We start from the raw sequence: 144,179 nt of genomic DNA on the forward strand, positions 1-144,179 counted from the left end.
CCTGGTGCCGGACGAGCCGATAGAGAAAGAGGAAACTGAGGCGGATGAAGAAGAGATGGAGGGTTAGTATCACTATCTTTTTTTTTTTCTCTCCATGAGGAAGAATGCTGCTTTTAACCCCCATCGTCACCAGAAGCAGCATATCCCTGCTAAGTCCCCAGCAAAGAAAGGGTTAAACTTAACCCTTTAAGTCTATATATAGCATGATATGTCGTATATAGTACATACAGCTGTATGTACTTTATACGACATATATTTAGTGAGTCTAATTTTTCATGAATGGAGACTCCAACGATTTCATGAGTGGTTAAATTTGCAATCGAGAAGTACAGTACTGACAGGAAAAAGGTATGCTTGCAAGTCGCATTCTTGTCGGGATCAGAGTCGATATTTTCTTGTGTATTTAAATTCGCGAATAGCACATGACTTGCATATTCGCGAAAATCACAACCTTGCAAAATATTTGGCGTATACGGTTATAGTCTGCCTTCTACGGGGTGCTCATATGTGACCTTGAGTGGGGAGGAGCATTGTGGATATTGTACAGGTTCCAATCAAGGACACAAGTGCTACAGTGGGACTTGAACCCTAAACCTTCTCAAAAGAGAGCGGAGTGTGCACTCTACCACACCGTGACATTTCTTCACAAGTTCGAAAAGATTACCGAATGTTGACTAAAAAGTTTTGCAACTTAAGCGAAGTGCCAGGCACGTAAAGAGTTAATTTCACAATATACAGCTGTAAGACACAAATATACCATAACTAGGGAAGTCTTGTTAAAATAAGCTGCTTGGGACCACTAGAATTTCCTGGTTATGCTTGTATATTGTATCAGGTACATGCATCTCGTTATATCAGGGATTAAAACAAAAGAATATGAAAAGAATAGGACCTGCAAAATTACCTTCTGATTTATCAGGTATCTCGCCATATCTGTCCTCGTTATAGGGAGATTCCACTGTAAATGCGTTTGGCAATGTTGCACTTCAGAGTAGTTGCTCGGACTGAACGGAAGCGTTATGAAAATGTTAACAGCGCAGTTGGATAATTTAGACGCTCGATAAAACTTGTAGATCAGGATCGATGTACATTTGTAGATAAGCAAAACAGTAACCATTACAATTACGCGTAGTTTGTCATACAGGTTAATGTAATGATGACCTAAAAACCACTAGCGTATTACTTGGGACATCTTCATTATAATGTCAACCTGAAAACCACCTTAGCTTGCTATTGTATTGAGGGGAGCCTCGTAACAAGGACCTAAAAACCACAGCAATTACAATAATTGTAGCTTGTCATACAGGGGAACTTCTTCATAACGATGACCTAAAGACCACGACAATTGTAGCTTGTGATAACAAGGACCTAAAAACCATGATGGCAACTATATGTAGCTTGTTGTACAGGGAGCTTGTTGTCCAGGGAACCTTTTCATATCAAGGACCCAAAACCCATGACAACTCGGGGGAACCCTGATTTAACAAGGACCTAAAACCATTCCCTTGTTTCAAAGGGAACCTCGTTATAACAGTGACCTAAAAACCATGACAATTATCTTGTTGTACTAGGAAACCTTGCTGTGACGAAAACCCCCAGACCATGAGGATTACCTTGTTATATCAGGGTTAATAAACAAAGAAATATAAAGAGTTTCCACCTGCAAAATCACAAAACAGAGGGTTATGTTGTAGCTAACCTCTATATAACGAGGTTCCACTCTATAGTGAAAACAAGAGAATAATCAAAGTGTCATCAAAATTGAACAGAAAAGTTAGAGACTGATTGAGTGCAAGTCTCTTTATAAGTTTCCTCATCTAGAAGGAATGAAATTCATGAGAATTAGAAGAGAAGACTTACAGCAGCTGAATGGCGATATAAAGAAAATATTAAGACGATTTTAAATAGATGTCATTTTTCTAGCATAATGAAAGAGCAATTGGCATATTTTCAGATTGAAGTGGAAATTATATCACCATTAACTACATGTCAGTAACAAGTAACAAGTCAAAACGATGAATACGTTCATAAAAATTACATTTTGTGAAATCTTTGTCATATTTATTTTTTTTTAATTGTCATTCTGCAGTGACATAAAGAATTGTAGTAGTTTTCTTGTCCATTGTTGGCGACATTGAAAATTTAAAAATGCATAACTTTTCAAGGGATTGTCCAATTTTCATCATACTTCACCAATGTGTTCTACTGATATTGCTGCATTCACTCAATCCAAATGTATATTTGGGGAAACTTCCCCTTCAAACAGTGATGATCTTTTTTTTTTTTTCTTTAAAGGGGGAGATTAACGGATAAGACTACATAACTTTTTATCTGTCATCTGATTCAGATGAAACATATAAACAGGATGCTGGTATTGTTTGATTTCGCTCTGCCAATCAGAGTGAACGCACACATTTGAGAGGCCTTCAGTTCTGTTTAGGTCATTTTTACCAGTATTGACGGTTTGACATAGTGCTGCTTTAAACTAATAATTAATCGGGCAACATGAATGTGTATGAGTAGCTTTTACGTCTGTGCGTAATCCCCTTATATTTTTCATGTGAGTAATTTTCATCTGTGAACAGGAATGAAATAGCATGTTTGGCTCCAGAAAATGTTTCCCAGATTTACTCATTTGTTTGTCAACGTGGCAGTTCGTCGTTGTGTGACAACTTTATACTAGGCTATTAGAGACTTCAGCATACGATATAACTGTAGGTGTTGGTTCGTAGAAGTGCAGTAGGTGTTATCTGTTGATAAAAAACAGTTTGTGTATTTGTTTGTGTGAAGTGAGGAGTGTATTTACCTGTTGTACATGTAACAGCAAGTAGCAGTAATTGCAAACAGGTGTTATTTCCCAATAGTTTTTAAAAGTAGATTTTTTTTTTCCTCCTTTATGACCCATGGAGTCCCAAGGATATTTTCTTTTTTTTTTGTGGTAGAAATTACCATCATATTCTCATCAAACTAGCTTACTGCAAAGTTCTTTCTTTTTTTTTTTTTTTAAGGAAGATTAACTGCTGAGATTCATTTAATCTTGTTCACGAAATAAAAAACAGAAGCACCAAATATAAAATCAGCAGTTTCAGACAGTTTTTGTAGAGCCTACCAGAGGTGAGGGGAGACTCAGGGATCGCCTGCGGCGTCTGTCCGTCCGTCACCCGTCCGTCATCTGACCGTAACGCTACAAAAACTTGAATAACTCTCTACTGAAGACTTCAATTTCAATCAATCTTGGATGGAAGAGTGGTTATTCAAAGTTATACATTTTACCAAACATGAAGTTCACCTCAGGGTCAAAGGTCACAGGCAGGGTTCAATGAATTTTAGGGCCCAATGTTATGTTTTTACGGCGCATTTCAATCATGACTCATAACTTTTGATCCATATGTCTGTTTTTATTACCAAACTTGGCTTGCAAATGTCCCTTTTGGGGAGTGTAAGGTCACCACAAGATCAAAGGTCATAGGCAGGGTCAATAAACTTCCGAGAGTTTGGAAAATATTAATTTCTTCTACGCGAATGGGCGATGTTTTGATAGAACGCAGTCAGCCAAGTCCTTGGATTGAATTACCATCTAAGGATTCAAACAGGAGATTAAAACAGCGATACAAAGTGTACATTTACAATTGCATGTGAACCTACATCACAGAACCATGAAAAAGTCACCAGATATGTATTTTTAGTGAAGGGCGGATTCTGAAAGAGCAGACTTTAAGCTTTAAAATGATGTATAACTCAATTTAAAAGGACTGTCCGAACCTACAATGTACAGCTTGTATCTAAATATTAGAAAGAAGCACACACTCTGGAAAAGTGCGAACTGAGAAAAGAGGCTCCGATGTACAGGGTCTAATGTGCTTAATCTTTACCCAACCGTGCCAGCTGCACGATAAATGGGACAAAAAACAGGATGTAAACCACTGGAGCAACAACAATGAAGGGATTATAAGATTAAGTTGAAATTGAGCATGCTCTATCAACACATTCTGTCCATGATTAATGCCAACTTTCAAAAAAGTAACATTATCCTTTCAAAAGTTATCAGAGTTAAAAGTGAAGAGTGTGCAAAGGATTTTCAAGAAATGAAAAGGAGCCTCTAAAACATACAAAGTACCTGATCTCACTAATCTACAAAAATAGGGTTGTAGAAAAACTCCTGAAAACACACTTTCCCATTCATTTTATGATCCTTTTAAATTAGGATTAATGTAGAAGAACAGCTCTTTCAGAAATTACGACAAACCCACGATTGACATGGTTGACCCGTTTCACCTTTTTTGAGTCCTCGCGTAACATCAAGGGGTGCGACTTTTTGTTGGTTTTGTGAAGCACGGTCACGTTTGTAAGATAGAGTAAGGCTCTGCTCTCCCTGATCTCTTCTACTGCTTCATGCATCACGTTTTATCTGTCAACTACTGCATTCTTTTATGACAAGAATATTTCCTATTTCCTCTGTGAAAAAGAAACTAGATGCAACCTGTTTTGATTGGGGGAAGGGGGGGGGGGAAGAAACCACGTAATTGTTAGGTTGAGAAGTGGAGTGATGTTCCTAAGTTTGCAATATTTTCTCCCATGTATCCCTTTTTATTGAATTTCAGGATTGACAGGTTATGTGCTACTGTTGTATATGTCTTTTTTTTTGACCCTACCTTAAGTCCTACACTGTGTGTTCTGTTGAGCAAGGTGTGTGTGTGTGTGTGTGTGTGTGTGTGTATATATATGTCTGTTTATATCTGTTTCTTGAAGGTATTGTTTACCATAGGGAGCAGTGATGAAAATTGTTCAGGTTGTCACATGTAGTGCATGTGTGTGTATGTTGTATCACAAAACAAAATTTTGCAATACAGCCTAAAATATAGAACGATATGACTATTTTTCTAACTAAATCATAACTGTAGAAGGTTAAATGTAGAAGCAATTTTATTACAACTACTGTTTATGTTTTGTATATTTGAAAATACTTTAACATTGATTATACCGATTAACATTTTTACATTGGTTGTTTCTATCCCTTACAAATTTGAGAAATATTTTGAAGCACTAAAGCTGGGTTTTGGATTCAGCTGCACAATGGTAAATGTCTTTAAACAAACTCTTGTTCTTATGGACCATATTATACAGGTATGGTGAATAACGACCTGTATGAGCCCTTTGCAGGACCTGATCAAGGCTCATTACCCTCACCCGGTCAAGGTAAGGAACTTTGGGCAGCAAGTGTGCCAGCTCACACTCACTTGGAAAAAAATACTGTAAAAGGAGAAATGTCTGTGTGCATTTTAATTTTGCGAAATTCACAATGGCCATTATTTGCGAAATTTAAATGCACGAATGTTCTTATCTACACTAATGCATTGAATGCCAGTGGCAATTTGGGAAAATTTCATGCCACAAAAAAGGCCGTCGGCTCCAATTCGCGAAAATTTCATGCCGCGAATACACAGTAAATATCATGTTTTACAGTGATCATCAGTAAAGTGGATATTTTCATGCGACAAATATTTCACACTCAGCCGGGTAAGAAGAGTTTCGTGTGGTTTTAATTCAGCAGAATCAAGACATCAACTACTACTGTAGGTCATTTGGCAAGCAAAAATATTCGCGTCCTTTTATTATTTCGCTAGTTTCTAGTTACGGGAAATGCACAAAAAATTCCACTTTTACAGTATTCCCAAAATTTATTTGCTCCGCCAGTATCTCTGCCAGTAAGAGGAACCTACGGCTGGCAGAGGTTCAATGTTTTTGGTTCTGTATGTTTGTTTGTTTGTCTGTCATGTCTGTTTGTGCACAAGATAATTCGAGAAAGAATGAACAAATTTTCACAAATTTCATAGGGTGGGTCATGGTGAGGTGAGAAAGAAACAAGATTTTTGGGTCATGAGGTCAAAGTTCATCGGTCATAAGGTCATAAAGGACGTACGCTAAATGAGTGTTTCCTAATAACTCAAGAATGGAGGATTGAATTTTTACCAAACTTGCAGAGTGTTTTGATAAAGTATTAAAGAACAAAACAGTTTAATTTGGGTGTCATGAAGTCAAAGTTTAAAGGTCATAGGGGTTATGGCGGACTTCAAGTAAGATTAATCTTCCCATAACTGAATGGATGATCAGCTTTTCACCAAACTTGCAGGGTGTGTTCAGAATGAAGTAAGAAATAAAGTATTAGATTTGGGGGTCATAAGGTCAAAGGTCGTAGGGTCATGATGGACATGAAGCAAGCTTAATCTCCCAATGATTCAAGAACAGATGATCTGATTTTTACCAAACTAACAGGGCATGCCCATAATGAAGTATGAAAAAAGAAACAACAAAATTTGAACTCAGAAGGTCAAAGGTCAACAGTCATTAGGGTCATAAATGACAAAATGAGCATAATCTCCCAATAACTTGACAATGGATGGTCCGATTTTTACCAAATGTATTGTGTAGATGTCCCCATACAATTGTACCTCTATGTTTGTGTTGAAGATGCTGCCTACAAAATGGCGGCATTTTAATCGTGGATGGGTGGTGGAGGACTACTCTCTCGGAGGGGTTCTCTAGTTTTTTAAATGGAATGCAATAAACTGCTAAATATTTGTGTTAAGACACCTACGCACACATATCACTTGCTGTTGTAATCTGATTTGTATCTTGATGTTTTAGTCTTTAAACCCTTTCAAGAATTGCCTTGAATACAGCTGTAGTTCACATGTATTTGATCAGCTAATGAATAAGAAATCAATTGTTTGGAGGTGTTCTTCAGCCATGTACAGTTATATGCTTTCTGTTCAAATTGTGGTTCGTTGAATTAAGCCCAATAAGTACTGTTGACGTCAATATTTTCGCGTGATTTCGCGCTGAGCAGCTCAACAAAATTTTGTAGATATTTGAATTCGCACTGCTCATTTGTCAACAGATTCATAATGTGCAAAGAATATTGTGAAGGTAATTTCACAGAATTTAGAATTTGCCCTAGCCAGAAGTAGCGCAAAATACGCAAAATTTAATGTACCGCAAAAATTTATCTGTGTTTACCGTAACTTGAAAAATAGGGTTCAATAAACTGAAGAGTACTCTAAAATCAGAAACCTTCACTTCATGAAACTTTTGCAAATTGGAGCCAATCTCCTTTTTTGCAGTATAAAACTATTTTCAAATTGCCACTGACATTCGATGCCACCAGATTGTTCTCACAAGATTCAACTCTCACAAATCTTGGCTCTCCTTGAAATGCGTGAGCGTTTCATGCACGCGAAAATTTCTAATCTACAGCAGTGGTGGATCCAGAGGGGAGCGCAACCGGCACACGCCTCCCTTTACTTTTCATTAAAAACAAAAGAAATAAAAAAAAAGGAAATGAGACCCGGAAGTGGCACCAGAAATATTACTTGTGTCCTCCCTTTGCAAAATTCCTGGATCCGCCCCTGTACAGTAATGGGTGTTGATTGATCATGTCATCCCGTCCTCCCAATCCTGCATCTAGGTGATGATTACGGCGGTCGTCATGGTTCCGGATCTTACCGGGATGACTTCCAAGGGGAGCTGGAGGTCAACCCGCTGTACGCCCCCTGGGAAGCCCCCGCTCAGCAGGACAAGCCCCGGTTACCCCCTCCGACGGCACCGAAGCCCGCAGCACCAGGGGTAAGAGCAGAGCCCCACCCCCCCCAATCCTCTCAATCAACCTATCAAACCTCTTTCTCTCATATTGTCTCTTCTCTTTATTCTGGGCGTTCTTTCGGGGTGTGTTCGAGCGCTCAAAAGCGATCATAACCATACAAACTGAACCCAAACGAACCGTATTGAATTGTGCCACATTTGGAGTGTTTCAGTGCTCTGTGGAGAAAGCGTGCCTCATGGGTTATTTCTAGAGGGGTCACGCATTTTGTTGCAACAAGATCATTTCAACTGGCGCGCTTAAGCTACTTAGAGATGTCCTGAAGAAAGCGAATGAACTCTTTGCATTATGACGTATGTGCACATTATGCACATTCTTCACACGCCAACTTTTGGTACGGTTTTGGTGCGCTTTTAGAGCACATCCGGAGGTTGTCCTCTTTTGGCTCGGTGCAGTGAGGTACGGTGCACTTTTGGAGAGTTCAAGCACTCCTCTGCCACAGGTACGTTCTGGTATCGGTTTGTTTTAGGAGAGCACTCGAACGCACCCTTGGAGGACATGTCGAAAGAATTTTCTCCGCACCCCTTGACCAGAGAAGCTGCAGAAGAATAGAGCGATTCATCCCATCCCTCGCTCTCTCTCACACTCTTCGTCTGTCTCCTCTCTTCATTGCAGACATTTTCTCTCGAGGAAATCTTTCTGATACGTTGTATTTCCTCCGCACCTCTGGACAGGGGATGTTGTGGAAGGATATTGTCCTCATCCTATTGTCCTTGTGAATGTAAACCATTACTCTCTAGCTGTGGTTCCTTTCCTCTCCCTTTCTTTGGTACAGTTTACAGTATGTTCCAAAAAAAAATTACAATCGGATTTTCGCATTGCTAACACCCAATGTGATTAAGCTGTCTAAATGCTACTTCAGGGTCTTAAAATGTAGCAGCTTACATATTGTAGCTCTATTTTGCAGAAAACCCCATTCAATTTGGTTAAGCGGTCACAGAGAAATGTGAATTGTTGTAAAGCATGTCATGAGTCTGATTCGTCCAAGTTTAGCACTTGGATGCTCTTGGAACTGCATATTAATGCGTGAACACAATAGACAGAACTTGGAGGGAAGAGATTGCTGACATGCTCTACAAAATTCCTCATTTCTCTTTGACTACTGAGGCAAATCGAATGGGGTTTTCTGTAAGATGTGGGCAGTGAGTTATACTTTCATACCCTGAAATTGTATTTGGATTGATTCTCTAATTTTAAAGTTTAAAGTTTTATCGTTGCGGATGGTATCCTTGTAATTTTGTCAGGACATACGGTACACTGTACTTGTATTCTGTGTGTGTGTGTCTGTCCAGCTCTTTCCATCTCTTAGTTGCACTCCGTGTCTTCGTTCTCTTTCTCTTTTCCATTCTATTATCATCCCTTTTCGCTCTCTTTGTCTCTTTTTCTCATTGTGTCAATCTTCTGTTCTGTTCTCTCCTTTCACATATCTTCCTGTCTGAGTGTATCTACCCAGCTCCTTCCACTTCTTTGTCTCATTCTTTCTTTCTTTCTTTCTTTCTTTCTTTATCCTCTGTCTCTTTTCCTTTCTATTCTCCTCCCTTCATACTTTCTCTTTGTGTCTCGTTTTTTCCATCCTCTTTCCCCGTGTTCGGTTCTCTTCTCCTCCAACATACATTATGTATGCTCCTTCTGGCCGCAATTTCATTGATTTGATTCCAGTAGCCTCTCTCTTTTTGAGGCATCTTTCCTTTTTTTCTGTTGCCTTTCTACTGTTTTTTGGCCCACCTTTTCCAGTCTTGGATTAGAGGGGCACAGCACTCAGTTCTAGAGTCTGTCAGGCAGCCCCATTATTCATGTGTCCTAATGGCCATTTTTTTACGAACCATAAAACGGACATGCGCACAAACGAACTAAAGAGAGCCTCGTGGGAATCGTGATGAAATTTTGCTGTGAGAAGAGCATGATTGATTTCAAAAGAGATCAGCAGCTCTGATTGGTTGTTTGCAGTGACAGGTTAAAAGGTCATAGGGCAGAGGTTAGAGGGCAGGGGTCAAATGCTGGTAGTGTGTAAAGTAATCCCAGCACCCCTGGAAGAATTCTACTCAATGCACGCCACCAGGATATACTGGTGGGATGGCACATGGTGGGTGCTTTCCAAGAGAAGTCGATAATCTTATCCACATACTGTATTACCATTTTTTTTGTTTGTTTGTTTGTAATAACCCAAACCATTGTCTGGTGGGATTCTGTCAAATTCGGCTCAAGAAAAAGAAAATGAGTAATGCAGCATGTAGTATATGTGTATAATATATATACATGTACAAAATATGCACAGGCTACACCTACACTTTGTATATTCATTGTAGCAGTTATTTATAAAGCTTTGCTAGCAAAACTAAAGTGTGTTAGTCTGACACAGCGGGATATATGAACAGACATCGGGATATAACCCTGCTCATACATATTCATCACCTTGCGGCCATATTTGTGTAACCTGCTGGAATTCATTCACTGGACACGCTGGAAGGCGGACAGGGAATTCCTCCATGCTTTCACTTTCTTTCTATGCCTCTGTGCCGTTAGAATGGCCGCAAATAACCTGAGTGGACAGAAGCATTTTGATTGAAATCCTGTGACTTCCAGCTAGAAGCGTGAGCTTATTTTGAGAGGATGTAAAGAAGGACTAATTGTAACTGATTGACAAATTGCCCTACATCGACGTAAATAAGCACTGAATTGATCAGTGTTTTAGTAGTAGCCATGATAAAAAATCATGGGCGTACATACTCAAGCAGGATTCGAACCTACGACCTCCTGATCACCGGACAGGCGTCATCTCCACTAGACCACCGAGCTTTCGCATGCTATAAGGATTAGAACCAACACTTGCTGTCGGGCGAAAGCTCGGTGGTCTAGTGGAGATGACGCCTGTCCGGTGATCAGGAGGTCGTAGGTTCGAATCCTGCTTGAGTATGTACGCCCATGATTTTTTATCATGGCTACTACTAAAACACTGATCAATTCAGTGCTTATTTACGTTGATGTAGGGCAATTTGTCAATCAGTTGCAATGAAAACATCTCGACGGAAGAAATTCATGAATTTGAAGGACTAATTGTATTATAAAATGGGGAAAAAAAAGGGTGGTTTGGCGGACTAACAGTCTTACTTTTACTTGTACTTCCTCCTTTTCCCCCATTTTTGGGGGTTCTTGCAGCTTCAAACATTGCCAGGCATTCCCCCTTTCCACCCCTTTAAGCACCGCAATGGAGGAAGAAAACCTCCTCTGCCTTGACAAATGTGTTAACGATGAGAGAAATAAACTGGATGCATCTTGACTTGACTAAGAATGTGGCGTGGAAGGGGCTGAATTTCACTTCCTCTTCTGAGCTCCAGCTTAAGCCCTCCACTGTTTTATTTTCCTGGTGCAGTTGATAGATTTTGTCATTTAGATTACTGAAAATATTGTTAGCAAGGTGTTTTTTTTTTTTTTTTTTAAAGAGGGCTTCTTTTTTTTACTTCTTTCATTTTCTCTTTTCCCTCCTGTGAGATATATACATGTAGTATTATAATTCACAACATTTATATAGCGCGTTATTACATAAAATGTCTCTAAGCGCTATGGGACAAAGAAGACAATAGAAAGGGATGAAGAGGAAAGGAAAGAGAGAAGAAGAAGGTACAGTTTCAGACATGGTATAAGACATGAGACACAGTCATAATACTACTCAATAAACAAATACGTTTTTTGCCGTTTTTATGCCGCCAAAATCCTGAAATATCAAAATACAGTGTATAGTATTGCCAAAGTGCTATCATGCCTAAAGCACATGCTATAATCATGAGAGAAAGACAAAAAGCAAACAAAGAAAAAATACTAATCTCTTGGTATTTAGAAAAAAAACCCTCAAAAATATTCAAATGTGGGTGTGTTTATGGGTAGCCTTACATACAGTAGAATGTGCAATATTCGTTGTATGATCTGTATATACTCTGGTTCCCATGTGAAGACCACATCATCCATCTGGCCTGTTTCCATGGCGATGTCATCCAACCTGCAGCATCATGATCCAAGTTGTGTGATGGATGCTCCGGTGCACAGTGGCTATTAATTTCCATTTTTTGTTTTTTTGTCTCCTCCCACTCGATTGGCCCCACCCCCATCTCCCTCTGCTTGCCAACGCATCCGTACCGCATCTTGACCCCTGTGACCTTTGACCTTTGACTATTCCATTCATCTGTAATATTCCTGTTTCATCTTCACCAACTACGCATCTGCCCATTTTCGATGAAAATTAACCCCCCCCCCAAAAAAAAAAAAAAAATTATATTCGTTGTTAAAAATAATTTTTCTGTAATTGATATTTTTTTTTTTTACTTCTAATGTCAATCCACAACAACAAAAAATAATTTCTTTATGTTAATTTATGAAACTGGTTCAACCCATCACATATTTTCAAATCGTCACTTGATAATGCATTCATGTTGCATTTGATGAATGCACTTGTAAATACTTTTTTTTTTTTTTTTTTTTAATCAAATGGAACAATCATGGCTGCCTTTGCCTCATGTGGGGATTTTTACTCTCTTTTGGTACATTTTTGCATTATATCCTTTGATCCTTCTCCATCTCCAAATTGCCATGGTAACCGCATCATCCTCACCTCCCCTCCTCCCTCTACCCCATTCCTCATTCCTTCCCCCATTGCTGGCTTCTCCCCCCGTACCTGCCCCCCTCGGCAGAAATTGGACTTGAGTAAGTACCCCGTACGGACCGAGGCCTTGATGCGTCCCATGGGGAGCGTCAACCGACCCAACGACCTGCCGGTCCGGCACCAACGCCGCCCGCTTCACCCCCAACCCCCCTACCAGCCCTCTTTTGCCAGTCCCGAGAGTGAGGAGGGGGCGGGCTACGCCAGTCCGGCGGACGCCATCCCCTTCGATCAGGCGCGGCGGTTTGTCGGCAGCAACCTGGGCGGCCCCGGGGCCACCGTGCCCCAAGGGATATACGCCCAACCTCACGATCACCTACCGCGAGGCACAGTAAGTCGGTCGGGGAGTGCGTCCTTCGATGTTGGTCCTTAATCGTCTTCTTCTTCTTCATCATCATCAGTGGAAGCATGCTTGCATCTTGTCTTCCTTGTTCAGACAGTATTACCCATCACCCTCTCTAATCTTCTTGATCCCTGGAGAGCACCCTTCAACATTGTGTGATGCACCTCACACCATGTAGCATTCGCTCTTACGTATGCCGCTCGTGTATAACCTGGAACTTCTTCTCAAATACTCACAATGCCCCCATTCTATTATCTACTACATACAGCTCACCATGTAGCATGAAACTTACATGTGTACATTTGTATTTCAAGATCCTAAAAAGCATTCTGCTCTGTAGTATATCTACACATTGTAGCTTGCTGTGTAACCCTAGATATCAATAATCTTCATGTGAAAGGCCAAGCAAATTTGTCTTTACAAGCATTTCGGTTTTTTGTTTCGGTTTTTTTGTTTTTGTTTTTGTGTGTGTGTTGTTGTTGTTTTTTAAGGGGGTAGGGTTCAGGGTAAGGGGGACAATTCAAGAAAATCTTTACTCATGAAATTAGATATCACGTGGCTATCCTTGTTAGTATTGTATCAAAATCATTTAAAATATGTAGTAAAAGCATATCAGCAACGTTCCACATATCTTAACTTTTTAGTAATTGAATGACATATATTTTTGGCCAAACATTTGCTGTAGGCAACTTACTTTTATTGCTGTTTTCTCCTCTACAAAGTGGCTAGTCACCTATGCCACTATCTGACTGAATAAATCTTAGTGAAGCTCATTTTCTTCCCAGAGGAAGATTAAAAAAAAACTCAAAACAATTAAGAAATAGAAATAAACCTAATGCTCAAATTTACTTGGCCTTTGCACGCACTTGTGCTAACAAGTTCTAATATATTATCTTAGACCATATTCATCCATACTGCCATATGTATAGCGATATATATTATATCATGTATACATTTATCTTTTCATTAATGTGAACAAGAAAACAACAAACTTGCTAAAAATGTCCTTAGCTGACTAATGTAATTGTGATGAGTTTTACAGGAGGGTTGTAGTCTGTGACTAACCTGTCTCAGTTTTTTCGCCGTGTGTCCGCGCTTGTAGTGAATAGTTGTATTTGCATTGGCCTGTGGTGGCGTTGTTTTTCTGCTGTTTGTTGTCGCGATTCTGACACTACAGTCAGCAGTCTTGTGCACTTACCCAAATAAAAAGGCCGAAAAAAAAAGATAAATAAAGCAAAAGTCTTGTCTGTATTGGTGTTTCCTGATCCAATAAGGAAGCTAACCACCATCTTTGAATGTAGTTTGTATGTAATGTGGTAGAGTAGACTAGAGCTGTATTCAACATTTTTGTGACTACGTAACGTGAATGTTAATGTACAATACTGCAAAATATATTCGTGGCAAGAATTTCTTCTTTTTTTTTTCTAATTGGAGCTGATGACCTTTTCCATGGCATGAAATTTTTCTGTGAATTGCCATGGGCATTCAATGCATTTGCTCGTGAAATTCACAAAATGAGAATGCACGCGAACATTCCTTGTTTTACAGTAACTTAACATCTACCAAAGATCCAGCAGTATTCTACAAGACCTAGATTATCAGGGTCTTTTGTGCTTACCCAAATTATTTGCAAATTTTTTCCGCTGTGTGCGATTAAATTGCATGTTGTTGTTGTTCCATGTCTGTGATTGTATTTGTATGCCAGGCAAGAGTAAACCAAAAATCAGTTGGCTTTGTGTGCGTGGAGTTAAAGAAGAATTTTGTCTGGAACCAAGACTAGCTCTACTTTTGAGGCGTGCTCTTGTGCACCTCTGCAGTGCTGTGTTGTTTTCTTTGTTTTTATAGAATTTGTGTCCCTGCCGTGCTGTTCCTTTTTTGGTTGCTCTGTTATTACTTTTTTTAAAGGCACTGTACAGTTCTGGTTGAGGTGAGGATTTACAGTAGCTTTTAACGTTTTGTGAGATATTCAGAAAACACTCTATGAGATGTCAAAGAGCATACAATTCTAAGGGGTATCAAAAGTTGATTTGATGAAAATCGGTTTTGAAATGGCTGAGATATCCAAAAACAAGGTGAAACAAAGAGATCCTAATAAAAGGCGTGGACTGTCGCCTTTTATTATGATCACTTTTTTTTTATATCTCGGCCATTTGAAAATCAATTTTCATCAAATAAACGTTGAATCCTTCTTAAGATTACATACTCTTTCATATTTCATAAGAGGTTTCTCATTATCTCACTTAGAAATGTTATAAACCTGCATCCCTACCTCAACCAGTATTGTACAGTCCCTTTAACATTTGTGTGTTTTTTGCTGTGCACAGTAGAGGTGCTACAGACATGATGGTGTCTGTTTTTCTATCTGTCTGTCTGTCTGTCTGTCTGTTAGTCAGTAATCCTCCTTGTTCGTACTGTTAACTAGAGAGCGATTCTCTGAAGGCCGGCAAATATTAGTTAGAGTTTGAAAAGTTTTGTTCGATTTCATACATTTTTTATAGCAGTACGACGACACAGGTCCTCATAGTACTAAGTTTTTCGTATCCGGGTAATTACCCCCAGAGGGCAATTACCCTTTGGGTTAGGGTTAGGGTTAGGTTCAGGATTAGGATTAGGATTAGGGCCAGGGGAAGGGTGCGGGGTAATTGCCCAGGGGGTAATTGCCCTAGACCCCTAGTTTGTCAGCAACAAATTCTAATCATTCAAATATCTTTGCACACAAAACAGTCAGTATACCCCAGAACCACAAGAAATTATTTAAAGGGCTCATATAGTTTTGGTTGAGACCTAATTTCAGGTTTCTAACATTATTTTGGTGAGATAATGAGAAACCTCTTATGAAATATGAAAGAGCATGTAATTTTATGAAGAATTCAACATTTATTTGATGAAAATTGGTTTTGAAATGGCTGAGATATTCAAAAAAGAGCGATTCTAATAAAGTGTGGGACCCACACTCTATTACGATTGCTTTGTTTTACTTTGTTTTTGGATGTTTCAGTCATTCTAAACCTGATTTTTATCAAATAAACTTTGAATTCCTCTTAAAATGGTATGCTCTGTACTATATCATAATTGTTTTCTTGGTATCTCGCAAAAAATTAAAAGCCCAGTTCTCATCTCAAACAATACTGTACCATCCCTTTAATACTCTTTATATTGCCATTGTATCCTTTCATGTCATGTGATATTAGATTTACCACGTTCCATGGTAGTGAATCATATTGTAATCAAATTCTAGTGTATAGCCAGATATTCATCTAATATCCATACATCTTTGTATATTCTACGTTATGTACAGCATTCAACAATGTATATTTATACATGTATAATGTATATGCAGTGGCGGATCCAGAGGGGGGCTGGCGGATCCAGAGGGGGGCGTATCGGGCGTGCACCCCCTCTTTATTTGTTGTTAGAACAAAAGAAATAAAAAGAAAAAAGAATGAGATGAAACCTGGAAGTAGCACCAGAAATATTGTTTGCGCCCCTTCCCCCTTTACGGAATTCCTGGATCCGCCCCTGTTGAATATGTACATGTACATATCATGCTATATCCATCACATAACTGTAATTCCAGATATTGTGTATGTGGTTTTTTTTTTTTGTTTTTTTTGTTGTTGTTGTTGTTTTTTTTTACACCACAAGTGAGGTAGATTAGGCATGGTACACCTCCTGTTTGTTTAATTTCTAAAGTTAACTTCATTTGGGTTCTGAGATCTCTTGAATAATGTCTGAAATATCCTAAAGTAATCTTGGAAAAAGTTGCAATTATTTGTAGTGTTCTTGAAATCAAGTATTTGAGGATGTTTCTTACACACATATATATATATATATATATATATTTTTTTTTTGGGGGGGGGGAGGGGAATTTCAACTTTACACGTATAGGCAAAATTAGGTAACATATTGTACACGTATTTCCTCTGTTTTTTTTTTAATGGAAATCTGAATTTGCCCCATAAAGGGAAAAATGTTTTAGCTCTTTTCTAATTCTCCTTTTGTTTGTGGAGAAATTGTGGGAAGTTGATTAAAGTGATAAAACAGACAATGTAATTGAATGGAGTTTGTAGCTCATGAAAGGAAACAAAGAGTCTTTTGTACCAAGACTCCAGACCTTTGTGATAAAAATCGGCCCTCAAACAGTCCTGGGCCCTGTTTCATATAGCTGTTCGTAAAGTTACAAACGAAAACTACCCTATGCTGGAAGAATTTATGAATTTCACCTCTTTGAAATTTTACAACCATGTCAATCCTATCTGATGTGTACTGTGCTTCAGGCAAGGAACAGTTATAATGACCTTTTCTTTTCTTTTTTTTTTTACCAGTGTGGGACATACCGTATGCAGTGTAGGACATACTGTATGCCCCCCCCCCCCCAAAAAAAAGAGAAAATTACAATGGGACCCTCTGCAATGATAACTTTACAAAATTAATAGTAAATCAATCCAAATACAATTTCAGTGTATGAAACTATAATCTTTGCCTACATCTTACAGTAAACCCCAATCGATTTGCTTCAGTGGTCAAAGAGAAATGAGGAGTTTTGTAAAGCATGTCAGGAATCTCTTCCCTCCAAGTTCTGTCCATTGTGTTCACACATTAATGTGCAGTTCCAAGAGCATCCAAGTGCTAAACTTGGAAGAATCAGACTCATGACATGCTTTACAACAATCCACATTTCTCTGTGACCGTATAACCAAATTGAATGGGGTTTTCTATGAAATAGAGCTAAGATGTTATATTTTAAGACCCTGAAGTGGCATTTCTACAATTCAATCATATTGGGAGTTATCAATGCGAAAATTAGATTATAATTTTTTGGGGAAATACTGTATAATGACTTCAGAACTATGTTTTACACATTTGATACTTTGTGATGGCAGTGGGCTTCTTTGGTCAGGTAAGTTTGGATCTTTTCTGTTGTGTAGTACACTTGGTGTCAAATCTTTAATTACTACTGAAATATTTTGTGTCAAGTGTACATCATAGCTTATACGTTTCCAGTGAGCAGTTCTTTCTTGTTAGTGTGTGGGACACGGTGTAAAACCGTTGCTTCCGTACTGTTGTGTAAACATTGCAATCTTGATTTCGTGTTTGGTGTTAAACGCAGTGTCAATGTTTGCATTCTCGATGTACACTACGCAGAGATTGTATAGTGAGCCTTTGTTTACAGTTTCTGCGGAATATATGTGTAAGGCACAGTGTAACACCACAGTCTGTTTCTCTCTGTGGTGTAGTTCCAGAAAGTGAAGCCGTCCGTCCCGACAACACCGCGTCCAACGCTCCCCTCGACAAACTCGTCCATCGCTAGCGAAAGCGGTCAGGACACCTTCTACTCAATGAACATGAGCCGGCAGAGCAACCAATCAGGCATCGGCGGGCAGCTCCAAGGCAACCAATCCAAGCTAAAGAGCCAGCGGGACATTTTCATAGAAGCTTTGGAGAAGCTCAAAGATCAGTGTAAGTGTAATGCCACTGGTAACACAAGAACAGCTTCAGTGTAATGCCCATAGTTATACAGGAGTAGGATAAGTGTTACAGTACCAATTTTTAACACAAGAATAGTAGAAGTGTTATGCCAATGGTAATAGAAGAGCAGTGTTAGTGTAGTACTGGTGATGACACAAGAGCAGTGTTAGTGTCGTACTGGTGATGACATAAGAAAGAGCAGCGTTGGTGTTGTACTGGTGATGACACGAGCAGTTTTAGTATAGTGTTAGTGGTAAACACGAGCAGTAATAGTGTAATACTTGTGATGACATAAGAGCAGTGTTTAATAGTGTAGTTAGGCCTACTGGTGATGACACAAAGAGCAGTTTTAGTGTAGTGTATTGCGGGTGAAATTTGGAGCCTCCTCCAGGAGGTTTGAAAGCTGGCTCGAAAAAGTCGTCTTCTTGTCTGTGTAGATTGCTCAGGCTGCCTGTCCAAAGCAGGCCCTGACTGGCTCTGTTGCCATGGTAACCAAGTTATCTGTTGATAAAGGGGGGCGGGCTTTGGAATTTCTTACATAACCCTTCATCCCCACACCAGTGGCTGATGGCCGATGCAGATGACATTATATTTCTTGGAATTCAGAAAGGCAGATGAAACCTTGTAATAGTCCATGCATTATTCAAATCATGCATTATTCAAATCTATGATTCCATTAATGTGTGTGACGTGTCACGTACGAAGTAAGACGTAGACAAGTTACAGCATACTTATCCATCCATGTGCAAGGTTCACATATTTCACATTTTGTTTCTGTCCTTGGACTGAATTTAAACCATAGATTTGATTTATACTGCCTTTATGAATACAGGTCCGAGTAAGGCACATGATACATGTAGTGTACATTGATACCGTATCAGGGCAATAACCCCCCCCCCCCCCCCCCCCACACACACACACACACACACACACACAAGGGCAATTAATTACCCCCAGCTAAATACTGGTTAGTGATAACGTAAGAGTAAAGATTAGGGTTAGAGTTTGGGTTAGGGTTATTATTAAGTTCAGGATTAGGATTAGGGTTGGGGGAAGGGGAAGGGTCTGGGGCAATTGTCCAGTGGGTAATTGCCCGAGACCCCGTGATACCACCTGACCAGTGTATTACCTTTTATATTACCTCAAATTACTGCACTGTACATTGTATATCAATCAACATGTGTTGTGTGTTTGTGTATATGATACTCTTCCTGTAGCCTTGTTGTACAATCATAAAATCCCTGAGGAACAAGCCAGTCTTGGTGAGTGCCAGTCATGTGATTAATCATGTGATTAATCATGTGATTAGTCATATGACAGTATCATGTGACTGGAAAGCATGTTTTTCCCTGAATGCATGAAGGCTCAGTTTCTTCTGGAATGAATGCAATGCAATTGGCCGGTATGAAAGAGCGAGGGAGAAATTGGATTTGCACAGCCTGGCATGAGGAATGCATAGACATGTAGTGTTCCGAGAAGTTGAAATATGATTAGTAATAATTTTTTATTTCTTTATTTTTATTTTTTGTTGTTGACAGAAAACAGTAAAAAATGAAGTGGCATTGATTTTTAGGTAGCATACTTTGGCTTTCTGAGAAGTTTCTTTCCCAAGTACATTTTCAGTTGTTTCTTTTCTGTGAAAACATGATGGTGTAGTACTGATAATTTTGACCCAAGAATCAATAAAAATGATGTTGCATCAATTTTTAAAGTTTGCATACATTATACTTGCTGAGAACTCTCTTTTACTGTTGAAATATTAATAATGATATTCTTTCTTTTTTTTATACCTACAAAACAAAACAAAATGATATGGCATCAAATTTTGAGGTAGTATGCTATGCAAGATGCACTACCTGAAATTAAATACTGTACATCATCCCAAAATTCGGATAAAAGTCATAAGTCACTTATTTCGCGATTTCTGTCATTTTTGTATTTTTGTATTTTTTTTTTACATTTGTCAGACTCGGGAAATCCAAGGTCGATTTAAAAATGTTTGTCAAATGCATGATGAAACATGAAAACCTTTGAGTCATAAAACATTTATAGACCGTAAAATTGAGACACAAATCATTGAAGATACCATACATATTGTACCTGTGATATTTGCACACTTTCATGTAATGATTTTGCTTTTGGATTTTTCTTCTGCCAAAATTGCCCAGTCTTGCAATTTTTCTAGTCTTAATGTTTGCACCACGGGGAAATGAATGTGGTGACTGGTCATGATTGAGGAATTCATGCTGTTTTCTCCCATGTTATGCAGTATGTCTGACCACTGCAAAGTGCAGAGACTGCAACTCTCCCGCTTTTGAGAGGAGATCTCCCGCCGAAAGCCCATTTTTTGCAAAATCTTCCGTTCTCCCGCTTGAGATTTAGTTTCTCCCGCCCTGGCTCTGTGTCTCCTGCTTGAAATGATCTCTTATTTCGTGTCATCGTATGTTGAAAAATAAGCCTGAGAGAGCATGAGAGAGCATCTAGAACCCTTGAGCTTCCAGGGCTCTTAAGTGGACCCTGGACCCTGGCTGCAAGGAACTTCCCGCTCGTGATGTGCGCTTTGCACACATCAAGTTGGAGTCTCCAGTTTGCGAGGGGTTTCAGTCGGGAGAATCTCCAGATCAGAAGGTGCTTGGGGTTCGAGTCGCTGGAAGTGGACGGGAGGTTTTTCGTTGTCTGTCCAGATGACCGTGAACGTTTTGTCATGCACGTGTTCCCTCGTGGAGGATTCGTCATATTTCTTGATAGAATCTCGTAACTGATAACCAGGAGGTAGTAGTCCCAAGAGCCAGCAATTTGATATGGAGTCAGTATCGGGGGTTTAGAGGTCAGAGGTAGTAGGCAATCTTTAAATCATGTAAACTCAGTTTTTTTTTGTTTTTTTTGCAGCATGGTTAGACGCTGTGAGCATCTTTGCAAACGTCTTTCTGCATGTAATACGAAAGTATATCCTTGCATTGTTCTGTCGAATCTCCCTGATTTTGACGGGTAAATGTTGACGGTCTTCCGTACACAACTCATAAGGTGTGATGAATGTTGTGTACCTCAAGAATCTCACCGCAACCTATATACAAATCTCCCCCCCCCCCCCAAAAAAAAAAAAAATAAAGAGAAAAAGATTGTCCCTTTTCGACAATGAAGCACCAATAAGAACTCTCTTGAAGCCTGTGCATCAAGTTGAATTGTTGTGTTGTAATTCAACCTGTAATGGTATTCATGACTTATGACAGCAGCACTTGTAGATTTCCAAGATCATTAACCAAAAATGCAATTTTATGATATTTTTGGTTGCAGACCCATAAATGTGTGGTGAGCGATCATGTTAACCCATATAAAGTCGGAGATCATAAAGGGAAGGAAAATTTGTGTAAGGCCAATTTTTGGAAGGAAACTTTTAACAAAATACTATTCTGTTTGTTAATTTTCAGTAGCCAAGATACGGGAAAGTGAAATGAATACTAATGTTTAATAAATCTATGCATTGCTGGTACATATGAAGGGTTTGTTTGCAAAAACCGATAAGTCCATATTTGCCAAATGGAGATATTTGCGATTAAAGGTCAAGAAAAATAAAGAGAATAAGAAGAAAATTTTTGCTTCTTTTGACCATAACTTCAAAAATGTACCTTTATATGTAGTGACCAATACATCATTTAAAAGGTATTATTTTGTACTGTATAACAGAGACCGTACTTCAAAATCTTCAAAAATGGACTTATCGGTTTTTGCAAACAAACTCTTCATATGGTATACTAGTAATACTCATAATCTGACTTGTATGTAGTTGGCTACTTGCGAATATTCTATTCCAAAGAAAGGCTGTGGGCTCCCTCGTACTTTGAGTGTCTCTGGTTTGACTGTAGTTTCTACAGAGTGGCACTGGCTCTCTTTCTACATAATCCTGGTTTTAATCTTGGTGTTAATCTTGGTGTTAATCTTGGTGTTAATCTTGGTGTTGATTTCAATTTTGTTTCTTTCTCTCCTCTTATTACAGACTCATTGGACAGCTCAAGTATAGACCAAGAATCGGTAAGATAAGAATAAAACTGAATCTCTTTTTTGATATGTAAAAATGCCAAGCCTTGGTGGCTTTTGGCATATGTAGTGATACTCCATACAGTTACCTGAAAAATGTGTGATTTTGCAGCATAAAGGTTAATGTTAGACTTGATATTGAATATTTACAAGTTAATAGATAGAAGTTAGAATAGAATATGTAAGGCCACAAAGACGCGAGAGTAAGAAGTCATATGTTTTCTACGATGAAATTGGTCAAAATGTTTTTACTACACTCTAAATACTAACTTGTAAACTGTAACACTGCACAGTGGGTACCAAAGGAGGTTGCCGCTCCATCATCGAATCATCACGATGAATATACAATTGCATCTAGGCTACCAATATGTATGTCACAAAGCATGCACGTTTGGCCTGTTTTATCGTGGAGACCATGTTGTTATCATTAGAAGTAATTTGTAGCAGTGGTAGTAGTAGTGGTACTGTTGTGGTAGAAGTAGTGGAAGTACAGTAGTAGTAGTAGTAGTAATAGTAGTAGTGGTAGAAGTAGTGGTATATTAGTAGTTGTAGTAATGGTAGAAATAGTGTAGCAGCAGTAGTAGTTAATATTTGTAGTAGTGGTAGCAGTAGTAGTAGTAGTAGTAACTGGTAGCAGTAATAGAAGTAGTAGTAATAGTGGAAGTAGTAATTGTGGAAGTAGAAGTAGCATTATGTTATAATATTACTATCTGGATTGTTAAGATACACCATGTACTGAGATGAGTTGGCTTTGCTCTGTAAATCATTTGAACCAGCCGCAATTTTCTTTTGTCAATTATCATCTTATTTTTTTTATTTGTCATTAATCTCCCCTTTCACAACCCCCCCCCCCCCCTCCAGGGCACGATTGAGAAATCAGGCAAGATTAAGAAGGACAAGAAAAAGGTGCCCAAGGTAAGAATCCCGCCAAAGATGGTGCCAGACATGTTTGAGGGAAAAGTTTTGTGACTAGATTCCTTCAAGGGGCAGTGCATCTCTTGCCCCTCTTTGCTCCATTGTACATTTAAAATTTGTTTACATTTTTTTTTTTGAAAGACAGTTTTATAAGTATGTAAGTGTCTGACCCGAGCTGTGTTGCTTCTAGATATGGGTAAAATGTCAATAACTGTTTGTTTTTTTTTCCCCTGTAATTTAGGCAGTCATTTAAATAGCAATATTATTATGAAACTGTATTCACATCATGAACAAGGTAGAAATCAATACATGGGACCGTCATCATAAGCAGAGCTTGACGTGGATGAGGCCCTATCTTTAATATACAATCACATTATACACCAATAAAACCAATAACACCAATAAACGTGTAGAGTTACACACAAAGAACTATCACATGAACTGTTTTACCATACAACATGTATGTATATTCGCAAAGAATAGTGGCTGCATGCTTTAAAGAAGAATACATTGATCACCATTGACTACTATACATATTATGTTATACAATAATGTAAAAGTGTACGTGTATATAGCATGTGCAAGTGTCGCTGATGTTCCAATGAATTCTCTCGTGTGTTCGCCTCCACAAAGCAGCAGAAGCATAAGAAGAAGGGAACTATGGCACCGCCCAAGAAACCAGCAAAGCAGCTGGAACAGCTCATCTTGAATGAGAATGGGATCCCGCCATTCATTGAGCAGTGTGTGCAGAGGTTGGAGGAGGAAGGTGAGCGCCTACAAATAAGAGTCTGTCTGTCTGTCTGTCTGTCTCCATTGTCTGTCTGCTTGTCTGGTGTTTGTCTACATGTCTGGTCTCATCTGCATACATTGTATGTCTGTCTCTCCGTCTGTCTCTGAGTCTGTCTGTATGTCTGTTTGTCTACAAGTCTGTTTGTGTGTTTGTCTGTCTGCCTGGTTCCATGTCTATCTCTCTTGCCATTTATCTGTCTGTCTGTCTATCTGTATATATGTCTTTCTATGTAAATGCATATCGTCGCTGGGTTGACAAGACGGTGTATCTCAAATTTGGTGAAAATGACTTCATTTTTGGATTGGTCAAAAGAAAGGCTCTCCCATTTGATGCAGTGCTTTGGCTGCTATGTTTATTTGCTCTCTTGAGACATTTTGTAGATACAAGGTCTTGTCCCCCCAGCGACGATATCTGTCAGCCTGCCTGTCTGTATGTATGTTTGTCTTTCTGCTTGTCAGTCTGCCTGTATCCATTTCTATCTGTTTGTGTGTCAGCATGTCTGTCTGTCTATCTAAATGTTTGTTTGTCTGTGTGTCTGCGTGCCTCTTTGTCTCTCTGTCCATTTGCTTGCTCTGTTTGTCCATTTGCTGGTTTTTCGTATGTGTATTCAAGGAGGTAATAATGAAATGAGAGAAATTTAGGGACCCCGGACAAGCGATGCCCGGGATGTTCGGTATCTTTTCAATATTTTGATTTCATACTGTATGTATCACATTCTAGAATTCAGTTTGATAATGATTGGAAATTCATTCATGTCACACAGCAACAAACCTGTCTGTTTTTATAATGCCAGGAAGTGTTTACATTGTATAGATTCCGCTTTTGTTTATTACTATCATGTTTCCATTTCTTTTTAATTTCAGATTATTTTGCATTCATTTATGTATTTTTCTGCCGTTCTGGATTTGCTCTATTTTGTATAATCCTCGCGATGAATTTGTACAGTCGTACTCTCAAAGTAATGTACACTGTAACTCATGGGTTGCCATTCTTTTTATGTCTCTGCCACGACGTGTTGCCAGAGGCATTTTATGTTTTTCGGGTTGTCCATCCGTCTTTGATTTGTCGTTTTGATTTTTTCCTAATCGTGTGAAACTGTCGTCACATATTGTCAAGACGTACTACAGATGTAACGAGAGAACCATGCATTATGGCAGAGACGTACACACCAGTCGCCATAGCGATGTTTATAGTTTTCTTTTTTTATATGCAATTGAAGACCTGAATATAAGAACGACCCAAGTCCAATTTTTGGCCAAATTCAGTTTGACATGGGAAATTGTAGCTTATGCATAGACTCATCTTGTGTATAAATGATAAATCCTAATTACCCCCGGAAGTGCCTGAAATTAATGAGTTAAATCTTATATGAATGTAAAAATGAAGGACTTACATTCATATTATAGCGCCCTCTCTCATCCTTCTCTCATCTCTATAGCAGAATATCATGTATATGATTCAAAGAATGACCCAAGTCCATATGATTCAAAGAACGACCCAAGTCCATCACACAAAATGGCCTCTCCACAATTAATGTAAATGTTAATTGTCATAATAATGGTATGTTCTAATTTGTATATACAATGTTGCCTTCCCATCATAGTTGAATAGAATATTATTGGATAAATAAAAAAGATATGAAGTTTTTTAAAGTTTACTCGAAATGGTCTTCCATGGACTTGGGTCGTTCTTATATTCATATACTCAATTCTTATTTGCAATCGTGTAGGTATAGCCCAGGAGGGTATATACAGGGTATCAGGCAAGGCAGCTGACATTGACCTCATCATCAAGATGTTTGATGAGAACGAGAACGCCTCACTGTCCGCCATGGAGAACCTGAGTGCCAACACCATCGCGGCCGCCCTCAAGCAGTTCTTCAAGAGTCTACCGGAGCCCATCATCCCCTACAGCACCCAGGACCGGATGATACAGGACTACAGAGGTACGGTGACGCACCCATCATCATCGTCATCATCTTCATCTTCATTATCTTCATCATCATCTTCATTATTATCATCTTCATCATCATCATCTTCATCAACATTGTCTACATCATCATCTTCATCTTCATCAACATTTTCTACAACATCGTCATCATCTTCATCAACATTGTCTACAACATCGTCATCATCTTCATCAACATTGTCTACAACATCGTCATCATCTTCATTAACATTTTCTACAACATCGTCATCATCTTCATCAACATTTTCTACAACATCATCATCATCTTCATTAACATTGTCTACAACATCATCATCATCTTCATGAACATTGTCTACAACATCGTCATCATCTTCATCAACATTGTCTACAACATCGTCATCATCTTCATTAACATTTTCTACAACGTCATCATCATCTTCATTAACATTTTCTACAACATTAACATTGTCTACAACATCGTCATCATCTTCATCAACATTTTCTACAACATCGTCATCATCTTCATTAACATTTTCTACAACATCATCATCTTCATTAACATTGTCTACAACATCGTCATCATCTTCATCAACATTGTCTACAACATCGTCATCATCTTCATCAACATTGTCTACAACATCGTCATCATCTTCATCAACATTTTCTACAACATCATCATCTTCATCAACATCTTCTACAACATCATCATCTTCATTAACATTGTCTACAACATTAACATTGTCTACAACATCGTCATCATCTTCATGAACATTGTCTACAACATCGTCATCATCTTCATCAACATTTTCTACAACATCATCATCATCTTCATCAACATTGTCTACAACATCGTCATCATCTTCAACATTTTCTACAACATCGTCATCATCTTCATCAACATTTTCTACAACATCGTCATCATCTTCATCAACATTTTCTACAACATCATCATCATCTTCATCAACATTGTCTACAACATCGTCATCATCTTCATCAACATTGTCTACAACATCGTCATCATCTTCATTAACATTGTCTACAACATCGTCATCATCTTCATCAACATTTTCTCCAACATCGTCATCATCTTCATCAACATTTTCTACAACATCATCATCTTCATCAACATTGTCTACAACATCGTCATCATCTTCATTAACATTGTCTACAACATCGTCATCATCTTCATTAACATTGTCTACAACATCGTCATCATCTTCATCAACATTTTCTACAACATCGTCATCATCTTCATTAACATTTTCTACAACATCGTCATCATCTTCATTAACATTGTCTACAACATCGTCATCTTCATCAACATTGTCTACAACATCGTCATCATCTTCATTAACATTGTCTACAACATCGTCATCTTCATTAACATTGTCTACAACATCGTCATCATCTTCATCAACATTGTCTACAACATCGTCATCTTCATCAACATTGTCTACAACATCGTCATCATCTTCATCAACATTGTCTACAACATCGTCATCATCTTCATCAACATTGTCTACAACATCGTCATCATCTTCATCAACATTGTCTACAACATCGTCATCATCTTCATCAACATTGTCTACAACATCGTCATCATCTTCATCAACATTTTCTACAACATCGTCATCATCTTCATCAACATCTTCTACAACATCATCATCATCTTCATTAACATTGTCTACAACATTAACATTGTCTACAACATCGTCATCATCTTCATGAACATTGTCTACAACATCGTCATCATCTTCATCAACATTTTCTACAACATCGTCATCATCTTCATCAACATTGTCTACAACATCGTCATCATCTTCATCAACATTGTCTACAACATCGTCATCATCTTCATCAACATTTTCAACAACATCGTCATCATCTTCATCAACATTTTCTACAACATCGTCATCATCTTCATTAACATTTTCTACAACATCGTCATCATCTTCATTAACATTGTCTACAACATCGTCATCATCTTCATTAACATTGTCTACAACATCGTCATCATCTTCATCAACATTTTCTACAACATCGTCATCATCTTCATCAACATTTTCTACAACATCATCATCTTCATTAACATTTTCTACATCATCATCTTCATTAACATTGTCTACAACATCGTCATCATCTTCATTAACATTGTCTACAACATCTTCATCATCTTCATCAACATTTTCTACAACATCATCATCATCTTCATTAACATTTTCTACAACATCGTCATCATCTTCATTAACATTGTCTACAACATCGTCATCTTCATCAACATTGTCTACAACATCGTCATCATCTTCATTAACATTGTCTACAACATCGTCATCTTCATCAACATTGTCTACAACATCGTCATCATCTTCATTAACATTGTCTACAACATCATCATCTTCATTAACATTGTCTACAACATCGTCATCATCTTCATCAACATTGTCTACAACATCGTCATCATCTTCATTAACATTGTCTACAACATCGTCATCTTCATCAACATTGTCTACAACATCGTCATCATCTTCATTAACATTGTCTACAACATCGTCATCATCTTCATTAACATTGTCTACAACATCGTCATCATCTTCATCATCATCATCTTCTTTAACCCGTTGAGGACGGTTTGATTTTGCTACAACACTTATTTTCCGTAGACGCTTGCCCGAGTATACTCTTTACTCGTCCTCAACGGGCTAACATTGTCTACATGTACATCAACATCCTTGTTACCTTTCTCATCATAGCATCATTATCTTCATTATTATCATCTACATCATCGTTGTTATCATAATCATCATCATCAGCTACAACTGTAGATCATCATCATAATCACCATCTACATCATCATCTTCATTATCATTATCACTGTCTGCGTTACCTGAATGTCACTGCACAAACTATACTGAAAAAAGAAGAAGATTAAACAAAACTAATTGAATTCATAAAATCAGCATGCAATCAAAAACATATCTTCAGAAAGTTGCCAATTTTAGAGCGAAACAAGGATTTTAAACTTCTAAGATGCGTTGCCAATTTAAGGAATTTGGTATAAATGTAGCAATTAGGAGGCTGTTACTCTTTCAACCTGAGGATTATTTATAGACAATAAGCAAATGAAGGAAAATGTTTACTACTGTATATCTATGTAACACTACCAAATTAATGATAAAAATTATGATCAACAGATACAGCATTGAATCATGGAAATTTTTTACTGCTTTCATTGGTGTCATAGAAAAAATTTAAATTTAGTTGAATTTGCTGTGAAATTGAATGCGTGTTTCCCACCTGACCTCTCGGCAGAGCTTAACTGTGAGGAGGCCTTCGTGGAGAGATTACCGGAGTACCTGTCGGGGCTCGGCAGCGTCAGACGAACGGTCCTCACTTACATGATGAAGCACATGAGGAGGTAAGTTGGGCGGGGACCGGACACAAGAGGGCGCACTCCCCAAAACAAACATCAAGCAAACACATCGCCAACTTGGTACCAAGCAGGGCTGCCAACTCTCCCTGATTCTGTGGGAGGATTTTTAAAACTTCATTTTATCTTCATGTCTTGATAAGGAAAATATTGAAAAGGAAAAGAAAGGACAAAAATGTAATGAGATATTTATCTGATTTAGGATATTTTGCTGATATGAGTGAAAGGCTCAAGTGAGCCATTGCGATCATTCTTTGTTTGGTGACCATTGTGCATTGTACGTAAACTTGTTCAATATTCCAGCTTCTCCTTCAAAACCCCCACAACCGATTTTTCACCAAACTTGGCAGGTAGCAGCCCCAAGGCAGGATACAGGAATCTCACTTTGTTCAAATGGGCATACATACAATACAATACAATACAATACAGTACAATACAATCAGATCATTTACTAGTATATAGTGCCCTTTAACAGTCAATGACTGGTTTCACAGCACTTCACAAAAAAATTCATTTGCAGATTAGCATTAAAATTAGCATTACCGCATGGGCTATCAAATTGGTCTGCAAGAATTTGTGGAAGGTAAACTTGCGATACTTGTGTGAGCACTTTACCCCCTGGGTCTTTTGATTTTTGCCCATTGGCGTTCACCCTAGACAGGAATACCTCCCTGATTTCTATTTGAGATCTTCCCCATTTTGACTGATTAGTGTTGGCAGCCCTACTGTACAAGTGTACCAGGCATTCCTTGCACGTAAGGAAATATTGAAGTCTATTAACATTGCATTCAAATATCCATTATTTGTCAATATACAAACAACTGTATATACAGGTACAAACATGCATACATATTGCCTGTGCATGTATTTATATTCCTTTGAGTTAATGATAAACGTGTCTTGATAACTTCTTGAGACTCCTAATTAACTTTCCAGCATGACATAAACTTAAGGATATATTCATGGAATATATGCTAATTCTTTAGTTCTGCATGATATGATGAAATTGGAAACAAATACATGCATGGGTAAAATTTTTTTATTTGCAAAGAGCTGTAAAAGTAAACAATTACTGATGTTTTTGATTTGATTTAGACATTATACTTGATTTTTGATTAAAAAAAAAAGATTTATAAGAATATGCAGAGCTGCATAATAAATGATCAAGAAATTCAAATGTCTAAACTCTCTGGATGTAAATGGCTATGACTCATGTATTTTTATGATAAAGCCCCATCACACTAGAGCGAAAGCCCAACGAATACACAACAAATTTGAAAACTTGAAGATACTTTAGCATTCTCTGCAACCACTAGAATAGTTTGTTACAAGGTTTGATGTTCTTTGTATTCATTATCTATTCACAGAAATTGACAAAGATATGCTGGAGCTGATTTTCGATGTTGAACTATATCCAAAATCTGTAGTGTATCTCTGCGAATTCTTAGGACTAGCTAAATGAATACAAAGAATGCCAAACATGTGACATAACTATTCCAGTTTTAGCAAGGGATGTAAACTTATCTTTAAACTTGTCGGGCGTTCCGTGGGCACTCGTTCTAGTGTCACAGCGCCTTTAAAGAAAGAAAAAAAGACAATTTCACCGAATGAAAAGTTTGTCAATGATGCACATTATCCAATTAATGTGCATGTAGTTCGAACTGTTGTTCATCACCCTCCATGTGTGGAAAAATAAAAGTTGCAGCCCACTTACACTAACACTGGACTAAATGTCATCACACATTTCATTGTAACTGTTACACCATTAACGTTGACTTACCCATATGATTACACAGTGTCGTCGTGTTAACACTAAATCCATCAACCCAAGCTCACCATCAGTGTTGTATGCATACACCAGATCAGCGCACCTCTGCCCAAATTATGACCTTTCACCTTTGCCTGACTAACGCATGTCACTTGCGGTATACTAAAAAACTAAAAATGCACCTTCTCGTTTGTGTGTTAGTGTTAGTGTTTATATCACTGTACACTGTCAATGTGGTTTTGTCTCGTGTTGTAAACATTGTGTCCTTTCTGCCTGTATGTGTGCTTATGTGTATGGTTGTGCAAGATGTCTGTCTTGTCTGTGTGAGTGTGTTTGTGTCTGTGTTTGTGTGAGTGAGTGTATATACTGGCCTAAATTTGTTTGTACATGTACATGTATGTGCGCGCGTGCAAGGGACATATGTATTTTTCTCTAGGACAGGGTCGTTTTCACAGAATTTAGTTACAGTGTACTTGGAAAGGTCAAACATATGTAGAATGCTATGTGTGGGACTATACACTGTAAGTGATAGTGTGATCTTAAGTCAGTCCTGTTTTATATTGGACAAGACATTACAGGGTTATCTATGGGCATGATTGATGTCCCTGAAATTGAGGTCACATATTGATATTGATCCATCATTATGAAATGCTTGGCAAATAGGAAAACAGAAAAGAGCATAGAAAATTGAACTTTTAAACAGCTGATCCTTCAAAAAAAAAAAAAAAATGAACTGGAATTTAATACCAGTAATCAGTTTGTTGGCATAGGGCTGGAGACGATGTACATGTATCCTCTTTAGGCCTTTGTGCATTGAACCGTGCTCTGTTTATCAAGTCACTGCTTTTGCAAAGAATTGTAATTCTTGGAGCTTCATTACATCCTTGGTTCCGATGAACAGTTGGTTAAACTGAATTTGAACATGGAGAGCAGTTTTACCTTTAGATACTGAAATAGAACTAAAACAAAAATGATGGTATCAGGTACTTGTAGCTTTTTGTCCCTGCAATAACTCTCTGTTGTGCACCTGGTAGAGAACCCTGTAGGCTTTGCTTTATGCCACAGAAATGTGAAAATAGCTCGCACTGCTTCAGCAGATGTGGGGTCCCATTTCATAAAAGATGTTAGAATAGCAACTCTTTGCTGGAATGGCAACTTGCCATATAGTCAATCAGGACGCTAAATTCTTGTCCTTACCATAACAATTGCCATTCCAGCAAGAGTTGCTATAATATCAACTTTTGTATGAAATGGGGCCCAGAACTTCCCCCAAGATTTTTCCTCAGAAACAAGACCTTAAATTTATTCTGCTGCCATAATGTCAACTTACTACAATATCAGGGTATCACAGACTGTATTATGATTGGCTTAGTACTGTCCCCTTAGTCAATAAACATGTCAAAGTCGATGACAAAATTTGCTGCAGAATTTCTCACCTTTTCATCTTTACAATGGCAACCCTGAATTTTTAAGGAAAAGAAAATAGACAGAACCTATTAAATTCATAAACTGTGGATAGAATCAGAGGAAAGATAAACTAATTGGAATTTGCCAAAAATGAGACAGAAATGCAAACTTCATCTTACAAAAGATGTGCCAATTTAGGGGTTTCAGTTGATTTAGCGAGTAAACAGCCACTGATAATTCTGTAACCAACATTAATGATGGTTTGCAAACAAAGCAGGATTCAAGTGAAAAGAAGCTTTAAAGGGATCGTATAGTTTTGGTTGAGACCTAATTTCAGGTTTCTAACATTTTTTTGGTGAGATAATGAGAAACCTCTTATGAAATATGAAAGAGCATGTGATTCTATGAGGAATTCAACGTTTATTTGATGAAAATTGGTTTTGAAATGGCTGAGATATCCAAAAAAGAGCGATTCTTATAAAGTGTGGGACCCACACTTTATTACGATCACTTTGTTTTACTTTGTTTTTGAATGTTTCAGTCATTCCACACCTGATTTTCATCAAATAAACTTTGAATTCCTCTTAAAATGGTATGCTCTGTACTATATCATAAGTGTTTTCTTGAGATCTCGCAAAAAGTTAAAAGCCCAATTCTCACCTCCACCAATACTGTACCATCCCTTTAATCCTTTGTGTTCTTTGAGCCCCAATTAGTGCAGAAAATCCATGCAGGGGTGCAACACTGTTCTAAGTGTTTGGTACAGAATCCTACCAAATTTGATTCCAGTACTAACTATCAATATTTGTGATAATTATGGTACAAAGATTGAACATCTAACCACAGAATTTGGTCCTGGAACTGGATTGGTCAATGACTGACTATAATCAGATACATTGGCAATAGAATATTAAAAGGCGCCCTCATTTGGGAATCAGTTTTGCCCACTGAGATGTATGTACTGTGAAAGGCAACCCGGTATTGCTCTTTGGAACGTTACTGATTGTGATGTGTGAATATTGGCAGCTCTGTAAGATTCAACTGCCGTTTACATAGAATACTTAAAGTGCTACAGAGATTCAGGGGTCTATCAAACAATAACATACCAGCAAGGAATATAAGAATTTTTAGATGTTTTATTGATGCTTTTCTCGTGTGAGTTTGTGCTGTCTACAAGGACATATCAGCAGTCTGCAAAGAACAATAAATGACATGTTCAATTGATTTAAGTGGCATGTTATTCTAAGTAATCAAGAGCAATGAGGAAAAGTGTCCACTGTTAGTGCATGTGCATGTGAGAATGAATATGGCAACCTTTGGCATGCTCTAGATTGAGTAGAGTGTGTATGCATGGAGTTTGTAGAGTTAAAGGCATAATTTACCATTTGCAGATGAAACAAAAATCCAGCAGTAGTGCTTTAAAATAGTTCTAAAATGTGAGTTAGGGATAGAAACAACCGCCGTAAAAATTTGAATGTGTATAATCAATGTTAAGTATTGTTAAATACACAAAATGTGAACAATAGTTATAATAAGAATTCTTCCAGATTAAACCGTCTACAGTTATGCTTTATTGAGAAAAATACTGATATCTCCTTATATTTTAGGCTTTACTGCAAAAAATTTATTTGGTAGGATGTTTTGTGATACAACAGACCTACACATATTGATGAAATTTGATATCTTGAACATTTTGAAAATCACTGCTCCCAAAGGTAAACTGGATCTTTAAAAGGATTGAATGTCAGTGTTCCTACACCTTTGTGCAGCCGAGTAGAGCGCCCCCAGCTTAATACTTTCTGTTTCAGCTGTCGGTCTCAAGCATGCTTGTTTTTGAGCAATCCTGTCATAAACAGGCCCGGAAAAAGAAATAAGTAGAGTCAGCAGTCACTTTTGACTGGTGAGCAGATCCGGTTCACTGTAGGTAGTGACCGCACGGCCTGTATAGTGCCAGGGGCCCATTTCTTAAATATTGATTGTGAGACTGTTCTTGCGATTGCTGCGTTTCAAAAAAGCAATGCTGGATCTGCTACTAAAGATGTGCTTTAAATTGTAAGTATCTTTGTGAAACAGACTTATGATTTGTATTGATCTTACGCTCGTTTCACAAAATTACGCACAATAAATTGAGCATTGTAAGATCAATCATAACTCTTTATGAAACGGGCCTCAGAGTTGCTCAGTCTCCCTTTAAAAATGAAATCTCTTTTCACATCCTCCCGAGGAATGTGAAAGCCTCCTTTATTCTGTAGTTAGTTTGTCTAGTGAGATGCCTGCAGCACACAAGCAATTCCCTTAAATCTTTCTACCCTCTCCCTGATGTCAATGTGTGAGTGTTGAAATTCCTTTAGTGTACCATCATGTGAAATTAATTTGTTGGAAAGTTTCTAGGAAGGAATGAAGATTTCCGCTTCAGAAAATTCTCCCCATTACTGAGAAAATTTCACCCATTACCAAGAAAATTCTACCCATTACTAAGAAAATTCTACCCATTACTGAGAAAATTCTACCCATTACTGAGAAAATTTCACCCATTACCAAGAAAATTCTAACCATTACTAAGAAAATTCTATTCATTACTGAGAAAATTTCATCCATTACTAAGAAAATTCTACCCATTACTAAGAAAATTCTACCCATTACAAAAAATTCTACCCATTACTGAGAAAATTCTACCCATTACTGAGAATATTTCACCCATTACCAACAAAATTCTACCCATTACTAAGAAAATTCTACCCATTACTGAGAAAATTCCACCCATTACCAACAAAATTCTACCCATTACTAAGAAAATTCTACTCATTAATGAGAAAATTCTACCCATTAGGACAGAAGTATATTATGTAGTATATTATGACTAAACATTGCTAAATGAACACCTTTATCAAATCCCTTGGTTCTTCCATGCTCCAGATTAGTTCTTAAAGAACTTGCGCAATTTAGTAAGCCTTGTGATATAGAATGCATAGTCTGCATCAAATCATTCTTTTGTTTCGATGAGTGTTTATTTGTATTTGCTGTTTTTTAGCAACTACACGTAGACAGCTGTACATGCCAAAATGCTGTTTAGATGCTATACTTCAGGATACATTACTCTCCAAAAAAATTTTGATAGGAATCCATGTGGTAGTCATAAAGATTTTTTTTTTTTTTTTTTTTTTTTTTTTTTACACTGAGGGCATAATATTTCATGGATGTAAACAGCAAAGAAGCGCATGTGATGATGGGGGAGGGGAGGGAGATAAAAGGTGGATTATTTGTTTTATATAATGGTAAATGTTTTATTTCTGTTCAGTGTAAATTAACTTTGCCATTGAACTAGTGGCGATGTGAATGTTGAAATCAGCTCAGCTCCCTTCTCTAGCTGCATGAGTTTGACAGTTATTAGAATAATGGATTTTTTTTTAGGCACACTGGAATTTAAATCGCTCTTTCTGTGGTATTTAAGAGCTAGTTGACTGATAATAAATCACAAATATGCAGGTTTTATTTTGCCTCAATGGTGAGAACTCTTGGAAAGCTTTTGTGTTTTCTTTATGTTGAGTGTATATTTGCATCTTGGAGTCTACTTTCTCGTTGTCTCCTTGTAATACTTCTCTTCCTTGTTTCTGTTACAAGCTGACTTTGCGATGCATGCTGTGCCCGTGAACTTCTTACCAACAAACCTTCAAATTCTAACACAACAGCGGTGACTTGCACTTTTCAAATCTGTAAACACTTCCTTGGTTTAACTAATGATGACAAACATTGTATATAGCCACAGGGGTTTCGGTGTATTTTTTTTATATATGTCAAAAAATTGTCGACTCCTCAATCTGTCTGATGAAATAAACAGGTGTGGCAAGTGGGTATTGTAATGGTGTGTCCTACAGCGGGAAAGGTTTATGAAGACTTCAGTGTGGTGTGATGAGCAGACCTTCTTATATACTTGAACATATCCAAACATTTATTAAAGGTTGTCAATAAAACAAAAACAAAAACAAAAGGGTTGTAAGGAGAACAGCTCACATCATTTGTTCCTTTTAACAGCAGGAAGAAAAAGCAAAACCATCAATGAAATCCAGCTGTTTGATGGTCCACTGATGTATATTTTGTTTTCTGTCTTTATAGTTGAAATTTCAAATTCAAAATATCCAACCCTTGTTTTTGTTTTTGTGTTTTTTTGTGTCTAGTATTATACCATCAATTAACCATGATTCTATTACATAATCACATATTGCAATATACCATTGTATACCATGAGGATTACATATATACCAGTATGTGATATCATTTCGAAGGATTGCAAATAGATTCTCATGTTTACACTCGAAAAATCCTTTTTCTTGAGATTTTTGTGACTGCCTGTCGTCATGACGTTAACCAAAATAGTAGTTCTTGATTGGGCCACATACGCTGTGTATTCCCATCCAGAAAGTGAAAAAGAAAGAGAAAAACAGGCTGCTTGAAAAAGAATCTGGCTCTGGTAGTCAACAATGTTTTGACTTTTATTGATTCACTTGATCAGTGTGTGTTTATAGTTCAGTTAATTTGTTTTTGATGGTTCAGTGGCCTTACTTGCTTATCACAAAAGAGAATTTACTCTGTTACATGAGACAAAGAGATAGAAGTTGTGAAGCCAACAAAATCACTATACTGCCCCCATGAGTCGGTATCTATACAGCTTTGCCTTTAATCTCCCTCCAAATTTGCGACCATTAGATCAGTTGATGGTATCATTCAGAGTATCACTATGATTGAATTGATGCAGAAATGAAGTCAAGCATAAACGCTCCCATTTCTGGTGTTATTTTTCTTTCTTGTTTGTAGTCACAGAGATGTTATAATTTATTTACTTTTTTTTAGCCCTACAAAAGTAAGACAATCATCCAAATTGACTTTATGTAATCCTGTTGAAGATTGCAGCAACATTGTCACAATATCCAAGCAAATCTTCCTATCGGCTGTATCCCTGCATTCTCTCACCTTCTGGTTCGATCATGTCCAGTGATAGGTCTCTCAGGCAAAAAAAGAAAAAAAGAAAAGATGCGTACACAACAACATTTTCTGATCATTAAAACATTCTCACGCTGACATCATAATAACCAAGTATTATCAATTGTATATTCGTATGTCATTGACATCAAAATTACTGCTATTAAAAAAAATATACCATATGAAATAGAAGAAGATATTTATCAGTCGATCATTTATTTTTGTGGAAGTTTTCTAGCTGCTAATTCTATATAAACTGCTAAGTTTATATTTTAATTGATTAGAATTAAATGAACACAGAGTGATATGCTAAGTTAAATGATTTGTGGAAGAGATACCTTTAACCCGTTGAGGACGGACTGATTTTGCTACAACACGCATTTCCCATAGACACCTGCCCGAGTATACTCGGGACTCGTCCTCAACGGGTTAATACATTTGCTCTGTTGGCAAAAAGAAAAAAAAAAAAAAGAGAAGAAGAAAGAGCTAAACATACATACCTGTCATACAATTTTGTAAACCTTGTTTGATGAATAAGTCTTGATAAGATTGCTTTAAAGTATATACTGTAATTGTTGAAAGAACAAGTACTTTGCATATGTTCGTATTTTCTCTTTCTTTTTTTTTTTTTAAAGCTGACATGTACATGTACACATATCATACGAGATAAAAAAAACAACAACAAGAATATATACTTTGCAATGTTTAATCCATCAAGATTTTTTTTTTTTTGGGGGGGGGGGGGTTGCTGTAGAAGTTTAGTATTTCATCATCATAAAATTGGCAGCTGAATTTCATTGCATATCATCTGTTACAGAAAGGCTAGTTCGGCTGGGTAAACTAAATAAATCTGAAAAATCAAAAGACTACTGTATCTACATACAGTAGGTCAATTTAGAACTTTATCCATCAATTCACACAGACATGACAAAAGTCAACTTTGAGGATCAAACATTCAGAGACTTTGCACTTTGGAGAGGATGAAGAACAGATATCATGCCATAAATTATCAGATATTTTTTACATCAGGTGTATTTTTTCTTGCCAAATCCTAGTATAAGTGTTTTCTTTCTTTTTCTAAGATTTGGTATCAGTGACTATTTCAGGGTGAAATGGTGAAGGGGCACAAATATCACAAACAAAATTTTCCATGGTATTACTCGCATCTTACTCTGAAATCAAGTGGATACATTTTATCTCACCCCTTTATCTGTAATGGAAGCACCGAGTCACCGCACAGACTCACTCATAACATGGAATGTTCCATTGTACTCCGTAGGATAACAGATCACTCTGATGTGAACCTCATGACGGCGGAAAACCTTTCCATTTGCTGGTGGCCGTCCATGTTGCACCCACAGAGCACGTCCTTTGAGGATCTCGCCAACGAACAACTCCTGGCCGTGGTCTTCAAGCAAATCGTAGAAAACGCACCGCAACTCTTTAACTTTACGTGAGGGGGGCAAATATGCCCCCCTCTGGGCCGTCACCACCCATCCCTCGATCTCCCCCGTTCCCCAAGCCTCCAGCGGTGACACAAAAGATGCACACACATTATATAAAGGCACACCTGAGTCGCACAGGGAATGACAAGCCATTATTAAGATTCGTACCTTGCACGGGAAGTTTTATGGCGCCAAACTCTCGCAAAGGATGAGTTGATGAAGCTCACCTGCTCCGAACATATTACGAGGGCGAGATGTGCTGAGTGGTGTACCCTTGTGACCGACTGTGTTGTTTGGTGTCTACCGTCGCCACGACAACGGCATTAACTCTGCAACATCTTACTATGTTATAATCAATTGTACTTAACTGGCAGCTTTTGCATGTGAGCGCTGCAGGCGGGGGAGTTGGATTGTTTCACAAATGAAAGGTGATCCACGTCGGGTGACCGAGCTGCTGAACTTGTATCTCCTCTCTTCTAATGTCTGGTGGGAGAGGCGCAGCTTTAGGGGTATTTTGTTTTTGTTTCTTCATTATTTTTCTCGGGAGGAATCACGCCTGTTGCTTCTGTCGCTGGTCATGCGAGAGCAACCGTATGGACATCACGTCACCCACCTGCACCACTATGGGGGGGGGGGATGGGGGATGGATCTCACCCGCTTTTGCTCTGAATTTTCGCCGTCTCTGATGGGTGCAGGTGAAGTGCACCACACATCTACACTGTATGAGCAGAGAGACGGGCCGCTGGCTCGACGCACACCATCATAGAAGGGGGTGGAGTATGCAAGCCAGAATACCTATTTGTACCATTATTATTACCTGCAGGGGAATTCTTGCTGACTTATTAGCTGGTTATTGTAGTGTATGTACAGCAGGTATAGTTTCCCACGACAATTGTTGATTGCGCAGCATTAGATTGTTCATTGTTTTAGTACCAGCAGGGCTCGTACTGTACATCCATCCATACAGCCCACTATGGTACAGCGTACATTGTAGTAATCTGTAATATGAATGATTTATATCAGTTCCACATAGAGAGTTTAAAAAAAAAACGATTATGGTGTTTCTTTAAGGAACAATGATAAAAATATTTCATGCTGACTTTTTAGACACATGTATTCCATATTATGACTAATCTATGTAGCCTTAGTGTAGTTAGATTGCATTTCTGTTCGTTGTCATTTGTAAACCGTGTCACTTTTTGGTAGAGTACTGCCGAGATTAAGAAGGGGTCATATATCAAAGTGTATCCTAAGTATGTTGTTGCTATGATTTCTTTTTTTTTTTCATATGATTTGATTTGTCTGTTCAACTTTGGTGTTTAAGGGGTCGTGTTTTGCTGGTGATGAAAAACAACGTTGAAAGACCAGATAAAGCTCAGTGTAGGTATTCATGAGCACACCATGTCACCACCATGTGTAGTTTGCTCACCCTTTGACATCCGCACAAATCTATTGCCTTTCATATCACTGTCAACGGGATCGTTTGTAAGGCTCCGACTGGGCCTCGTGGCTCAGGTTGCTATCCCAGGCCGCGCCTCATTCCGAAACATTCTTCATTTGGAAACATGTTTCTGACTGTGGTGAATGGCGAGGCGTGCGCGCACTGAACGCAGTGCCATCACGGCACTCGCGCGTTTGCCACTTGCCTTGCCGACTGGTCGTCTCGAGTACGACATGCCGGTGTGGGGAACATTGTGGACCTGAATTATGAGGCTTTGTTTTAAAGGGTAGATTGTATTTTAATGTCAGTTCCTATATACAAAATGTACATCATCCCTTATGCTCACTTAACTCTCAGTGTGTTTTTCCCGCTTCTTTTCCCTCCATTTGCTATAAAGAAGTTTGTTAAAAAAAACAACAACAACAACCCTGGGCCCTGCCATGCTAATTTGGAGAGTTTGAAACGTCAAAAATAATCCCTAACATTTTAGCTGCAAAACGTTCATGATGTATGTGTGTTTACACCCGCCTGCCCTTTCTAATCCGGTGCTGTAATGCGTCGATTTTCGTGCTTTCCCCATTAGCTTTACCATCAAAAACTCCTATCCCATTAAATCACAGGGACAAGAGATAACTACTGGTAAACGTGTAGAGCAAAGTGATTTGGTTACATGAGACAGTAGGTTGACTGTTTATCAGTGTGTGTGTGCAATCATGTTTGAAGTGTAGAGAAATGACGTTTGTGTTGTCACTCTGTGTTTCAATGTAGAGAAAGGGTTCACAGCCACCATCCGGCAACACGCCTTTTTTGATTCCATTTCAGCCGTTCCATTTCCACATCATAGTTTGGAGCCATTTCTTACCAAATGTGATTTTTATTTGGATTCATTCACTCCACTTGCCACCAGGTAGTAGGGTTCAGAGGGTTTAGTAGATAGAGTTGGCGCTGGTTCACACAGCGGCCACAGCTGGAAATTCAACAGAAAAATCACCCCTCACAAAGTCATCACCCCCATTTTAGAGTAGTTCGCACCCACTTTCTCCGTTATCACCCCTCCCACCCTCATTCCCTGCATTGATTTTGCGGATCGCTCCATTGTCGAACGTAGGGTGACCGAGTACAGTGAGAAGAACAAAATGGAGGCGAAAAACATGGCCATCTGTTGGTGCCCGACCATCTTCACCCTGCCCATGGAAGACTTTCACACCAAGCTGACCATTCTCACGCAAATCTTGATCAAATTTATCGAAAATGCCGAGACGCTGACCCCATAGGCGGGCATTTCCCTGGCAGGTAGGTGGTGGGTAGCTCCCCCAACGATGAGAACCCCCAATTTCTGGCAACAACCTTATCCATGCTTCCTTGTTCAGAAGAAGAACAAAATGGTTGAAGGTACACGTATAAACTGGAACGCGTTTGCTGATGAGGCTTGATCAACTACACTGTCCTACAACACTCCTAGTTGGCTCATTATCAGTCGGTGATGTGGACATTTGATGGGGCATGTTGCCGTTGTGGAGAGCGAGTAAAGGGCAGGAAAGAAGCAGCCTGTACTATTTTTCCCGTTGAGGGCCGGCACAACTTGGAACGTTATCAAAACGTTCCTGCTACTGAAATTTAGACGTAACAAGTTCTGCTACTTTTTAGATTCTCTGCCAGACCGATATCGTTGTACGCGTGCCCACCAAAGAGAGAAATGACAAAGTTGAATTATGACTGTGTGACATCTGTAAATGCTGCAGTAGCAAAACCAAAATAATTTGTCTTACGGAAAGTTTTGGATGTCACATTTCTTCAACGACGAAAAAATACTTTCACGTTTCTGAAAAAAACAGATCTAGATGGGGTTGTGAATCCCAGCGAGGGGCAATTGTTGAATGTTGTTTAACAAAGCCTGATATGGTTTTAAGGCTTAATCAAGTACCTAGTAAAAAAAGAGAACAGAAGGATATATTTACTATGACTTGAAGAGAATTATAAAGAAGTATAGAGAAGTTTTAGAGAAGTTATAGAAAAGTGTGTAGCATTCCAGCGTTACGAGTTTATCCCCTTTAATTTGAAGTGCAGATCAAAAACGTATTGACACTTCCTTTTTTTTTTGTTGGTTGTGATGCGTCATAGTGCAAGAAAGCTGGCCATGCGCGGAGTTGGTGACGGTGTGGAAACGCGCACGACAAACATTAGAGGATCGGGTACACTGCCGGGTTCTACCCTGCTTGTCCAGCAAGTTAACAGCATACAAAATTAGACCAGTACAAGTCTATTAGAATTGAGGTCTTTGAAACAGATTGAATGGGAATAGATATTTCATGAATCATCAATATCATAACCTCACCCCTTCCCTCCCCTCTCTAGCCTTTTGCAAAGGCAACTCGCGATGGACTCGCATACAGCGAATTGTTCTATGTAGCAGCTATCTCTCTGTGGAAGCTGTCTCGGGTTGTTTAAGTCAGGGAGGACCAATTTTTGATGAAGATGTTGCCCTGCCAATGCGCAGATCCAATCCGTCAGCATCACTGCTCCGCGCATGCAGCCATCTTGGACAATTATGATTACTGAGGTCTCTGCTTCCTAGCAAAAGAGTGTTGGTAAGGGTTTGTTTTGAAATATTGCGACCGTTTCTTTTCTTCCTCATCTTTCACAAGTCAAATTGTTTTTGTGTGTCATTATTAAATTCCTGTAATTCTTTTGCCCCAAGAAAGAATGCCTAAGGATAAGTGTCGAAAGTGGCCAAAGAAGTGCTCATTTTATTGCATTGTCCACAAGTTCGAATCTTAATGCACAGTACGTAGTGCTTCCATCTGCTCTGGAAGATAACTGATTTTGCAGTGGGAAGTTTTGACATACAATGCAGATTGAACCATGAATGCACCAGATAAAAATAATTTAATGCAAGTGCTCGAGTATGAAGATCAAAGGTACATCGATGCGTGAGGGAACTATGGAATGTCTGTACCCACGATGCGCAGCCGAGCTTCAGATTGTTTTGACTTTTTGCAGAGTGTTGTTAATGAATGGGTACAACCAGCTCCACGAATTCACGAAAATGCAACTGGTTAATACATCTTTCTATAAAGTGGGCGCGTAATTAAACCCCCATTTTTGTGTCATTTGTACAATAACACTGATTACTTATGCATCAAATGCCTGCATTTGCCTGGAAAATTTTTTACCGGTGATGCGTGACTGCTCAAATTTTCAAGAAGAAGTAAACCCTGCAAGTGTTTAATTAAATTTTGGCAATTCTTTAGCGAGTAAAATACTCTTAATGGCAATTGGCCAATCAGGAAGCAGGGATTTTAAACATAATGTACAAAGGCCAATGAAAGCGCTGGAACTGTCAACACCTATCAGGTATTTGATTCTGATTGGTGAGGAATAGGGTTAAGCCTCTTGCTACTGCCATGTCAAAGTGTCATTCACTATGTAGGAGAGCTGGTCACGAAATTGAAGGACAGGGTTAATCAGTTAAAGATATAAATACGAGACGAGGTCAGTGAGTGTGCCATAATGCGATCCCCAAGAAAGGCGCTGTGGTGTTTAGAGCTAAAACCTCTCTATATGACCGATATTGATCTTTCGTTGAGAAGCATAAGGCCGTTGAGCCTACTGGCTGGTCAAGTATTGAATGTCATTCTTTATGCAGGAAATAATGATGGTCGTGATTTGTAACTAAGAAAATTGTGATTGTCTGTAAACGCCCTGTACTATGACGATCAAAGTAAGTTTGATGTATACATTTAATTTTTTTCCCCCCAACATAGGAAGCTTCAATTCTATGTGATCACTTTGCTTTCAAACATATGGAGTGCATAAAAGTTTTCTGTATTTGTTTTGTTTTGTTGTTCCTTATTCAGAGTCGTATTTCCTTGTGGGGATTTTCCAGTGATCTCCAAGTTTCAGTATGAATTCTGTCTTAGATAATGTGTCGTAAACTTTTTGGTTTGTTTATTTGTTTGTTTGTTTGTTTGTTTGTTTTTTACTGCTGGTCTTTATTTCTTTGTGTATTTTCATGTACAAATATCGGGGGAAATAAATATATATGACTGTATGTTTCCTAATGTAAATGGATGATGTAAATATTCCAGTGAATGTTTATATTGAGGAAGAGTTTTCTATGACTACATGCATGAACAGAAATTAGGTGCCGTCACTGAGGGCGCCCTACCTTTCTTATTACTTATAATTTTTTTTTTTTTTGTTTTTATCGTAAGAAATCCCAAGATATACTTCATTTGAAAGTCCAAGTCTGTTCTCTTTGTTTCGTACTTGTTGCTACTCGACCTGATTATTTTGTGCTCGGGGCAAGAGTGGAAAATATTTTGGAGTAAAAAAAAAAAAAAAAGATGGAATTCTTTGACTTTGATTATATGAAATGAATTATGTCAGTGTAAGCATTCTGGGCGCATATTTTCATTTAAGAATTGCAAACGATTTCGACATTTACAGAAAACTTCGCCCAACAGAGCGCTTTCGTGCTGTTTATACGTAGAATTGTACACGAAATAGAGAAAAAGATTCCCTCGAGTCCTTCATGTACTGTATGTAAGTTTCAGGTGGATCTGGTTTTGTTTTTTCTACTGACAATGTAATGGATGTAAAATCTTCATTGGTTCACGGTTTTGCCCTGAAAAATTATGTTATGTACTTTATTATGAATTCAACCCTGAGTCAAGCTGATTTCAAACCTCAATCAATTCTTGTTCTGTGTTGTTAAAGCATCAAACTCCCTGTACCTGAAAAAGATTATTATCATCTCGGCAACTGCTGCTGGTGTTAAGTGACAAATGCGTAGATGTAAGATGTGCTTGTGTGTTTACAAAGAAAAAAGGAAAAGAGTAAAAGTTCGAGATCATTTTCTTTTTGTGTTGTTTTTTTTTTTATTTGCCTGTGTGTAGTTTTGACTTAAAATGTAGAAGGATTAGAATTATGTTCCCCTACTAGAGCAAAAAGTGACATATAAAAAAACAAGTGATGTCTTTCCAACTTCATGCTACGTGTGTTATGAATATCAGTCATGTGGCTTTGGTGCACGACATGACACATTTTGTAAGTAGAGGGAAAGAACAAATTCTTTGCAACAAGGATATATATTGATTTTTGTTGTTGTTTGCACGCGTTTGTTGGTTTATTTGTGTATGATATGTCTGTTGGAAGGAACATGATATTGTTCTGTTTCCAAATGTCTGATCTGTTTTTATTGTGTTAGGGCTGGCGGCGTAGCTGCCTATGTCATTGTATGTCAGGTGGTTTAATAACTACGTACTTTGTGAATGTATTTTGCTCTCTGATTTAGAATTCATTCAAATAGACCCTGCCTGTGCTGTGCGATTTGCAATGCATACTTATATCTACCCCCTGTTTTTGTTTTCGTTAAAAAAAAAAAAAAACACAAAAAGTACTTGTTTGACAGAGATCATCATTTTGGTTGTGATGGTGACCAAATGCCCTGGATTGGAACCTCTGAGGTAGCGCTGGATCTTAGGGAATAACCCCCAAAACCAAACCACACTCATTTACCAGAAGGATTGTTAGTGAAGACTGCTATAACATTGTGTTTCTTTGGGAGTTACTTAATATGACTGGGATCATTTTATGTTGTTTTTAGTTTCCATTAACCTGTAATTAAATAATGCAGCCAGTGTTGCAATCGAGCGTTATGAAGGCTTTGGTCTTTCAGCAGTTTTGATAAAATGTTTCTTTCACTAAAATGTTATGATAAAGCTTTGTAAAGGCGGTAAAAGACCCAAATAGTATTGTAATATCGGGTAGTGCTAAAGGATGCGCTATTGCAAATGAAAGTTATTAAAAAAAAGTTGGATGCTTGGCAAAAATTAAAAGAAAAATTGTTATCATGCATTGAGAGGTAATGTCAACGTCAAGGCTACATTTTACCAGTGTGAAAGGTTGAGAGGAATGTGCAGATGTAAATGGAGAGATTCTAGAATTTACAGCTCATTCATTTTCCATTTTCTTAGGCCGTGAATACAGTGGACTCCCGTTATAACAAAGTGCTCGGGACCGGCATTTTTCTTTCATTTTATCGAAATTTCCTTATAACCGAACAAAATAAACAATAAAAAAACAAACAAACCCAGAGCTGTTGATGTCGGAGCCGAAATTTTTACTTCGTTATTACCAGAATTTCGTTATAACCGTGTTCGTTATAACGGGAGTGCACTGTAATTATGGATGATAAAATTCTATTATGTGGCTATCGCAATATTGCATCTTGCCCAGAATTCTTCCCAGAGGGTTTAAGCAGATGGATATGACGTCACTTTTAGGATTCAAAAAAGCTATATCGGGAAAGCTAGGCCTACTTTTGTAGCGCGTTTTGCGTTACGTTGGAGTAGGGAAACATTACTTCTTTCATGCAAACGTTTGAATGCGCAAAGATGCAAAACTCCGCTCCGAGTGTTAATCGGAACTCCCGCCCTTTCATTGGGTAATGGCGTGACTAGGGCAATGTTTGTTTCTTTCCATTATTCATTGTAAAAGGTTCCAGTACTTTTCATACTTGATGTGGAATGCCTTCACTGTGTTAGCTTCGTTGCCAATGAAGAAATGTAATCCAAAGACATTACGCAGTTATCTACTTAAATATCTTATTGTGTGTGCAAGCAGGTCGTTATTCGCCGAGTCCTTTTTGCCCTATTCGTGCATGGTTTTGTCGATTCCTTATCCGACAGAGCTGTGCAGTAGAAGAGGGCATATGCTCCGGAAATGAAGTACAGTAAACCTCGCATAAGTTGAGGAGATAGATGCCGTATGACGCTTTGGATGAAACGTCATAAGATACTAAGATTTTTCTTTCCTCCAGCTCATATAAATAAGCCGTTTTAACAATGAATGAGTTAGCCATGAATTAATCCTATATAGGAAGTAGTTTGTAGTTTGTAGGTCAAAGGGACAAAAAAAAGTACAGCGCAAAAGTGCAAAGAGAAAGCTCCGATATATGCTATAGATACCTCTACTTATAAGAGAGACGGAGATAAAAGAACATTTATTTTGATGAAACGTCAACCCAGGTATTTAAGAGATTATCGCTTCAGAATTTCCTAAAAGTTTTTCGTGTGATGTGTGATTTGTGTTTGTAGTTGTCTTCTCCGTTCAGAATATGGCCTTGATTAGTCATTCAATGTTATTAGAGTCAATCTCGCCCAAGTCGACTCCAAAGGTCCCGGATTAAAAAAGGCCTTCGACTTACGCGAATTTCAGGGTTGAATTTTACTTCGACTTTGCCATATTTTCGACTTAGGCGAGATTGACTGTATTTTCAGTAAGTTCGTGGAAAAAAAAAACACTCTAATGCCTCTGCATGACCCCGCATGCATGCACTTAGAGACGAATAGTGAGTCTCTGGAAAACCTAATGGCCCGAATTCACGAAGGTGGTACAAATGAAACCATGGTCTAAACCATGGACAAAAACCATGGAGCGCCAAGTGTCGCATGGAATATTTCGTCACGAAATCAGTCATTTCGTCGATGAAATGATTATTTTGTTAAGAAATGACAACATTTTGTAACTAGATGAACATTTCGTCCACGAAATGATAATTTCGTTAACGAAACGGTCATTTTGTCGACGAAATTATCAATTTCGTAACGAAATATTCCGTGCGACACTTGGCGCTCCATGGTTTTTGTCCATGGTTTAAACCATGGTTTCATTTGTACCACCTTCGTGAATTCGGGCCATTGTGACGGATAAGTAGCCTTGTTCCAAGGACTTTGTATTTTCTTTCTATGATTTTCAACATGATCTTTCGCGTAATAGATTTGGAAATGTAACTTGCGTACTATCTTATTTGCATTTGTTTAAGTTCGGGGTGGGGGTGGGCAACTAAGTGAAGATCAATTGCGAACTGATTTCAGGGTTTGTGAAGTATATGTTGTAAAATTCATCCGAGATTTGTCATTTTTCTCTTCCTATGTAGTCGTACATATTAAATTGTGACGTACATGTATTTTCCTTATGAGGGAGCTTTAGATTTGCGACGTGGACGCTTAGACGACGATTGCGTTGGCCGTTCTCCTCTCTCCCTGCGTCGTGTTGCAAAGTAGCTTTAGATTACGCGAAGACGCAGCCTATAAAGAGTAGAAATTGTGCCCCCACTTATCAGAGTATCAAGTCCCTCTCTGCGTCGTGAATTGAGCGGACGCTAATGGCCCGCAACTCGTCGTGAAAACTCAGGCAACGCGAGATCGATTTTAAAAAGCGATATTGCGCATGCGCAGGTTTTTTTTTTTTTTTTCTCCTCTGAACGTCCGCGTCGAAAAAATCTAAAGCTCCCATTTTTTTAAAGCAGTGTAGACGCCACTGCTTGTTTGTTAAAGACCCCTATGTGACTTGTTTTGTAATAATGTTACTAGTGTCTGTGATGTACGTGTTTAGTAGAAAAACAGGCATTTGACTCAGTATGGCTTTTCATACAAATATTCTTGAATTCATTTCTATTTTCAAAAATGTAATCACTGCGTTTACTAAGATTTCAGACATCTATCTATTACATAAGAGTTTATTATGCCTTTTCCCCATGCACTCAGTTTGACTTCACATATTTTTTTTTCGTTCATGTATACAAATTGTTTAAGAATGTAAAATGTGATTTTTTAAAAAGATTAAAAACGACTGCTGATGATGCTGTTGTATAAGACGGTGGCGGAGAATATGTATGAAATATATATGATTCTTATGTAAGAAAGTAATGGTGATTATTGTGTCTGTGTGTTTCTTTTTTCGTCAAAGAATGTGTGTATTATTTATATATGTACATGTATGTATATATATATACATATATTCATTCATATATATATATATGTATATATATATATATATATATATATATATATATATATATATATATATATATATATATTTATATCGCTAGTTGGCACCTTAGGGAGACATATTGGGGGGAAGTGTCTTCATTAGGGAGACTGTTACTGGTCATTAAGGAGACAATTTTCGTGTCTCCATTGCGTAAACTGCCATTGAACATGTATGTAATAAATTTGCATATAAAACAAATGGAAATGTCTTCCAAATGACCCATCTAGGAGTATATATATATATATATGTATACATGTATACATTATATGAATTTGTGAATTATATATATATATATATATATATATATATATATATACACTTTTAGGGATATATTATGCTCATAATTACTTTATTAAGGAGACTCGCAACCAACTATATTAAATTCCATTCAGTCGCATGTTTTACTGCTGGCACTGCTACACAATGTCTCTCTAAAGCTGGTCCTTCAGTTTAGCATATAATATATATACATATACAGTTAACAACAAAATTATTCATACCCCTGAGAAATTATTAGTTTTTAGCACATTTCGTACAAGTGAAGGATGGAGTGATGGTGATTGGGTGTTAACTTTTTACTCATATTTGTCCTCTATAAATTGACATTAATTCCAGTTTCACCTCATTTGCATAACAATAGCAATGTTGAGATATAACACCCAATCACTGCCACTCCATCCTTAACTTGTAAGAAATCTGCTCAAAACTAAACATTTCCCAGGGGTATGAATAATTTTGTTGTTAACTATACATATATATATATATATATATATATATATATATATATATATATATTATATATATGTTGATAAGGTAGTCCACGTGTTGGCAAGATAAAAAGATGGTATTCACCGTTGGTGAATACAGCATGAACATTGTTGCAGCTTTGTTACTTATACATGTATATATGAAGAGTTTGTTTGCAAAAACCGATAAGTCCATATTTGCCAAATGGAGATATTTGCGATTAAAGGTCAAGAAAAATAAAGAGAATAGTAAGAAAAATTTTGCTTCTTTTGACCATAACTTCAAAAATATACCTTTATATGTAGTGACCAATATATCATTTAAAAGGTGTTATTTTGTACTTTATGACAGAGATCGTACTTCAAAATCTTCAAAAATGGACTTATCGGTTTTTGCAAACAAACCCTTCATATATTTGATTGTTTGTTTGTGTGCGTGTTAACAAGAACAGAAGAAATCCTGAAAAGGCGCTAAATACATTTTGATGAAATTGGACCTTTTGACAGAAATATATTATTCTCTAGGGATATGACACCATAAATTAACCTCTTCAAAGTACTGAAATTTTTCTGAGAAATGGAGAAATCGGGAAAATGAAAAACGACTTTCTTCCAAAAGGTGTTGAATCCATTTGTTTTGTTCCAATAGGCCTAGGTGCTATATAAATCCAGCAGATCCAATTAGAAACCCATGTGTATTCTCGAGTGCATTTTGACCCCATAGTAAGGCTAAGTTGGCTAGCTTTTTTGCCTGTGTAACTTTTCAGATGACCCACATATTACTTGAGTATTAGTTTTGGAATGTTGTATTTCCGTTCATATAAATTCTTTGGATAGATGGAGAGCACTAGGTAAAGGAGAATGGGCAGAAATAAAAAATCCCCCCCCCAAAAAAAAAACACAACAACCCACACACAACAATAACAAAGCATCAGAAACTAGTCACGAAAACAACTTCGTGCTGTAAATCAGCATGCTTAAACTTTGTTTCAATAAGAGGTTCTAAATCTACCCCCACCCCGCAAAAACCAAAGAGAGAGAGGAAAAAAAAATATTGATAGTGTATGATTTTATCATTCTTCAAATATCACTATAGACACGTACATTTTCTGAGGCACATTTTCTGTATCCCATTTTGGGGTAACAATATGGGACATAAAATCATTGTATGACAACACTTTGAAGCATGTGAAATACAAATCTTGGTGTTTTTCACCATTAAAAAAAAAATGGATTTACACCATCTTGAAAGGAACTCTCCGTGTGTATAAAGCGTAAGAGAGAATTAATAGAATGACGTGCTGGAGTGTGGAGAAAGCATAATAATAGACTCATTGGCCCGCTTATGGAAGGCCAAATGTCAAAGGTGATGAACTCGGTTTATCACTCGAAAAACATAGTATATCAAGTGAAAAATTAAGTTTATGATGATAAAGCTAGATCTTCGCTCGATAACAAGAGTTTATCGATGAAATTAGTTTTTTTTTTTTTTTCGGTCGATAAAGTTTCTTTTCGAAAATCTAGTATTTGTCAGTCAATAAACAGTTTTCGATTTGTGGGACATTTTGCTTGCCATACACGCTTCCAACATGACTTTTGTATCAACATGTTTCAATATTGAAATATTACAACACCTAAAATGATATGATGTGAAGGACATTCGCCTTTTTTAATACATGTATATATAATTCTTATTCAAGTCAAAAAAAAAAAGAAAAAAAAAAGAGGAAGACATCAAACTAGCGGATAGATTGAAAGGCGTGCTCCGCTCCGCATTCCCGTCGACTCTAGAGGAAAGAGAGAGAGAGAAAAAAAAAAACAAGCAAAGAGAGCCATGGACGTTTTATCAAATTTGTACAAAATAGAATGTTGTAGATTTCAAACTTGCTATTTTTTTTTCTTTTAATGAATCGGCGAATACGACAATGAAAACATTTAAAATGTTTAAAACACACACACACACACACACACACACACACACACACACACACAAATGAAACAACATCAAATCATTTCAGTAGCCTCTGCCACGTGATTGGTTTCAATACTAGGCACCAGCGGCGCCATACATCAGCAATACCCTCCAATGAAACAACGTTATCAGCTTTAACATGCACTGGCAATGACTGGAGTCAATTTCAATCATCAATCTGGCGCCGGGACGCTAGTTTTGTCGCCGCCATGAACATAGAGCATGGTGTACATAGCGAAAGAAGTATGATTGTAATTTTAATATGAATGATTCAATTTCTTTTGGTGTTGTTGCTGAAATAACCATTGTCTCATAATTAATATAAATTAATGTACTGTATTCATCCACCTATTGTCACGAATGTAGCATTTATGATGAAAGAATGAACAAACTATTTTCAGCGATTTCTTTGTCGCGTGATGGGTAATGTTAGGCACAGGCTATCAGACGAGCTTGCGATCGCGAGTTCGCTTGAACAAGAGATCTTCCGTTGCACTCCGCCTATCATCCATTGTCTATTATAGGTGCAAATCGAATTCCCTTGCCATCAATGGCAATGCAGTGGAACAAGGGTCGACGAGTGGTAAACGCTGCCAACGTGTCTTAAAGCCATGCGCGATCAATACTCGTGTCGACTCTGTAAGTTTCGCTGTCTTTACTGCCTATCGAATCTTTGTTGACACCTGCAAAACTAAACGGAAGTGCTGTTGGTTATTCCCACAGAAAGTGCCTCTTCAAATCAGATTCTTTTATCGTTATGAGGTTCTACATAATCTATGTCAAGTTATTTTAAAGGACGTGAAGTTCCTAATAGCAAATTTTAAGGGCTGTGTTGAGCAAACGTTCATCCGGACATCATCGTTGTGCGGTATGGAGGAAGCGGCGACCACGGGAGTGCAGCGCGGCTTCATCGTACTGGCTACACCCAAGGCATGAGGGGCAGGTACGTTTGGCGCCTAATGAGTGTGGCGGGTGTGGCTGGGGTACTTTTCACTCGCGTTATTTAATGTATCATTACATACAAACTGTTTAATGAAAATACTTTTCATAACTATATTATGGTGTCCAATGTACAAACGTGATCGTCATAAATAATAATTGCAGTGGTTCGATGGTTATATACCATGTATAGGCCTTATACATATCACGAAAAATTAAGATTTTCAACTATGCCATTATGTATGTGTATAACATGCATGGTATATGTAATATAGATTCAATGTTTTGTTTTGTTTTGTTTTGTGGGTTTTGTTTGTTTGTTTTTTTTTGGGGGGGGTAAAAACGCTATAGTCACTTTAACACAATGAGAAATTCTTCTTCCTTCATGTCTTGGACAGTTTCAAGTAGGCCCCTATCTATTGGAAAGTGGGTGATTTACAATATATATGACAACACACACACACACACGCGCGCGCATGTATACGTCCGGTAATTGTCTCGAATAACTCGTAACTTTGTGATTGATTTCAGTTACATCCTCTGAAAATGCGATTGATATCACTCGCCATTTTCGGACTGAATATACAGCAAATCTGACAAAAGTGCAAAAGGAATGCTTCTAAAGCAATCTACAGGAAATGAAAGTGATGGGCAAATCTATGTTGCCCATAAATTTGCAATGAATCAGTCATTCCTGGAAACAAAAGTGTGAATGGGGTATATCGGTCATCAGATATAGAGGAGATTATATGAATATTTACCATAAAAGCAAATCAAAGTCACTAGAAAATTTAGATTTGTAATTCGAAAATACCAAATGTTAGAAATACCTTTTAACAAATGAAGACAGAAATCCCATTTTCTTTGCTCATTTTTTCCACTAATGAATACTTTTTATGTCAGTAAAATAAAATCAAGACAGAATTATTTCATGCAGTTTGATCGCATTTTGAGTTTCTGTAAGACCGATATGTGCAATTAATCACAAGTTAAACCCAATCATAAGTTTTATAACATATTTGATATGAATATCAGTCTCAAGAATAAGCCTATACAGACATGGCCCCAATCCTAAGAGAAGTGAAAGAATCAAGCTAACTTATGCAAATTGGTTGCTCAAGTAGATCTGCACTGTGATAAAGACATGACGCACTCATTGTGAATAGGCGCCTAACTGCCAGATCTACATAAGTCCTTCATGTCAACATCCCAACAGGCATACCTCTGAAAAGACCTTTCTGCCCCGCCCATGCATTAACTCGATCACTACCGCCGGAAGACCACCGGTACAAGGTTTTCGGGTAGCATTTCGAAACGTTAGTCGTGAGGGGGTTAAGAGGCGACCTGTTACGTAAGAGCCCCTCTAAGATAGGATGTGAAATGTCGGAGGGAAGGACTGGGCCTCTGGATCAATATGCGCAGTCTCTGCTAGAAGAGAAAGGCAAATTTGCACGGTTATTTACTTTCTCCGAATTTCGCGGTGAGAGTATAAACAGCGAATAGAGTTGTGTGATATAGAGGGAACTCCTTTCATTGTCTTTGTGTGCTTGTGCATTGGACAACGGGGTAATAAACTGGGAGTTACATACCTAATGTAATAGGCTACTCCCTATGTTGAATTATACTCATTATATTGAATTCGGAAAGAAGATACAAGGTGTATAATAAATAGTCGCAAAATTCTGATATTACACATAATGTTGGCTTTTTCATATTTGAAGCATATAGTACATTGTACAGATGTGATAATAATGACATCGCTTGCCATGCATCTTTGACCAATACACTCCTGGTTTTCTTAACATTCACATGATAATTTCCATATACGTACATTTGGTCAATCTTCAATATACTTTTGTGAGGATATTAAGATTACGTGTATAATTCATTGTCAAGAAGCTCAAATTGGAAGCCATTCCTTTTTTAACAACAAACAAGAATGTTGGAGGTTTCATCAAACATGTCAAATGCGAGAATTGAATAATGAAGCCATGAAGTAGGAAGTTCCACTTGACCAATAACAACGAAACAGGGAAACAAGTCACAAACATAAAACGAGTGATCGTAAAACGCATTCATTCCAATCTTGTTAATGGGAGATTATTCAACTAAAGCAGCTAAAAACTCGAAGAAAATGAAATATTGGATATTCATCATCAGAGCATCAAGTATTTCCCTTGTTATAATTAAAAAAGTGGAAAAAACCGAGAAAGTTTAGTTTTGCTATAATCTATTGATGAACTTACTTTAAATTGTTTAAAAATGACACTCGAACCGTTTCATCTCCACATTTAATACATTGGCTTGACGTCAGAGTCTCAGCATTTTTTTAAAAACTGTAGACCATATAATAATTGTTCCTTATTACTTGGATATTTTATATAAAGTAGGAAGTTTAATATGACATGGTCTCTTTCTCTCGTATGAACATACAATATTTATATTATGCCGTATCTTCGCATACACAGCCGCATTACTTGGATATTGCATTCCCTATTTTGCTTGCCGTATGTAGTCGACGATCACTTATCCCGAGACATCTGACGTCACATATCAGGCTGTGATGATGTCAAGGAGGCATCTGGTTGCCATGGGAACCAGACCATCTTTGGTGGCCTTGGTCTTCTTCGTTGCCCTGGCAACCATCTACCTGCTCTTCGGATATATGGACTTTGCTAAAGGTAATACGAGTTCACCTAAACTTTAACGAGCCTTGAAGACTTTCCATCATTCTGTAAAACAGGTAATACTCTCATCTTCACGCTATGCATGTAATACATTCGTGTGCAGCCAAAGGAATTAACTTGATGCCTGCGCTGTACTTTGTAATTTGATAATGCAGGCATTTTTATAGATTTTATTGAAAATATATCAAAATAATTACAATTCCAATGGAGAACAACTTTCGGAATTGTGAAAATGACAATTTAATGTTCAAATTATGGTACACTTCATGAAAATGCATTTATTATCACATTCCTTTACCAATATTGATACAGCGCAAAATCTTAGGGAAGAGAATGAATGACTGATCATGTAAATATCGGTAACGCTGAATATATACATATATATTATATACATATATATATATATATATATATATATATATATATATATATATATATATACATATATATACAGTGGCGTAACTACGGGGGGGCATGGGGGGGCACGTGCCCCCCCAATCCGCTGGTAAAAAAAAAAAGAAGAAAAAAAAAACCTACCAAAATGGTAATTCAAGGGTTAGTAAACTGCTTTTGAAATCGACATGAAAGGATGATCAAGAAAAAAGATATTTTTCTAAGATTTCTTTTAACCATATAATTAAAGAGGTATATATAGTGACACATTGTTCAAAAGGCCCGGAGACGACAAAAGATTGTGATTCAGCGTGATTCCTGGTTGGCATTTTGAATACAAGCAGGATGTGCGCAGTCTACTCAGAACATCGGAATGGCAAAAAGAGTCGCTGCAATGTTGCGCAATGTGATGTTTGATATAGGTTGTACACATTTGCTATCAAAGCTTGATCATTGATTTTGCAGTGTTGCTTTACATACTAGTCTATATTAAAATGCCTTGCTTTGCCAATAATAAGACTTGACCTTGGCTATTTCCTAACTTTTCCATCTATGAAACACACACACTCACAAACACAAACTTAGGGGATGCTCTATATAAAGTGCAGATTTTGGACATCCTTCTCCCGCTTGGTCACTTCGACGCCCCCTCGCTGGTCATACCTCCCCTAATCATGAACATAAACCGACACCCTTGACTATACCAGTGGCGGATCCAGGGGGTGCACCGGGCGCCCCCTCCCTCCAAAGCGAAAAAAAAATATACATGTAGCTACAAACGACAGTTTCTGGACTGTAAAATGTCAACATTTTCAAGCTCGCTCTCTTCGCTCGCTCGCATTTAACCGTTATATGCCATTCTCCTGATGTTACTGCCAGTCGCTGCCAGCAGTTGCGCCCGGTGTGCCCCCCCCCCCCCCCGAATTTCCAAGGCGAGAAAAATAGCTACAAACGGCAGTTTGGGGACTGTAAAATGTCAAAATTTTCAAGCTCGCTCGCTTCGCTCGCTCGCATTTAATCGTTATGGCATTCTCCTGATGTTACTGCCAGCAACTGCCAGCAGTTGCGCCCGGTGCGCCCCCTCTCCTTAATTTCCAAAGCGAAAAAATATAGCTACAACCGGCAGTGTTGGGACTATAAAATGTCAAAATTTTCAAGCTCGCTCGCTTCGCTTGCTCGCATTTAATCGTTATGCAATTCTCCTGATATTGCTGTCAGTAATTGCCAGCAGTTGCATGCGCCCGGTGCGCCCGCTCCCCTTAATTTCCAAAGTGAAAAAATATAGCTACAAACGACAGTTTGGGGACTGTAAAATGTCAAAATTTTCAAGCTCGCTCGCTTCGCTCGCTCGCATTAAACGTTATGCAATTCTCCTGATGTTGCTATCAGTAATTGCCAGTAGTTGCGCCCGGTGCGCCCCCTCCCCTGAATTTCCAAAGCGAAAAAATATAGCTACAAACGGCAGTTTGGGGACTGTAAAATGTCAAAATTTTCAAGCTCGCTCGCTTCGCTCGCTCGCATTTAATCGTTATGGCATTCTCCTGATGTTACTGCCAGCAACTGCCAGCAGTTGCGCCCGGTGCGCCCCCCTCTCCTTAATTTCCAAAGCGAAAAAATATAGCTACAAACGGCAGTTTTGGGACTATAAAATGTCAAAATTTTCAAGCTCGCTCGCTTCCCTTGCTCGCATTTAATCGTTATGCAATTCTCCTGATATTGCTGTCAGTAATTGCCAGCAGTTGCATGCGCCCGGTGCGCCCGCTCCCCTTAATTTCCAAAGTGAAAAAATATAGCTACAAACGACAGTTTGGGGACTGTAAAATGTCAAAATTTTCAAGCTCGCTCGCTTCGCTCGCTCGCATTAACCGTTATACAATTCTCCTGATGTTGCTATCAGTAATTGCCAGTAGTTGCGCCCGGTGCGCCCCCTCCCCTGAATTTCCAAAGCGAAAAAATATAGCTACAAACGGCAGTTTGGGGACTGTAAAATGTCAAAATTTTCAAGCTCGCTCGCTTCGCTCGCTCGCATTTAATCGTTATGCAATTCTCCTGATGCTGCTGTCAGTAATTGCCAGCAGTTGCGCCCGGTGCGTCCCCTCCCCTTAATTTCCAAAGCGAAAAAATATAGCTACAAACGGCAGTTTTGGGACTGTAAAATGTCAAAATTTTTAAGCTCGCTCGCTTCGCTCGCTCGCATTTAATCGTTATGCAATTCTCCTGATGTTGCTGTCAGTAATTGCCAGCAGTTGCGCCCGGTGCGCCCCCTCCCCTTAATTTCCAAAGCGAAAAAATGTAGCTACAAACGGCAGTTTTGGGACTGTAAAATGTCAAAATTTTCAAGCTCGCTCGCTTCGCTCGCTCGCATTTAATCGTTATGCAATTCTCCTGATGTTGCTGTCAGTAATTGCCAGCAGTTGCGCCCGGTGCGCCACCTCCCCTTAATTTCCAAAGCGAAAAAATATAGCTAAAAACGGCAGTTTTGGGACTATAAAATGTCAAAATATTCAAGCTCGCTCGCTTCGCTCGCTCGCATTTAACCGTTATATGCCATTCTCCTGATATTACTGCCAGTAATTGCCAGCAGTTGCACCCGGTGCGCCCCCCCCCCCTGAATTTCCAAAGCGAAAAAATATAGCTACAAACGGCAGTTTGGGAACTGTTAAAATGTCAAAATTTTCAAGCTCGCTCGCTTCGCTCGTTCGCATTTAATTGTTATGCCATTCTTGTGATGTTACTGCCAGCAACTGCCAGCAGTTGCGCCCGGTGCAACCCCCTTAATTTCCAAAGCAAATATATATATATGTATATATATATTCATACATATATTATTATATATAGCTACAAACGGCAGTTTGGGGACTGTAAAATGTCAAAATTTTCAAGCTCGCTCGCTCCGCTCGCTCGCATTTAATTTTTACGTTATGCAATTCTGATATTGCTGCCATGAGGTGCCCCCCCAATGTCTTGACCCACGGTACGCCACTGTATATATATATATATATATAGGCGTACCTGTGCTTTGGTGCCTTTGAGCATTTTTCATCAATCCTCTAAGTGAATATGATTTTTTTAATAGTTCATAACGTTTGTGAATATCTGCAAGAAGAATAACGGAATACTGCACAACGAAAACAATGTTTTATCGAATAAGATTATTTTGTTCACTCCAGAAATCAACGTGTTGTTTTTAAAAAATAACTTTGCATGAGTAGAACACTGGTTCACTGTAAACCGTCATATATCACTCTCTAACTGGTCTTTCTGGATTGTGTCTTCTCCCCTCCCCTCCCCTCATTTCTCCCAACCTTTCTTCCTCTACCCCCCCCCCCCTTCCCCATCGATTAACCTTTCTGTCACAGTTCCTGTGTACGACCATGTGGTCAGCAGATTCCCGCTCGCTCAATTCGCCTCTTTTCCACCCGAGATGGTGAGGGACGCCACCACCGGTCTCAATAAAACCAGTCCAGAACAGGTGATACAATTTATTAAGATACTTTCCAATCATTCGTTTCTCACTTAGCAACGCTTTTCTTCTTTACTCAAGAAGATGCCAGAAAATCATAAGGAACAAATATCATTATTTCATCAAATTCGCATATTGTTTCTGTAGTTTTTAATTACAGACAATAATCGTTTTGATAGGCATCGAACACACTTTTAGGGTCTCCATACAACAAATTTATATCAGAGAAGTCAGACGCGTGCGATTGAACGAAAGACAACGGTAATTTCATTTCGTTCGTACTCCGTCAATGTAAACGTTTGTGTGAAAAAAAGCAATGTTTGCCTCTGAAATCATATGATTATGTTGTTTACAATCACGATGTCGCAGTGTCTTCTCTCAGCAGTAAATTTAATGACATTATTCTTCGCCCCCCCCCCCCCCTTTCCTGTCTTGCACTAATAAACTCCATGAAGATCACATTCATTTTCTTTCACACTCAACCACAGACCCAGCAACTTAGCGGAAGCCCATCGCTACCACTCCCGGAAAGTCGGACGGACAGTCAGTATGAGGACGGCGGGTACAGCAGCAGCACCAGCTGGGAAGAGTCATCTAGCGTGAGCCAGTCTTTGGAGGCATCAGGGAACGCAATTACGTCATCAGACGGGGAGTTCCCTGATCATGGCAATGCATCACGGGAAGGTAGCGGAAATTTTATGCGGGCATCTACTAATAATGGAACAGACCCAAGCAAAATTAGTTCATTATTGACCGTCGGTATCACCAGTGATCAATTTTCTGTAGATCGGAAGAGAATCTTGAAGATTCAAGAGGAAAGACGGAAGCTTGTTGCAGAAGTTTGTCAAGAGAACAAAGAAGAGTTAGGCGGGGACAATTTCTTCAAAGACACTTACCGCCATACTTATGTCGTGGACGACGAGAAGCTACTGTTCTGTTACATTCCGAAAGTAGGCTGCAGCAACTGGAAACGAATACTGATGGTGTTGGCAAGGAAACGTGACGTCACGGACGACATCACAAGCAGAGAGGCGCATGCGCGCAATGGACTTACGCGCTTGGGACACCTAAGCAAAGAGGCGAGGGCGTATCGGTTGAAGAACTATCGGAAAGTCATGTTTGTGCGTGAGCCTCTCTCGCGTGTTGCGTCCGCATACAAAAACAAATACGCAGATCTCGGCGTATATCGGACGGCTCCGCGTGTTTTCCACTATTTCGGTAAGCGCATCGTTCGAAAGTATCGCGATAATCCGTCCAGCCTTGCTCTCGCTACGGGCGAGAACGTCACGTGGGTAGAGTTCGTGAAATATCTGACGGACAAATCGGAGCGTCCGCATTTCGATCGTCACTGGAAGGAAATGTATAAGCTCTGTTCGCCTTGCCAGATCCAGTACGACTTTATCGGAAAGCTAGAGAACGTGGCGGAGGAGGCCGAGTTTGTTTTACGACACTTTAATTTTACGCGGGACGTGAAATTCCCGGGAAGGGAGAACAGCCACCCGACGAACATTACTTCTAGCACTGCTAAATATTTTGAAGATTTTTCTGCTGAAACGCTCAATGCTCTCTGGGAGATATACCACATGGATTACAGGCTGTTCGGTTACAACAAACCAGAGTACATCGGAAACTAGAGAAAAAATCATAACAATCAAATATCTTTATACCGCAGTCAAAGAAGAAGTGAATTTGCGTATCAGCTGTGTTATGTGTATGTATTATTTCAAAATTCGAATGTGTAGATGTGTCTCGTTTTTGAGAACTGTTGTTGTTTTGTATGTTTGTTGTGTATTTGTATGTATAAGTGAAATTCTGTTACCACGACATTGCATTTCTTTATAAAGTATAGTGTACTTCGATTTCCCTTCCTGCTCAGTGTCTATCGGCTCCATGACATTATAGTTCCTGGGACAATAATTGCTCACATGAAATATCTGCACGCTAAAAGCCAAACATAATTTCTACCCGCAAACATAACCCTAACCCCAATCCTAATCCTCACATCAAACTTAAAGGGATCGTACAGTTTGGGTTGAGACCTAATTTCAGGTTTCTAACATTTTTTCTGTGTGAAATAATGAGAAACCTCTTATAAAATATGAAAGAGCACGTAATTCTATGAGGAATTCAACGTTTATTTGATGAAAATTGGTTTTGAAATGGCTGAGATATCCAAAAAAGAGAGATTCTAATAAAATGTGGGACCCACGCTTTATTACGATCGCTTTGTTTTACTTTGTTTTTGGATGTTTCAGTCATTCAGTCATTCCAAACCCGATTTTCATCAAATAAACTTTATTTCCTCTTAAAATGGTATGCTCTGTACTATATCATAAGTGTTTTCTTGGTATCTCGCAAAAAGTTAAATGCACATATTTCATCTCCACCAATACTGTACCATCCCTTTAACTAAAACTCTATCACAACCCTAATCCTAACCCTAAGTCCTTGGTGAAAAGAAGACTGAAGAAAATAAGACCGGAGAACTATCACAGAAGCAAGTGTCGTGTCACCGTGTTAATCGACACTAAAATAGTTCAGGCAAAGTTAATGTATAGCACAACAAACACAGATTTCTCTTTCCTACACAGTTCATGCACATATGATTCATGATCTAGGTACTGACGAGACCAATCCTCTTCCCAAATACTAGTACCCGTTCCTTTTCCTGCTCATAATGCTCAGAACATTTTTTTTTTCCTCGTCCCCCGTCGCGAAAATCTAAACTCCCTAATTATGTACGTTCAGACGGTGATCCTTATTTTCGAGGATACGCTCTTAGATAAGTATATGGGGCGCCAAGTGTCGCATGGTCTTTTTACGTCGCGAAATCTGTAATTTCGTGACAAAATTGCTGTTTCACTTGTCAACGAAAAAAAAAATCGTCACGACATTGTCATATCGTGACAAAAGAGATCATGCGACACTTGGCGCTTCATACATTACTACAGGCTTATCCTGAAAGTTAAATATCTTCAAAGTTAATGATCACCGTCTGAACGTAATTATTGTCAAAGTTATTTGAATATGAATATCAATACAAAATCATTTAAAATGACATCACGAATTATACAAAGCACAGACGAAGGCAGATCGAACACCATTGCATATTGTAGGATGCGTGAATGAATAAAAATAATAGTCTTACATTATCTATTTCAAACATGAACCACAATTTGCATCTTTAACGATATGTTTTTCTTACTGCCTTGTTGTTTTTGTCTTGAACATTCGTTTTTAACGGAAATTATACGAAGAAGTGTATGAGATCTTATATCAAAATGAGGTATCGGTCATTTTTTCTTTTAAATTAGGACAAGTAATGACTGTTGACTCTGATTATGGTCTTTGACTGTTCTTCAGTACAAAAGGTTTTTTTTTTTTCATCTGGTATTGACGTTGTCATATCAATATCCCTTTTTACATTCACTTTTATGGTGTAAGGATGGCTAATTTGCATTTTCACTGACAAATAGACATTTGCAGATCGACTGAATTAAAATAATAATATTTCAAAGGCTGATGAGGTGGCATATGTCTACAGTTCGCACCCAATGTATGTACAATAGTTTTTTTTTTTTTTTTTTTTTTTTTTGCTTCCTCGACTCTGCAATTCCCATATTGTGTATACAACTCTGTATTGCAAACTCAGTTCTAATATGGTGTTCTGTAGTTGGTCTATAACGCTGAAGATTTCACCAACCTGATGCATAATACAGGGAGCCATGTTGAAAGGCAAACACATTATTATCATTTAGTACAAATACAACTTTATGTGCTCAAAAAAAGAATTCTTGTGTGTCACTGGTAATGAGCTTTTTAGTGTGTCTTTAATTAGGAGATTGATTCGCACCGTATAACGTTTTTGTTCCGGTGATCAAGGGGCAATGTTGTCTTCACCCCAATGTGCAGAATATTTCATTGACATAAGGAATATCTTTAAAGAGAAGAAGTGGTAAAAACTGTCTTTGTTCTTGTTCTATCAGGTGAATGTTAGGATTCATACCTAAATGATACATGTGATGCTGCAACCGCGTGTCCTGTAAATGTTAACTGTTTTATGACCTGACCTTATCGTTTGTTTTGTTGGATTGTCTTATTTAATCACAAGATAAAAGGCCTTCAAGCAGCCTAGCAGGCTCTCTTTTTTTTTTTTTTTTTTTTTTAGAGAGAGTGAGAGAGATGTTTAATGTTGCAATTAGAATAGCAAAAACACAATTCCTTTTATAATCCTTAAGTATTATTACTTTTATTCGGTCTTAGCGTCACTAATGGAAGTTTGAACATGAGCATGGCCCGTAATTTGGGATCGTGGGACTACCCGTTTCAGTCTCCGTTTTCCGTGTTTCCCGTTTTCCGTGTTTGTGAGAAATCTGCCTGCATCATTGATCAACTACATGTGATGTAGCAAAGACTCACCTCGACAACCTGCTGAAACCATCGGGGGACCTAAATCTACTTTACACGGAATTTGTTTATCAGCTGAACACGCATATCAGAGGTTTGAACTTGAACCGTGTCCCATATTATGTATATAAACAACCCAAAGGAATGTAAAAGGATGATGTAGAATTAGAAGATAGTAATCAAAATCTTAGAATGTTTTCTACTTCGTTGTGTGTTTTAATATTTTGAATGACGTACTAGAAAAATTAAATCCGAAGCCCTCAATTGTTAATGATTCGTATAGTTGTTAGGCCCAATTATTACGACAGATGTGAAGGGTGTGTGCGTATCTGTGCATGAGGTAGATTGTATTTAGCTTGTGTAAAATATATATGATAAGATATTGATTGATTGACTAATTGATTGATTTATCCACGTATTGGCATTTACACATTGATAGTCATGAGAAAAAGGGTGTTTTAGTCAACAAGACCAGTTCTTTTTATTGCCAAGATACTCTGGCAATAAAAGAAGGTCTAACTTGTTGGTTAAAATGAATTAGCCGTTTTTCTTTTGGCTTTCAATATGCATAAACATATATATATATATATATATATGAAGAGTTTGTTTGCAAAAACCGATAAGTCCATTTTTGAAGATTTTGAAGTACGGCCTCTGTCATAAAGTACAAAATAATACCTTTTAAATGATATATTGGTCACTACACATAAAGGTATATTTTTGAAGTTATGGTCAAAAGAAGCAAAAAATTTCTTATTATTCTCTTTATTTTTCTTGACCTTTAATCGCAAATATCTCCATTTGGCAAATATGGACTTATCGGTTTTTGCAAACAAACTCTTCATATATATATATATATATATATATATATATATATATATATATATAGGGGGCGGATCCAGGAATTCCGTAAAGGGGATGTGTCTTTACAAAATTAAAAGGGCGCACGCACTCCTCCCCTTTTTTTAATTTCTTTTGTTTTAACCAAAAATAAAGAGAAGACGCACGCCCTGTGCGTCCCCTCTGGATCCACCACTGATATAGCCTATATTATGTATACATATAAACTTTTTCGTCTTCATTTTAAAACTGGACATCTCTACTAACAAACAAACAAACAAACAAACAAGGCTTTAGAAGCCTTTTATCTTTCTGCAGAAAACAAATTTTGGTGGATATTTCTGACAAATCTGTGCGAATTATATTCCTTTAATATTCCGTCTTAATTCACAATTTTCTGCCAGACCTTGGAAATGAAACAGCAGAATCCTTTGAATATTGAATCGGTTGACTGCGATTATTCTTCGAGAAAAGAGGAGAACGAAGAACACGATTGTGTTTAAATAGGACCCTATTACACACCTCAGAAGCAGCTCTTTTAATCGTAAAATCAAGTCAATATATATATTTTTTCCAAACCGAGTATGTCTGCCTATGATTTTTTTCCAATATTTTATTTTATTTTTATCATTATGATTTCTTTTTCTTTGGGGGGGGGGGATCATGGCTAATTCTAAAACGCTGAATAATCCTTGCTTACATTCGTCGATGAAGGACAAATTGTGAATAAGCAGAGATGGAAACATCTCGACGCAAGGATATTCACAGGTTTGAATACTGAAATCAATTATTTTTGTTGTGTATAAGGAAATAAAATTCCTGACGACAGAGACAGAGTCCACAACGCAGAGCGAATAAATTCGACAATGCCCCAGATACCAATATTGACACAGGTATAATCTGATAACATGCAAATACATTTCAACATTTCCACGCGGGGGCTTTCATAACAACTTATAGGGAACCAAAATCAATAGTGATAAATCATCTTGTTCGAATAATTCACAGCTTTGATATACCACTTGTGGATATCCATTGTTCTACCATGCTTTATAAGTATTGAGTCACCTTTCAAGATAATCAGCACATCATTGGCAAACAGTTACCTTTCCTTGCTTGTTGCACACAATGTTTGGCCTCCTTGGTAAATCAAACTGAGAGATAAGACCACAATGTAAAGGCGGTGAAAATTGCTGTATTGAGATAGGCAACAACAAAATGTTATCAGTAAACTGGTTGACACAGCGGCGAACTGTGCACACAACTGTCAATAGAGGGCCGGTTTGGGAGGAGCCCCGTTTGGTGAACTTGCGGCTACGCCTTGGTTCCACGCACAAGGCAGACATTATCTAGCCGGCAGACGCGCACAGTAGCAAGATTCGGCATTTTTTCTCAATTCTTTTTTTTTTTTTCATATCCCTCTCCCTTGGTACTGGGAATAATGTAAAAAGCTCTTCGAGAATTGAAGAGTTTTATCGCAAAACGAGCTAACCCCATTTTTTGTTAAGTTGGGTAAAGTGAAAGTTGCTAAAAAACAAAGAAAACAATAAAGAAAATACAGGATATTTTTAATCATAACTAAGAATATTCCTTGTTATGTTACAAATGAGGTATTACTGGAAAGGACTAATTTTTCTCTCCCTGATGATGGACTTACTTTGAAATGTTTAGAAATGGCGCTTAACCGATTTTGCAATAAAACATTTCAATTACAAATTATCAATTAAAGAGTAGATAGTATAGACCACAATCATGGTAGGTGCAAATTCTATACTGTTCAGCCTGCACGAAATTGAAAAAAACATTTTTGTTATAAGAGTCTATATATCAAGTTTCTTTTCTGATAATAATACAGTTTTTAAGGACAATGATAATACTGATGTTTCTTTCCTAAAAAAAAGCATAGTACCATAAGTTAGGTAGTTTCTATATACGTCTAACATTTTACCTGATATTTTCATAGCTTAGTAACCATGAATGTTATATCACGGACTATGGTAAGTAGGATTCAGCTTGGGATTTTCTAACGGAAAATATTGAAGAGTTTGTTTGCAAAAACCGATAAGTCCATTTTTGAAGATTTTGAAGTACGATCTCTGTCATAAAGTACAAAATAATACCTTTTAAATGATATATTGGTCACTACATATAAAGGTATATTTTTGAAGTTATGGTCAAAAGAAGCAATTTTTTTTTATTATTCTCTTTATTTTTCTTGACCTTTAATCGCAAATATCTCCATTTGACAAATATGGACTTATCGGTTTTTGCAAACAAACTCTTCTGTTAAACTGCAAGCCTTTGAGATTAAACAAAATTTAATAAGAAGGAGCAAGAGGGAGAAGGAGGGGAAGGACAGAAGATGATTTTTTCCTTCCTTTTTTTAAATAATCATTGTGATTCCGAGTAAGTCGCCACAATGTAAGTACCGCTTTTAGATATACCGTTCTTGCCATTATGGGGAATTCCCTGGATCAGAGTTGCCAAAGTTAGCATAAGTATGTTTTCTGGCAGCTTATCGTGCACCCCAATTTGCACATTTTTTTTTTTTTTTTAAAATTGGGGGCTTGGCACGACAAAGCGACTAATGGACATAATAATGCGATTGGGAACCATAATGCGACTGGGCACCACAATTGATATTGATTTTCATTCACCATAATTCGTATAGGGAAGAAAGTATGGAGACCTCTTTTATTTCATTATTATTATTATTTTTTTGGCTTGTTTGTCAGCTGATGAGACACCACAATTATTGGTTGACATAATGTGACATAATTTCATGGCAACTTAGCATAATTTTAAGCCGCTTCAAGCATAATCCCATGTTTTTCGCTGGTCACACACTGCTGTCAAGTAATACACTCCATGCATGTTCTCGTGATAAGAATTACATGTTCCAAACAGAATCGATCCGAAACATTAATGCTTGAGTCTTTTAATAGCTGTTACATTCGCACGTTTTCCCACTAAAAATCGTCTAGTCACTATAAAACTGCAATAAAGTCACAGTTCTTGTTACCCTTTTGCCTGCATATTCCGACTTATTCCGACTTTAGTTCTTTTCTTTTTATATAGTTAAATTGAACAAATAGCACTTGCGATTCTCTCGACCAAATTCTTTTCACTTCGACTTACTGGTTATTGTGTTTACAGTTGTAATTTGGATATTTACTAAATACTTATTTTACAGGCTAAGTAATGCAATGCCATAGAGGCCAAATGACGTCATCGTCAAGAGTTTAATCGCAAAAGGGCTTAAGTGCGATTTGTAAACATTTCAATGTAGCTCCGTTTATATAGTCCATTTCAAAGTAAATCAGAACAAAATAAAACCTTTCCAGTGAGATCGCACTTGTTATATAACACTAGGGATATTCTTAAAGTTAATGTCATTGTTATTTTTTTTTTGCCGCAACTTTAGGCCTAATCACAAATATCTGAAATTAATACGAATGGAGTTGACTCGTTTTCTTATCAAAGTTTTGATGTTATCAGTAATATAATGTTGTTCACTTTACTCAAGAGTGTCGCAAAACACAATGAAGTTCAGAGTGGGTTTTTTTTTTCTTTTTTTTCCATGTTAGCTGATGATTTCGCTGTTCTGTTTGCTTTCCAAATAAATTCTAATTGATAAAAATAATGTAAACTCAATACAATGTACTTTAACATCGTTACTTATTCTGGATAATTCTTAAATCTAGAGAACTTTTTGTATGCTAGTTGGCCTATTCTTGTGGGCAACAGAAAAGGCGAACATTATTTTTCATTTCAATTGCAGCTATTGCTGTTGAGAATGAAGACTTAATTACAAGGATTATCGTTGATCTTATGTTTTGTTTTGTTTTTAACCTGATGTTTTTCGCGTGGTCAGCGAATTTCACTAAAGCTGCCCTTTGCTAGTAGTCCGATTGATTGAATGTGTACACAAAACATCGATGTTTCATTGAATCGTACGAACCTTTCGACTCGATCGGAGTGAGTGAAGTAACTGCCGAAGAATGTGATGTGGAAATACTGTGCACTTCGAACTTCCTTGTAAATGACGAATTATTGACTTGTTGGAACAAGCCAAAATAGAGTTTTGTCTGGCATTAACTGCAAGTGACATTTCAGGATTAACTCGGCATTCAAGAGGTAAGCTGTCAAGATTTAAGTTATTAATTTACGTGAGTAGACGTATTGTTTCACTGAATTCTACTACTGGTACACCGTTAGCCGCAATTTACTCGGTCCCACGTATACATTATTGTGTAATTGTCTGACAAATAATGTGACATGGTACATACAGTAGTCACGGTAGTCTATATTTTTGGTGCTAGCATGGATTGTAAAAAGTCGTGTTGCTTAGTTGTCAGCATGGTGAGAGGTATAAATGATTTTGTTGAATAATTCATTTTTCCCAGTTTCACTGGAGAATACCCAAGCAAATAACTTTATTTTGTAAACTGTATGAGTATCATTTTTTACTTTTGACCAGTTTTGTAACATTTTACAGACACCAGACACCCCAGTCGCTGTACGCGTTAGCTGTACAAATTTAGCGACGTCGTGCGAAGCACGGCGTCTGGTCGGGCTATCATTTTAATTTTTGTAAATAATGGTATCAGGAGATATAGGGTCTAGTTCTATTTCTGATGAAGAAGTCTGGAAAGAAAGCTAGTTGTGGACAATGGCAATGCATTTTTACTTTACTGTCTTTAGGCTTGGCCTTGGTTGATGCTGATTCAGGGAAAATTCTTAAAAGAGCAAAATGGATTTTAGAGGGAAAATATTGAATGGTTGAAAAAAAAGTTTAAGAAAGAAAGAGTTTAAGCTAAAACAGCGACAGCAAAACACCTGTAACTGTTAGATGCTTAGAAATACAATCCAGGACAGTATTTGTATGCTTTCAGAGAGTACATGGTCTATTTCTTTGAAGTTTGACTGAGTTGAACAAGTTTCACATCACCAATGGAAAGAATGAAAGTATTGTCTTTCTTGCTTCTTTTCAGTATCAATTAGGTTATGATGACACATGGCCATGCTGCAGACACGGCGTGTGCTGGTTTGAGTTTCTAGCTTCATCCTAAAATTTCACCCTACCACCCATGAAACTGATCTGAAGTTGGGCGACAATGTCTTCGTTGACTGTGGACCCACCAGGGAATGTGTGCAAAGTTATTGGTGAGTATTACCAAATTTGTGCGCTCATATTGTTCTTTATTTTTCACCTTGTTTTCCCATCCTTTATTTTCTCTTTTGACTTGGCTTCTCATCTTTTCTTTTCTACACCTTCCATGCTTCCAGTTTAAAGAGGAATTTAGCCCAAATACATGTAAAGTGTGGCTTTAGTGAATGCAGCATTGTGATCTAGCATACATCAGTGAAGTTTGAGAAAAATCAGACAATCCGTTCAGAAGTTATAAATTGTTCAACTTTTGAAAAAGTTCTTGATGTTCCGTTACTCCATCATTGCTTGATAGGAAGTTTATGACTCCTGAAGAGATCTTCATCTTGATACGGATACAAATGTAACACATAATTATGAATATGGCATAGGAATGAATGTCCTTCTAAATGATTACAAATTAGAGCTCTGTACAGTCAAGCTGCAGTCACACTCTAGGGATTTCTTCATGAAGTTTGTTCATGAATCCATTTCCACTGTTGACCAAATTCCTTGAAGCTGCTGAATTCTCAGGTAAGTTCTCGGTTACTCGGATAGTGTCGGTTACTAGTGTACATGTGTGTAACAAAGAAGAAAGAGCGCTCCTTCTCATACAGCTTCAGAGGCACCGCAAACAGAAAGTCCTGCGCTGTCCCATGACAAACTTTGCAACTTTCAGCGCATGCGACAGTGCGTTTCAGCTATGCTAACTTTAAGAAGATTTGCAGGGGGTCTGGAAATTTCCCTACGTTTTGTGGGAGGTGTCATGAGAAGTTTCAAGAAGGATGTTTGGAGTCACCCTGGCAAAACTTTGAGAACCTGAACCTTTAGAAGTTTTGCCAGTGTGACAATGGCCTTTGTGAAAGAAACTGTGAATCATACTTTTGTTGGTTGTATGAGCTCTGTGTACCTTCACTATAAGGAGAAAGACTATGATCATTATTAGCCTGTTATATACAGCTTGTGCCTGAACTGAGTAACCACAAAGCATTATAAACCTCATATATAGAATCCTCTCATCTGATTGGTTAAAAGGGGAGTCATGAAAATAGCTGTGCTCCCATTGTTGATCAAAATGACGTCATGATTTACTGTGCCTGGGGCACAGTTGATTAACTGTGCCCTGTAACATGTTAAATAGGTTTGGAGACAGTCGCAACCCCGTACACATAGATCACTCATATGTACGCACCAATAATACGACCGCAGCGCATTCGATCAACGTGCTGTAAAAGAGACTAGCGGTCACTGTGCCCTGTAAAATAGGTTTGGAGACAGTCGCAACCCCGTACACTGTACACATAGATGATCACTCATATACACACCAATGATACGACCGCGCCGCCGCGCTGTCAATCAGCATTGATTACGAGTGCTGTAAAAGAGACAGAATCTATATTTTCGGTATATTCGGAATCTATATATTTTCGGTATATAAAACAAATAATGACTGCTTGATATTCGGGGCACAGTTAAAATTATGTAGGCCCTTGGTAATGTGAAAACCATGTAATACCATGCCCGAAGCAAAGCTGAGGGCATAGTTACGGTTTTCACATCACCTTGGGCCCATAATTTTAACTGTGCCCCTCATAGCAGTCATTATTTGAGAAATAGTCACCTGTTTACCACCACTGAAAAAAAAAGGGAGAAAAGAGGCAAATCTCTCCAGATGTTTTAGTGTGCTCTCTGTACTCAAAGTGATAATCCCAGATGGTGAACACACTATTTAAAGCCAAGGTGGCCGCATTGTAATGTGGATAAACTATCAATCTGAAAAGTGCCAGATGTATGAAACTGCGTGTCACAAAATGCAATGGTTGACATGCAAATTCACATTGACAGTGTTGCTAGGTGCGTGTTTGTGAATCTGATTGTTTCCTGACACTTATTTTCAGTATAGCTGAACTTTCACATGTTACATGGGGGAAAAAGTACACTGATAGATTTCCTAACCTACAATACATGTACAACGTACAATTGTATGACTAAGTAAAGTGTAAACTGGAAATATTTTCATATAATTTTGAAATTGGTATTATGTAGGTTATCTTAAGTTTGTGAGATTCTAGCCAAGCAAACACAGACTCATAAAAAAACAAACAAACATCAGAACCAAAAACCTGTACACTGTATACGTACAGAGAGAGTGCATTCAACATTTTGATATTCTTATTTCAAGAAATATGTAGGATCTGGGAATAAAACAATTTGTAGACCAAAGTCCTCTTAGACAGCTTCTTTTTCTGTTTTTAGAAATTATTTCTTGTGGAGAGTTGAACTTGTTTCATGGACATTTCACAAGGAAACAGGATGTGGTGGTATATTGTGTGAAATGAAAAATACAAATTTTTACTTTGGAAACTGTCCCTCTGTAGACAACCAGAAAATATCTGAAGAATCAAAAGTTTGTGAAGAAAATAACTCATAGGGGGAAAAGAATCTTATATTTTTCCATGATTATACACTGTGATACATTATGGCATTGTCACATATTGAACATAAACTTTGCACTAAAACACATTATACTTGCAAAAACAAAAACAAAAGCAAAACAAACAAACCCTCATATTTTTCATGGGCTGTGTGAAATGTGGATGTACTTGTGCATTGTGCTGGTATTAAAACTGTCTACAATCACCATATCATTTCAGCACCAGATGGCCTCTTTAGAGATTATAGATTAGATTATAAGGCCAGAGAGATTATAGATTTAGAGATTATTTAGATTTAGAGATTATAGATTAGATTATAAGACCAGAAAAAAAGCAGCCTTCATTTTACCTTGAAATGATTAAACAATATCCAGCAATACAAAATACAGTGTGCCTGTAGGTAAGATGTGCTATTAAATTCAGTAGCACTTGAACTATACAGTCACTACTGTTTTATACTTGAGACCCAGATAAAAAGGTAAAAGTGGACTGCTTTACATATGAGACAACAATATTTTCATGGCATCTTCTTCAATTACTATTGAAATGGGAGGAAACGATGGATGATGAAGACTCATTTTTGTGAGATTCATGGAAAGTTTGATTGCAGAATGTCCATTCTTGGTAATTTGAGATATATTTGTCTGATTAAAAAACAGTGAAAATGATAAAATATATGGAAATTCTTTATCATTCCAAGAATATTCCTTGTTATGATATGCAAGCAAGGTACACACGAGTATTGTACATGTATCACTGAAGTGTTTTTATTTTGCTCCATCCAATGATGGACTTGTACTTTGAGATGTTTTTGTTTTTTCAAAGGTGGTTTTAACCCATAAATTACATGTATTTGCTGTGATACTTTGAGAAGGGAGAACATTCAATACAACTCAGTGGAGGACAAAATGTAGACATTGGTACGGTACTAAAAAGAATCCTTGTACCAGTCGCTATGAGTATGGCATGCTGAGTCCAGTTTAGCCCAAACTTTAGTCCACCACAGAATAAAACGGGGTAATTTAGTCTGTTGTACCATTGCACAAAGTGGTCTTTTCGTAGGATACGGGATGAATTAGTACATGGTAATCCTGTTTAGTAATAGGCCTTGAATTTATACTTCAAGCATTTCCCTGACATTTTACATGTAGATGTATATGATTGTTCACCTCTTACTGGGGTACACCTGGTTGTAAAAAATGGCGAAATTCTGTGTATCAACCCCATGCAATCAAGCAGAGCATACTGTACTCTGGAATGGTTGCAAGCAGTGTATCATGTGTTTGTAACCCTACACGGAGAGACCGGTAGACACAGTGTATATTTCAGGTGTCTGTTAGCATTCAGTGTGCACAGCATTTCAACCATGTCACATTGTTCATGTTGATAAGATTTTCAAGACTTTTCAACAAACCCCAGATGCTGGGTTAAAATCCTGCCTGGCAGGAACATACTTTATAGATATGTGAGAAAATATGATTTAAATTCACTACAGTCAGTCCCTAGCACGTACACAACCCAAGTACAAAAAATTGGTACCTGCAGTAGAAGAGCAATCTGCCTTTAAAAGTACTACCCGACACTCATTGTTTGTTTACTCTGCTTTGATATGAAATATTGGAATTGAATTGAAATTCATTGAATTGCTCTGCCAACACGGCAATCCCCGGATGACGCCGGATGTTTTTGACCTCTAAAATTTACCGTGTTGGCCTCCCGGTGTCAACACAGATCTCTCCCTGGATCAGATCCAGGGTGGTGCGGGCTGATCCGGGATGTCTATGTGACTGGGGCATAAGGGGTATCAAAAGTTAATTTGGTGAAAATCGGTTTTGAAGTGGCCGAGATATCCAAAAACAAGGTCAAACAAAGAGATCCTAATAAAGTTGTGGCCTGTAGTCTTTTATTATTATCACTTTTTTTTTGATATCTCAGCCATTTGAAAACCAATTTTCATAAAATAAACGTTCAATCCTTCTTAGAATTACATGTTCAACATAAGAGGTTTCTCAGTATCTCACTTAGAAATGTAAAAAACATGAATCCCCACCTCAACCAGTACTGTACAGCCCCTTTAAGTTACATCGTGGGATGGAAATCAAGGAAAACATTTGCATCATAGCGAGTGAGAAACATGAATGATAGTGATATTATGATCATATGGTCACATGGTCACATGACCACAAGATCACATGACCACAGCTGCGACAGAGAATTTAGTGCCGTCAGTCCATCAGTTCCCAGGATATTTCTTTCACTACAGACCTCTATGTTGGGTCATTCAGTCCCTAGTTGCTCATCTTTCATTGGCTCTTTTGACAGGCTCTGAACTACTTTGTACATTGTATGCTGCTCTTCCAAATTGGGAAAAGCCCCCCAAAAGATATTCAATTATAGCTCAGTCAAAAATTGAAATGAATAAATGCCATTAATTCATTGTCACTTGTAATCCCTACAAATTGTACTTCCTTCATGTTTGAGAATTTAGTGTAAACTTGCAAAACTGTCCAGCTAGTCTAGTATCCCTGATTTTGCAAAGGGTTTCCTGAAAACTTTTAGATGCATACCACATGTACAAATTTGCTGTACATGTACAGCGTACAGTATCTCTTCATGTCTTCATAAGAGAATATAAAACTACAATTCAGGAATCATATTGCCAACTGAGATGTATTCAGGAATCATATTGCCCAGTGAGATGCATTCAAGAATTATATTGCTCACTGAGATGCATTCAGAAAATATATTGCCCATTCATTCATGTATTCATTCACTCATCCATTCACTCATTCATTCCTGTTTCCACTTATTCATAGTCATTCACTCATCTTTCAATCACTTCCATTCCTTTATTCATTCACTCATTCATTCAAATAGTCATTCGCCTCCCGTTCATTCTTTCATTCATTCATTCACTTATTTATTCAGTCATTCACTCATCAGTCATTCAATTCATTCATTCATTCATTCATTCATTCATTTATTCACTCATATGAATTCATTTAGTCATTCCCCTTCCATTCATTCTTCATTCACTTATTGACTAAATTCCTTCTACTGGTCATTCACTCAGCAGTCATTCACTGGCATTCATAATGTAACACATGTAGGCCTATTCAATCATTTATTCACTCATTCATTCATGCATTCATTAATTCATTCATTTGTTGATAGCACTTCTAGTATGCATTCTAACAGACTTCTTCATGTTATGATCAGAGTCCAGCTTCAGATGTTTCTTGCATTTTTCTTGGCCATAAACTGTGCTGTGAAGTGACATCGAAGACATTTTTATACAAAATATAAAAACAACAATAACAGCATCATCAACAACTGTGACAACAACACAACAAAATGCATTCAGTGGCTGTTTATTAGACTTATGTTAGGCGAGCTTCACAATAATTTTATGGCAGTCAGATAAGACCTTTTGTCGGAAAGATAGATAGGCATAGAATATGTGTATTGTACAGTAAACATACGCCGTTTTACGACTAGAAGAATACATGACCTCTGATTTGTTATGGATGGTTACTTCATGACTCATAACTTGCTGGTATGCAAATTTGCATACCATTGACATGTCTCAATTATGAGTCGATTTCATTTTTCACGATAGCCTTGTTTCCAGGAGTTTTCAAGTAATTTTTTCCCCTGTTCTGTTATATAAAATACGTGAATGTAGACAGACTGACTAATTCCATTGTTCATGAGTCTGTCATTCTTGTAGTTGTTCCCAAAGCACATGAGTGATGCTGACAAAGCCATTTTACATCAGAACTGTATCCTAACTATTCATTTTGATGTACCAGTATGCCATACAGGTACATGTAGTCTCTTTCCCCAGACGTAACATGTTTAATTCAGAATTTATAAGAAGGACATTCTATTGATATTCCATAGTGGTTTGGATCCAAGTGATGTATGGGATTGTCTACTATATGCATTTTATTGTCACAGATGAATTTCAATGAGTTAGGGTCATGATGTCAAAGGTCATAGTTCAAGGTCAGAGTCTGAACTATTTAAATCAGTATTGCTTGATTGGTAAATGTATGACAGTAAAAGCATTTGATTACATGATTCAAACAACTTTTCACTTTCAAAACTTGCAGCCTGGACAATGGCACATTCTGGCATTCAAGTATCTTTATCTCCGTAGTCCATATGATTCAAAAAAAAAAAATGTATAATTGGGCTTTAAAAAAATCAGCCATTTGCAAACTACACCGGACAATTTAAAAGTCCTGTTTTACAATTTATATAAAACATGTAGAGGAAAGTATTCCCCTGGTTTGTATGTCACTGTGACAATGTTTGTAAGTTTTTCCATCCAGTGATACATGTAAACGTACAAGCAAAGAACTGTGGAACTCATTCTTTCTTTAGACTCTGTTCACACATGTTGTATACAACATGTGTGTACATGTGTATGTTACACATGTTGTATAGCCATTTTTGAACTTTTTCAGTGAAAATGGGCACTTAGTGATTTCATAGCATTTCACAGGCACTTACAGTAGCTTACACTGTATACATGTACCCAACACACATCTCGGTGATAAAACGTGTTACATGTGTACCAACTAGTGCAAATACGTGTTCAAGTAGCTTCCACAGAATTCACTGTCAAAGACGAGTACGTTTCTGGGGCACATCTGTTTGACTCTGACCTCAGGTCATTCTGACATGAATCAACAGATCACTAATGATTTGTTCGGCTGTTTGCCTCGAATACATCCGCCCACCCCCAACTCGCAACTTCTAAATGTTTTCTGGAGGTTTAAGATTTTAGTTTGATAGACTGGTTTGTAAATAGATCGAATGCATCATATAATATATTCAAATTGTATGCATACCTTTTCTTTAATATTGGGGCTCGAGGGTGTAGTATGCAGAACAGAGCCTGTCTCTGGACAATATTTAATGATGAACAAATCTGCAAATAAGCATTCCATGAGTAGATGAGGCACTTCCACTGTCATCAAGCCTGTCACTAACAGTTGTTTGAGTTACAGTTTGACCATCACATCTTTAATACCAGATCTGAGAAATTAAAAAAGATGACCACTCAACACCACCACAACTTTCCCAGGTAAAGTTCCTTAGTGGAATATTGTGGAGGCACCCAATCCAAGATCCAATATCCAAGATCCAAGACTTCAAAGCTCGCTTGCCTGTCTGGAGTGATTAACCCGTTGAGGACGAGTACCGAGTATACTCTGGCAGGTGTCTATGGGATATGCATGTTGTAGCAAAATCAGACCGTCCTCAATGGGTTAAAACTGTATTGGGCAAGTACTTCATTCTATCTGACAAGTGAAGTGAGGAAAATTGATGAGCAATGGGAAATTTGATATCAGGCTTGCCTTTATGTACTGAAGGTTGTCTCCAGCATGTGGAATAGAAAGTTACCCAGACCACTCTCTTTCGCTCCTTCCATTCTCTCATACAGCTCACCAAGCCAAGGGACTGATCTTCAAGGGCAAGGACGACACCAACAACGCCTTTGTGACCTTTACCCTCGGGAAGAGCAAGTTTGCCACTTCCATCCTCGACAGGGTCCAGACGGCAGTCTGGAATGAAGAATGCGAGTTGTGAGTTGATTTCTTTTGATTTAGAGTACTTTTAGTGATAACAAGAGTTGTCATGGTAAATACCAATGATCAGTGTTGAAAATTGTAGTTAATGATAATGATAATAACTGTAATAATATCAAAATATTGATACTCTTACTGCTTGAAAATATTTTGCTGTGATGGGAATTGTGAGTCATTTACACCCTGTATTAATTGCAATGATAATAGAAAAGGTATAAAATTATGATTGAAATAAAGATGATGATTGAAATATTTACACAGTTAGTAGTACTTACTACATACTAGTACTACTACTGCTACTGGTGATATAAAAGTACAGCATAGAAACATAAACAATTACAACATGTTTTCCAATGTGAATGAGAATCAGTTTATTCTTTATTGATTGTGATGGTAATGCAGTAGAAATGATAGCAGTATTGATAGTGACTGCTAAACATTATTAATATCAAAGTACATTGTATGTATACTACACCAGCTGTGTACAACTGCAACTGCTACTATTAAAGATAATAAAAAGTTTTGGTACGTCAAAAGTTTCCCTGAATTTCCGTGTTTCAGGTTAAAGTATCTATCATATAACTAACACTGTGAGACTTACTCGCCCCAAAGTGCTCTCATTTCTTAGTAATCATGCAAATAACTGCGACCAGCAGCCCCATACGCATAGCGTAATGGGGCTTCGCATTGTAGCATCCAGGATCATGACAGATTTAGTATCTCGGGCAAATATCAACTTAAAATCCACAAAATTCTTCAATTTGAAGACTTACCAATTAAGTTGAAGTCTTGAAAACAGGCTTCGGGCAACGTTTGGTTCTGCCAATAGTCCCTTTCTGTTCGAATTGATGACTGAATGTGACTCTGTCGAGAGGACCGTGGGAGAGCTACATACACTGATTACTACGGCCAGCGCATACGCACACATGTCATGCGAACAAATTTCAAATCCATGAACGGATAAGATGTTTGTGTGCGCATGCGCTGGCCGTCAATTCAGTGTACGTAGCTCTCCCAAGGTCCTCTCGACCGAGTCACATTCAGTCATCAATTCGAACAGAAAGGGACTATTGGCAAAACCAAACGTTGCCCAAAGCCTGTTTTCAATACTTCAACTTAACTGGTAATTCTTTAAATTGAAGAAATTTTTGGATTTTAAGTTGATATTTACCCGCGATACTAAATCTGTCATGATCCTGTAAGCTACAATGCGAAGCCCCATTCAGCTATGCGTAGGCCCTATGGGGCTGCTGGTCGCAGTTAGCTACACAGTATGCGTACGGGGCTGCACGCTGCTGGTCGCAGTGATATTCGCACAATACGTGTACTACCTCGCCGCCGCCGTACGGCGGCGGCTCTGGTACGAAACCTTTATTGCATGATTACTAAGGCATGAGAGCACTTTGGGCCGAGTAAGTCTCACAGTGTTAGTTATATGAAAGGTACTTTAACCTGAAACACAAACTAAGACAAGGAAATTCAGGGAAACTTTTGAGGTAATACCAAAACTTTATATTATCTTTAATTGTACTGATACTACTACTACTACTTCTAATAATAATAATACGAATACTACTTCTACTACTACAATAGTGATGATAATGGTAATTATGTTTAACTTAAGGACAAGTTCACCTTCATGTACATGTGGATTGAGTGAATGCAACAATATTAGTAGATTGAACACGTCAGTGAAAGTTTGAGGAAAATCCGACAATCTGTTCAAAAGTTATGAATTTTTTAAAGTATCTGCGCAATTACTGCTGGATGAGAAGACTACTACAGTGTGTGATGTCACATGCGTACAACGATATAATGAAAATAAAAAGAGAATTTCACAAAATTTTACTTTTTGAATAAAGTGCACATTGTTTGGACTTGTTACTGATGTAGTGTATGTTAAGGATAATATTATTCACCTTGCTTTCTGAAAGAGAGAAGTCGAGTGTTCTTTTGTTATGCGAGAAAAGTGAAAATAAGGTGAATTTTCTTTATACTTTCTTTATACGATTGTACTCCTGTGACATCACAAGCTATAGTACTCTTATCATCTAGCCATGACTGAGCATAAACTTTAAAGATTCATAACTTTTGAACGGATTGTCGGATTTTCGTCAAACTCTCACTGATGTGTTCTACTAATATTGATGCATTCACTCAACCCACATGTCTATGAAGGTGAACTTGTCCTTTAACAGTGCTGATTCCAGCAATACTACAAATACAACTTGTAGTATTTCCTCTGCTACCACTGATACTAATTTATTAACAACCTTTCTAAAGGTATGAGTATATCAAACTAGTTCACTGCAATCACCCTTTGCACTACTGTCGACTGGTGCGATTCATTTGCTAATCCCCAGGAATGTCCTAAAACCTCTGTTAGTATGTGGGTGTTCTATAATAGACAAGAACAGGATGAATGGAGATTTAATCCTGTAAATCCCTATTGCATAAAAATGACCTTCAAATATATGGATCTGCCACAGCATTAAGGCTCAGAATGATTTTGTGTGTGTGTGTGTGTGTGTGTGTGGAAAGTATGCCATTTGGCTTAATTTTGTGCTCGCTATCTTTATTAAGAGTGAGTAAGATGGATCAATTTCAGTTAAAAGGCAACAGTTTCTGACAAATTAGTTTTTCACTATTGGCAAACCACTGCATCGTCTTTTTTAAAGTAAAAAAAAGGTGAAGAATATTGTTTTGAAGTTACACCTTTTAATAATTAGACACATAATGTACATTAAAAATGTAGGACATTAATGCCAATAGATTAATATTTTAGAAGATGTTCTGGATGTTACTAGCCGAACAGTGATTTGTAAAAATTTTAATTTTTTTTTATTCTAATTTTTTTTTTTTTGTATCTGGGACCATTGGACCAGTGCCAGTGTTGGCATATTGACTGTTTTCCATTTATCTTTCTAGTGTGATATCTGACCATGGAGGGACGTTGGAACTAGTGGTCTGTCATTCAGACTTCCTGAGGGAAAGATTTCTCGGCCGTGTCGAGGTGTCCGTTAGCGGCATCGCAGCCTCATACGGCAAATGTGTTCGAAAGTAAGATGTCAATTCTTTTGTGTGTGTGTGTACATTCTAACCTGTTTTTAATATTGCCTTTGCATAATTTCAGAAATGACATTATTATGTGTTTGATCAGAGTACTCGTTTGTAGTAACTCATCCACTCTAGATGCCCCATTGCCTAAAACCGCAATATGGTAACTTTACAATAAAGTAACTACCATAACAACACTATTCCAAAGCTTGCGAAAGCCACGATGGTTACCACTGATTGAAGTTATTTAATCAATCTATCAATCAATAAATCAATCATACAATCACTCAATCAGTCAATCATTCATTCAATCAATCAATCAATCAATCAATTAATCAACCAACCAACCAATCAATCAATCAATCAATCAATCAATCAATCAATCAATCAATCAATCAATCAATCAATCAATCAATCAATCAATCTGTAATAATTGGCAAACCAGTATTCTACCTATTCCATAGCCACTTTAGAAACTGCAATTGTAAAGTCAGTGTACAAATCATTGTCACTTTGCAATCAGTGGTAACTACCATAGCAACATTATTCCAAAGCCAGTCAAAACCAAGATGGTTACACCACTGATTGAAGCCCACTGGTCAGCCACCCCCCCCCCCCCCCCCCCCCACCCCAAGGAACCTTTGGAAAGTTGCGGGCATTATGATTTCTTCCCCTATAATTCTTCCAGATTTTTTTCAGTGTATTTTTCTTGTTTTTAAACCCCAAAAGTGGTGGTGGTGGTGGTGGGGGGGGGGGGGGGTGGGGCTGCACTGCCCCCCCCCCCCCTTACAGCCCCTTCCCCCTTCCATGCCCCCTGGAAGGCAACAAGGGTGAGAGTTCATTCCTTCTTGCTGGTTTCTCTGGTAGATGGTACAAGCTACAGCCAAAGAAAGGACAGGAAGGCAAGAAGACCGGAGACAGAGGTCAACTAGAGGTCACGGTCCAGATCCTGTACAGGAAAGATGTGGAGAGCGAGGTCAAAGGTCAGGACAAGAAGTCGTCGTCCCTTCTCAATATACTGCCCTCTCCTGGTGAGTTTGGTTTAGACTCGGGTGGAGTTGAAATACTCTTCTTACTTTCAGAGGTCTCAATGTACACAGTGATGTATAATTTGTTTTGCAGTAACAAAAAAAAAAAATGAATAAGGTTACATTGTTCATTGGAGTTGCTAATAAATGATACACTGCTTACAGAACTGCTAGTGTGTTTTATTGTAAATATTTTTGTATACTTTTGTCAGTCAAAAAGATGAAAATATATTTTTGAAATGGGAAAGATGCTGTGCTTCTGAACTGTTATGTACCACACTTGATAATATGCAATACAGTTGTATCCATGTTTTAAACCAGATATGATTTTTGCTTCCAAGACATTCTATTTATAGAGGACACACAGTGTATATTATTTATATATATGTATATATATATATATATATTTATTGTACTGTATGTTACTTAAGCCTGTCATTGCTGTGTTTGCCTGATTATACTCACAGTGTAATTCCTTCCATAATGTAGCCACATAAAATGAATTCACATTTGATTGGTATGTTTGTTGGATTAAAACTGTTATATAACTTTGATTATGTCTTGCATCACGGCAGCATGGAGGAGAAAAAGTTCGGGAGCATCTTCAGATGGCAGGAGACGAGACTCGCATAATGCTCAGGAGGATTTCCTGAATGATTACAACATGGAGATGCAATTCCATGATCCGGTGTGTATATTCATTGTTCATTATTTGTTTTATCATTTTTTCCGTAAATTTGATGATTTGTGTGTTTTTGTCCCCGCCGAACGAGTTCGAGCAGGGGACTATGAAACGGGCTCCGTACGTGTGTGTGTCCCGTGTGTCCGTGTGTCCGTCTGTCCGTCTGTGCGTCCGTGTGTGATCAAAATGTTCAAAATGCTACTCCTTCGCCATTTCTAACCCGATTTTGATTCTGTTTGCTTTATATGATAGCACTACATGGGAGCTTTGAAACTTCTATACAGAATTTCAGTTGTGACCTTTGACCTTGACCTTTGACCTATATTGTACATTTTGCTTCAAAATGCTACTCCTTCGCCATTTCTAACCCGATTTTGATTCCGTTTGCTTTATATGATGGCACTAGGTGAGGGCTTCAAAACTTCTACACAGAATTTTGACCTTTGACTTCTTTGACCTTTGACCTTGATTTTTGACCTATATTGTACATTGCCTACAAAATGCTACTCCTTCGCCATTTCTAACCCGATTTCGATTCTGTTTGCTTTATGTGATGGCACTAGATGAGGGCTTCAAAACTTCTACACAAAATTTTGACCTTTGACTTCTTTGACCTCTGACCTTGATTTTGGACCTATATTGTACATTTTGCTACAAAATGCTACTCCTTCGCCATTTGTAACGCGATTTCAATTCCGTTTGCTTTAAGTGATGGCACTAGGTGAGGGCTTCAAAACTCCTACACAAAATTTTGACCTTTGACTTCTTTGACCTCTGACCTTGATTTTTGACCTGTATTGTACATTTTGCTACCAAATGCTACTCCTTCGCCATTTCTAACCCAATTTCGATTCCGTTTGCTTTATGTGATGGCACTAGGTGAGGGCTTCAAAACTTCTACACAAAATTTTGACCTTTGACTTCTTTGACCTTTGACCTTGATTTTTTACCTATATTGTACATTGGCTACAAAATGCTACTCCTTCGCCATTTCTAACCCGATTTCGATTCCGTTTGCTTTATGTGATGGCACTAGGTGAGGGCTTCAAAACTTCTACATAGAATTTTGACCTTTGACTTCTTTGACCTTTGACCTTGATCTTTTTACCTATATTGTATATTTTGCTACTAAGTGCTACTTCCAGCGGGGACATATATTTCGCACCGCGTAATTTCTACTTTTCCTTGTTAGGTTGTGACTGTATGGGATTTTTACATATCGTCGGGTGAGAATGAGAAGGGCATTAAGGTGCCTCGAACAGTTTAAGTTGCAACTTAACACCCTTTTCATTCTCTCCCGACGATATGACCTGTTACATTTAAACATTTGTGAGCCCAGACACTCGGCTGAACTTGCCCAGTTTTTTCCTCAGTATTCCGTAAGCCATCTAAAATTGACCTGGGTCCTGTCTCATAAAACTTGTTATCAGTGACAAGCTGTGATAGTTGTTACAAGCTACCGAAATCCTTGCATCTGATTGGCTGAGAGCAAATTTGTCATAGAAATGTGGCAGTTGTCACTGATAACAAGTTTTATGAAACGGGGCCTGGTTGTAAAGTTAGGAAGACCACTCAATTCTAGCAGTGTGCCTCAATCCAAGAGGAAGACCACACTGACATGAAAAGATTTATAAGGATTAGTTAATCTGTATTCATTAGAGATTAGTTTCCAGGCATTGGTGAACAAAGTAAAGTAAGAGTTAATTTGACTGAATCAAGAATTCAGTTTTGATACTGGTATATATCATGATTTCATATGAAGATCAACGTGGACCCATTCTACTCAGACTAGTTTTGATATTGGTGTATTTCATGATTTCATATGTAGGTCAACGTGGACCCATTCTACTCAGACGATTCGCATTCCGTTGCCTCCTCTATGAGTGATGACCACCGGTCCACTCACCACGCCCACCACCAGCACCACCATCATTTAGATATTGGCGGGGTCCACGGAAAGAATGGGGGGAGCTCCCTACCGAACACGCCCCCTCGAAAGGCGCAGAACAAACCCCGCCCATCCGGCCTCCAGGGATCCGCGAGAGGGAAAGGCGGGCTGGGGCGCAACGTGAAAGCAGCCTTCGGGAACATTTCAAAGGCTCTGGTGAGTTCCAAAATGTGTGGTACGTCATCTCCCACATCTTAATATTGCCTGATGTGCCTTGATTATGTCACTTGCATATAACTATCTGCCTATCGAAAGCTTCTGAAACCTGTACAAAGTGCTTGAGTATATTGTATTGCTGTAGGAAAGTTTGTTAAACTGTAAGGGGTTTGTCTCATTCACCAAATTTGGTAATTTCTATTTTCCTCTCATTTTCTTTATGTGTATTTTCTTGTCACTTAATTTCAATACCTTTGCATTTGGGACTTTTTGAATCTATTTGTTTGATATGCTACATGAAAAACACTTGATATAATGATCTAATGGTTTTAGACAACATTACATTTGACAAAGTGCATTACCTCTCAATATGTCCACTGAGTTCTACGATAGTGTCCAGATTTAGTCTTAAGACTGTGGTTGAATAATGTGTTGTGTTGAATGCTAATCATTTCTCCCCTTCTCTCTCTCTCTCGTTTTTTTTGTGTGCATTGAACTTTCTCATACTCTCATAATATTAAAGGGATCATATAGCTTTGGTTGAGACCCAACTTCAGGATTTTAACATTTTTTTGGGGTAAGATAATGAGAAACCCCTCATGAAATATGAAAGAGCATGCTACCAAGAGGAATTTAACATTTGTTTGATGAAAATTGGTTTTGAAATGGCTGAGATATCTAAAACAGAGTGATCCTAATAAAAGGTGGTACCCACCTTTTATTACGATCGCTTTGTTTAACTTTGTTTTTGGATGTCTAAGCCATTCCAAAATCGATTTTCACCATACAAATTTTGAGTACCTCTCAGAATGGCGATGTTCTGTACTATTTCATAAGTGGTTTCTTGATATCTCACAAAGATTTAAAATCCCAATCCTCATCTCCACCAATACTATACTTTCCCGTTAAGTCATTGCCTGAATGATCTTGATGAGCCTTTTCTAAACCATGGGTAAATTGAGGTTTGGGTAGGGAATGAGTTAACGGAAGGAGATGCCATAAGCATGCCATGCATAGACAGTACATGGAATGTGAGCTATGTTAATTGATTGTGATTCATCATCTGTTTGCTTGATATTTCCTTCTTCTTTCTTCAGAGTAAAGAGCATGTGAACAAGATCGGCCTGAGTACTCCGGACCTGCGTTTCCTATCAAGCTCCGATCCGTCATCCCCCACGCCGCCGCAGCATCACAAAGATGCGGATCGCCTTGGCGATGCTGGGGCGGACGAACCCGACAGCGGTGGGCCCGCCTCTCCTTCGCAGCAGGGCAAGGAGCGGGTGCATCTGGGCGTGTCCAGTCTGGTGGGTAGCCTGCACCCCCTGGCTGCGCCCCTCAGCCACGCCGTGTCGGAAGAGAGTCTACTGACCGCCAAGGAGAACGTCCAGTCGGACACACCCCAGGACAAAGAAGATGCGTACGCCTACACCACCCTGCCCAGGGGAAGTGAGTTTTGAATCAAAGCCATTCTTAGAGAATTCCTGAAGAATTCCTTTGGTATATTCTGGATTCAAAATGTTTAAGGTTACATCATGTCGTGTACATTAACCCTTTGGCATCTTAAGCAGTTCTTGACATTGCTGGTGACCCATGGCCACTAGAAATTCATGCCGGGCCTCTGGTGGCCTGATAAGGCAGCTAAAATTCAAAATGAAATGTCGTGTTTGTTTGTTGTTTGTTTGTTTTTGGCCACAAGAATTTTGAATGTAAAAATTATAGTAACCCAAGCAGGCCACCTGAGAAGAATTTTAATGTTGAGTCCTTTTTTTTTTTACTTTTTTTTTCTGTACTCTGTAAAAAGAGAAGCAATCAAAGCAATTCTGAGTTGAATTCTGAAGTTTACTGTAGATGTATTCTGGATTTTGATTTTTTTTTTTTCATAAATGGAGTCAAGTAATTTTTTTTTTTTTTTTTTTTTTTTTTTTTTTTAAGAGGGGCAACCTTCTTGGCAATGAATAGTTAGAGGAAGAAGGATGGAAAAGTAGAAAGGTGAGGTTTCAACCTGATCTGATATTTCATTCTAATAATTAGTGAAATAGAGAAAGACAGAGGGCAGAATGAGAAAGAAAAAATACTATGCAATTATGTCCTTCTTCAAGAATGCTCAGAAAACCAACCGCTTCAGGTAAATCAGGGTGATATTTGTAATGAACATTTGTAGTGGTCTTGTACCTCATTTCCTCCAGAGAATGGCTCTGGAAAAAGTCTCTTTTTTAAACAGAGTAATTTCTTACTGTTACTTTACATCTGCTACACAAGAAGTCTTATCTAACATCCTCTCACCATTCCCCCCCCCCCCCCCCCCTGCCCAGAACATGCCAAGGGCCACACACGACATAAGAAGACAATGAGTGCCTGCATCACCACCCTGTCGGAGCTGGGTTACCACGGCGATGATGGCGGAGACAGGTCGAGAGATCGGCATCGCAGCCCCACGCCGGAGAAGCCTGCCCATGGTGAAGAGAGACATCGGGAGAACCGGGAGGGCAGAGAGGGGCGGAGTATGAGAGGGGGGAGCAAATATGACACCCTCTCAAGACAGGTGGGTCCATCTTTCTTTCTCCTTGGGAATATAAAGTGGAACCTCGTTATTAAACTATCAAGCAGTTTTTAAACACTTTATTACTTATTATACCCCCGCCAAACGAAGTTTGAAGGGGGTATATAGGAATCAGCGGACGGTCGGGCGGTCGGGCGGTCGGTCGGGCGGTTGGTCCGTTGCAAATCTTGCGTCGCGAACTACTTCCTCAGTTTTCAACCGATTCCCATAAAACTTGGCACAGATGTGTGCCTTGGGTTGTAGATGTGCAAGACATATTTTTTGACAGTACCCAAACGTACGTTGCCATGGTAACGGCATATTATGGGCAAAAATGGGTACAAATCTTGCGTCGCGAACTCCTCCCACAGTTTTTGATCAATTTTTATGAAATTAGGTACAGATGTTCATCTGAATATGTTAATGTGCAAGACACATATTTCCGCAGTGGCAAAAAGTGCTTTGCCATGGTAACGGCATGTTATTGGTAAAATATAGGGCAAAATGCTTCATGGCAAAACTGCTTCATCAGTGTTCTTCCAATTCTCATGGAATTCATATTGAATGTTTGTCTTAGGATATAGGTCAGCATGACACATTTCTTGACAGTGACAAAAAGTATGTTGCCATGGTAACAGCTCACATTATGAGCCAAAATGATGGAAAATTTTGTGTTGCAAACTACTTCCTCAGTTTTTGCCCAATTTCCATGAAACTTGGTACAGATGTGTGCCTTTGGTTGTAGATGTGCAAGACGCATTTTTGGACAGTCCCCGAAAGTACGTTGCCATGGTAACGGCATATTAATGGCAGAAGATCAAGGAAAGATCTTGCGGATTTAACTACTTCCTCAGTTTTTTGACCAAAGCTTATGAAATGTTGTTTTGACCAAAGCTTATGAAATGTTGTTTGGCGGGGGTATAACCAGTCGCTGTAGCGACATTTCTAGTTTTGGTCCTAACAGGGGGGTTCCAAATTAAGAAGAAAAGATGATTCGATTCATTGTGCAATGAGTCAGGTGTATCGCTGTGTCAGAGCATAGATTTAGGACTATTAGACATGCTGAATCCTGAGTTATGACTGACATCTCGGCATTAGCACTTACATTGTGTAGAAAGAACAGGTCTACAAAGAGGTCACATATTACAAAATTCAGTTACAGCAAGGTGATATTTTACTGACAGGCTTAGTGCCCTGATATTGAGAGAAGCTTGGAATAACAATTCAAGTGTCATTTTTTTTCTTCCTTGATGTAACGGGGATACTGTATTTGCTACTTGATGCAAAGTAACCTTTACATCATGTACTGTATACGCCGAATATTTCGTGAGGTTTTTATTTTCGCCTATTTCGTGAGTCAGGTGCTATTTGCAAAATTAAAGACACGCGAAAATATTGGCTCTGATCCCAATGTGGATGTGATATACACGTGTACATTTCTCCATTTAGTCCAGGACTCCACGATCGTGAATTTAACCAATCGTCAGGTATTCCCGATTCGTGAAAGTTTAGACTCGCGAAATATATGGCGTATACAGTATACCTCAGCAACTGCATATGTCCTAATGCTGTAATTCCCAATACTGTTACCATAGCAACTGGTGCACCTGGTCCAGGAGCAGGAGTCAATACTCTCGGCGAATATCGACCAGATCAAGGAACTGGAGGGCTACATCGAGAAACTCCTCCTGCGGGTCATGGTGGAGTCGCCTCAGCTCCTCGATCAAAATCACCCGATACGGCTGTAGGGGGCGCCCTTTCACATCGCTATCTCAGTTTGAGAGAGACTTTGGTGTGATGTGATCTAGGAACACTCCTAACGGGAGATACCGAGAGGATATGTTGCAGGACGTGAGTCACAAAGATAGGTGAAGAATTGGAAATGCAGTGTTTTCGTGTAGCCCCACATGGAGAAAAATGTGTTGTTGCATTGTGGAGAAAATTTATGGCATTATTACAGCGGTTGAATGTGATGAATATGAGACAGCCATAACCCATATCGTGCCAAACCGTCTTGTTCTGCATATGATTTAATGTGTGCTAATCATAGATACAAGTCAGTTTAGGATGGGTAGAGTTAAACCAAACATTAGGGACTTTTCGATTGTGTGGATGTGGCCGCCTTTCTCGTATTAGAGCAGGTTCCATTACGTCCGAGGTGTTATCACCCATTTTGATTTTCAGTGTGCATGGTTCACGACGTACGGCTATGACGTCATGGCCACTTCCCCTCCAGCAGGCTTGCAATATTGGTGCGCCAAGCGATGACGTCATTCATGTCATGAATCTAGGAGGATGTGAAATCCCTGGAAGATGCGTTCTCAATTCTGGCATTAGATGTGCTGGAGAACCTGGAGCATGGGCAGTTCCTGTAAATGACGTCATTACCTCACCGACCACGTCCAGGACGTGAAATCAAAAATTCCCTATTGCTTCTTTCATAGCTGACGCACAGAAACTCTAGATGGATCACAAATTTTAACCATGGGAGAAGAGTTCAGGAGAGCGTTTTCGTCGAGCACAGGTGACTAACATTGTCAAGGAGATGACGTCCATACCAACTAGTGGTATCTGTTGTGATATCAGGTGGATAGCCAAATTAAGGTTTTTCTGTGGTGTTCCTATAATAGAGAGGTACATGTAGATTGTAAGTTTAGGTCCACATTTGTAAACCAAATCAAATATCAGCATGTACTGTAGAGCGCCATGGGACATTTCTATCATGATGAACCTTTTAACACCCATCAACTTTTATTTGCATTGTCAAAACCCTCCTCAGTGAAGGAAGTACTGTAAAACCGGAAATTTTTCACGTGCATGGAACTTTCGTGGATTTTTGGAGGAGCCAAACTTCACGAAAGTAAAATTTGCGCAAAAGTTTTTGCATCACAATACACTGAATACCAATGGAAATTCACTAAAGTTTTATGCTGCAAAATGAGCTGTCGGCGCCAATTAGCAAAAGTTTCCTGCTGTGAATATATCATGTTTTGGTTGAATTTTTACGCCAGTACTGAAGATGAAATAAAAAAGTTAATAAAGGAATAAAAATAAACTTGCAGTGTAGGGACGATTGAGATGATTACATGTGTATGATCCATGATAAAGAAATGGACGTGTTTTCACATCCACACCCCTCCAACCCCCCCCCCCCCCACACACACACACACACCTATGTGCAAGCACACTGACAGTGTGGGTGGTTGCAAAGTCTTATAAGGTGCTATTAGGTGAATGTTACCTCTACCATCGTAGAGAGTGCAGTGTTTAACTATTGATGCCAAAAAAACTAGCACGCTTCTCCTTTCTTCCTGTTTTATTGATTTTTGTAGACATGGTGATGGTAGGATAGGGACAGGCATCTCATACTTCGGTTATTGTCAACAGATGATTTTAGATTTTATGTTTTGTTTGTTTCAGTTTGCTGGATTTTTCTTTCACTCTGTGCAAAGACAGTAAGATTGTGTCTCATACACTTAACTCTATGTGCTCTGAGTGTCATTTCTTACACATAGCCCCATAGTCTTGTACACACTGCCCAAAGTGCCTGGCACAGAAAGGGATAACACCAATGAGTCAGTTTAGAAGAGCTGCCAAGATTTTCTGCAAGAGGTTTCCTGAAATATTAGACATCTTTTCATGTGTAGACAGATTGACACAATAAGCTCCCCAATTTGGGGAATATTTGCCCATTGAGATACCATGTAAACACATATCTCCCTGATTGCTCTGTGGAAGCCTCCCAGATTTTGATGTTGGAGTATCGGTAGCCCTACTGTAGGTATCACAGAGTCAGAAACATTGTGCGTTGCATGTCGATGTTGATCAACACAATCATTTTTCTTTTCAGGCTCGTTAGTTTCTCAGCAAAAAACCAGTGTGAGTTGTCTCTTGTGAATGCTATTCCTAAGACATGCATTATCATCGCCGATGTGGTCACCTCCTTAGTATCACCGTTTTTTATACAATGTATGTGTGGAACAATTTGTCACGATCAGCGGTAAACATGTATGGCAAGCCATATGATCAAAAATTTTTATATATTCACTGTAATTTGCCATTTGCAAAATCAGATGATGTGTCTGTGCTCAGATAAGAATATCAAAAATGATATCATATATACATATATATATATGTATATGTGACCCGCTACAACAAAATGGTCCTAAAGTCGCGCACGGTCGAAGCCGTGAAAATCGAGTTCGAAGTTAGAGCATCAAAATTCGTCAAAACTTACGATTTCCTGAATTTGACATATTATTAGAGTCTGACATGTCTTCTATCATCTGTCGAAATTTTGAAGCAAAATGATGAAAGGAAAGACCAAAAAATAGCGTTTTTCTGGGCCATGTTTTTTTGGCGTTTCAACGAAGCAGAAACTGGTTCGAACATTTGGATTGAGCGCCACACATAGGTTCCGCCCCTAACAGCAACCAGAGTGATCTCATTGGTCAGTTTGCTGCTTGCCGCTAACTGAAGCGTGAAGCTCGCACACTGCCCAGTCGACTGGTGCGTGCGGGCTGGTTGCGCTATGCCTAGCCGCTTCTCCTGACATCCTGGTCACTGATTGGTCGGTGAGGAGACCGCCGACGCTGTGTTTGAATGAGCATTTCGGGGGTTGCTAGGGCTTAACTTCTATTGTCCGGAGGTGAATACTGACTTGCGTGTCTCTTGATAGTGATTGCGTCGCAAGGAGAACTTTTAGGGCGCTTTTCTCGAAACAGTGATTTCACAGACGTCTTGACATGCTCTCTTTTAAACATCGATATCTCCGCAGCCGATTATTTTTATAAGACGTGTTATATATCAATTTAAAGCAGAAAGATTAGGGAATTGTGTCTTGTAATTTTCAAATAATCGACCTCGCCCGACTTTAGGATCATTTTGTTGTAGCGGGTCACATATATATATATATATATATATATATATATATATATATATATATATATACACTAATTATAAAGAGAGAAAAAACTACCTGCACTTCAAGTGCCCCTCAGTGGGAACACTACACTCCCATATAAAATAGTTACCTGATATTATGATGGAGTTGACAATGTAGACACTGTGTAAGCTGTTTACAACAATATTTTTGTACACTTTGCCTACAACATGAACTGGATGAAAAGAGTTGTTGTTTTATGTGTAACAAAATGATATGGTATTTTGTAAAGTGAGGGTACATAAAGATAGTAAATATTTGTTACATGGAAGTCAATATTTTAGGATGAATTCAAGCCACTGTATCAATATTTTGATGAACAGTATTTTGATACAAGATTGTTATATATTAGTGTCTGTTGAATGTTTTTTAAACTTTACTGCTAACATCAAGCTATGTTTAGCTGCCAGAGCTTTACAAAAACTCAGCTAAAATTTCTCATTATCGCCTTCAGGGGAATAAGATTTACTGTATATTGCCTGATAGTGGGCCATAGTGCGTGATTTCAGTGGAAGCACACTATGGTTGAATGAGGGCAATATTTTTGGTGTTTCCCCAGCAGAACAAGAGTGAACAATTAATGACTGTCCTTTCTTACATAAGGCTTGAAACCAAGTACACTGGCATGTGGCCATGTAGCACTAGGTGATTTCTTGCCTGCCCATGTGTGGTCTTTGATCAAGGCACTTGTGTCTCATTTTTTTTCCGTGCTGAACACCAAATTTACTTTATGAGTGATTAAGCTTCGTAATACTTTGTGTGAGATTGATAAGGGCACTATTGAGCCGTAGTGTTCAAGGCACTTTAACGCCCTTCTCATTCTCAACTGACAAATGGCTTTCATAACCACTGGCAACTACATGGCATGGTATGTTGTTATTGTTTTTTTTTTTTTTTATTGAATGAATCTGGGAAGGTTAAAGTTCAGGAGTAGAGCTGCTTTGTGGCTCATGCCAGTCACAAGGTTGGATAATGGAGATCGGCAGTTAACATGGAATGTGGCTGGATTTGCCTTGATAAAAGACTAGTAACCCATGACATACGAAGAGGGGATAGAGAGGGCAATATTCTGTGGATTGTGTCTCTTTCTTTGCTCATGTTGTTTGTTTGAATATTTTTGTGTTTCTAGGATTCTTCTTGTTGTTAAACTGTGAGCTGGTGGTTACTGTCATACTCGATGAGAAAGGTCATTCTGTTTTAATCACACCAAGGTTACTGGTGACCTCTTGATGTAGCGCCAGAAATTACTAATCACTTGCAGTAACATTTGGCTCATTTGTGTTTTCTATGAAAGCCGTAGAGCTGTATACTGTGTGATTAATCACAAACAGGGCAATTCACCAGGTTTGAGAGGTAAGAAGTGCTGTTGAGAGTCTTGTTTTGCATTCAATATCTTTTTGGTATAGTGATGTCTGTAGTTTGTCATGTGTGGGATATGTTGTTGTTAGTCCCACATGCAGTGAATTGTGTTGAATGTAAGTACAGCTGCCTGCTCATGCTGCAGTAGTCATTAAATTGCACCAATGTGCACCACTAATCAGAGCACTTCCTTGTTCGTCCAGACCACCAGGTAAGCTTTGCCAGAAGACATCAGCGGGAATGACTGCCAAGGCATGCGTATCGCCAGAAATATTTTGCATCATGTCAAAATTTCATTGTATAATGATCAAAGCACAAACCCTCCGAAGTTCTCGCTGTTAGGTCTTCATTTGTGACTGTGCATCACAAAACCAGCAAAAATTCACACCCACTGATTTTTTTTTTTTTTTTTTTTGTGAGGACTGAAAATAGGCGAAATGGGTCAAAGTAGCCAATCTTGAGTTTTTCATAATTTCTGAAAGAGCAAGTCTTCTACCTTATGCTAAAGTTTGGGACCATAAAATGAACAGAAAATTGTGTTTTTAGCCATTTTTTGAAAACTTTTTTTTTGTGTGTAGAATAGTGTGATAAGGTTTCTTTGTTTTATACAGTCCCCATTTCATTTCTTACAAACCTTGTACATACTCTAATTCACTTTCAACTCGAATAAATTGTGAAAGGACGATATACTGCTTTGCGAGTTGGCAGTACTCATGGGCAGAATGTGTTAATAAACCATTATTAATTTCAGCTTAATCTGATAATTCCTTCATGGTTGTTGCTCTGATGGTTAACATCCTGTTTTTGTTTGTTTTTGTTTTTGCTCCATTCATAGCACAGCAAGCATGACTAGGTAAAGATTAAGCACAATGGTCTGAATAGACCCTTTACTTCAAAGCCTCTTTTGTCAGTTCACACTTTTCCGGAGTATGTGCTTTCTTTCCAATATTAGATAGGTTAAGAGAGTCCATCTGAATTGAGTTATACATCATTTTAAAGCTCGAAGTCTGCTCTTTCAGAATCTGACCTTAACTAAAAATCCATGCCTGGCAACTTTTTGTTTGTTTTGTGGTGCAGGGTCACATATGGAAACACGTACCTAGTTTATCATGTGACCCTAGTTTATCATTACCTTTTGTACGGTAATCCAGCAGTAGATTGTTCCTTCAGTTTGCAAAATCAGGTCATTCTTCACTTAGTGCATCATTACAATTTTTTTTTAAGTCTTCTTTTGTTTTGTGATTTATATATGTTTAATGTCCGTTCATTCAGGGATGTAGACCTACATAATCTTCTGATTCACCCATGATTTACTTTTCTCTCTACTTTTACTGATACTTCCCCATTGTTTATCCAACCTCCAAAAACAGACGCAGGTTGTCCTTTTGATCTCAATGTCCTGATGATATTAGTTAACGAAACAAATATCTTGAAGTATAGATGATGTTTTGGGGGTTACTGATTTGGCAGATCTTTCTTGTTGTTTGTTTGTTGTTTTTTCAAGTAGGCCTATAAGACTCGTAGGCCTATAAGGCTCGTTTAGAATGCCTTTTTGCATTGTCAGTCATATTCATCTCGGCATTATAAGGACAATCTAGAGTCGATTACTTTGAACATGGAGTACTCTGCGGTATGGAGAGTTTAATTTGATGCTAGGCTGAAATATTCAGAACTCTGCCAAACTAATTACATACAGAGATGCTTGATTTTGCACAAAAGTGAGAAAGAAATAAAGCTCAATGAAATTGGCCAAACAAAACACACACACACACACACACACACACACACAAATAAAAACAATGAATCATGCCTAAACTTCCATCTTTATGGTAAAGTCCTGCTAAGAGGTTATTATGATAATTAATCAATTTCATCACGATTATCAGTTTTCATTTTACATGAATGTTATCAAAACCAACAAACCTATGCATTGTTACAATTTGTGAGAAATGTGGCTATCATTTAGATTTGACAAAAAATTGACTCATTGAAAAGTACAAAATCAATGCAAAGATAAGATCAGTGGGCTTTTCTCGAAGCCCCACAGTCCTAGGTTTGGTTAGGTGCAAGTTGAGCTTGTAGTAGAAGAGTTGTTATCCCTTGTAGTGTAAAAGAATTAAATAACTGAAATAGACTGAGCTGAAAAGTCATTGACCTCTGAGATCTTAATTAAACCAATGTAACTTACAATATTCTTCAACATTCTTGAAATATTTGTGATGGGACTTATAAGATCCTTGTCAAACCAATGCAACTTAGAATATTCTTCACCTTTTTTTTTTTGGACACAATTTTATGTGCATTTTTAAGTAACAGTAGTTTCTCCCTGTAACAGAGTCAGACACTGCTTGTGTGTGGTAGTGCTACCAGAAGTCAAAGGTTATAAACCTTTTCTGATGATGACAGAGCAAGTAGAAGAAAAGAAAAAATGGATTGTTTCATAACTATCTGAAAAATATGTGCAGTTTTATTAGCTCACCTGAGCCAGAGGCTCAAGTGAGCTATTGCGATCGCCCTTCGTCTGGCGTCCGTCGTGCGTCGTGCGTCGTGCGTCGTCCGTCGTGCGTAAACTTTTTACATTTTCATCTTCTTCTTAAAAACCCAGGACCGATTTTCATCAAACTTGGCAGGTAGCATCCCTAGGGGATTAGGAACTCAATTTGTTAAAATGGGCACCATGCCCCACCCAGGGGCCCCCAGGGGGGCCCAAACCCCCCAAAATTAAGGAATCTGTAAAAATCTTCTTCTCTAGAACCAGAAGTGATAGAGCTAAGTTAATACTATGAGTTAGTACATTGATGACTGTAGTTTCAAGTTTGTTCATGGCAGGATCAGGGGTGCCCCCCTTGGGACCCAGGGGAGGGGGTGGGGAGGGGTTCTAATGGGGCCTAAATTGTACATTTTCATCTTCTTCTTGAGAACCCCATGACCCATTTTCACCAAACTTGGCAGGTAGCATCCCTAGGGGGTTAGGAACTCAATTTGTTAAAATGGCCACCATGCCCCACCCAGGGAGCCCCCAGGGGGGCAAAACCCCCCAAAATTAAGGAATCTTTAAAAATGTTCTTCTCTAGAACCAGAAGTAATGGAGCTAAGTTAATACTATGAGTTAGTACATTGATGACTGTAGTTTCAAGTTTGTTCATGGCAGAATCAGGGGTGCCCCCCTTGGGACCCAGGGGAGGGGGTGGGGAGGGGTTCTAATGGGGCCTAAATTGTACATTTTCATCATCTTCTTGAGAACCCCATGACCCATTTTCACCAAACTTGGCAGGTAGCATCCCTAGGGGGTTAGGAACTCAATTTGTTAAAATGGGCACCATGCCCCACCCAGGGGGCCCCCAGGGGCCCCAAACCCCCAAAATGAAGGAATCTTTAAAAATTTTTCTCTAGAATCAGAAGTTATAGAGCTAAGATAATACTATGAGTGAGTACATTAATGACTGTAGTTTTGAGTTTGTTCATAGGAGATCCAGGGGTGCCCCTCTTGGGGGCAGGGGTGGGGGGGGGGGTGGTTGGGAAGGTCCAAATGGGGGCCTGAATTGTACATTTTCATCTTCTTCCTGAAAACCTCATGATGGATTTTCGTCAAACTTGGCAGGTAGCATCCTAGGGGTCAGGATCTAAATTTATCAAAATAGGCACCATGCCCCACCCAGAGGGCCCCAGGGAGCCCCAATCCCCAATAATTAAGGAATCTTAAAAAATTTGGGCCCTTATTGTACATTTTCATCTTCTACTTGAGAATGCCTGGTCAAATTTTGGTATAGCTGTGAATAATTTAGATTAGTGACTGCGTGAAAGGTGAACTTGCGATACTCAGGTGAGCGCTAGACCCGCGGTCTCTTGTTTCCCTTTCTATAGAGCAAAGATGGTGATTAACATTGCAATCCCACTAAATGTGACTGTTTTAAGTATAGAGTGAAATCAATCATATTTGAAGAATGGTAAAGTTTCAGTGCAATTGAACACAAATTAAGAATGTTACGGAATTTGGAAGTTCATGTCCCCCCCCCCCCCCCCACACACACACATTCATGTCAAATGTGTCAACATATGCAAAGTAGTTGAAGTGATGATGTGTCTTAACTTCTTTACCTCTGGGGGGGGGGGGTATATGCAACCCAAGACACCTATTTTTTTTTTTTTTCATCAGTTTTTAGTTGAGGTCCCCCATGCAAACCTGGCCCACAGTGTAACTGAGGAAATAACAGTAAGTGTCCTGCATATTATAGGGAAGAATATCAAAAACATTCTCCTTCTGTAGGTGGCCCTGGTGAGCAAGTTGGCCATTTGTTTTCCTATTTTGAAATATCTTTCAAGTTGCTGAGAAAAGATATGACATTCGTTCATTTTCTCTGATTTCCATCAATTGAACAAACACAAACAGAGGTACCTCATTGATAGATTTTCTTTATGTGTGATATAGGCCTTAGATATATTTTCCCTCTCTATTTTGTGCCGGTGTGTGGTGAAAGGAATGACAATGTGCCTTGCTCTTTAGAATTGCACTCATGCTGCATTTCATAACTGTACACAACTTTTATGTTTTGTTTTGTTTTGTTTTGTTTTTGTTTTTTTGGTGTAGTGAGATTTCTGTTGGTAATCAGGTACATGTAGTACAGCTGCACACTCTAAGTGTCAATTTTCTGTAAGAATTGATGTGTATTAATCGTGACATATTTGATAGATGTCTTGCAGAGCTATTGTTTGTTAGATTTAGCAGTCTGTATTTTCTTTTTCTGTCATCAATGAACTTGTAGAGTACTATAGGAAAAGTTTGCTGCTGCCTTTCAACAGTGTAATATAGTTACTATAATGTCAGGGATGCTATTGTTTTTTTCTCTTTTTTTTTGGGGGGGGGGGAGGAGACTCTACAGGGCTGTACTGACTCGGCTGTTGTAGCTTCACTGTGTATTGACTGTTGACAAAACAACAACAACAACAACAACAACAACAACAAACACACACAATATTTAACAGTACTGCCATTCATTATTTAAATTTTTTTTCAACCCCCAGTCAGTTTATCATTTACTACTGACTGAAAATCTGTCGGGAACAACAAAGGGCGCTAGATTTGTCTTGTGGGTTGTGGCAGAGCGTTTTCAGTGCGCGCATAAGCAATGTGTAGGCATGTAGCAATCTGGCTAAATTTTGAGCAAGTTTGGGCAAATGATATTGTATCTTCACGTCGCTTTCTGGTATACTGTATGTGTGGTTATTACTTCCCCCTCGACATGTATCCGTTAGGAATATACTACCCTAATATTATCCATATAAAGAGAGTTGATCTCCCTTGTTTTAAGGTGAACACGTTACCTTCTCATCCTTGCAGTACTACTGTGCACTCCCGTTATAACGAACACGGTCATAACGAAATTCCGGTTACAACGAAGTAAAAATTCAGAGCCCTCCCAGCATCATCTGCTCTGTATCTTTTATTGTTAGTTTATTCGGTTATAACGGATTTTTGGTATAAAGAAAGAAAACTGCCGGTCCAGAGGACTTCATTATAACGGGAGTCGACTGTACAGGGTTGAAAATCCAAGTACTAAGAATGAACTTTCTCCGTATTAAAGGTACTCATTTTTTACGTCCTCAGAAAAGTGTATTTGTTATCATGTATTCAATGAAGCCTTTGTTGTCATAAAATCCACTTGTTCTGTACATGGACATTTTATAATGTTCCCAATTTCTGTATTTGCAATGTATCCGTGTATTATTATATGCATTACTTCTCAGTTATATTTATGCATTGTGGATTTCTTTATGAAGAAACATCACTGCATTCTTTAAAGTTTATAGAGCATCAATTAAAGAAAACAAATGTGACAAAGTTGTTTTCTTTATTCATAAAGGATACGGCCTGCTGATAACATTAGCTTGAGTTGATGGTCGAAAGTCGGGAATGTTTTTCTGTACTTTGAAAAATTGTCAGATGAAATGGAAAGAAAGAACAGACATTTGCTATTGCGAAACAGTATACTTACACTGGTTGTTTTAACCATATCTCTCACGCAGCAATCGAGGTGTTTTGGCTCAGAAGCTGATGAAACTGATTGTCATTCCTGAGGTCCCTTGATAATCAAGGTACCTTCCCCTCATTTCCTTTAGTCCTTGGAAGGGGACTTTGTTTCAATCCCATCCCATGGGGAAGCTCGGCGCATGACTCTCTCAACGGCCATGTAAAACAAATTATGATTTAATTCTGCTTAATATTGAATGCCGAAAGTTTATAGAATACAAAGAAATGGAATCAAATGAAGTTTCCTGGCTCTTTTCAGTCCTGTGTCAGTGTTCAAATTCAAGTCGAGCGTGATTCTTATGTTTTTTCCCCTTTCAATGATCATATTGTATAATTCAAGTTCTGTTATTGTATTTACGTATCCAATGAGTGCAGTGTTTCGTGATAATCGATTCCCTTTATTTTTCTCTGCTCCCTGAAATATAAACAATTGTAAACAATCGATATTTGTGGCATTGTACTGCCGTTTACATCAGCATGAATTATTGTCAAAGCATGCACCGTTGTTTGTGTAGTTTGTGTTTATTGTATCATTTTTCGTTGCAATGGCGTGGCACGCCACATAAAAAAAAAACAAACAAAACCCAATGTCTGTTTCTTGATGCTTGTAAAATTGTTACATCGTTATCGGCGGTCATTCATGTTAGAAAAAGATAGAAGATGCTTATAGCTCATCCTTTTTTTTTTTTTATCTCATTCGTTGCCTTGGAATGGTTACTAGATCCACAGAATACGATGACCGTGTTTATGAGGAAGAAATTCCATTATGACATCACAATACCTGCCTTGTTGAGGGAGACGTCGACATTAAAATACTAGTATTGGACACACAAAAAAATTCTCGCGTCATTTTACTGTACCATGTGAATTGGATGTCATAACTTTTTTAATTGTCTGGTGTGGTATGTGTGTAACTCCGTAGTGTGTTTGTGTGTGTGTTTTTGTGTGTGTGTGTGCGCGCGCGCGTGTGTGTATGTAGGCCCTACATACATACAACAGTACGTAGGTCCTACGTCACGTAGGCTTATTACGCGAACTCAACGTGCGAGGTTCCATCTTATGCACTGCCCAAGTACTCTTATTAAAGTCAAAACTCATGAACTTTCTTTTGAGCAGAATTCCGGACGAGTCCGAAGGTATTCGGAGAAGAAAGAGCTAGAATTAAAAGGCAGAGCAGTGAAAATTTGCGCACAGTTAAATCGAAATCAAGGAAATTATGAAGTTTTGCTTAATTTTTGATTGTTGACCAAGATCTGACGAGAATTAAATTTTCTCCATATGAAATTAAAAAAATGATGATATTCTATGCGGGAGTACTTCAAAATAACCATCATTGATATATATGAGGGTTTTGAGTTGATCACAGTATTGCGTTTGAGCAACAATAGCAAAAAAAAAAAAGTCAAGATTTTGTGGGAAAAAGTGCAACTTTTACTTTACAATATCCCTAAATTTCATCCGCTTTTGAAAAAAAAAAAGTATTATACACGGGTGCATGATTGTGCTTCCATAACTTTACTGTAATTCTTCTCATACTAACTTATTTCAACAAGTCAGGAAGTCCACTTCAAGGACAGCCTAAAAATGTATTTGTTTCACCCTGTGTGTGATGACTGACAACATTCTCCCTTTTAAAAAAATGCCTTATATAACCACTTTCTTATTTTTTATTTATCTTTTTCCAAGTTGTACGTGATGAAGTGCCTTGATAATTTATTCAAACTGTGCATGTATCATAACGCTATACATAGAAACCTACCTCAAGAACTTGTAGTACAACTATTATTACAATGAAATCCTCATGAATCATTATGCGCTTTTGAATGTTTCACACATAAATGGCGTTGAATAAATTTTATTTCATCATCAATGTTATCACTATTATCATAATGTCGTCCTGGTTAGAGATTCTGCGAGTCAAACAGTTGGTGATGACGTAATAATATCCAGCTCAAATCACTTGGTGACGTCGTGATGTCTAATACAATGTAGTAGACCATTGTCATTGATGACGCAACAAATGCGGGTATCGCGTTTACTTCAAAATACGCGCTGCGTGCGCGCGCGTAGCAACTCAGCAGTGCGGTGTTTTTAGTAGCCATACCGCATGCATGCTAGCGTTACTTGCATGCTCCTCCGGCCGTATACCGTTTGTAGAACTAGCGCATATTCGCATGCACAACAGTACACAACAGTACTTCCATAAAATTAGTGCATAGTGGCCATGCATGCCAGCTAGCTGCGCTGCCCTCCCGGCCGGCCGTCGAGCTCAAGTAACCGCAAGTTACCGGACAACACCTGAGGAGTGCTGTAAAATACAAACTAAATTTAAGACTTCGGATGTGTGCATGCCTGTCTGCTAGACGTTATTGGCCTCTTTCTCTTACAAATCGACACTGACGGACCAGGCATAACAGTCTACTCATCATGGGGTTGAACCCAAGCTTTCCCATCCCAGTTCCCAAGACGAATATCAGTTTCGAGGCAGCGGACATGTTCACCTCAAACGGCAAGGAAAAAAAGCGTCCAGTCTTCGACAAGACTGGGTTTGAGTCAGCAACGGAGAAGAACTTTCACAGATTTGTAGAACAACGTCGGAAAGCTAAACTTGCCAAGCAAAAGTTCGAGGACCTCGATGGTCTGATGAAGAAATTCAAAGCATACACCTTGGGCCAGATTGAAGACTTCAAAATGCAATTTATGACGTTTGACGTCAACCAAGACGGACTCATCGATTTTCCGGAGCTGGTAAACGCACTTGACGAGCTGGGGGATACATCAAGCAATGAAGAACGTCTCGCTGCTTTTAGTCAAATTGACACCGATAATTCCGACAGTATCGATTTCGAGGAATTCATGCAGTTATTGACGACTGTGGCTTCGAAAGACGGTTCGCTGTCGCAGGCTATCGGTAACATGTGCAAGCGCGGTTCTCACTTTGCGAGCATCTACCGAACGATGCCGGTCCATCGCCAACTCGAACTCAAGCTCTTTTAACTTTCATCGGATCCTTTATTTTTATGTCCTCGGCCCGGCCCCGCTGTGCTTCACCGAGGGACCGGCTCATGTGTAGTTTGTGTCGGCTTGTGCCTTCTATTCTCCGTCCTTCTCAGAGTGCCTACTGGATATATACGAATGTCGTCATCGTAATCGTACATTAACAAGCTAAGACCCTATCATCCTAATGTATATAGAATTCTAGAACTTATCTAAAAGGTAATCCTTATTTCCAGAAGCTGTACGGACTCCAGAGTGTAGGCTGAAAAATAGAACATCTAGATTCTAGCAATTTAGACCCTTGGCTATGGTCAAGACTCCGCCTCTATTCTACACACATTGGTTAGGTCTACAAAAAGTTAAGGTTTGCCTACATTGTGCGGTGCTTTGTAGATAAATTCTAGTTTTATAAGCAAGTGAATTTGTATCGGACTGTGTGAGATCGGGAAAAGTAGATTCAAGATTTTATAACAAGTACAAGTAGACCAAGTCATTTGTCTAGAACAGAGCTTAAAGCGTAATTAGTAATATGTATCTGTTTTTTTCCAATAGGCCTATATCTAGAATCTGTTAGATAAAATAAAAAGGGTCTTGATCCTAGATCAGTGATGCCTAGTATGATAACTGAACTTATGCAATATTTTGTCCTTTCAAACGATATGTTTTTCCCGATGACTTCATGCAATGCTCGAGGGACACTCGAATATAGAGATTCATCATACATTTATCGAATTCAATGGCATAGGGCTAAGGATTCTCCGCTTTGAGTCTAATGGATTGAGTCTACTCGACAGATCACATTATTACCGTTGCATTAACTTGAAAACTCGAATACAATGCAAAGAACATCAGTGGTACATAATTTTGTGTACTAGTACATTGGAGTGATCATTGAAACTTGTGAGCAAAAATCGCGGGTTGTCACAGTGCTTCGATTGGACGATTGTAATTACACTGTATCTGCGGTGATGTTAAACCCTTTCGCAAACAGTTTAAGTCAATACCGATTTTAAACTATGGTACGCCACTGTCTTCCCTGTTCAATTTTAATGTTTTCAGAATCCACTTTAAAATTGTTATCAAGATGTACAGGCAAATTCACTTGTCGCTATTTTTTTTTTTTTTTTTTTTGGTATAATCAATTGCTGCATGAAAAGTCTCCAAAATTTTAATTTCCTGTAACAGAAAGTAAGAATATCATTGAATACATATGCCTACACACAGCACACCGTAATTTTTAGTTGAACTCGAATCAGTTATCATTATTATCATTATTATTATTGGCGTTGTTTTGTGTAAGTATGTTTGTGAAATATCCCAACACTCTAAAAACGCAAATGTTGAATCAACATCTAAAAGGGCCGAGGAGTGACAGCATTTCTTGAAGTGTTGCATCCAACTTTTAAAATAACATTTTAATGTTGAATCTAGCAGGAAAACCAACACTTTCAAAATGTTGTCACTCCTCGGCCCTTTTAAATGCTAATTCAACATTTGTGTTTTTAGAGTGAAGCATGTAAATATGTGTGTTTACATAACGGCATTATCAAATTATGCGGAATTATGTATTGGGATGAATGTCACTTGGTTGTTGTTTCTTTTTTTTTTGGTATTAATTGACATGTTTTTTTGGTGTGCTGTTGATAAATTTCTTCCAAAATGTCTAAATTGAGCTAAGTCATTTCGGTGACAGCCGTATGAATCTTGAATTGTAGTTCCGCGGGGTTCACTCACTTCAGCCAATGACCGCTCCTCTATGAGAACTCGTAAATGAAACAAAAAGTTACCATAAAATAACACATTTCAAACAAACTCAGAAACGAAGTGTCTACTGTTTGATTAGCACGAGTGTCACTATCCACAAAATCAATGTTTTCTTTTTTCAAAGCCATACAACAACATAAGCCCTATATAAAAGACGGAACTAAAGCAATAACGTCTGAGAAGTGTTTTTCTCTATTGAATTTGCGTTCATTTCAAATGCTAATACTTCATGTTAATCAATTGCTGATTTGCCAACAAGATAACCAAAGTGCTCCTTGTCCGGCTCAACTATATACTAGAGAAGAAGTATCCCCTAAAAAGTTAATAAGACAAAAACACCTGTGAGACTTTTTTTTTTCCACTTTGGTCTGGAGACAAAGTAGCTATAATTTTGTTTACAAATTAAACAAATTGAAAGTAAGGACTACCTTGTCTCTAGATCAAAGTGAAAAAAAAAAAATCTATCGATTCTATAGTCCCAGATTGAATTAGCGCTGCATACTTGGGACTTTGTCTACACTATAGATGTAATAGTTGACTCAGCGGACTTAGCCCAAGTAAGACCTCTATTAAAGGACTCATGAAAAAAAAAAAGAAATAAAGAGAGGTATTTGGTTGGCATATTACTCCCATAGGAATGTATGATTTATTCGTTGTTATTTAGTTGGTATACAGCATGTATGTATGTGTGTGTGTGTGGTGTGTGTGTTTGGCGCGCGTGCGTGTTACAGCTGTATGAATCAAAGATAGTAAGCGTCTTTGGTATGAATAGTGGAAAGAGTTTCACCGTCTACACGATGTACTGAAGAATAATCCTTCCTTGAGCTATACAATAACCCTATACTAATTACCTCTTGCAATCAGAAGCATATAACCACTTTCCATGATTCTTTCAAGAAGGCACTGAAAACTTATCTGTTCAAGTATTGATGATTGTATATTATGTCATGATCGATTGTACATGTTATGTAAAGCGCAAAGAGATTTTTGTTAATTTTATGCGCTTTATAAATGTAACTTATTGTCATTATTATTATTGTTATAAATACCATTATTATTATTATTATCATTATTATTATTATTATCATTACTCGATCTTGACTCATGACACGAAGGCAATGCTCGACTTAATTGAGTGTCATCTTTATTGACCCGTGTTCTATATACACGTGTAGTATTAAATTTTTGTATTGTCCTGTCATTATTATGCACAAACAGGGATACTTTATTTTTAAAACTTATTCAGATATTTGACAGGAAGCATGGCCAAACAGGAGATTGAGGGTTTACTCAAAAAGGCGAGAAGGCGACTTTAAAAAAAATCGCCAAGGCGCCTTGTTTACACGAGAAGGCGAAAAGGCGACTTGTATTACAAAGTCATGCACGAAGGCGCTATGTTTTAGACAACAAGGCGTGAAGGCGCCTGTCATGGTTTCAACCAAAAAAGGTAAAAAGGGGACTTTTACACATCGGGGGCTTGACAAATTTCATTTCATTGGTAAATCACGTTATTCTTACGCAAGCGTTCTAAATATTTCAGCTGTCATCATAACCAAAACTATACGTAAAGTTTATATTAATTCTTGCAAGCGAGCCCAAGATGTTTGTAATTTGTAAAATATGGAATTCTTACACACATTTTTGCTTTCAAATATCATCATGTCATCTGTCCCATCATTGTTTTTAATACTAATGGCTTAGCTTTTGTATAAGTGACAATCTATATCGATAAACATAAAACTATATAAAACGTGGAAAGCAGTGCGAGTGATAGAATGAAATAGAATAGAATAAGGAGAAGCTTTTAATTACGGGGGGGGGGGGGGGGGCAACATTTTATACAACAAATGGGACACTGTCAGTGAAAGCGGGAGCGCAAAGCGCCCGAGAGACAAATTTTATATTTTCAGAGTTACAACTGAGCGATTTGGTGCACATAATTATTGGGAGAAATATTCGAGAATTTCCGAGGGCATTTCCACCCTCCATCCCCATCCCCCTGCGTACGGCCATGGACCTATATAGCTAACATTTTATGTCATCGTTGTTGTTGTTGTTGTTGTTTTTTTTTTGGGGGGGGGGGTTGCATGTTTCATTTTTAAAGTTTCACCTCATCATAGGGGTGACATTACAGGCTAGGCTAGCTAGGCCTTACTTTATAAAGTATGATGATAAATGATGACAAAACCAGTGAATTATGGTAAACCTGTACATTTCGCACTTTTCGCTTTGCTTATCATGTGTTTGTTTGTTTGTTTGTTTTTTTTTGGTTGGTTTTTTTTTCTATTGTCCAGATATCTGATACAGTAGTGAGTATACCACGCTCATTGGAGAGATCGTTCCGTGGAACGTATTAATTATTATCATACATTATTATTATTATTATTATTATCATCATTATTATTATTATTATTATTATTATTATTATTATCTATTCGGCTTTCAAACACAAATATCATACTGGTTATTACATTTTCCGAAATCAGAACATACACTGGAGTGTAGGTGTGCACCAGGCTGGGCATCCCGGGTCTGGAAAGAGCCAACTAAAACACGTTCTTGGTGTAATTCTATTTTGCTTTATTGTTACCATTTTTATTCGCCTGCCCTTACAACAATATTTTTGTGTTCATATTTAAATCCATAACCGACCTGATAGGCGCCAGGCGACGCTTCCCATTAGCACTTAGCATGAGTGCAACATGAAATTGATAAGAAGTTTCTCTGTGTAATGTCATGAGTACGTGCAACTTTGTTGGTAAAGTACACGAAAGTGTTTGCCATGTTCTTTTTCATATTTTTGTCAAGATCTTTGAAACTGGTAGAGTAGAATACCGATCTTAAGTTCAACGATCGAGGCTGTAATTTTGCGGATATGTATCTCAATCAAGAGAGTAACGTTATAAGTTCACTTCAGTATTTCCTTTTCTGTGGCCACGGCTCAGTTTGCTAAAAACACAATTTTCATATCACGCCGTTCTCATGGCGTCTGCTCAGACATAACTAGATCACGTGTTTCCGTTCGCGTCCGAATACCCGTACTTCCAAAATTTGCAACGGTCTCTCGCATGTAGTTTGACCGGTTTGGTTGAATGTATCTCTTTTTACTACAGCCTTTTATTTGGCTAAGTTTCTCATCTGATTCGGTACTGCACAAAACGTGTGGGGGCCCGAGCCTCCATGGCCCCCACGGCTGCGCCGGCCCTGACAATGACGACTATTTTTCAAATAGAAGATGAAATTCCATGTTTCTCAGGCACTTGCCCGTCCAGGAAACTACCGGCAAAAATCATTGTCAGCATTCGTTAGGCCTTGCTACTGTTTGAGTTATGCATTCAGCCGCACTGCGCGCGCAGGGTGGTTTGCTCTTCATAATCATTATTATACACATTCAGCATTTTTAGACGGGCTTTTCAGACACGAAAATATGATGGTCCTTGCTCTTAAAAACCTTAAAGCCATTGTAACGAGAGATTGAAATTAGGAAAATTATTAAAAAAGTATCTCAGAGAGGGGGAAATGTCTCCTGAACAGTGTATAAAGACAGAATATTCGCGCCATCGAGAAATCACGACTTATTTATAAAACTGATTCATTAATTTCATGGATTTTCGCCCGGAACAGCTGTATTTTGCTAGACGAAAAAACACTACGTCACGGAATGAACCAAACCCTAGAGCTACGAGTACAGTGGTACATTGATGCAGTCGTTCATATAGCACGTATTCCCAACTTGGGTTCAATATAAACTCCGCCGTTGGGTGGAGTTCTGGTGATCAGAAAACGGCGTCAAAACACCATCTCTCCATCTTTCTAGAGAAGTTTTCATGTTCTGAAATTTGATTATTCGTATTCCTAGAGACAAGTGCAAAAGCTTTCCAAAGATGTATATGCCTATGTGAATATCAAGGCATTTTCAATGATAATCTAAATGGCTTCTGTACGCTGGGTATAGGCACTTCACTCGTTTTAAACGTGACACAATGCATACTTGCCAGATGTATAATATACAATTTATGGAATTCATGTTCAAATAAAAGATAACCTTGGGTAGACCAAGTGACAGAATGAAACACAAACTTGAAGAAGCATTCATTCATTTGTTTTGCACTGCATGCTTAACAAACCTTTTCTCTTAATCTTGCCAAAATCATGCGCAAAGTGGAACTAAACACTGTTTCATACTCTGAACAACCGGTCATGTGCTCGGTGTGAAATGCATCCTCGGTTGCCGGGAGAAAAACACGGCAATATCCTCGATTAAAGCCCTTTGCAGAACGCACACACACAGAAACACACACAGCACATATACACAAAAGTCTCTCAAACAAATATGAAGAAAGTTGATGTAACAAAATAATTTCGTGGATAAAAAAGAAAGCACAGTGGTAACGATAGATACAGTTTTGTATTCTATGATTGTGTTATTTTATTACGATTAATCCGCCATCTATACTGCTGTAGATCAAATCCATTTTACAAGAAATCAGATACAATGTAGCATGACTGTACATCACATTTAATTGTGCACATGATAATAAAGAATGTACATTGAATAATAAAACTGTCAAAGTCGTAGACGTATGAAGCAGGTATACCTTGATTTGATTTGGCACATTTCTAAGTATTTGTTTGTACAGTGCCATTGTTTGTGAGGTTCAGCTGTTCCCATCACTTTTACGAACCAAGGGGGAAAAACACAGCGTTCAATATAAGGAATCTTTATTTAAAACGTATAGTGAAAAAGGTTGATGTGATATGTTAATTCATCATTTTCCATTTCAATGTATTTTACGTTTCCCATGAAAATGGCACAGAAAAAAAAAGAAATTATCATAGTTAATACAATACCAAAATTACGAACAGAATATAGACTCAATGAAAAAAAAAAAAAAACCACGAAAGTCTGTTTACATTAGATTCGGGCTGAGTTTAAAATCGTAAATGAATATGAATTAACATACTTGCAAGAAAATACAGTGTATATGGAAAATAGTGCCGTATTCATAATTAAAACTGATTTACAATTACATAGCAATATTATGCTGCCTTTAAGTGTAATATTTTTTTTTGGGTGAAATTAATCCTTTTGTTTTATCTTCTTTTTTTTTCTTCTTCTCCTTGTCCTTCTACTTTTTACCTTAGAATAGATTTTCAGCCTTTCTGCCGGGAAAGTGCCGCCGTTTCGTCACACATTATCACGTATACAATAAACGGCCCCTGCAACGTGGAACGTTTCATGCAAGTGAATGTACAACAATTTACTATATTCATAATTGAGTATCTGAATATAAGAACGACCCAAGTCCATGGAACACCATTTCGAGCAAACTTAGAAAAAACTTCATATCTTTTTTATTTGTCCAATGATATTCTATTTAACTGTGATGGGAAGACAACATTGTAGATACAAATTAGAACATAATATTATTATGACAATTAACATTTACATTAATTGTGGAGAGGCCATTTTGTGTGATGGACTTGGTTCGTTCTTTGAATCATATAGACTTGGGTCGTTCTTTGATTCGTATACATAGAGATGAGAGAAGGATAAAAGAGGGCGCTATAATATTAATGTAAGAATAACCCAAGTCCTTCATTCCTACATTCATATAAGATTTAACTCATTCAATTTTCAGGCACTTCCGGGGGTAATTAGGATTTATTATACACAAGATGAGTCCATGCATAAGCTACAATTTCCCATGTCAAACTGAATTTGGCCAAAAATTGGACTTGGGTCGTTCTTATATGCAGGTCTTCAATTGCTTCTGAATCATTTATCAATAATGTTTGAACACTTGATCTCCGTAGAAAATGTTATAGCGTTTTCGTCTGTACATTATATTTCTAAAATAGAAAGTTGCAGAACTTGAAATGGAATATGTATACATAACGGAAATTGAAATGGTCACGTTCGTGATAGGTGCTGCATTGTTTGGTATATACGATATAGGAAAGAAGAGCTACCGGATGTTGAAGTCGTTCACTTTGATGCCTTTGATAACTTTCCACCTTTCTACTGGTCTTCATCAGGGCTTTCAAAAAAAAAAAAAAAAAAACGTTTACAACAAAGCTTGAAGAAAAATGAAGCAGAAACAAAATAAATAGTTAAATAATTGTGTCAATAAACCGAATGTCACGCATGACTGAGCATATTGACTTTAAAGAGTACAATGACAAAGTGAGCTTTTGAGTGTTTTCATTACGGAACATTGAATCTCTTACTATGAAATCTCTCACTGTCAGTGAAAGTGGTCAAATAAAAGGCCAGACTGTGAAGGTGTTAAGTCTGGTGATCACGGTGGTCATTCAGTGTCAAGGTTGAGGGAAAAAAACTCTTTCTTCAAAGAAATTTGTCAGGCGATTGTGCACCGCAACAAGACGAGCCGGGGTACCAGTCTGAATCCACCCGAGTCTTCTGAAAGTTTCATTCCTTGTTCCTCTATTGTTGGGGTACCATTAAGCATAAGGTACTTGTTACCACTCACGTTCTTTTGGAAGAAAAACGGTTCCGACTACCTGGCCACTCCCAGAAAGGCCAATTCAAAAAGTCCATTTCATCTGTTCGTTAATTTTATTTAAGACATGGTCTGCTACTCCAAGTGAGGTGTTCAAAGGGCAGGTGGTTATGTTGAACCTATCCACCACATACCCCTGACTACAGGTAAAAGGTATCCTGAAACATAAACATACAGTCGTGCAGGCTTGGATGTCTATTTTATTGCTCAGTATTTTCATTGACAAATTTCAGCCATTTTAGTTAGACATTCAATGTTCCTTTATAAAAAAAAAACCACACACTCAAACTTGAAAAAAAAAAAAGATAACTTGTCACTGTTTTCCTTAAAGTTGATATGCGGAGTCTTGTATGCAATCTGTCAGTACAATTATTAGGTACCAATACAAAGACGAAGACTTGTCTTTTCCTGACGACCATCAGTGGGCTCTTTATAATTTACCATTATGGAACAGTAGGCCTACAACGTTGGGTCAGTGAATTTTGGTATAAAATAACCTTTTTCCTTTTCTGCTCATGCTCAAAGTGGAACTACGCACTGTTTCGCACTTGGAACAAACGTTCTTGTGCTCGGTGTGAAATGCATGGTTTCCTGGAGTAAAACACAACAACATCCTCGATTAAAGCCCTTTATATACGACAACACACACAGAACACATACACAAAAATCTCTCAAACAACTATGACGAAAGCTGATGTTAAAAAAAAAAAAAAATCGTGGATATATAAGAAAGCACAGTTGTAACGATAGGTACAGTTTTGTATTCTATTAGTATATTGTTTTTGCAGGCTTGGATGTCTATTTGACTATTTTCATTGACGGATCTCATCCATTTCAGTAAGACATTAATGTTCCTTCATGAAAAAACACTCAAACGTGAAAAAAAGAAAACAGGACAAAGTAATATGCAACTGTTTTTCTTACGATTATGGAACAGTAGACCTGAAAAAGTTGGGTTCATTTTTCCCCTTTTGATACACATCTTGTATATATATACTTAAATCACTCACAGTCCACAGGTGGGAACCATGGGCAATTCCTTTTGTTGCAACAATTGGGTAAGTCAGAATACCAGTAATGAAAATACATTCAGTTCTGTCTGTGATATGGGACTCGAACCGTTTATTTCCTAGTATTACTTCATACCAAATGCACAACGACATTTTCCAATTCATCAGGTGATATTAAAAGCTTTACGAAGATCTAATACCCCCGTCATACTAATTCGGAATCAGCACGAATCGAGCAGAACCAGCCGGAATCAAGGATTTTCAAAATTCGCGCCACATTCGGGAGGAAAATTCAAATTCTTACAGCTTGGTATAGGGAATGCTGTTGGAATACTTGGAATGCACTCGAACCCTCCTCGAATCATTCTTGCACATTCCGAATGAATTAGCTCTCGAATGCTGATCGAATGTACGCTGTAGGAATATTCAGAATGCTGTTAGAATGCAGTCAGAATTTTTAGAAAGCACTTCGAATGCCGCACGAGCGCCGTTCGATTGCTGCCCGAAGTCTGATGGTCGGAAAGCGCCCCGAATGCAGTAAAAACTCACTTCCAATGCGGTCAAAAACGTTCCCGGAATGGCTACCAAATATACTTTGAATGTTCACGTCTTCAAACAGAATGCGGCCCGAAAAATATTAGAATACACTTAGAATGTACTTAGAATTGAACACGAATGTCCCGTGTGTGTTAAGAATGCCACCGGAATGGTCTCCGATAGCGTATAAAATGGTGTTTCACCAGTCTCAACCCGATCATCCTTGGACCATGCTGCTCCGCCACGAAGTGGTGCCGGAGGCATTATGTGTTTTCGGGTTGTCCGTCCGTCCTTCCGTCCGTCCGTCCGTCCGTCCGTAATGAATTTTGTGGCAAGCGTAACTAAAAAAATCTTTTGAGGTATCCTAATGAAACTTGGCATGTACGTGTATTAGAGGGTGAAGTTGTGCCTATCAACTTTTGGGTGCACATGTGCAAGGTCAAAGGTAAAAAAAAGGTCAAGGTCAAATACGTAAAATATCACTATTTCATCCATATCTATGCATTGCCTGAAGATATTTTCTTGAAACTTAGTGTATACATGTATTACCCAAGTAAAATTCTCTGGTGAAAGTTTGGGGTCATGAGGTCAAAGGTAAAAGGTCAAAAGGTCAAGTAGAAATATTAAAATTCCACTTTTTTCTCTGCAACTTGGAATTGTTTAAGGTATCTTCATGGAACATAGTATATATACATGTACTGACTGGCAGTGATTATCTGGAGAATTTAGGGTTCATGGGTCAAAGGTTAGGGATCAAAGGTCAAGTGCAACATTTCAAAATTTTACTATTTCCCTCATATTTCTGCAATGCCAGCAGGATTATTATTTTTTTTACACTTGGTGTATGCCTGTATAACCCAATGGAGATTCTTTGTAAATTTTTTTCTTTTTTTTTTTTTGCCTCAAAGGTCAAAAGGTCAAAGATCAGGTAAAAGTGCTGAACTAACTGTTTCCTCCATATCTAGGAAAGGGTTCAAGTTATTTTGAAACTTACTACATATTTTTGCATGTTCTGCCTGACAGTGATTATCTTAATATGAATTTTAGGGTCAAAGGCCAGATGAAAATGGCAACAATTTACTATTCAATACAGAAATTTCACTTTTTCTCCATATCTTGAAATTTACTCAGTGCATAAACTTATGAATGGATCAATGTCAAGTTCTTAAATCTCCAAATACATGCTCTCCTTTTCATCCACTTAAACCTAGGTCAAGGAAGGTGAACATTCAACACATTTGTGACAAACTCGTCATCTTAATATATTGCCAATTTTATGAAAATGTAATCACACATTGTCCACATGTACTATAGACCTACTACTACTACTACTACTACTACTACTAATAATAATAATAAGGTCTTATTTACCCAGGGTAGCCTCTTCAGTGTTGCCACTGCTCTACCAGAGGGCCCTGCTATCATTATTACCCTAGCGTTGCCAGGTACCCATTTATACACCTGGGTCGAGAGGGACACAGTGGGTAAAAACATCTGGTCCAGGACGTAAGCACTGGGCGGGATTAGAACTCGGGTCCTCCGATCGGGAGTCGGGAGTCTTATCCATTATGCCACATTAGGAAAACCAGGCATTATGGCGGAGGCATACCAGTCGCCAAAGCGACATTTCTAGTTTTCTTTTAATTTCTATTGTTTTTGACGAAAAATAAAGGGGGGGGGGCGTGCGCCGGTTGCGCCCCCTCCAGAAAAGAAAACCAGATTGACTATTGGCTAGTAAGGAATGTTCCTTTAGATGATATTTACAAGTAATGATCGTGCATTTTTTTCCTAAAATCTTTCTTTGCTCAAAGAGTATATGAGTCTTTCGTTCAGAGGTTGTGTCTTGTAACCACTTTTATACAATGGAATTTATTTCCAAATGTGAAATCTTTTGGCATACAACTATACTTGCTTTGAATACAGAAGTCAATGGTTTAACAACACTTTCATCACGTACTTTGAACAGTAAGCTTCTTGATGGACACAATCAAGACCATAAGTCTTACATATTAATTCTTCTGTGATATCACTAAAGGATGAAGTATTACTAAATGGTATATCATTGTAGAGACACACCTTTGCACCGTTCATCTTGGACTTTTTCAGTCTGCAAATATTTCTAGAAATACAATTTGCAGGATTTTTTAATGTGAAATAAAAGTTATACTTCGTAATTCCGTCAGGGATTACGTTGACAAGAGAGACCCGCTGACGCATGCGCAGATTCTCCAATTCGTTGACGGCGCATTTGCACTGAAGCACGGCTTCGGATGCCCGTTTTTTCCCCTGAAAATATCGGCGCGATCCTCAAGAATAGGTTAGCGCTTAAGTGGAATATTGAAACAAAGTTTCTCAGTCAAAGTGTAAGTAACTTTAGAGACTATTTTTCACGTTTTCGTTATCAAAATTTAACGATCGGTATGGACGCGAGCACGGCTGCCTCTCCCAAATCCCCACCGGCGCCCGCTAAAGCTGGCCCGCCGGGCCCGGGCACCGGCAAGGTCGGTATCCCGGTAGAAAAACACGCGAGCGGCAAGGCCGCAGTAGCTAACAGTAAAACCACGAAGAAGACGATCGCTTCGTCGGTCAGTAATACGAAGGTGTGAAGAAAGGTATTGCCGAACCCGTGGCGGGATCTTCACAACAAAAAAAAAACTTCTGCTCTTATGACTGAATTCGCCGAAAGGCTTGACAAAATGGAAAGTTTGCTTTCCAAAGTGATCGAAGCTCTCCCACAAGCGACCGCAAATTCATCGCGTTCGCCGGCCAACATGGCGATCGCCACGGGCAGTGGCGAGCAGGATACAAGTACGCGGGGTGCATACTATCCAACCGCGCCGCACGCGAACATATTAGGCCAAAAAAAAAAAAAAATTGTTGCATTGGCGTAACCCGCCCTACCCTAAAAATTCCGCCGACCCCATGTTTTTTTATTTTTATTTTTTTTGCTATCGATATCAAATATCTTGTTGATTGCGATCGCGATCGCACAAACCCGGAAGTGGAAACGGCTCCGGGGATATCGGATGTACGCTACGAGGGAGAGATCTAGCGCCTCGCATAAGCCTTCCTTGATCAGTACGTCATCTGTTTCCAACACGGACATGTACTCTAACAAGATAGCATTCAGACTGCGATGTATTGTGCACAGTTTTGCCGTAGGTTTCTTGTGTGGAGAACTTACACGAATCTGTATATGTGGGACTGTAATAGAGATCGCCGTGTGCGATGAAAAGATCGTACATATGGGTCAATTTGCATCTATCTTATCTAAGTCAAAATAGTAAAATATGAAGTGAAAACATTCAGGATAGGGATTTCAACATCTTTAAATTCTGTGAAGGGGAATAATTCCAGCAATATCGGCCTCATAAATGATTTGTAGAATAGAACACAGCACATTCGGTGCAGCAGTTGTAACTGTTTACTGAGCTGAGCACGAGTTTTACACGTAAAATGCAGGTAGCAAAAAAAAAAAAAAAAAAAAAAAAAAAAATCCGCCCGACCGACCCTATTTGAAAATCTCATGTTACGCCAATGCAACATTTTTTTTTTTTTTTTGGCCTTATGGTAAAAGCACCATACTTGGTACACATGTACATGATGCCAATAGAAGTCATTTCTGATACATGTATGGAAGCCACTCTGATTCTGCCTGTGGTGGCCGTGGCGGCCATTTTTCAAAATGGCCGCCATGTGATATAGCAATGCTGTGTATTTTGGAAACTATAAGTCCGATTGTCGTGATTCTTGTACCAAAGTATAGGTTTTGAGGGTCAAGGATTCCAATAAAATACTTTTTGAGAGGATAAAACCATGGCAACCTACTTATTAGAGGCCATTTTGAAAAAAAAAGAACATGGCTGCCGCTCTACATTCTATTCATATATCTTTAAAACCAATGGATGCATCTTCATGATTCTGGTATATGTTTTTGAAGTTCGGTAATTTAAATGGATACATCTTTTCGTGTACATACAACCATCACATCCTATGTTTTGGCCGCCATTTTAAAACATGGTCACCACAATATATACTATACTGTACGTCTTTGAAACTACTTGGGGTCAATGATTTTAAACAAGCATTTGTTGATGAATAGAACTAATAAATTTCGTTTTCATGTCCATTTTGATAAATATGACTGCCGCACTACATAGAGTATGCACACACACACACACACACACACACATGCACACATTATATACAGTGTGGCCTAGAATTAACAGAAACGCGAGGCTTCGCAAATATTTGCACATTTGCATTACTTTGATGCCAAAATGAATGACATACAGTTATAGAGAATTTATCTAGAAGAAGAATGACACCAAAATCATCCGTTTTTGTTAAGACGGGTCGAGCGTAAATTTCTTAGCTCAATTCAACAAATTTCACCATCGAACAAAAGCCACTGCCTTGAGAGACTAACAAAGAATTGAGGCCGCACATCACAATGTGGAATGCTTGAATAAGATTATTGTCGAAAATTGACCATCAAGTTGGGTAGTCTCCGTTGCTGAGCTTTGATAAAATAAAGTAAGAAATTAATGATCAACAAAAACATGTATAGAAAGAAAAGTACTCAACCAAATTGGACAATTTTGTTTTGGTTTTCTGAGCGGTCACCCTGTATATCCGCCACCCTCGCTTGCGATATGTATTGTCCCATTGACAAGAATCGTTCACCTATTATTGGTAAAAGAACCTCCTTTATTGTTGCGGCGTTTAGTTCTTTATTGTTCATTGATTGTTATTGATTGACCATAATACCTCTATCACATTCACTATTCAAGTAGGTATTGAACATCACATAAGTACAATTGTTGCATACCTGAAGATAATTATGTTGAATATCAAAGGTAGAATAAATGGTGAGAATGGAATAGAAGACTTTCCCCCCAATTTTGGATGGAGAGATAGGAGAGTACAAATAGTGTATACAGTCATAGTCTCCAGCCACAAAGACGTGATTATTGCAGTTGTATAAGACCTACTAATTTCTAAAGTTTGTTTTCAGTTCTTGTTCATTATTAATTTTCATAGTATGACCTTGTCAAAACTGTTACACAAAATTATAAGGAATCATATGAAGGAATCGAATGAGGTCGGACAATCCAAAACAATTATTGTTCCTGATCATCCATTGATGAGCGGTGATGAACGTGAATGCATAAATGCAGGTGCGCTTTGGAGAACGTCTTCAGTATTTCTACTGGTGCCGGTAAGTAAGATCGATTTACTGAATATTTTATTCTGCAGCTTTATCTTCCGATAATGATGATCCTAAAAATTTGTATTTCTTTGAGGTTTTCCTTAAATTCATAAATTAGCATAATTTTTCTTGTAGTTTATATTTTGGATGGGCGCTTTTACGTTATAAAAGTGTGTTGAAATGCCCACTGTCGATTTACCAGTCCTGTAGAAGTTGCTTTTGAATTATGAAACCTTAATCCTTATTCCATAAGAAAATGCATCAAATATATATTTGTATAATTTCTTTTGGGTTAGGGTAGGGTGAAATTCAGTTCAAGAGGCTAAAATCATTGATAAAAATTTATGCATAGATCAACCATAACAAGTAATGTATTCAGAGTAGAACTACACACAGAAACAGATAATTTGATTTTTTCCTTGTTCTTTACAAATTATTGTACATCAAAAGGTAAAATTCACAACCACAAATCCATTTCAAGAAAATGTTTGTCACATTTCTAGAAAAAATGTACACATAAGTTTTTTGCTTTACCTCTGTTAAGCACATTTACATAAAGTGATATCTTTCTTAAGTAATTGGTAATTGGGTTTATTTGTAGGATAACATGGCTTCAAAAGTAAAGCTCATTTCAACCGAGAAACCATCTCCCAGGAAAGATTGGACCAAGTGCATTATATGTCAAGATGATGACACACACACACACACACACAAAAAAAAAAAACCTATCATGTCCAGCTTTGTCTAAAAGAAATGATGTTGGTATAGGATACGAAACTTTGGCAGAAGATCTGATTTCTTTTTATGAGGCCGATTCTTTACCCACTACGCTGCAAATGACAATTAGATGTAAAGCTATAAAGATGTATTGTATAATACCTATCATATTTACTTTATCGTTTGATGTATAAGATTCAGTGGAGTTGTAAGTATCAGAACAGCCTGGTCAATCATGGATTTTACAGACATACATAATAGTGTGTTTACATTTGATGTAAGTGACCCAAGAAGTTTTAGAAGTTTTCTCACACTTAGTGTCATGTTTCCAAGGAAAACAGATGTACTATATTGGTTGGAAACTATGATTTTTCATTCCATGGTCCAGGGACCAGAGAAAGCGAGAGTCTATATTTCTAGAAATTTATAACTTTGATTAATATGTACTTCAGACATGAAATTGTGAAGATCATGTTTTTCACATACACTGTACACACAGAAATCCTATAAAGGAAGTTGAGCATATTTTCGAAAATGCTTACAAAGTTAACTATGCCCAGATGTTCCACATTAGAATACTAAAATGAGTGAACAAGTAATTGTTGACCCCTAAAACAAACGTTTACACCAGAATCAATCCACGATGGGCATCCCGCTTTCATAACACTCTACGCTATATAACTGGAGGAAGGCCATATCTATTAAATGGCCGCCAAAACAAAGGATGTGATGAACCTATTCACTTTGCTAAAACATCATTATATTGAAAACCTTCACCCCAAAACTATACTTTTACACTTGAATCGTGATTACATATATCTTTTGAGTTCGAAGATATACAATATTCATTACCTGTTGTATGGCAGCCATATTTATCAAAATGGCCGCCAAAACGTAGGATGAAACAATTCATGTTCACTTACAGTTGAATTTATCGGAATCCTTGACCCCCAAAACATATAAGTTGGTACCAGAGTCATGACCCTTTGTCCATACGTTTTAAGGATATGTTATATATCTAGCATGGTGGCCATATCTTTTTCAAAATGGCAGCCAATAAGTAGGTTGCCATGGTTTTATCCTCTCAAAAATTATTTTATTGGAATCCTTGACCCCCAAAACCTATACTTTGGTACAAGAATCACGACAATCGGACTTATAGTTTCCAAAATATACAGCATTGCTATATCACAAGGCGGCGATTTTGAAAAATGGCCGCCACGGTCGCCAAAGGGAGAATCAGAGTTAATATTGGCATCATGTACATGTGTACCAAGTATGGTGCTTTTACCATTAAGTGCATGATTTTTTCTATATCCGCTGGACTATCCCACTTGTTTAAGGTTGCAGTATATTCTGATGTAGATTATTATTGAACAATTTGCCTATATAATGGTATGATTTAAATACACTTCATGTATTAATTCTCTTCACTGATCATGAACGAGACTGAACCCGAGCGAGCGGAGCGAGCGAGGGGGGAGGGGAGGATGTTGGAGGGGCTGTTCCCCCCCCCAACGGTGAGAACTTTTTGCATTTTGATGTTGCAAATGGTGTAATTTGATGCATGTTTTTGCGTGTTTTAACGAGTTGAAACAGTCCCACTTGTTTAAGGTTGCAGAATATTTTAGTGTAGATTATTATTGAACAATTCGCCTATAAAATGGTATCATTTAAATAGTCCTTTTGTATTAATTCTTACACTGAATATCATGAACGCTGTCTGTTCAGCAATCAAACAGAAAAAGCATGCACACGAGGGTGTAGATAGGGGCATATCTCCTCCCACACGAAAGTGATTTTTGCGTTTTCAGACCTGAAATTCAGCGATCTGGTGCAAATTTTCGGTGCAATACTTTTTCATCGAAGTGTTAAAATCACGGAATTTAGCTCTTATTCCGAATTTGCATCATCTGTGTGTATGTATAAAGTCTAGTGAGGTAGAGCTTAGGGGAAGGGGGAATCCCCCTCCCGCTCGCGGAGCTTTTGCGTTTTTACAATTAAAATAAAGCGATCTGGGGCACACTTTTTGTGGAAAATTCGGACATTGTCATTCCCCAAAATGTACCAAGTCTATAGTGGGTAACAAGCAATGAATGGGTGGCAAGATACCTCTCCTATCCATATTCAAGGGAGCCCTTTTTTTTTCCAGTTTTAAGCTTTTAGCTTTTAAACTGAAATTCAACAATCTGGCACACACTTTTGTTGGAATATCTGGAAATTTGTCAATCAGAAGAGAAGTGTAGCAAGTCTGTGGAAGGAGATTCTGTATAATTTTCTGATTGCAGTTTAACGTTTTGGTGCGCACATTTTGTGTCATATTTGGAAAACTGTTTATGTTCAAAGTGTAGCCACAGTCTACTTCTATGCATGTCGGGGGTGGGGAGGGGCGGGGCGGGAGGGCACGGAGAAGGCGAGGGCGAGTGTTATCTCCATCTTTCCCTAACTATGGAGCTTTTGCCTTTTTAAGGTTGAAATTGAGATATCTCGTATACGAATATTTGATGGAATATTTGGGAAAATCACAAAAAAAAAACCTGATTTTGGGGGGGGGGGGGGGAGGAGAGACTAAGGGAGGAAAGGGTCGATTAAAAGGGGAAATTTCCCTTGTACATGAGGGAACTTTGATTTTCGGAATATAAGTGATAAGTCTTGTGCACTCAGAATTATTCATAATTTTGTGTAAATCTAAAAAGTGTACTAAGCTAGGGAAAGAGGCACAGAGGGGGAGGGTTTGGGAGGGGGATACCCCCTCCCAAGCACGAGAGATTTTGCATATTTTGAATTGAAATTCAACGATCTGGTGCACACTTTGAGTGAAATATAAAAAATATATATACAGTGCACTCCCGTTACAACGAACACGGTTATAACGAAATTTCGTTATAACGAAGTAAATCTTCTGGTCCCAAAATTATCACCATTAAAGTCTATGGTACAAAATTCGCTTATAACGAACACGGTTATAGCGAAATTTCCGTTATAACGAAATCTTTTCCGAGCGCCACAGACAAAGAAAAACAAAAGAAATGTGCTCCGTTATAACGAAATTCGAATTGCTTTCGAAAATACGTATAGCGGAACAAGCATTTATAGCGTCTCTACATGGGTGAACGCTTCACACTACTGTGTGTTCGCTCCTTGTGTCACGCACAGTTTCTGAGGGGAACTTGCGTTTATTATTGTAATACAGTTAACTCATCACATTTCAAATAGCTTTCCAGTGTATGATGAGTATTCAGCAAACATAATATGATATATTTACGTGGTTTCCTTGTTTTCGTTATATATTGTATTTGTTCGGTTACAACGAAATTTCATTATAACGAAAGAAAACTGCCGGTCCCGAGCATTTCGTTATAACGGGAGTGCACTGTATATGATCTTATTTGATGAAAGGTTGCAAAGGAGACCCGCTTCATGTGCATGCATACAGTATACACGCATTTTTTTTTCCGCCTCCCAAATCCCCGGTCCAAATCTTAGGGGGACGACCGCCCCCCCCCCCCCTGGATACGCCAGTGTTACATGGTTCTTGTGAGGTTACTCTTAAATATCTATATTCTTATGCATGCTGTTATACAGAAGGTTTACGATATTCAGTATCACTGTGGAGAAAATTGCCTTACGTGTCAACTGGTCTCGTGCAACTTTTCTTTTAGAAAAGATTTTACGTTGCTTAACACTCCTTCACTCCCTCATTAACATTGTGCTATGGTCGTAAGCAGGGCAGTTAGTGTTTTTACTGCCTATCGGATCGTGCTCAAGAAAGAGGCTGAATAAGGATGAAACGACATGCGGTTAAAAGCGATGAAAATCAAAAAGGTTTAACGATGAAAGCACACGCATTTTGATGATATTTTATCACGCGGTCTCTTCATTTCTCCCTATTTATAGACCTCCTTACCCTTCTCCCCGTTTCTGATAAGTGCCTATGACTTTCAGCATGATTCTTGTTACTCTAGCAAGTCTAGGATTTATATTTCACGTCAATTGAGACATGCATCCGGGTCGAATCAAGATCCTTCTCTCATTCATTCAAAGTGAAGCTTGGGTTATTGATCCTTTCCCCGTAACAACTCCTGCAGAAGCCTTTATTCACCATTTTCTCTTTTAACCCTTCGTCATTTAAGATGTTAGTGGCGTTTTAACAGAGCGTTGACTGCATGCACCATTTAAAAAAGAAATAAGAATCTGCATAATTGATATAACCACGAAGGCGCTTCAATCTGTAACCTCGTTTGCCAGAAGATACGATGTTGGTGAGTATTTATACTATTACATTCAAACGAAGAAACAGAAGCAGGTGGAGGTTATGTTTATGTAATATATTTAAATCAATATATCACTCTTTCGAAAGAGTTCCGAATACAGATCATGTTACAGTTTGTCTGGTTCATGCATCTGATGTATCAGCTACAATCATACACTTTCACATGCATAACACTCTTTTGTTTTCGTATAGATAGGCTTGTTTGCTATTCATTGCTTAAGCTGTTCGTTGTGCCTTTTTAAACATTATATCATTTCATTCTACATGAGCAGATCGATAAAAAAACATGAAATGTTATAGTTTTTTCTCAATGAACAAGCTTAATAAAAAATAAAGAGGAATACCATTGATGCAAGAGCAAGAGAGGGGTGAACCGTCTCGTATAAAGATTTTGGTATACGAGGAAAAATTCGAATACATAGGAATACTCGAAAAGTCAGGATGCCTATCAAATTTACTTTTGTTTGTTTGTTTGTTTGTTTGTTTGTTTTTTGTCATATACCAAAACAATTTGTCGGCGGTCATCCGAACTGTCGTGTATCCCGATTTTCGGTCAAGTTTTGATTTTGAGATTTTCCGTCATATCGATAGTGGACATTCCGTTTTACATATATTGTGAAATGTTCAGTTTCTAATAAACTCGATGCATTTTTGTGTAATTTGTCGAGCCCTCCGTAAGTGAAGGGAGACTGAATCTCGTGCCCCCGTCGCACTTTGCCGGATATGGCAAACGTATTAAAACCGAATGTCGATTTTTGGTATCCGTTGATATCTGTCAAAATGCATTACATGTCCTTTTTTTTTTTTCATAGGAGGGACGTTTATCTTCCGCTGATTCCCGTCAGAGCGGCCAGAAAACTTTGTGCATGCATAATTTTTTTTTTTTTTGGAATAATTACGCAGTATCCGCTGCATGCTATAAGGATTAGAACCAAAACTTGCTGTCGGGCGAAAGCTCGGTGGTCTAGTGAATTGACGCCTGTCCGGTGATCAGGAGGTCGTACGTTCGAATCCTGCTCGAGTATGTACGCCCATGATTTTTTATCATGGCTACTACTAAAACACTGTTCTTATTTCCGTCGCTGTAGGGCAATGTGTGTATCATTTGCAATGCATGAAGTTTTTTCTCGCCAAAAACGGGTAGCGCGATCAGTCTGACCCTTGTCCGGGGGATCAATGAACTTTAGGGCCCAATGAAAAGTAAAACTGCGCGTATGGCTCATAGCTTTTGATGTATACGTTCGTTTGTGACCAAACTTTGATGGACCTAGATGTCCCTTGGGGTGTTGAAGGTCACCACACAATCAAAGGTCACAGATAGGGGTCAACGAACTTTTATGGCTTAATGTTAAGTTTTGATTTGAGTTTTGATTCTGGCTCAAAACTTTTGATCCACGTATTACCAAACTTGGATGGCAGATGTCCCTTAGGGAGTTGAAGGTCACTACAAGATCAAAGCTCACAGACAGGGGTCAACGAACTTTTAGGTGCAAATGTAAAGTGTTTACGGCGCATTTCGATTATGGCTCATAACTTTTGATTCTATGCCCGTTTGTGACCAAACTTTGATGGGAGATGTCCCTTGGGGAATTGAAGGTCATCATAAGATCAAAGTCACAGACAGGAGTCAACGAACTTTTAGGGCCCAGTGTTAAGTTTTTATAGCGCATTCCGATTATTGCTCATAATTTTTGATCCCTATATCCGTTTGTGACCAAACTTGGATGGTATATGTCCCTTGGGGAATTGAAGGTCATCACAAGATCAAAGCTCACAAACAGGGGTCAATGAACTTTGGGAGTTTAAAAAAACATTAATTTGTTGTACTCGAATGGACGAGACAAATTTTTGCACTTTCCTTTCTTGTTATAGAATCATATCATTTCATTTTGTTCATCTTCCCATGGGCGCGCGTGTTAAAAACACAACGATACGCCGTCCTCTCCTTATGTACAACTGTTCGGATGACCGCCGACGAATTACCTGAACCCTGATCACTAGATGCATGATTATCATTATATTGATACACGTTTACATTGGAAATAATCTATCCTGCTTTACATTTGATGATATCTCAATAAGAAGATTCTATATATATATATATATATATATATATATTTTTTTTTTTTTTTTTTTTGGGGGGGGGGGGGGGAGGGATGGGTGGGAGTAAGATGGGGATTTTAAGAATTGTCCACTATGGTCCTTGAATAATTAATTCGTTTGTGCATAATCTTGTTCTGTTTGTGTTTTTCTTACTTTTCAAATGCGTTCTCAGCAAGCATCTTTGTTGGCCAGTTTGGTCATTCTATACTCGAAGGAAATTCAAGGTGAGAAATAAAATCTGACTTTCCCTCAACAGTTTCTGTATATTGATAGATACATGATATAGGCCTAACTATAAGAAAATAAACTATATATGGTTTGTTTTTAAATGTATTATTTTCAAAACGTGGGCTGGTAGCTGACTTTTTCAAGTCGTCATGATATTGCCTTATATCATTCTCTTTCTCAGAGTAAATCGAAGCCTTAAAAATATTGCAAACAGATATTAGGAAGAATCAGACGAAAAGGGGAAGTCATGTTGATAACAACTTTCGGGTAGGTGTCGGCAGATTTTTCCGATAGCAGCATAGGCCTCATGGCCGGCGCCACGTTTTTAAAAGTGGCGGGGGGGGGGGGGGGAGGGCACTTCCGGCTTTCATGAGCTGTAAACAAGAAAATAAAATAATCATAATGTATTATCAGCATATATACCACGTATGGTGATAATTACGGTGACATGGAAGGTGATGACGGTGATGATGATGATGATACCAAGAACAGAATTGTTATATTATCGTTACTATTGTTTCCCTTCACTTTAACAGTCCATTCTGCAATGGTGATGGGCAAATCACTGGCGGCGTGCGCGATAGTACCCAGTGACGTGTGCGCGTCGGCGCAGTGTTCCCGTATGTTACGCCCAATTGTCGTCACAAACAAAGAATTCGCCGAGGGAACGATAATAACCGATCAGGAGGAAGGCAGAATTACCCTTCACTGCATCGCAGCCGGTAAAACACTCCACACTTTGTTTTTCTTTTTTTACTACAGTGCACTCCCGTTGTAATGAACATGGTTATAACGAAATTCCGGTTACAACGAAGTAAGAATTAGGGCCGCAACGTTATCCTCTCTGAGTATTTTTATTTTGTATTTGTTCGGTTATAACGTAATTTCGGTATAGCGAAAGAAAATTGCCGGTCCCGAGGACTTTGTTATAACGGGAGTCCATTGTACTTCAGAGCATCCTAGAACACACACACACACCAACACAACAAGAAATACAATTACTAGCGCCGATATTCCAGCCCATGAACGTTAATGACTTAGGCCTATGAATTTTAGTCTTACGTGGAACTGTGGAAGCAGCTATTGGTGTAACCAATACCCAAAGCCAGATTGTCACAGCGGTCTGAATTCTAAGTTTCGTTTAATAGATGAATGGATGTTCTTGTCACTAGGAATCGTGTTAGTCTTAACTTCCATCTGCCTGAATAATGAATGATTTTCATGATAGTCCAAATTTAAGGGCGAAAGAAAACCTAAATTCTAGTCTTTTTTTTTTTTTTTGGTTTGCAATAGTTTAAGTTTACCTTCAATCAAAGTTAAAGAAAATTAACAAAATCCCAATGATTATCACGTATTATGACACTCGGTAGGTTATTTGATTCTCTATCTAATTTTGTAGTTCAACGTTAGCACAAGATAACGCAATATGTACATTTCTCTTTCATTTCAGCCCTATTTTGAAAATATAATCAATATACCATTTGTATGGTTGAAGACAGTGGCGGATCCAGGGAGGACTGCACCGGGAGGGCGCCCCCTTTTATTTTTTGTAAAAAAATATAATGATAAAAAGAAAATTGGGGGAGGAGTGCGTGTTCCCCCCGTTAATTTGGTAAATTCACAAAATTAAAGGGGGAACACGCAACACGCACCCCTCCCGAAGGCGCCCCCTCTTTACAGAATTCCTGGATCCACCTCTGAAAGAAATTCAACGAGTGTCTAAATCCCTAAATTTTTCATGATTGATTCTTATCAGATATTACGATGAAAACGATCAATGTTGAAGGTCATGCTTTATTATTTTCTTTATCTAAACGTAAGTAAAGGGCCTAAGCAAAAAGAACAGAGTGTTTCACGTTTGTCAATTTGGCCGCTGTTCGTTGATACCAAATACAGTCCAATGTAGAAGACAATAATGAATAATTATGTCATGGTCTTATACCTGATAACTTGATGAACTAATTCATTTACTGTACCATACTATAGGGGTTGTGCGCTCTGAGCGAGCGCTCCGCTGCTTTTCGAACCGGATATCAAAGGTAAAGCTTCTGGGCGGCCCGGCCGCAAACAGTGGATGCGTAGTGTTCGAACGTGAGCGCGACGCCAACGACAACTCCGAAGCCCTGGTGAGCTTCCGTGCCTGGGAACGCGCGCACTCTTACCGTGTCTGTCGCCATCTTGGATTTCAAGCTGTGTACGCAGCCATGCCATGTCATCGCGTCAGTACCGTCACCGTCACCGGGCCACCTATGGAGATAGACTGCCTCGAAGACGCGGGCGAGGACATAACTCGATGTTCGCTTGTTCGTGGAGCCAGAGACAATCAATTCTCGACTGCCGTCGGACTAATCTGCTGTCCACGTAACACAATACTTCTGATTTGATCTGATTCATTTTACTTTCGCATAGTTTTCAAAACAAAGTTCTAAAACTTATATCTATCATCAGTATTGGTCTGCTTTTTTGAAGATTCTCGCCGAGTCTTTATAAAGCATTTTTTAATGACTTTTGGCGAAGATGAAAATAATTCGGCGCCAATGTTCTTTCCAATACATGTAGATATCTCAAATTCCACAGCATCAAAACACAACAAAATCAAACAATAAACCTTTAAAAGCTTATTTTCATTTATTTTGTTCACCCGTAAATTTGAACTAAATCGGATGTCGGGAAGCTTCAAATCTGACGTCGGCTTTTATGTCGTCGCTCCAAACAAACTCGCCTTTCGCATGCGACCGCAACGCACGCTGCCTGCAGAATCAATGAATTGGAGTTAGCCGTGTTATGCTCCGAATAATTTTGTAATCAATGTATTTAATTAGAGATATCTACATGAATATGAAAATACTTAAGCTCCAATAATTCATCATGGAACCATTGTTCTAATGGACTATCGACCTCAAGGTATAGTGTATTTGACTAATAGAAATTCTCTGCTGGTTTATATAATGTATTAACTACCATCATCATGAAACATCATAATTAGACCCATCAAATTACAAATTCTCTAGCATGGTTACTGGATCATTTATTATCAGGTAGTTTTCGTTATTGGAACCAATGTCCTTCCATACAACTACAGCTATCTACGCAGTGGCGTATCTAGGGGGGGGGGGGGGCAAGGGGGGCACGTGCCCGGGCGCCACTCCTTGGGGGCGCAAAAAAAAAAAAAAAACGAAGAAGAAGAAGAAAAAAAAAACGAAGAAGAAGAAGAAAAAAAGAAAAGAAGAAAAAGAAGAAGAAGAAGAAGAAGAAGAAGAAAAAAAAAAAAAAACTCGCCCGGAAGGGGGAGGGAGAATGGTGGGGGGGGGGGACAGAAAACCAAATCAAACAAGATAAAAACAAAACATGATGATGACGCGGACAAAATGACAATGTTTATTGTCTTCACACAAAAATTCCATGTTTTGTGAGCTGAAATACAAAAATTTTCGGCTCGCTCGCTGCGCTCGCTCGCCAAAATTTATACAAAAAAGAAGGTAAGAACAAAACGTGATGATGACAAAATGACAGTGTCTATTGTGTTCACACATGTCATTTTATATTTACGTAGCAGGCAAAATGTTTCACGGAGCAGCGGCTGCAATTTCATTCGTTCTGAAGCGATCGCCAATTGGATCAAAAGAGGGCGTCAACGGTTTCGAACATGGGGGGGGGGGGCGCAAAGAACAACAACAAATCAAACAAGATAAGACCAAAACGTAATGATGACGCGGAAATATACAAATTTCGGCTCACTCGCTCGTACTAATTTAGAGTATTTTTTCAAGTCCTCAGTTTGTTGGTATAAATCGTAATCTATAAGGCCGTCACTATAATTGTGAGATTTAATAAGCAAAAAATGACAAGAATTCCATGTTTTGTAAGCTGAAATACAAAAATTTTCGGCTCGCTCGCTACGCTCGCTCGCCAACATTTATATTAAAAAAAAAAGATAAGAACAATACGTGACGATGACGAGGACATTTAAAAATTTCGGCTCACTCGCGCGCACTAATTTAGAGTATTTTTTTCAAGTCCTCAGTTTTTTGGTATAAATCGATATCTATAAGGCTGTCACTATATCTTGTTTAGAATTGTAAGATTTGGTAAGCAAAAAATGACAAGAATTCCATGTTTTGTAAGCTGAAATACAAAAATTTTCGGCTCGCTCGCTGCGCTCGCTCGCCAAAATCTATCAAAATTCATTACATTTAAATCACCCTCAAAAGATCCCTTTTAAGTGCTTGAAAAAGCATCATGTGGACTTTGTTTAAAGTCCCTACCGGGATGGGGTTGGGGTTGAACACTTTTTCAGAAATTAGGGGAGCAATTTTCGTGCTTGCCCCGGGCGCCGTTTTCCCTAGATACGCCACTGTATCTACGTGCACGTGTGTAACAAAGTCTGCACAATGCGATCTTGGTGAGACGATGATCATCGGGGTTGTTGTTCGCTTCCGTACTACTGTACAGACAGCAACAACTTTACATCAACTGACTACATTAAAGTGTAGCTAGTGAAAACTCACCTTCAGATGAATTTTACAATACATTGTCATCAGCGACTGTTCCAAGTTCCCTGTCCAAGTTGTTTGGCCATAAGGTATCTATATTGGAATCATTGTTCATCTATAACTCGGGACCACACATGCTTTACTAAGTAGCTTGTGTGTGTGTGTGTGTGTGTGTGTGTGTGTGTGTGTGTGTGTGTGTGTGTGTGTGATTGTGACTAGAATTAGGTCTCATATTGGGGTGGTGTACGGTGGGATGGGAGTATCTAGGGTGGGGAGTGTAGGATCTTCGGTGGAACCTCGAAAGAGTAGCGATAACCTCAGTACTGAGGCAATTTGACAACAATGTTTGATAAGTCGTAAGTTGTGCATGTAATGATAATCATGATAATATAATCTTATTTTTGTCCGAAACTGTCACAATTTACTCGGCAGGTAGACCGCTGTGTGCTAACAAACTACGAGCGTATGAACTTATTTCTCGTGTGCTGCAGTAGTATCAATACACAATACACTTATTATCTAAATAAGTTCAACTTTAACTCGCTTACTGATGTCACACTGCGGGAGCACCTTGCGGGTCTAAATTTGACTCTTCAGGTCAGTGTCACAATGTGCGCACCTTCAGAAGGGCAATTTTGCACTTTTGTAGTCTGAAAGGTGCAAAGTTGCACCCGTAAATGTTCTATGCACTGTTACACCATCAAAGGTGCAAAGTGAACCTGTTTTTCATACTGTGTAGGCCCATAGGCTGCCCCTTTCTGCATGCATGGTGCGTTCAGCTTGTTAAAACGGGCGACATTTTCTCTCTTCAGATACGGAGTGTAACTATCTCCAGTGGCCTCTAGACATGGAATTAGATATCCTAGGTCGTGGGGGAATTGTTGAAGCCTCCAGCACCATGTCATCAGACCACGTCCCCGAGTACGCCGGGCTTGACTCCGCCTGGGCGTGGATGCCTGCCGCAGACACTTCACATGTGCAGGCACATGTGGTTGTGAGATTGCCGGAACATGTGCTCTTCACCGGCATCGCTGTGCAGGGTTCGCCCGACGCAGCGGCATACGTGACCACTTTCGCTCTAGGTCTTGCGGTGGACAACCAAGGTCAGGTTGGGAGCGACACCGTTTACGTGCTATCGTATCACTCAAGTTCTGAATTCGACACAAAAGTAAGTTTGAGTCTCGCCCGAATCCTATAGAGGAAGCGAGAAAAGGACATTTAATAATTGTTATGGGCGTCATTTTTTCGTTGTTTTCGGTGTTGTCAATAACACCACAGCAGCACAGGCACATAACCTAAAGATAGACCTACCGCTCAAGTTCGAATATGGATGAAGTCCGACTGATTCAAAGGTCAAATTGTCAAATGAACTTTCCCTAGCTGATAACACTGTAGGGCCTACTCACACTATTGTGACGTATAGTCTGAATCATTTTTTACAGCTTTTTATATAGCTTTGACCACCGTACTAACACTTCTGGAAGGGCATACATACCCTATAGTCGTAAGATGCCGTTTAAGTTTGAATATGGATGAAGTCCAACAAAAAATTTAAGTCATGGGACAATAGGTAAAGGAACTACATTGAAAATCGCAATATGATCACATATTGCAATATGCGGGCGAGACGAGGTCATCCAAAGAGACCGACACCCACGAGTCATAAAAATTAGTGTACAGCCCACGAGTTCGACATTGAAAACGTTTTTTATTCCCACAAGGATGTTGCAACACTGGCTGATAAACTAAATATGGAATTAAGCGACATATCGAAATGGTTAAGAAGTAACAAGCTTTTAGTTCATTGAATATTGATAAGATATGTTTTATACATTTCCATACTCTTCAATCCCAACCCACCCTTCCTTAAAGTATTTTTATTGATGATACAAACATTGATGAAAAACATTCAACCAAGTTTCTAGGAGTGACCATAGATAGTAATCTAACATGGAATACTCATGTCCAGAATATTACAACAGCAATATCTAAAGCAACTGGTGTTTTAAGGAGAATAAAGCATTTGATTAATGATCAAACTTTAATAATGTTATAAAACACTTTATTTCCTCGGGCCGGCCATCTTTTCAAGCTATGCTTACAATGGCGGCCCTCTGCAAAATCGCTTCTTAACTATATTGTTGTATTCCCCGCTGCATAGACATGCATACAGTATTATTATATCATTAATTTCCTTTTATATCTTTGTTCATGCAAGTCAAACGACCCTGTTTTGAATTTACTTTGTATATTTCCCACATGTTCATGATTATGTACCTTATGTATATTGATTTGCTGATTGATTTTATGATTTGCAGAAAATAAAGCATCTATTAAACCAAAAACAAACAACAACCAAAAAACAGGTCCACGAGTCATACAGCCCACGGGTTCGACACTATAGGCAAATAAAGCCCATAAGTTCGATAGTATACAACCACTGGCGTAGCCAGGGGGGGGGGGGGCGATGGGGGCGGTCGCCCCCCTTAAGATTTGGACCGGGGATTTGGGAGGCGGAAAAAAAAATGCGTGTATACTGTACGCATGCACATGAAGCGGGTCTCCTTTGCAACCTTTCATCAAATATGTTTTTTTTTTAATATTTCACTCAAAGTGTGCACCGGATCGTTGAATTTCAATTCAAAATATGCAAAATCTCTCATGCTTGGGAGGGGGTATCCCCCTCCCAAACCCTCCCCCTCTGTGCCTCTTTCCCTAGCTTAGTACACTTTTTAGATTTACACACACAACAAAAATATGAATAATTCTGAGTGCACAAGACTTATCACTTATATTCCGAAAACTCAAGGTTCCCTCATGTATAAGGGGAATTTCCCCTTTTAATCGACCCTTTCCTCCCTCAGCCCCCCCCCCATCAGTTTTTTTTTTTTTTTTTTTTGATTTCCCAAATGTTGATTCCATCAAATATGCGTATAGGAGATATCTCAATTTCAGGCAAAAGCTCCATCGGAAGGGAAGGGTGGAGATAACACTCGCCCACGCCTTCTCCCTGCTCGCCCCCCCCCCCCCTTCCGCCATGCATAGAAGTAGACTGTGGCTATACCCAGATCGCTTTATTTCAATTCTAAAAACGCAAAAGCTCCGCGAGCGGGAGGGGGAATCCCCCTTCCCCTAAGCTCTACCTCAATAGACTTTATACATACACACAGATGGTGCACATTCGGAATAAGAGCTAAATTCCGTGATTTTAACACTTCGATGAAAAAGTATTGCACCAAAAATTTGCACCAGATCGCTGAATTTCAGGTCTGAAAACGCAAAATCACCTTCGTGTGGGATGGGATATGCCCCTATCTACACCCTCGTGTGCATGCTTTTTCTGTTTGATTGCTGAACTGCAGACAGCGTTCATGATATTCAGTGTAAGAATTAATACAAGAAGATTATTTAAATGATATACCATTTTATAGGCAAATTGTTCAATAATAATCTACGCTAAAGTATACTGCAACCTTAAACAAGTGGGACTGTTTCAACTCGTTAAAACACGCAAAAACATGCATCAAATTGCACCATTTGCAACATCAAAATGCAAAAAGTTCTCACCGTGGGAGGGGGGACACCCCCCTCCCACACCCTCCCCTCCCCCTTCGCTCGCTCCGCTCGCTCGGGTTCAGTCGCGTTCATGATATTCAGTGAAAAGAATTAACACAAGAAGTGTATTTAAATTGTACTATTTTATAGGCAAATTGTTCAAAAATAATCTATATACATCAAAATATACTGCTACCTTAAACAAGTGGGACTGTTTCTCGTCGATAAAACGCGCAAAAACATGCATCAAATTGCACCATTTGCAACATCAAAATGCAAAAAGTTCTTACCGTGGGAGGGAGGGGGACACCCCCCTCCCACACCCTCCCCTCCCCCCTCTCTCGCTCCGCTCGCTCGGGTTCAGTCGCGTTCTTAATATTCAGTGAAAAGAATTAACACAAGAAGTGCATTTAAATTGTACCATTTGATAGGCAAATTGTTCAATAATAATCTACATCAAAATATACTGCTACCTTAAACAAGTGGGACTGTTTCTCGTCGATAAAACGCGCAAAAACATGCATCAAATTGCACCATTTACAACATCAAAATGCAAAAAGTTCTTACCGTGGGAGGGGGGACACCCCCCTCCCACACCCTCCCCTCCCCCCTCTCTCGCTCCGCTCGCTCGGGTTCAGTCGCGTTCTTAATATTCAGTGAAAAGAATTAACACAAGAAGTGCATTTAAATTGTACCATTTGATAGGCAAATTGTTCAATAATAATCTACATCAAAATATACTGCTACCTTAAACAAGTGGGACTGTTTTTCGTCGATAAAACGCGCAAAAACATGCATCAAATTGCACCATTTACAACATCAAAATGCAAAAAGTTCTTACCGTGGGAGGGGGGACACCCCCCCCCCCCCTCCCACACCCTCCCCTCCCCCCTCTCTCGCTCCGCTCGCTCGGGTTCAGTCGCGTTCTTAATATTCAGTGAAAAGAATTAACACAAGAAGTGTATTTAAAATGTACCAAAATTGATAGGCAAATTGTTCAATAATAATCTACATCAAAATGTACTGCTACCTTAAACAAGTGGGACTGTTTCTCGTCGATAAAACGCGCAAAAACATGCATCAAATTGCACCATTTACAACATCAAAATGCAAAAAGTTCTTACCGTGGGAGGGGGGACACCCCCCTCCCACACCCTCCCCTTCCCCCTCGCTCGCTCCGCTCGCTCGGGTTCAGTCGCGTTCATGATATTCAGTGAAAAGAATTAATATTGAGAAGTGTGTTTAAATTATACCATTTTATAGGCAAGTTGTTCAATAATAATCTACACTAAAATATACTGCTACCAAGCGCGCCGGAACACTTCTGGTTTTGGGGGGGCAAAATCTCGACGGGGGCACATTATGTGACGATGTGAGATCCTCGGCGCGGGAGCGAAGCGAGCGAGCGGGGGGGGGGGGGGGTGGAAAGGGGATACCCCCTCCTACACACACACACACACACACACACACACACACAAACACTGTAGGGAGCTTTTGTAAAACAGAGTCGCGTTTATAGACCATTTAAAATAAAAAAAAATTAAGGAATTAAACATAGTAAAAAATAATCAGTGCGAAGGATTATGATTATTACATACGGGAGTACATAATAATGTGATGGTGTGAGATCCTCGGCGAGGGAGCGAAGCGACCGAGAGGGGGAGGGTGTGGGAGGGGGAAAACCCCCTCCCACGGTAGGGACTTTTTGTAAAAACAGAGTATAAAAGTCGCGTTTATAGAGCATTTAAAAGCAAATTTCTAGGGAATTAACATATTGAAAAAATCAGTTGGAAGGACTATGATCATAACATATGGGAGTACATAATAATGTGATGGTGTGAGATCCTCGGTGAGGGAGCGAAGCGACCGAGCGGGGGGAGGGTGTGGGAGGGGGATACCCCCTCCCGCGGTAGGGACTTTTTGTAAAAACAGAGTATAAAAGTCGCTTTTATAGAGCATTTTGAATTAAATTTCTGAGGAATTAAACATAGTAAAAGGAATCACTGCGAAGGACTATGATAATAACTTATGAAAACTTTTCATTTTACTATAAGTACGGGCAGAACGAGCGAGCCACTTTCACTTTGCCATTTATCTGAAATGTACTCATTAAAAGCTTGAACGTGATCGCATCGTTCGAACAATAAAAAATATTCTTATACTGCTGGAAAGCAAAGAAGAAAATGAAAAATGTAAGATTTACTTAAGGTATGTTTCAGCGGGCACACTCGAGGACACGAGGCTACCATCTATACACTTTACTCATAATTAAGTTACTATTAGTGTATAGATACAATAATGTATGTTGTTAGTGTATTATAATTTTCGCCCCGTTAGGGGCGAAAATTTTGCATTTTCAGTCATGAAATTACAACATTTAGACAAGAAATATGCCTTTATTGTTCATTTTGGTCTTTAAATAAGTGATTAATTATTTGTTACAGGGGGCACTTTGGGGGGGCAAAAACTCGTTTTGCCCCCCCAACATTTTGTTTGGGGGGGCAAGTGCCACCCCTGCCCCCCCGCTTCCGGCGCCCTTGACTGCTACCTTAAACAAGTAGGACTGTTTCACGTCGATAAAACGAGCAAAAACATGCATCAAATTGCACCATTTGCAACATCAAAATGCAAAAGTTCTTACCGTGGGAGGGGGGACACCCCCCTCCCACACCCTCCCCTCCCCCCTCGCTCGCTCCGCTCGCTCGGGTTCAGTCGCGTTCATGATATCCAGTGAAAAGAATTAATACAAGAAGTGTATTTTAAATTATACCATTTTATAGGCAAATTGTTCAATAATAATCTACACTAAAATATACTGCTACCTTAAACAAGTGGGACTGTTTCACGTCGATAAAACGCGCAAAAACATGCATCAAATTGCACCATTTACAACATCAAAATGCAAAAAGTTCTTACCGTGGCAGGGGGACACCCCCCTCCCACACCCTCCCCCCCCCCCCCCCCCCTCGCTCGCTTCGCTCGCTCGGGCTCGGTCGCTTCGCTCCCTCACAGACTAACCGCCCCCCCTAAGATCAAATCCTGGCTACGCCGTTGTATACAACACGCGGCTGATGTGTCGGTCTCGTGGGTCTTGTGTGCTTAGTGTCTAACTCATTCAGATGGGATGTATGACTCGTGGGCAGTATAACTCGTGGGCTGTATGACTCATGGGCTGTATAAGTCGTGGGCTGTATGACTCACGGGCTGTATGACTCGTGGGCTGTATGACTCGTGGGCTGTATGACCCATGGGCTGTATAAGTCGTGGGCTGTATGACTCACAGGCTGTATGACTCGTGGGCTGTATGACTCGCGGGTGTCGGTCTCGTGACGTGCACCCGGCGAGACATCGCTTGGCCTTTGCCTTGCACTATCCACTGATCTTTCAAGCATGGATTAATGAGGAATGTCCCCCAGGAAATACAAATTTGTAAGAAACAATGAAAGGAACAGGAGAGGAGAAGTCTCACTACATTCCGGTAAGAAGTAAGAAAGTAAAGGAAATTTTAAAAGTATACCTTTAAAATATATGGCCAATCAAACAGAAAATGGCAACTCCGTGAGCTCTTCTTCCTGCAGGGGCCCGTTTCATAAAACCTGTCATCAGTGACAACTGCCACATTTCTATGACAAATTTGCTCTGAGCCAATCAGATGCAAGGATTTCAGTAGCTTGTCACATCTATGACAACTTGTCACTGATGACAAGTTTCATGAAACGAGCTCCAGATCTGTACATAAAGAAAACAACGAAATGATAACTATAATAAAGGTAATATAACAGCTTGTCTCTACTTATCGCCATCTAGTGCTCGCTTTAGTTTTAGCTGTAACATTTAAAGGAAACTGATGGAGCCCAAACATGAATGTGGATTAAGTAAAAGCAGCAATACTAATAGAACATATGTAAGTGAACGTTTGAAGGAAATAGGACAATCGATTCAAAAGTTATAAACCTTGAACGCTTCGCTGCCGTCATTTCCGGGCAAGAATCTGTATACATTTGTTTTTTCATTAAAAAGGTATAAAAGAGCTAATTCTTCCTGCCTTTAAGTCAAGTGTCCTATGCTTAATGCTGGAAAAGTAAAAACGTATTAAATTTTGCTTACAATTACTTTATATTGTCCATAATGAGGGCATGAAGTGAAGGAGCCACCTTATCAAGTGATGACGGCACCGAAACTTTAAAAATTCATAACTTTTGAATCGATTGCCCGATTTCATCAGACTGTAATTGATGTGTTCTACAAGATACCGCTGATTTCATTCAATCAGCATTTATACTTGCGCTGCAGTTTCCTATTAAGCCCAATTTCTTTTTAATTGAAAGTACGACTGCATCAAAATAAGACCCTTCTGTAATTTTACTAGATAAAGTGCTTCATGATTTGAATGGGTTTATGCTTCTGGGACAAAAATTATATCCTTGATAGGATTTTGTCATTTTGCATATACAGTGGACAGATGCAATCCAAATAAGGAATGATAAATTGGGTAGAGCAAAATTTTTATTAAACACTTTAGACATCTCTTTTCGGTTACCTTATCCGACAAGACGCAAAGTTTTTTTTTCTTCTTGTTCTTCTGCTTTTTACTGTCCTGTAATTCATTTCTCTCAAAATTTGTTGTCTATAATCAGCTAAGGTTCCCAGGAAACTACGACTCCAGCTCCATTGTCACGCATGCGTGGAAGAGACCTGTCCTCGTCGAAGAGGTCGCTATTTATCCTCTCACGTGCTGGGGAACATCGCACTGCGTTTCCAGATCTTCGGGATCCCCGTTAACCGTACACAGACTGACAGTTAGTCTTGAAAACTGTACCAAAATTTGCTCTTTTTCTGCTTGTTTTCTTCGTGTAATGATAATAATTTTGAGACTATAAACTAGATGACACAATCATGTCAGTGCATGCGTGTCGTATGATTATCACATCTGCATAAAATTATTGATATTAATATTACACACACACACACACACACACACACACACACACACACACACACACACACACACAATCTACCTTTTCAATAACGCAGTCACGTTGTACATCCATGACAGAAACAGACAGATTTTTCTATAAATTATCCATGGACAAAGACTTTGTGTAAAGTGGGCGATTTTGCAATTACACATGATACATAAGTACAAATGGTAGGCATTACATTCTTCTATTCGAAAATGTCAATAAAACAATATATTCGGCGACACAGTTCATCGTTCCGAATGTTCGTTAATCCAAAAATTCAAGAAGAAAAAGAAAAAGGGTTTAAATTCCGAAAGTTCCTTTATCGGAAATCAAAATAGCGCCTTACATTTTGGGATTGACTGAACATTACTCCTGTCGCGTACTGTATGTCCTACTTAGAATGTGACTCGAAATGTGCAACGTGAAATCTGTTATATCTTTTATCCTCATCTACCTCGATGGCTTCATTACGTAATATCTACTTTATTGTGAAATTTTTGGATACCTGGGCCCCATTTCATAAAATATTGATAGAATAGCAACTCTTGCTGGAATGGCAATTGTCATGGTAACAACAAGAATCCAGCTTCCTGATTGGCTGTTGCTATTGGAAGTTGCCATTCCAGCAAGAGTTGCTATCCTAACATCTTTTATGAAATGGGGCCCGGGAGGTGATGTGGATGTTGTTGTTGTTTGAATTAAAGGCATCGTACAGTTTTGGTTGAGACCTAATTTCAGGTTTCTAACATTTTTGGTGAAATAATGAGAAACCTCTTATGAAATATGAAAGAGCATGTAATTCTATGAGGAATTCAACGTTTATGATGAAAATTGGTTTTGAAATGGCTGAGATATAAAAAAAGAGTGATTCTAATAAAGTGTGGGACCCACACTTTATTACGATCGCTTTGTTTTACTTTATTTTTGGATGTTTCAGTCATTCCAAACCTGATTTTCATCAAATAAACTATGAATTCCTCTTGAAATGGTATGCTTTGTACTGTATCATAAGTGTTTTCTTGGTATCTCGCAAAAAGTTTAAAGCCCAATTCTCATCTCCACCAATACTGTACCATCCCTTTAATCTGTTAGTTTCCATGACGACAGACTGCGACTTTCTTTTGCATCTCTGCGGATGGTGGAACAGGGATGAAGACGAACTTACATCTACTTGGATTCATGAAGGTATGAGACACAAACAAACGAGCAGTGACCGTGGAGAAAAAAAAGACCGCCTTTTCAGCGGCATAATTTTATCATGGATTTTTCTATAAATACGGTTATACAGGATATCATTGTTCAATGTCTTGTACTGCGCGTGCGCAGTGAATGCATATAGTAACTGATATGACATTTTGCTAGACATTTCTGCTAGAGAAATAAATCCGACATAATGATTTAGAAGTAGTGTCCGGTTTTTTTTTCAAACTTTCGTCAATCCGATTATGAAAGACAGTTCATTACTCCGAAGGTTCGTTTATCCAAAAACGAATAGACTGCGCATTAACCAACATTCAGAATTATTGCTAACCTTATCATTAATTTTCAGACTAACGAACTTTCAGATTAACGAGTCATGTTTTATCATCGGTTTAACGAACCTTCTGATATCGAACCTTACTTCATTTTCGGGTAACAAACTTTCGGATACCAAACCCTATTTTAAAGTCGGGTTGGTGAGCCTTCGGGTAACAAACTGTAACCATATTTAGGCCCCTATACGAATCAGACAAACTCACAGTCTCATGAATAGCTAACCGAAAAAACCTTCTTGAATCAACGCATCAAACTATCATTAATTGCAGTTTTATAGATGACCCCTGAGTCACCTTATTCATTCTGTTAATTGTTGAAATTTTCCAAATGTTTATAATTCTAAATATCGATTTCGTGGATATCATGTTTGATTTTGTTTGTCTGTTGTTTATTTTCCCTTGGAGATCACAAATTGATGTTGCGCAAATCAAACTATACCACCGGTGACGTCATGGGTAGGATTAGCTCTCCGCCTCGCCGCTGGCCCAAAAGGACGGTCCCCTTGTGCTTCGGCTTGGCATTTCGTGCGAGGCGACTGTCGAATGAGACTAGCGAGTTCAATGTTTACGTCACGGGTGAACGTTTCCCTCCCGACGCAACGCCCATTCTCCGCCTCTCTGCGTTCGGCGCCTCCACGCCCGATGACGTCACTCTTACCCGAAAGGTAGCTATCATCAGGTTTACTGGCGGCCTTATCTAAAGTAGATATGAAACTACAAACTTGTTAAGGAAATTTTGAAGACTATTTTGCATGATCCGTTCTCGGATTTTGTTAGGTTTTAGTTTCATATGCCGCGCCGGTGATTGCAAGGTCTGGTGGGGAGTGGAGTCTGATGGGGTAGGGGATTGGAAGGGGGGGGGGGGGGGGGGGGAGGGGGAGGATATCAGTGAAATGCCCCAGAACCTGAAAGAAAGGGCATGGATAATAACATTGACTTAATAGGCCTATCATATATCTCGTCTCTGTAGCGGGTCGAGGAGCGTTTGTTCTTTATTTTTAAAAAAGATTAATGCTTTGTTTTTTTTTTTAATTCTTGATATTTATTTCATTATTTAGATAATCATATCACTTTTGTCGAACCATTATGTTGAAGAGAGGGCAGCAATGGACTTCTGGAAAACATCTAAATTTCATGATTTCTCCATAGACCTAGGCCTAGTTAAATTTTTCTTAGTCTTTTGTAAATATTTCCTCTTCTTCTTATCGCGAACACTGAAACTACTCGGTTATAGGGGAGGGTTTTTTTTTTTGGATAGAATTAGACTTTTAAATACGATTTAAATCATATATAATTATAATGATTGCTTAGGTATATTGAACTTCCAATATCTCTACATAGATTGTTTGCTGAACATCCCATGACAGTGAGTTTACAAAATAGTTTGGTCGTTGTTTTGATACATTAAATTTGTTGTCTGCATTAGGAAGAAGGAAAAAAAAAAATCGATTTTCATCTATAAGCCCATTTGAGATTACGTTGTATATGATAATTGCAAGCATTACTACCCCCCCCCCCCACCCCATTTCGTTTGTTGCACAGATACTGTTCTTCTGGCCTTCTGTTGAACCCTTCGTCCTAACGATAGAGGGCAGTCTTTCCGTTCCGGACTCGCACATCGCTATACACCGTGTGCAGTTACGCGAATCCGAGTGTCATGTATCCGAGGGTATAAAGATAGTATCCTTTGCCAGTCGTTTGTTTGGGCTTTCGCACTTGAACAGTTTCATGCAGTTGATTTGCTGCATGATATTTTGACAGGCAAATAATTGAAGAGTTTGTTTGCAAAAGCCGATAAGTCCATTGTTGAATATTTTGAAGTGCGGTTCTGTCATAAAGTAAAAAAAAAAATATCTTTTGAATGATATACTGGTCACTAAAGGTACATTTTTCAAGTTATGGTCAAAAGAAGCAAAAATTTTCTTATTATTCTCTTTATTTTTCTTGACCTTTAATCGCACTAAATATCTCCATTTGACAAATATGGACTTATCGGTTTTTGCGAACAAACTCTTCAATTTCTGCCTTCCCCCACATGCTTCTATTTGAATCCAAAAGGACCCAAGAAAATTTGTCGACTTACGTGAATTTCGACACAAATTTCAGAATTATTGAAAGTCATCTGCCCATCCATCCGGGGTAGAGTTCTTCGATATCTTCGATTTAAGCATTTTTATTTTTTTTACGACTTGTGTGATTTTGACTTAGGCGAGACAAAAGTGCTTAATGACATATAGATTGTAGTGTTAAAAGTATTTTTGCCATACTGACTGTGTTTTGTTTTACGCTTCATGAGGTATCATACGTTTTTTTTTTTTTATTCTAATTACTACTGCTTATTTTTTTTTTTAACCCTTTGGCCCGAATTCACGAAGGTGGTACAAATGAAACCACGGTTTAAACCATGGACAAAAACTATGGAGCGCCAAGTGTCGCATGGAATATTTCGTTACAAAATCAGTCATTTGCGTCGATGAAATTATTATTTTGTAACGAAATGACAACATTTTGTATCTAAATGAACATTTCGTTCACGAAATGATAATTTCGTAAACGAAACCGTCATTTTTTTCGACGAAATGACCAATTTTGTAACGAAATATTCCATGTGACACTTGGCGCTCCATGGTTTTTGTCTATGGTTTAAACCATGGTTTCATTTGTACCACCTTCGTGAATTCGGGCCTTTGTGTGTTATTTTGTACCTGTACGATCATGTACCCGGATGTGAAATAATTATGGTGTATAATGAACCGAACATAAGTAAACAAAATAGTTGAATATTCCAATGAGATGGATTCGAAACGGCATTCGCCATTAAAATTGAGTTTTTACCGGTGTAGCAAACATGCGTATTATCTTTTCCTGTGTTATACTTTATGTTTCTATAATATATGCCAGCGGACGGACGTGGCGTAGGCAAATTTAAAGTCCGGAACACGACATTTCGTGGGTATCGAGGTAAGCGACAGAAATAGATATTGACATTAGCTAGAGTGACACAAGCGATATTAGATTTGTAGTATGGCACCCCTAGCTGTTGTTACAGTTTAAGACAAAAAAAAAAAAATGTTGTTCCTAATTACCGTTAGTTGCAGTTAACAGCAGTGCTTAAAAAAATATGGAGGTAATTGAATCGAATTTTGTATTGTACTAGATGAAAAAAAAACAGATTTAAGTTCAGTTCTTGACTATTCGCCGTGTTTTTAGCGAACGTAGGTCGTCCGCGGTGATGCGAGTTTGACATTTAGAAAAGGAAATCTTTTGGATAAATTTGCACTTTTGAACTGTATCCACTCACCATTGTTATTTACTTGTAATTTTACGAATGCATTGGTCACTTTTCAACGGTACACGGATCCCTATATGAAAATCAGCCTTAGCTATTTTGACTAAAAGGGCATTACTTTCTACTATGAGTGGAAAATATAGATTTTAAAAAAATAACGTAGACAGCAGTATCAACACTGAATAAAGTCAGCACATTCACACGCACACACACACACACACACACAACTCAGCAGAATACATCAATAATGATAATAGCGATGAAAGTCTGTAAAGCGCATTGAGGTACTTAACAAGTGTGAAATGCGCTATAAAAAAAAACAAACAAACAGCTATTATTATTACTATTATCAAGCACCAAGGAAAATTTTTCTTTTCTATTGTACAGAGCTAGACCCTATCATTCATGCTTGTTTGTTCGTTTGTATGTTCGTTTGTTTTTGTTTTGTGAATCGCTTTAAATATCGTTTAGCTTCGATTGGAAATCGGTTTGACTGCGGAAACACGTCTTTCATAGTCCTCGGGATAGGAGAAGCAAATCGTATCCCCGACTCAAGCTTTACCAGTTCGTCAAATGCTGACGGTTGCGAGCCATCTATGGCACGGTGGACGAACGGCCCGGGTGCTCTCTCCTGGCAACCGGCAGAGGGCGACATTGAGAACTGGCTCGAAGTGAGAAACAAACCTTGAACCTTGAAGAAGTAATCCCTGTTGCAGCTTTTCGTGGGAAGCTATACTGGGATGCAAACTCACTCACACGTAAACTTCACATAAACTGACCATTGCGTGTGCGTGCACGTTTCCATGATATGCATTTGCTCCTACGACAGTTGCTCCCATGAAATGTCTGTTCGCTATTAAAGCAAAACAGAAATTATAAAGTATTACCCTAACCATCATCCTAATCCTTCTATCAAGCTAAACCTAAGAATCTGTGACAACCCTAACCCTAACCTTATTCACAGCCGGCGCCATGTTTTCAAAAGTCTGGACCCACTTCTGGGTTTCATGAGCTATCAAGCGAAGAAAAAAAAAAAGCCTTCAGCGCAACTTCAAAAGCCTTACCGTGCTCACACTTCAAGGTTTCTATTCATTTCTCTCTAGTGTCACTTACGCACTTCCGGGGTTTAAAAAAAAATGTAGGGGGAGGGCCCTAAGTGATGACGCCTTATGCATTCCTTTGTATGGTGCAAAAAAAGTGGGGGCGGTTTCTATTTATTTCTCTCTAGTGTCACTTACGCACTTCCGGGGTTAAAAAAATGTAGGGGGAGGGCCCTAAGTGATGACGCCTTATGCATTCCTTTGTATGGTGCAAAAAAGTGGGGGGTGCCCCCCCCCCCACCCCCCCCCCCCCTTTCCGCCGGCCCTGCTTTTAGCTTCTGGAGAAAGCAAAACAAAACAAAAACAAAAAAGATCGGAGCAATATTGTCGCAGGAACAAATATCGTAGTACCGTCTGTGTTATGCCGTGTGCGCCATGAGTGTATCTTTTATATAGCTTGTTTGTTTATAATGTCT

The 144,179-nt window shown here is 38.5% G+C and overlaps 4 protein-coding genes across 4 annotated transcripts; all 4 read left to right on the top strand.

Annotated features, from left to right (window-relative positions):
- Window positions 1–5,126: 5,126 nt before the first annotated feature.
- LOC140226659 (uncharacterized) lies at window positions 5,127–41,528 on the top strand. Its single transcript, XM_072307100.1, has 11 exons — window positions 5,127–5,196; window positions 7,466–7,623; window positions 12,340–12,639; window positions 17,889–18,111; window positions 22,115–22,149; window positions 23,017–23,070; window positions 23,707–23,836; window positions 25,590–25,805; window positions 29,099–29,204; window positions 38,648–38,821; window positions 41,363–41,528. The coding sequence occupies exons 1-11, from the start codon at window positions 5,127–5,129 to the stop codon at window positions 41,526–41,528; spliced, it is 1,632 nt and encodes a 543-aa protein (XP_072163201.1).
- Window positions 41,529–52,680: 11,152 nt separating this feature from the next.
- LOC140226660 (carbohydrate sulfotransferase 11-like) lies at window positions 52,681–60,926 on the top strand. The gene is made up of 4 exons (XM_072307101.1): window positions 52,681–52,740; window positions 55,265–55,430; window positions 59,189–59,301; window positions 59,781–60,926. Exons 1-4 carry the CDS (start codon window positions 52,681–52,683, stop codon window positions 60,924–60,926), a joined length of 1,485 nt encoding a protein of 494 aa, XP_072163202.1.
- An 8,730-nt stretch (window positions 60,927–69,656) lies between these two features.
- Window positions 69,657–88,881, top strand: LOC140226662 (uncharacterized). The gene is made up of 9 exons (XM_072307102.1): window positions 69,657–69,705; window positions 77,579–77,720; window positions 80,652–80,783; window positions 81,648–81,811; window positions 82,384–82,496; window positions 84,319–84,594; window positions 85,692–86,040; window positions 86,907–87,136; window positions 88,729–88,881. The coding sequence occupies exons 1-9, from the start codon at window positions 69,657–69,659 to the stop codon at window positions 88,879–88,881; spliced, it is 1,608 nt and encodes a 535-aa protein (XP_072163203.1).
- A 12,730-nt stretch (window positions 88,882–101,611) lies between these two features.
- LOC140246968 (uncharacterized) lies at window positions 101,612–104,849 on the top strand. The gene has a single exon (XM_072326279.1). The coding sequence runs from the start codon at window positions 101,890–101,892 to the stop codon at window positions 102,457–102,459; it is 570 nt and encodes a 189-aa protein (XP_072182380.1). The 5' UTR covers window positions 101,612–101,889; the 3' UTR covers window positions 102,460–104,849.
- The last annotated feature ends 39,330 nt before the right edge of the window (window positions 104,850–144,179 follow it).

This window comes from Diadema setosum, chromosome 3 (genome assembly GCF_964275005.1).
Source record: "Diadema setosum chromosome 3, eeDiaSeto1, whole genome shotgun sequence".
Taxonomy (NCBI): domain Eukaryota; kingdom Metazoa; phylum Echinodermata; class Echinoidea; order Diadematoida; family Diadematidae; genus Diadema; species Diadema setosum.

Coding starts and splice junctions, on each gene's coding strand:
- LOC140226659 (XM_072307100.1), top strand. CDS start 5,127: ATGGTGAATAACGACCTGTATGAGCCCTTTGCAGGACCTGATCAAGGC. Junction 23,071..23,706: donor ACAAGAAAAAGGTGCCCAAG/GTAAGAATCCCG, acceptor TCCACAAAGCAG/CAGAAGCATAAGAAGAAGGG. Junction 29,205..38,647: donor ATGATGAAGCACATGAGGAG/GTAAGTTGGGCG, acceptor TGTACTCCGTAG/GATAACAGATCACTCTGATG.
- LOC140226660 (XM_072307101.1), top strand. CDS start 52,681: ATGGAGGAAGCGGCGACCACGGGAGTGCAGCGCGGCTTCATCGTACTG. Junction 52,741..55,264: donor TCGTACTGGCTACACCCAAG/GCATGAGGGGCA, acceptor TGCCGTATGTAG/TCGACGATCACTTATCCCGA. Junction 59,302..59,780: donor ATAAAACCAGTCCAGAACAG/GTGATACAATTT, acceptor ACTCAACCACAG/ACCCAGCAACTTAGCGGAAG.
- LOC140226662 (XM_072307102.1), top strand. CDS start 69,657: ATGTCTTCGTTGACTGTGGACCCACCAGGGAATGTGTGCAAAGTTATT. Junction 77,721..80,651: donor TGGAATGAAGAATGCGAGTT/GTGAGTTGATTT, acceptor TTATCTTTCTAG/TGTGATATCTGACCATGGAG. Junction 82,497..84,318: donor AGATGCAATTCCATGATCCG/GTGTGTATATTC, acceptor TTTCATATGTAG/GTCAACGTGGACCCATTCTA.
- LOC140246968 (XM_072326279.1), top strand. CDS start 101,890: ATGGGGTTGAACCCAAGCTTTCCCATCCCAGTTCCCAAGACGAATATC.